General features: G+C 41.7%; 7 protein-coding genes across 8 annotated transcripts in view; 3 read left to right on the top strand and 4 right to left on the bottom strand.

The window, feature by feature from the left end:
• Positions 1–3,836: 3,836 nt before the first annotated feature.
• baz1b (bromodomain adjacent to zinc finger domain, 1B) lies at positions 3,837–20,219 on the bottom strand. Its single transcript, XM_070905515.1, has 21 exons — positions 19,483–20,219; positions 18,027–18,143; positions 16,923–17,067; positions 16,333–16,525; positions 15,945–16,066; positions 15,530–15,727; positions 15,255–15,443; positions 13,818–15,138; positions 13,375–13,536; positions 12,994–13,132; positions 12,746–12,909; positions 12,438–12,552; positions 12,227–12,325; positions 11,627–11,804; positions 11,196–11,381; positions 10,793–10,940; positions 9,946–10,093; positions 9,558–9,673; positions 8,544–8,683; positions 7,549–7,655; positions 3,837–6,791 (listed from the first exon to the last, which is right to left on the bottom strand). Exons 1-21 carry the CDS (start codon positions 19,599–19,601, stop codon positions 6,122–6,124), a joined length of 4,776 nt encoding a protein of 1,591 aa, XP_070761616.1. The 5' UTR covers positions 19,602–20,219; the 3' UTR covers positions 3,837–6,121.
• Positions 20,220–20,726: 507 nt separating this feature from the next.
• On the bottom strand, positions 20,727–23,108 carry bcl7bb (BAF chromatin remodeling complex subunit BCL7B b). Its single transcript, XM_070906245.1, has 6 exons — positions 22,996–23,108; positions 22,438–22,513; positions 22,243–22,327; positions 21,936–22,094; positions 21,490–21,593; positions 20,727–21,362 (listed from the first exon to the last, which is right to left on the bottom strand). The coding sequence occupies exons 1-6, from the start codon at positions 23,106–23,108 to the stop codon at positions 21,291–21,293; spliced, it is 609 nt and encodes a 202-aa protein (XP_070762346.1). The 3' UTR covers positions 20,727–21,290.
• Positions 23,109–26,199: 3,091 nt separating this feature from the next.
• On the top strand, positions 26,200–69,358 carry hip1 (huntingtin interacting protein 1). The gene is made up of 31 exons (XM_070905412.1): positions 26,200–26,316; positions 47,022–47,085; positions 47,894–48,036; positions 48,294–48,350; positions 49,912–49,992; positions 51,627–51,703; positions 52,741–52,802; positions 54,031–54,171; positions 55,012–55,069; positions 55,253–55,328; positions 56,142–56,285; positions 56,740–56,837; positions 57,131–57,203; positions 57,387–57,570; positions 58,213–58,301; positions 58,573–58,689; positions 59,048–59,149; positions 60,979–61,173; positions 61,334–61,481; positions 61,635–61,721; positions 62,428–62,535; positions 63,819–63,955; positions 64,105–64,215; positions 64,345–64,403; positions 65,921–66,014; positions 66,755–66,855; positions 67,076–67,181; positions 67,379–67,502; positions 67,683–67,744; positions 68,576–68,693; positions 68,776–69,358. The coding sequence occupies exons 1-31, from the start codon at positions 26,200–26,202 to the stop codon at positions 68,784–68,786; spliced, it is 3,144 nt and encodes a 1,047-aa protein (XP_070761513.1). The 3' UTR covers positions 68,787–69,358.
• A 13,689-nt stretch (positions 69,359–83,047) lies between these two features.
• Positions 83,048–87,911, bottom strand: ypel2b (yippee-like 2b). The gene is made up of 4 exons (XM_070906344.1): positions 87,780–87,911; positions 86,824–86,867; positions 86,268–86,376; positions 83,048–83,163 (listed from the first exon to the last, which is right to left on the bottom strand). The coding sequence occupies exons 1-4, from the start codon at positions 87,894–87,896 to the stop codon at positions 83,074–83,076; spliced, it is 360 nt and encodes a 119-aa protein (XP_070762445.1). The 5' UTR covers positions 87,897–87,911; the 3' UTR covers positions 83,048–83,073.
• Positions 87,912–96,675: 8,764 nt separating this feature from the next.
• On the bottom strand, positions 96,676–101,608 carry gdpd1 (glycerophosphodiester phosphodiesterase domain containing 1). Its single transcript, XM_070906360.1, has 10 exons — positions 101,473–101,608; positions 100,810–100,852; positions 100,279–100,414; positions 99,645–99,690; positions 99,305–99,426; positions 99,015–99,104; positions 98,715–98,848; positions 97,626–97,685; positions 97,246–97,297; positions 96,676–96,810 (listed from the first exon to the last, which is right to left on the bottom strand). The coding sequence occupies exons 1-10, from the start codon at positions 101,606–101,608 to the stop codon at positions 96,676–96,678; spliced, it is 954 nt and encodes a 317-aa protein (XP_070762461.1).
• A 2,024-nt stretch (positions 101,609–103,632) lies between these two features.
• Positions 103,633–106,901, top strand: LOC139284932 (ion channel TACAN-like). The gene is made up of 12 exons (XM_070905305.1): positions 103,633–103,701; positions 103,855–103,973; positions 104,083–104,199; positions 104,313–104,372; positions 104,567–104,662; positions 104,756–104,845; positions 105,058–105,123; positions 105,215–105,276; positions 105,368–105,460; positions 105,634–105,698; positions 106,394–106,462; positions 106,788–106,901. The coding sequence occupies exons 1-12, from the start codon at positions 103,633–103,635 to the stop codon at positions 106,899–106,901; spliced, it is 1,020 nt and encodes a 339-aa protein (XP_070761406.1).
• A 2,122-nt stretch (positions 106,902–109,023) lies between these two features.
• porb (P450 (cytochrome) oxidoreductase b) overlaps positions 109,024–121,896 on the top strand; it is a 16,987-nt gene continuing 4,114 nt past the window's right edge. Inside the window, exons 1-8 of one of the 2 annotated variants that reach the window (XM_070905303.1) lie at positions 109,024–109,037; positions 112,158–112,345; positions 117,776–117,824; positions 118,800–118,928; positions 119,411–119,563; positions 120,758–120,882; positions 121,264–121,353; positions 121,719–121,817. In XM_070905303.1, the coding sequence (XP_070761404.1) occupies positions 112,167–112,345; positions 117,776–117,824; positions 118,800–118,928; positions 119,411–119,563; positions 120,758–120,882; positions 121,264–121,353; positions 121,719–121,817 (824 nt within the window). In that variant the 5' untranslated portion in view covers positions 109,024–109,037; positions 112,158–112,166. Of the gene's footprint in view, positions 109,038–112,157; positions 112,346–115,189; positions 115,285–117,775; positions 117,825–118,799; positions 118,929–119,410; positions 119,564–120,757; positions 120,883–121,263; positions 121,354–121,718; positions 121,818–121,896 lie in introns of those variants that run through there. The other variant, XM_070905304.1, reaches the window with a different exon arrangement.

Genomic DNA, 121,896 nt, shown 5'->3' with positions numbered 1-121,896 from the left:
GGACGCACATGAGTGGAGAAAATTGGGGGAGAAGGCTCTGTTTTGTGAATAATGCATTAATAATCATTTGTACTTGCTCTTAAAGCAGAAGGGAGAGAGAAATTTAGGGCATGTCGCCGCTGCGGTCATATAAGTTGGTTTTGGAGCTCAATTTTCAGGTCACCTTTATGCTCTGTGAATGATTATGTTACTTCTCTTCTTTCTGTTCTGGCAGACTGTCAGAATTTTTTCTGTCTCTCTCCCCCTTGTCCCCATTTTCTCTGTGTGCGTTCCTGCAGCTGCCAGCATGATAGACTATTGACTGAGCTCATTCTGAAGTGTGCCATGATGTGACACAAATCCAGTTTACGCTTACAGCTCAAAACTCCCTTCATGCACCGCAACGCCGACTCCAGCAGGAGAGCTTGACTCACGGTGTCATCCTGTGTGACGGCAGCGGTGGGACAGGTGTCAATGCAAATGCAGCAAGTAGGTCTCAGTATAACCTCATCTCAAGCTGGAGACCTGTTCGACACGTAGAAAGATATTTATAAAGATTTGATCTGTAGAGGACTTTGAAGGTGACAGCTTTTAAAAGTACAGATTCATTGTGTCTTGACTCTCCAAGTCTCTGGACTGTGCTAACGGGATGAACACCATTCTTCCAAAAGACATTGTTGTTTAGATGATGGTGGTGAGAGCGCTGTCCATCCAGGTGACTGTGAAGACCCGTCCGATGAGATTTCATCACCCACTTACGACAAGCACATGATTCATTTTCACGCTCGTTTTTTCCCTTTTATTTGTCACCTATCCTTATCTATAACTATAGAAAATATTGAAATTTAAACTAATAGTAATGTGTACCCCACAAATTAGTATTGCTGGGAGCTCTGTTGCACCTGTAACCACACCCAACACTGATGTCACAGTGTACTGACACACCCTGCAGTACACTTCTACATCACTGCAGCAGGGTGCGAAGTTAAACCAAAACCAAAACAAGATTTTCAATGGCTGTTCAAGTAAACAAACTCTAAAACACAAAAGATGTTGAGTCAAACATTTTTAACCAATCCAATTAAAACTTTAAGAAGACAAAATAAGTAGTACATTGATGTGAAGTAATGGCTTTGTTCACTTTAGCATTAATTCTTCTTTTATTGGTTTATTGGTTATCGTATCCTCATTAGCGTCCTCTGACGCCGTCACTGAGGAGGAGAATAAAAATACGGTAGACGTTAACAGTTATTTGCATAAAGAAATAATAAAGAAAACAAAAAAGGACTTCAGGAATATAAAACATGACAACTTTTTTTAATCTAAAAGCAAACCCTGCCTCAATTAAATGCTTCGACTGTCCTTTAATGTGGCCTCAGTGAAGTCCGCTTCCCTTCGCAGACCTGCAGCACATCATGTCTGGTGGAATGAGAGTGAGGATCGCTCACTTGTTCGCTCCTTGCCAGATGACCTCTGCACCGACTTGGACCTGAGGTAAATATTTGCTGGGTTGGTCGCTCCGCTCTGCCCATACACTTACACACACACACACACACACACACACACACACTCACACACACATACACATACACTGCGTAGATGACTCGGCCACACTGCTGCTGTCAGTTTGCACAGGGTTCAAAGATTAGTCTGCACATGGCCAGTGTTTGTTATAGAGCGAGAGCACCTGCTGCTGCTGCTGCTTTAACCTGTCAGGCCAGACTGATATGATAGCGGAGGCAACATAAAACTTAATAACTGTATGATATTTCTAAATAATTCAGTGGAAGTTAATGCGTCCAGACACGTTAAATCACTGACATGTGTCCTGAGTTGACCTTGCTGCTCAGTGGTTGTCTTGTCAAACCGCACCCATCGGCTACTACAAGAAGTTAAAAACACACACACAGTGAATTATTTACAAGTATTATTTAAACCATGTGTGATCCACTGGAATATACTGAGACACAATAGTGTGGTCCTGAGATTATGAGTCACCACATGATGTTTAATAGGAATTTGTTTCAGGTATCAGGTGTGTGTTTAATCATTTTTTGTTAGCAAACTGTTGCCTATTTACCCATCCAGCAGCTCCAGGGCAACATTATCATTCATTTGGAGTCATGTTTGTGTCACCTTATGAATGTAAGTCCAATATTTTCTCTCTTTTAGCTCTGTTTTGGCAGCCATCCAGTAGTTGTGAAGACGTTTCACTCAAAACCACAAATATAAACCCTGTTGGTCATGCTAAACGTCAGGTGGGATTCATCCTCTAGGGACAATAAATGTTTGTACAAAGTTTCATGACAGGCCATCCAATAATTGATGAGATATTTCAATCTAAAACAAAGTGGTGGACCGAGTGACCAGCTGATGTTACAATCCTCAGAACCACGTCGCTGCCATGGCTAGAGACTTAACATCATCATATAGGACTCTTTCACATTATGTAACTGTATTTTAACTACATCTGAACCTCAATCCTGGTACCTATTAAAACCCAGAAGCTCCTTCGTGCTACATGGCAGCATGTACAGTCACTGATTCTTTCACCTCAGCAGGGAGTAAAAGTTGGGTGATTAATGCCTCTCTCAACTATGTTTCACTGCGTAGGATGCACCGTGTGAGGAATGAACAATACTTTATTCATGAGTGCGTCATGAGTTTGGAAAGAACCTGATAGATCCACTAAACTTCTAAAAGTTCATATATCACGACTGTGTTGTATTTTATTCAAGTTAACAACAAATTCTTGAATGTTAAAGAGGCTGAGCCTCCTAAGAGCGAAGTGATCCACTTCTCGGAGTTCATTAGAAGTTCGCTCAAATCATGCAGAGTTCATTTTGGTGTATAGCAATGTTCAGTTGGATTTGGCTCAATTTCCCAGAACTGGCTGTCACAGTGATTCAGTCAGCATTAAGTCCCAGAAATAACAACAAAACAGATAAAAAGCTGTGATTTCGCCTCCGACGCCTCGGGTCTTGTAACTCATGATGTCCTCAGTCTGCCATTAACTTGTTTTCTTAGGGGTCAAAATCATGGACCTGCAGCCTCTTTCTTCTTTTCTGGCTCACAATGCTGTCGTAACGAAAATGGACAGCAATGACACACCATCATTTTATGTAGAGAATCATCTAAAATGCAATAAAAAATACCAAAGTGAAACATCACTTTGGGTTTAATACAGCAGAATGCAGCTGCCGCGGTGCTCGGACTGTCACTAATCAAGTGCTACGTTTCCACTGACTTTTCACATCTCTGACCTTTACTCTGATCCGTCTCAGCCTCTACACCTGTTGCCAAGTTACAGATGGCTCAGAGGCTGTCAGCACCTCAGTAGGTATTTCATAAGATCTTGCTGTACTCTGCTCCATACATCACGGACACGCTCCTCACTTTGGCTATATAACTGTGGGGCTACCTGCGCGGGCACATTCGTGTGGAGAGAGCTTGCTGTGGAACTGGCTCGGACTACTGATTATTTTAGTCCACATTCAGTGGCAGTCTAGACCGTATAATAGCCTTGCGTAAATATGTAAAAATGTTGCTTGTGTCGACAGCTTTCTACTGGCCAAACAAAATAAAAATATATTAACCCTGCACCCAACAGTTCAATATAAAGTGAACTTCAACCACAACAGAGCCTGAGTTATGTGACTAAAGCCAAACTCAACCACCGTCAACTTCACCTTTTCCACAAAACACTATCATGCAACAGTCCAAGTAGCTCATCCTTCTCTGTGAATAATGAAACTATTCATTCTCGGCAACGTCAGTTCTAGCACACCATATTTGTAACGAACTTGGCTTCCATTTGAAGATGCAGATGTTTCTGAGAAAAGAGTCCACACCAGAGAGTAAGAAAACTGATATTTTATTAAAAAGTAAAATTAGACATCAGGTCACGGCTAATCGGGTTTCCTCCCCGTTCATTGTCTTATCACAAGGTTTGCAGATGGCAGTGATGTCTGTCTGTCTGACCTGGGGGATGCTCGTCAGCTCAAACACAAATAAAACAGGGAGAACTACGGTCTTCGTCCATAGCCTTTATTGGAAATTCTTTACATGTGAATCCTCTGAGCCTGCCCAAACCCAGCTTTAGAGACTATAAATATATATATAAAAAAAAAAGGAAGTGTAAAAGACTTTAGCAGTTCCTCCAAGAACAAAGAAAGCATTTACAGTCAGGTCTCAGCTTGAGAAGGGCAGTCACCTTTTTGTTTGCTCGTTGAAATGTCAAACAATTATAACAGTGATTGTTAAATCATGTCAGGAACAAAGCCGAATTAAAATAAAATTAATAGAGAAGGGGAAGGGGGGCGGGGGGGCAATCGTGGCCAAATTAAATCAGTTAAGTCTTGATGATAACAGCACTAGAGAAACACAGAAGAACAGCACAGCACAGACAGAAGGCGGCAAACCAACCACTGCCTTATCAGTGTATATGTGTGTATATATATATATATATACACATACATACATACACACTTCTGCACATTCAAAGGGTTTTTGTTTAGTCTGTGTCCTCAAAAATGAATAAAAAATAATTTGCTGCAGCAGCTTTCCTGCCAGGTGTGTATCACAAAATGCAGCAGCACGATGAAGCCCCCCCTGTCCTGTGATGACCAGTGAGCGCACACAGCAGTGTGAGTCAGGTGTTACACTGGTCCAGCTAACAGCGCTGACACTGAACTACTTGGAAACTGCTGGGACAGAAGTATTCAAAGTGCAGGAGTAGAGCACCACCTGGTGAAGGAGCCAGGACATGCAGGGAAGGAGCTGTTTTCACCCTCGTTTGTGTCATTAAATCTATTTAAAAACAAGCGACGGGAGCTTTAGGTGTTTGTTACAAAATGTACAAGTGACTGAACTATTTATGCTGTGACAAAAGTAAAATGACTGACATGTTCTCTGCACTGACTAAGAGAGCCCTGGTTAAACCTTGCAATTTATTGGATGTGATTAAGATCGACTAACAAAGTTATCATTTACAATACCAAATAAAATGTGCAAAAAATATCAAATATTCAAAAATGCCCATTTTCTTAACAAACGTCACATTTGTTGTTTTAAACACTGTTTACAAATGTTTATGCACATAATTTCAATAAAGTATGGTCCTGCAGCTGCTGGCATAATAGGTGCACTTTACACAGGAGGAGTGCAAACTGACGGAGCATTGAGGTACCGGTTCTTTTAAAGTGGCAGGGCACTACAGAGGAGGAGAGGCTGGTCAGCTCTACACGCCAAGAACGAGACTTCAAATCGGGTCCCTATTTTTGAAAACATCTTGGCACCGAGAGCTGAGATGAAACTTGTGTTTTAGCACAAAAGTGATGACTACATGTGTGATCTGCAGTCTCAACCCAGCTTTTTTTTCTGAACCTGGGCAGGAAAAAATAACTACAACAACTACTAAAATCCTATTATGTTTATCTATAGACTTGCATTTGACAAAAGATAATCTTGGTGTCAAGATGCTTAGTAGTAAGAGAGATTTACAGGTGGCAGGAAAAATTCATATCAGCCATCAGCGCTGTTTTTAAGAACTTCCCAGAGGGTTTCGGCTACATGGACACCATCTCTGTCAGTGAAAACACCATGACTTGTAAGAGAGATGTGGGTGGGACAGACATTTTATCGCTAGATTTACTTATCCTGAAACACCCCAGTAAAGTGAGGGCTGGACTACGTGCGACAGGACTGAAGACAGACCTCTGATTACACTGTACTGGTGTTTGGGGAGCACAAATGTAAAAAAACAACAGTTCACACGACAACATTTTAAGTCAAATTACACTTGTGTGTAAACTTGGAGCTGAAATTTAAATCAAAGAGTCTTAAGAGCTATGAGGACCTCTCCATTATCTCAAATGTCTCATTTTTCTTGGTTGAAAAAACAAAAACAAAACATCACCAATATTAAACATGTTACAAATATAAATCACTTTTCTTTTGTCGTTTTTCAAAATATGAACAGAAATTCAATAACACAAAAAAGTCCTTCTGAGGATTAAGTCCCGCTGGCTGGCTGGCTGGCTGAGGAGGAGGAGGAGGGCTCTTGATCATCTGTAGAAGAGCGGGACAGAAATTTTAAAGCATAGAGAAAACGACAAAACAAAAAGAAAAAGCACCCTGGACTTCACGAGCGTTTCTGTCTCTTGGAATGTCGCTGCTGGCTGGACCGGTCCTCGTCGCTGCTTGCCCCCCCAGCGTCGCCCCGGACCCCCCGCTGACGAGTTTTCCGTGTGTCCCGCTCGCCATCGCTATCCTGCTCCCTGTAATCCTTCTTGCCTGAGGTGGCAGAGGACCGCTTACTTCTCCTCCGGCCATCGTCATCCTCATCGTCGTCCTCCTCCTCACTCTCGCTCTCCTCATCCCGCCGCCCTCGGACATTTCTGGCTTTCTTCCTGTTCGATTTGCCATTCTGCATCTTCTTCTTCGGCTCTTCTTCCTCTTCCTGCTCTTCGTCTTCCTCTTCCTCCTCCTCCTCTTCTTCTTCCTCCCCCTCTTCCTCGGATGTTGCAGGGGCTTGGCTGACACGTTTGCGTGAGCGCCGGCGGAGGTAGCTGAGGCCAGGCAGCAGCTTTTGGAGCAGCTCGGTGAACGTCTGCTCCGTCTTGACCATGCAGGAGAGCACGGTGCTGCCCTGCTGGTTGTACTCTTCTGCGTTGGAGAAGACCAGTTTCACGTCTTCCAGGAAGTCCTGGGCGTGACGATACGAGCTGAACTTTCCCAGAATCGTCTGGAAATCCATGGGCTGGGTGATGATGTCCAGGTAGTCCTCTGCCTCCTCCGGGGACACAGGCTCCCTGTAAGAGGAGAGGAGCATGAGATGAGGATCACGTCAGACTTTAGATTAAGGATCATAATAATTAATGACATCAAAAGATTCTCAGTCATTCAGGACATGTCGATGTACTACACCAAACACAAACCTGATTCATTTGTTCCGTTTAAGAACTAAGGAAGCCTTGAGTGCTGAAATTTATTTAAACGAGACGAACAACTGCAACATATTGTCTCTCATCAAGGATAATCTGGTAACATTGTTTCAGACTAAATAACAACATAAGAGTTCTGCCTCTCAGGTAGACTGTTTCCTCAGGCTGTGCACAAATCTCTCTCCGCCAGGATTAGCAGTTCATAACACAGACCACTGCCCTAAACCATGATCGTGTAGGAACTGAAGGACTTATTTGTTAGAGCCCATTAGGGACAGTACATAGTCCAGAGGAAAGTGTTGCCTGAGAAGCTCTGGGCTTGGCAGATACAGGTGGTGTGAGGCGACTTTATTGTCCTGAATAAAAAAGGTAACACTTGAGTCAGACAATTTTTTAACAACAGGGGGAAATGATTTTAGTTTAGAGGCGCAAAAGCAGTCACAGTTGTGAGACATGGCTCTTTATTTTAACAACAATGAATACGTTGCTGAGAGGTTCAGTTATCACAGTTGGGTCACAGTTGATGTTAACTAATCGAAGCATTGTATGGTGGTTGGCGCTGCTCCAGAGTACTTAATAAACTGGATATGGACATTCACACGTCCAGACGATGTTCTTTGCTCACCTGAAAGGCCAGCTGTAGCGGAATTTCGCCAGTTTCTTGATGATTTCCTCACACCTCTCCAGCTCCAGCACCTGTCTGCGAACTCCTGATTGGGAACTCTGTCGCACCTGCAGAAACAATACAAAACTGATTTTTTGTGTTCTCAGCAGTGGCGTGGCGTACTAAATCTCGGCATGCTATCCGCCATACTGTCACGTCAAAAAAACTACGCTGAGAGTCTCTACCGCGTTTTGATGTCATTTACAGGCACGCTGCTTCTGTCCTCTGTTGTCTGTGTCGGAGTTTGACACACACTTGGGCAGTGTTGCCAGGTTGGTTCAAAAATGTAATTATTAGCCAGAAAATAATATCAATATTGAAAAAAATAAGAAATACATCTGCACCATGACAAATCAGGGCAAAGTTTTGTCAACCCATCCAAGCTTATTTTTACCGACATGAAACCATCCTCCAGCCACCTACATGGGTGGAAAATCGCCCAATTTGGCAACATTTCATGGCTGGAAAATGTTCCGCCCCAGATCCAGTTATTTTTTGGTGCCGTGTCAACCAATCCGGGGCCACCAGGGAAAGCCGAACATATTACACACATACCACCGTCGGGTGGAGAGAAGTGCACCCTTCGGCACACAGACAAAGACTGTAGGCAGCGCTTTTTTATTAGTCATTGCACGTTTCTGTTATAATGTATGATTTATGAGAGAGTAACAACTTAAATGTGTATACACACACAACAATAACATTCACCATTTTTTCATTAAAATATGTATTTCACAATTGGAATTACAGGAGGGACGGCACCCTAACGCCCTTAATGGACCACACCCACTGGTTCTCAGTTAAGATTTTGATTACAAATGTCTGTAATCAATATCAGATATCAGCAATATCGATGAACTCCTGCCCTCTCTTGGTTCCTGCTTTAAGTATATTCTTTAATTCTTCTAAGAAGCAAGCTGTATCCTCGATATGCGAGTGTACTGGTGGTTTCTTACCAGTTCGTCGATGTCTGCAGGGCTGTTGGGGCCAGTCCTCTGTTTGCTGCTCTGGCTACTTGAAGACGACTGCTTCTTGGATTTACTTTTTGAACTCTTCTGTCGAGATGAAGACTGCTTATTTTTCTTCCTTGGTCTCACTGTAGAGAAATAATGAGAGGTGATCACGACAAGAGGAAGAAAGTAGAAGGCAAGTAAAAAACAAAAATCAACCCCTGAAGAAAGGGGTATAAGCATTCAAAAATCTGGAAAACTAAACTAACTGTTAATTTGTCACACAACCTGCAAATAGTTAAACATCACTTTCAAACAATAACCTCATTAAAATTATTTCCAAACCATTGCCGACAAGTGCATTATGCACTCTGCAAAAAGATGTCTGACTGAAAGCTTCACTATGTGCACCATGAGAGTAGTTAATGTTATGAATAGGCTCCAATTCGGTCCATGAAATTAGTAAAAATTAATGTGCAATTGTCCGTTATGTTGTTATTTCAATTTGTGCCGAAACCAGGCACACACTAGAAATGAGAAAAATGATCTGTTCTTGGATGCATTGCGATCCTCTCTTGAACTATTCAGCATTGATGCATAAAACCTCTTAATCATTCTCCTCCACATGCAGGCTTGAACTGACAGAGGGGATCATCCTGCCACATACTGTGAGTGAAGCCGGAGTGAGACACGGCTTCAAAGCAAAAAGGTCCAGACCTGAGCTGTGCTACATGACAACACACGGACAATAGAGACGGGGGAGAGGACAGGGGCCGAAATTCCCTGTCAGCATTCCTCTCATTCCCAGCCTGCAGCACCAAGGTTCAAAATGAATTATCCAAAAAGATACGCCACAGAATTAAATATAAAATGTCAATGATATCTTGAATAGAACTTTTTGGACATATTTATCACCATCGGTTGACTGACAGGCGACACGAGCAGAGAAACGTATCCTGGTTAAAACCCTCACTGTGAACTGTGAAACCTGGACTTAATTTTCCTCTCGCTGATACTCACAGCTGTGCCCCATGGCTTTGTAGTCATTCTCTTCCTCATCCTCTTCATCTTCCTCAGAGTCTTCCTCTTCAGACGACTCCTCATCCTCTTCTTCGTCTGTGTCTTGGTTATAGTTCCTGCAATGGAGAGGTTGCTCATCAAAAACGCAAATGACAAAGACAGAACATGGTAGTGAGGTCTGTAGTGAGAGGAGAGACGAGATTTACTGTAGAGGTTTTGTTTAAATTAGGGGAAATAATCACACACATTGGGTTCTTATTAATGTGTCAAACAATATGTCACAGTCTCACTAATACTAGCCAGTAGTTCTGGTATTTTCCTTAAATGTATCCAGCTTAATTTATGTCTATGTCTGACAAAACTGAAAGGGTGTGAGGACGACACTTACCTTGAGCGGGAGCCACGTCTGGCCACAGTGGGCTGGCAGGCCGGGCACAGCCACTCTCCTGCAGGAATGCGGTACAGGGCCGGTCGCAGACAGAACAAGTGGAAGGCCTTGTTGCACTCATCACAGAGGATGAGTTTCTCATCGTCACCTGGAAGAGATCAATATATATCATAGGACTGGGCTAAAGAGGGTATTTTTAAAATCACTTTCCTGGTTTTACCTCAAATGTATTCAGTATGCCCACATTTTTGTTCTTCCTGTCTTACTTATTTTCTGGCCTTCACTCCCTGAAAAGGGGCCAACAAACTTCAGTTTTTATCATCATCTTATCACTACAGGTTCACCTGTTGGCCTGCGGAGCTGCCAGCTCTGTATGTAGACCTGCCTGACACTACTAGTCTGTTCTGCACTGAACCTGCCGCCCTGTTTGGATCTGGGCTTAGACTCCATCAGCTTCAGCACAGACGGGCTCTGCTTGATCACTAGACAGGGGAGCAGAAGACCGTTGGGTTGTAGAGTAGCATCACTTCACTCAAACTGCAACTCAAAAGTCCAGCACACCTATTAGTAAGAACTGACTGTTGTGCCGACTGATTCTTTGTGAGGATAAAAAGAAGAAGCCATATTCATCAGTTGTGGTACAGCAGTTCTGTTTAGGTGATCTGAGGTAATGTTATTTGTCCCGTTATTGGTTTCTGAACTGCATGTAAATGCAGACAAAAAAAAGCCACATTACATGAAAAGTCTTTAAAGGCATAATGCTCTCACTGGCTGCAAATAACTTGTGATGCATTTTATTTACAGCTAATTTCCTTTCTTTGCGGCAGCAGTTGAAAACAGCCCTTACCTTTCCTGCGACAGACTTTGCAGCGAGCGTTCTCTGCAGACATGTCCCACTTTATGCAAGCGTCCAACATTCCCAGCAGGACATGCATGCGGGAAAAGGACTGAGCTTCTCGGATGGCAGTCTTCCACTTCTCCACCGCTGTCGCTACCTAAGAGGACAGACTTGTTTAAACTCAGCAGGACTGTACATGAAGAAAGGGTTCTCTTTTTTTATATATAAAAATACTCAATGTTATTACTAGTGCTATGTCATTAATACCTTACCTAGCATTATGTCAATGCTGACTTCAATACTTGTGCAAACCTTCCCAGCTAAAATTCCTATTTCAATATAATCCAGTGACTTTTTGATGGACCCTGTTTCCTGTGAGACACGTAAATACATTGCAACTCTGTTCTCTTACCCTGGCCTCTTCTGCCAGTCTCTTCTCCTCGTCCACCTCTTCGGCCTTGCTGCTTTCTTCCCCTCCAAGCTTTTTCTTCTTTTTCTGCTTGGGGGCCATGAATCCCTGCAGGAACTTTTTGATTACACAAGCCTGAATGGTGATGATGCACTCGCCAAACTCCTTCAAGCTCTCCATGTCTTTCAACTGTGAATAAAGGATGAAACAAACCGTTATGAATTACAAAGTTTGATGCACAAGGCCATTAACACCTCACTGTATAATAAAAAATTAGGTGTTGCACAAAACTGACAATATAATCCAAAGTTTGCACACTATCACTCAACCTCAAGATGAAGAAATTATCCATTTGTCAGTCTTAGTGAACATCAGTGTTGAAATACTACATGTAACTGCTACTAATATTGTATGTAGTCAGACAAACTAATCACCTGTTCTTCTATGTCTACGTTGTCATCCAGGTATCCCAGGCCCCCCTTCTGGAGTCGTGAGGCTACTTCCTGGATGTCACTGCGCAGGTATTTGAGCAGCTCTGTGTAGCCATCACAGGTCCTGAGGCCCATTTTGGCCTTACGGGTCAGATGGACAGAGTGGAGGATGTCCTGGTATCTGTAAGAGGGAAGAGACAGCTTTGCATTCAGCTTCATGTTTACTCCATCACTGCTGCTGGCTTGTTAAAAACAATATTGTCGGCTCTGGATGGGAGACAGTGTTGCTCTTCTTATCTCCTGGAGCAGTCACTGTTTTCTATCCCCCTTCTTTTAACTAGCATTTTACATACTTGTGTAGATGCTCTGGTGGTTCTATAGTTAAATCACTTTTTATTCTAAACTTTTCCATAACCTACAAGTTTACTGCTGCTGTTAGTTCCAACACAACAAAGGCTAGTTTCAAAATAAAAGGCATTTCTGATCACTCCAACAAATCTAGTAAAAAGCTGGTAAAACTGGGCAATGCTTTAGCAGCGCAGTATGACTGGATGGTTTCATGTTTGTTAAAGCAATGATCTCTTATAATGAGAGTGCATGTACCTGCTTTGTATCTTCGCCTTCAGTTCACTCTCTCGAACACCCTGAGGATGAAGATTTTCCACTAGTTCCTCCAGCTCAGCTGGGTTGTCACATATGAACCTGTATTCAGAGACAATCAAATTTGAATGTCAGATTGTCGTCTTCTCTTCAATTTGATTGATTTCATCATTTTCTTTTTACACAGACAGACGTACAGAAGCAAAACTCTTACCAGAGGTTCTGTCCCTGCTTGGGAACAGTAGTTTCTATACAGATGTCTGCTGCTGCTCCCTGTTGGGCTCCCTCACTAATAGCACCATCTATGCTACCATCATCCTTTTCAGCTCCTACAACATAAACAGTAATTAATTATCTTAAACATTTTAGAAAAATGAATGTCAATGCAAAGAATTACCAATTATGTCCATACACCACACTGCACACCAAGGAAAACATTTTGACAAACATTTGAAAAAAAGGGTCGTCTGTAACAATATCAGCCAATATTCATTTTTAAACTCAAAACTTTAAGAACTGTACCTTGTGACTCATGAGTAGCGGCTGACCCACCATCCTCTTCCTCTTCTACCTCAGGCTCAGCTGGTTTGTCCTCAGGTGGAGGGGTGAAGCTGTAGTCAATGCTTTCATGCACCCAGCCCTTCTCAATGTACAGACCAGGAACCACGTCAGAGAAAAGCCAGTATCTGAACAAAAACCATCAAGCAAACCATGGTTATAATTTACATTCATCGGTGTGTAATCTTTCAGTGTTTGTGTGCAGCACTAACCTGTTATGATTTCTGTCTGTACCCAGTGGGGTCCTGCGCATGACAAGTCTGGCTTTGGTTATACCATCCTGAAAGGCCCTTTCTGCAGCAGCCCTCTGTTTACGCATCCGCTCCTCTTCAGCCTCCTTCTCCATGCGCTCTAAGGGGGAACAACACAGTAACAAATAAGTGGGGGGAGTGAGGTATATGAATTTTAAAATGATAATTTGCTCTAAACACATTAATACAAGATCTCAGTGGTGGAACTAATACTAATAACAAAATCATAATGGTGGTACGTGTGCATTTAAGCTAGTCAGTAAACCTTCATACATTAATCCCCCCCCCCCCACACACATTTTGAGGCGATTTGACTGCTCCACTCCCTGCTACACAGTTTACCTTTGTTCTGTCTGTCCATCTCCTCCTTCTCCTTCTTGGCCTGCATGGCCATCAGCCGCCGGCTCTTCACTGAGCTGATCATGTCCTCTGGCTCCGGCTCTGGCTCCACCTTTACTTCTTTTTTGATCTCCTTCTTAGCAGCCCCCTCTTTCTTTTTCTCACCTTTGAGCCCAGAAAAATAAAAATCAATATCAATATCAATATACTGGTATCAACTTGTATTTGCATTTACATTTTTGGGATATTAATGAAAGACTTATGAAATGCTCTGTCTCGCATTTTGACAATTGATAATCAAAACATATTCATAATAAGTGCATAACTTAACAAGTTGTACTTATATTTTGTGGTTATTATAAGCTTTTTAGTGCAGTTAAAATGAGGGAGGAATTCAATGCCACATTAATTAAGAACTGCAGGTAGAGCTCTCTGGTGATCCCTACCTTTGACCTCCATCTCCTTTCGCTTCTTCCTCTCTTCCTTCTTGCGGTCGTTGACCTCTTTCAGCATTGCCAGACGCTCCTTCCACAGCTCAGCTGACCGTTGCTGCTTTGCATCAACGTGGTCTTCAACTGAGTACGTCATGAGTATGCGGTGGCACAGTGCCACCAGCAGACTGACCTTCTCCTCAGGACTCAGCTCGAACACCTCGATTGTCTCAAGCTTATCCAAGAACTCGCTGGTCACCACATCATCAAAGCCGCCCAGCGCCCCCGAGTCCTCTGAGTCCTGGCCACTCTCCTCGCCATGAGCGTCACATGGTCGCAGGCACAACCGTGCCAGCTCCGACGCAGAGTGCATGGTAAGGGGGATCTCAGATAAGGGCATATCGAGCTCACTGTAGCCTTCAGCCAGCTCATCCTGCAGCAGCGTCTGAAGCAGCACCACAAGCACACGGTTCAGGTAGAGGAAGCCGGACCGCTCCCCAGCCAGTGCTTCCATTAGAGCCACTGCTGTGATGGGATACTGGTCTTCCGGCATCAGCAGTCCTGCATAGCAGTGAAGGAAGTCCACGACCATAGCCACATCACCAAACAGGGTGTTGGGCAACCCCTCGGGCATGTCTACGAGCTTGAACGCTGGCAGGGTCTTGCCCCCTTCGATCTCCTGGTCCTCGTATCTGCGTGATTGTTCGCGGCGGACCAGCATCTCCTTCTCGCGTCTCTCCTTGGCCTTCTCTCGCAGTTTCTCTTTGAGTTCCTCGCGCCTTTTCTTCATCTCTTCCTGCCTTTCCTCTTCACTCATGGCCGCCCAGCGCTTCTTTTGCTCCAGTAGCTCCCAGCGTTTCTGCACCAGCTCCTTGAGCTCCTCTGGCAGCCGGCCCCGATCATCTGGGGACAAGGTCTTTGCAGCCTTGGAGATGAGGGAAGAAAGGGAGTTCTTTTTGTCTTCTTTGCCCTTGTTCTCCTTATAGTAACGAAGGAGGTGAAGAGCCATGGGGTGCAATGGCTTCCCAAGTTTAGGCGTACCCATGCCAGTACTGCGGGCTCTCTTCTTCGGGCTCCCAGAAGGGGTGCTCTTAGCCAGATGCAGCAGAGTCGTCTGCTTCATCTTTGGTGTCTTAGCACCTGCTTTACCTTCCTTTTTAGAAGCTTTGAGGACATTGAGCTTCTTATCACCGCTCTTTCCAGTTTTCTTTCCTTCTTTCTTGTCCCCGGACTTTTTGCCAGATTTTGGAGTGGAGGGAGCTGAACCTTTGCCTTCTCCTTTCTTTGGAGTTCCCGAGTTCTTTACCTTGAGTGGGGAGCCATTCATTTTTATTTTCTGAAACACAGACAACATGAGCCCATTAAGCAAAGCTTTGACCTTTAAGGGAGACCTCAAAGATTACAAGTAAGATCTCATCTGAGACATGATAATGTGCATACAAGCCAGCTAACCTGCATGTGGCCCCAGATGGTCGGACTAAGGGGCATGCCTTGAGAGTCTTTCTTGTTTTTCCTTTTCTTCTCTCCCTTCTCATTTCCTGAATCCTCTCCTGGTGTGTCAGAGGTCTTGATCTTCTTGCTAGGTTTGCCCTCTGGAGATGACAAGCTCTTCCGCTTCGAGGAGGGATTCTCCGCTAAAAACTTCAGACAAACAAAAGAGTGTGAGCCAAGAACAAGCAACATTTTTAAATCAAGTAATATGTAAAAGATTACCATGAGTAAATTACCTTGTGTGGATCGAGAAGAAAGTCACTGAATTTACTGGGCAGGTTGAATTTTTTCACCAGTTCATCTTCAACCACCCAGGGAGCACTCTCTCCCATGCCCAGCCTCAGAGCATAGTGCCTGATGAAGTAGCGCATGATCTCTTTGGTTGGAGGGCGCTCCGTTCTGTAAAGACTGTCTACTGGGACATCACTGATCACCTATGAGAAAAATCATTGAGGAAGATTCAGTTCCAATTTCTTTCAGAAGTGCTGTGCGGATCTCAAAAGCTCATGGACCACGCATGAAATTTTGAGACACCCGTTATAGACAAGGCTGCCAAAAATCATCAGCTGTAGCACAGAAGAGTAATATAGGGTCGGGGTTTCAAGACAAGACTAATTCTTATCTGGGACCAAGAATGAAAAGAATACAAACCTTATCCTCATTAATGAGCTTCACGTCATACTTGTGAGGAAGGAATTTGGGCATCACCCATTTCTTCTTCTCTTCCTTCATGGCAGTGGGAAGTTTCCTTGGTGAACGCCGTGCTCGGTCACCTGGTAGGAAGTAAAACAGTACCATGTGAGAAGACATACAAAACTTTTTTTTTCCAAACAAAGAAAAAAGTGGAAAGTGAAAAAAAAACAAAAAAACAGCTATTCTGGGCCTATTTTATCAAACAATACAACCACCCGCCCTGCAATTAAAACAAACCTTGATAATCATACTACAGTAATTTTGGTTTTGTCAATGCTGCATGACTACATTTTCTATGTGCTTCAAAACTCTTCTTTTGTTTGTTTATGCACCAATTAGTACTCACTGAGACTCTCCCTCCTGTTCTCCTCCTCTCGGGGTTGAGGTTCCTTCCTCTGGTTCTCCTGACTTGCATTCTCCTTGTCGCTGGATGGAGAGTCACACGCTCCTTCAAGCTTCTTCTCCCCTGTCTCGCCCTCTGGGTTTTCTAGGGGGTGGATCTTCACCACCTTCGCTCGCAAACTTTTGTCCTTCCCCACCTGCAGTGAAAAAGCCTTGTGAGCGTCTCAGAACACACCAAGAGGATTCAAGGATCAATTAAACACCTGCTTACCACAGGGTATCATTTAGATTATACATTAATGCTAAGTCATAATAGACAGACTTAACTGCATTAAAATACTTCTGTGCAGTGAGTGCAATTTTTTAATAACGCTTAAAATAACCAAAACCAACTGTTGCCTGAAAGAAATGTTCAGCATTTGTTTAAAGTATGGCTAATTTATTGTTAAAAACACAAAACCACTTGTATGGTCCTCTAAATACAATGTTTATAGTGATAACGTGTAACAAACAGGGTGAACGGGAGTTATCATGGAGAGCCAAATGCAAAGTTACACAACTGCCAAGTTTAGAAATACAAAAAGTCAAACTGACCAGGAAGTCACACTCTTCATCCACAGCATACTTGGTGAGGATTTCCACCCAGGCCATTTCAACCAGTTTGTCTAAAGACACTGTGTTGTGGTGGACCATCTCCAGGACCGGCTTCTCAAACCACTGGGGATACTCCTCCTGCAGCCTGCAAACACAAGTTTTGAAAGTTTTAACAATATATGAAGATATAAAGTATAATGTAGTTTGTGTCTTACATTCCCATCATAATGTGAGTCACTTTTTTCAGAATAAAGTAAGACGGCTTTTATTGTCCTGACCACATCAGACTTCAAATTAATTTGTTCATGGGTGTGATGCACTCTATTCATGACATGTATTTATTTAACATTGTTTGGATTTCTGTGATGCATTCATAACAGGGACCAGAGCATTACATAACAGGACAACAAAAGGCTGAGAGTGACAAGTAGGGGGAATAAAATCGCTTGGCTAATATAATTAGACAAAGCTTCAATACAGTCTGTGAGCCTGAGTGACTTGAGCTCTGCACTGTGGCATCTCTTTGGACCACATACATAATTTGGTTCACCTCCCTCTTGCTGACAGCACATATACATACATACAGTATACTGGTTGGTGATAAGTGGACTGAAAGAGATCATTGAACTATTCTAAAAGAAATTGGGGCTATGTTCTTCCCTTTTGCAGATCAGGATATGGGAACTATCACCAGGCCATTGCAGATTCAAGGATGACTCAAGCACACACCCTCTAAATAGAATGAGAGGAGGAGCACCAGATTTATCCAATCACAGCAAAGCAGCAAGCCTTGTGACCTTCACTAGGAGAGTACGGCTCTTTCCTGATACTACTGAGCCTCTGTTAGAGAGCCTAATCTGTATTTTAGGGTAAGTGCATCTAGTGGTACATATATTTAGAGATCAATGAGAACCAGGGCTAGACTGGGTATTTGAATGCAAAGCACTGCCATCTACTGAACTGTACCTGTGTATTCTTCACAGAACTTATAAAACAACCTATACAAAATCTGTATAGGCTGTGGACTGTAATCAGCATTGCGTAGATGAATAGCTCTTATGGAATCACGGACACGCACAAAAAAAGTTTTGATGTAATACTAACAGTTCAGTGACTTCTTGTTCCTCCTCCCATGCTTCTTTGTGTGTGAGCTGGCTGCTTCCAGTGCTCTTGCACGTCCAGATGCGCTCGTCATACCTCTGCAAGCGTGCCTCATACTCTCTGGAGACATTTTGTCAAGGAAATTACAATAGCCACATGCAACAGTTCATCTTTGTTCGCCATTTCCTTAATAATTACAAGCAAGACATGCATGGTCCATTGTTGACAAATTAGTGTCAGTACTATAAAAAGAGACAGAGGCTAACAGTAACCCAGCATACACAGACATAATTTTATAACAGAAGCTAACTGGGAAAAGGTTAACCGGAAGAGAATAATGATGAAGACTCCTGGCTACCTAAGATGAACGGAAAAGTAAACACACTTCTATGGTTAGTTGATGGGAGTAAAAAGTTTGACTATGCCATCTCTGATCATTGTAAAAACTACAACATTAACACTCAGTGTTATAGACGGCATAGTGTGGTTAAAGTAGAAGGGAGGCCTGGGCTTCAAATAGCTGTTCTTCAAGCAGTGATGATAGATTTCGATGGTAAAGATACAAACAGTCAAGTGAATAACATAGCTATGTCACTACATTAATACAGATCTACTACAACTTATAATAACCACCCATAAAAATATCTAAATACCACTTTAAGCACTACATGTGTCGCGTTATGAGTTGTCATAACTGGCTTTATGATCTTGCTGACAGTTAAGGATCGCTGTCGCCAAAAGTTTTCATATAAACACCAAAACATGTGGGTAAAGTTACCCAACTATTACACCAGAACCAAACTATTTACCCAAAAATGCTGACTTAAACCAGTAAATTGTCCTTAGTCAGCTGCTGTCCTCTCTTGACAAACTTTAAAAACACAAATGTACCGGTAGCTAAGGCTAGCTAACTCTAAAGAGGCTTGCGTGCTAACGTTAATAGCTAACTCTAACCGGCCGAGCAACATCTTCAGCCTGTGGAAGCAGACGACGGGCTATTGTGACATAATGGGATACCTAACGTTAGCAGCGCGCTAGCTAACCCTGCTAGCATTAGTAGTTGACAGTGGGGCCGTAAAAGCTGAAAGTGAAAGGACACCCTTTAGCAGCCATCTACATTATAAGCATATTCATTTAGTTATGTGCAATACAAAATCTTATCTTTTGGCTAGCTTAGTGAAATAGCCAGCTAGCTTAGCTACAATGACTTGATTAGCAAAGCGGAACATTAGCTAGCTAGCAAGCTTGTCATCTACTGTAAACTGTGTACATGCGGGGAAAGACTAAAATGGTGGGAAATGTCAAGCAACATCAAATTTGGTTACTCGAGTCAGCTTTACAGTCCTGTATATGTGGCTGTGTGAACACAAATTTAGCCAGATAGACAAAGCCAGTTATACAGCATGCCGGCTGGTTCGACAAGTGGAGACTTGAGCATCAGCATCATGTTAAAGGATACTCTTTGTTCCTGAAGGCCTCCTTGGTGTGCTCGATGATGTAGACCTCCTCTCCCGGGCCTGGTGGCTCGGCTAGCGGCTTAGCCAGTGGGTAAGGTTTCCGGCCTAAAAGCGGTGCCATTTCAAATCCACAGATGGCACGGGTGCCAACGGTAAAATTCAATCTTCTAACAACAAACTACCGCAATAATACACAATAATATGTCCTTCGCATGTATCCAAGTGTCCCGAAATATCTTAGCACGTCTCACGTTACCGCCGGCAGGCCCGGCTCTCAACGTGTAGCAGCTAACTGACTAGCTAGTAGGCTGGATTGCTATCTCGTTGCAAAACAATAACAGTGCGCTTCTTGCCACCCGCCTCATCGCATCCGTCTTCTCTCCTCTCGTGGCGGTGTCATGCTGGTTTTACGCAATGTCTTAGATGTAAAACAGGTTGCTGGACTTGTCTCTCGGTATAGTTGGTAAACTTTTAGCTCCTCTGGATGAACATGAAAGGATGCAAACCACACCGAAATCAAACTCGCGGCAACAGCCAAAGCTCAGTTCAGCGGGAGGTCTGGCGCGCTGTACAATCTCAAGTATTTGCAAACTAGGCCTGTTCTCGTTTAATCAACTGTATTCGCTGCATGTTCGTGCTGTTGAAGTTTCTTGTTATCATATAACAGCGTTAGCAACTGTTACGAAAAAGTAACCTGGATCAATCAAGAGGTTAATTCCTTGTCGAAATGGCGGGAGTTTCTAGTCCACCGGCACAATTCCGTACACCGTCAGTACTCCCGTTTCCCCGGCAGCAAGCGGCGTCGCATGCACGTCCCGCCCTCTCTCGACGTTCATTGGCTCCCTCAGTGAAGCGCCCTCGTGAATTGGTCTGATACAGTCTCTCATTGGCTAATGTGGCCTGTCCATTGTCAGTTTAGGACAGGCCCTTCAAAGAAACCACGCCCGTGTAGAATATAAATTAGAGGCTAGAGGTCAGCTGATGGCAATAAAGATTATATGATCTATCTAACTCATTAATACTAAAACACATTTTAATATTTTGATAAAGTATTTATTGAAAACTGATGTGGCATTCATTCCTCTTTGCATTATCGAATTAATTTTGAACCCATTGTCTGGACTCCATTTTGAACAGGTCTGATTAAACAATAGGGCTGGCCTTCATTATACAGTACATGTGATTGCCATAAGCTATTGTGATAAATAAATACCAACCTTGCAGCACCAATGAACTGAAATGGAAATAAAAAGTAGCTTTTATTATGGTTTACGACATTCTCGGTTATGAACATGGGCAAATTATATCATAAATATTAAAAAAGCATTTTATTCTTGCATGTGGTAAGCCAAAAGATCTGTTCCAGAAAGGGCATCGTATTGAAAACAAAATGGCACATCTAAACATCAATCTGCATAAAGCTACATATTTAACACTTTTTCAAAATGGCCTGTAAACCTCAAAAATAAAGCAATATAATATAGAAACATGCAAAAGTAAAGTTCAACTGCATAAAGAGTAAATCAGAAACAGTTAATTGCCTAGACATTTACAGCATGTGAACTGAAATACACACTGCCTGCAACAGCAGTGAGTTGCCACACAAAGCTTGGAAAATGAGAAATCACTTAAAACAAGACTTTAACCTTTAAAAGTAAACAAAGATTTTGCAGTAAATACTTTTTTTAATTTGCTGAAATGTGACAATCGTGGAAATATGTCGAGAGAACCTTAGAATCATTTTGAAAGCTTAGCTAATTTGACTGAGAACAGGTATCGTGTGCATTTTAACAAAATTATTATAAATAAGCTATCTCAGAACAGCATTCTCTCCTGTACAAATCTTCTTTAAAGGTGGTGCTCCTGATTCATCCAATTCCTCCTGTTGAATAAAAAGGAACATATTAAATAGGTTACTTCAATTTGCAACAGACCCGAGAGATAAGAATTAAATTCCTATTTAATCAAAAGGTTTTGTTCTTCCTTGAACCCATTTTCAGAGAGTGAACCTGTGCGTCTGGGGTGCTCCGTCTGACAGTTCCTGATGAAAGAAGGTCCTCCTTGATGAGAGTAGGAGGCTCATCAGCCCCCTCCTGTCCTGAATGAACTGGCTCTGCATTCACAAGGAAGAGTGGAATTATATCATCATTAATGCAGCTTTGACAGTGAAGGAGTACAGAGACAGCACAGGACACAACTAAGCGATGCCATAGAGATATGTAAACGTTATTGTTATTATTTATAATTGTTACCACTGACCAGATACAATGGGACACAAGTCTGGTTTTATTGTTGGGCCGAATGATTAACAGAGGCGGGGTTCCTTGTCGTTTAGCTCTAGGATATCATTTTATTCATGAATACAGTATCTGTTGTGTGTACCTTTTGTTTTTTAAATGACAGGAATAATGTACGAAATTGAGTGAAAATATGCCTCAGAGAGCCATCCACATACCATCCACACTCTCCTGACCCAGCATTGGTGGCTGCGAGTCTTCAGTTCGGAGGCTGGAGGTATGTGGTGGGCTGACCTGCTGTGAGCTGGAAGTGCTGCTGCTGTTATCCATTTTAGGCTGGTACACGTCTGACAGAAAGCTCTGGTTGCTGTTTTCATCTGAGGCGGAGAGCACAGGAGTCGTGCTGAACATCGGGCCACAGGTTCAACTCTTGCAACATATTTCTTTTTCTTTTTTTTTTTACCTAAACACAACATAATGCATGCAACAACGGCTCCAGTATTTTATTAAAAAAACAAAACTCACCAGTGAAATCCAGTAAAGAGTTAGTGTTTTCCAGGACATCTTTCAGACCTCTAACCTCTCCACCTGTGGATTTGGTGCGATAGATCTGATAACAAAGAGGAGATTGTCAAATTAGACAGTTTACTCATTAGCTAGATTCATTACAATAAATCCTTGACAGCAATAGTGCATTTTTACATGGCAGAGGCCACCCACCTGCTTTGTTTCTGTTACTGGCACCCACTTGAATATACGTAAGGATGTGTCTCCAACTGTCACCCATTTCTTCTCCCTTGGGATGAAATTAGTTTCAGAAATTGTCGAAAGGAGCTCAGCGTAGGTCTACACAACACTACACCATCTGCTTTCATAGCATTAATCTGCAACAAGACAGACAATATACATGCTCGTGTCTTCTCTGTCCACAGCAGAGATGACAGCTGATCAAATATCCTATCATGCTCACTGATAGCCATCGTTTACGTGCGTAAAAATCACGGGACTGTGTATCGATTATTTTCAGTGTAATGTGACAACAGGACAGTCGTGTAGATTACAGCGCGCTGCATGTGAGGCTGTGGCCATATTGACAGCTCTCGGCGGAAAAAACTCGGCTGGCCCCGCCTCGCCTGTCAATCCGTGGCATTGATTGGTCAGCAGCTCCGTCAATCATCTAACTTTTCCGACTGAAGTTTGTTGAGCGACGCAGCAGATATCAGGCTACAGTCTACTAACACATTCCCCTCCATATTGTCCCCCAGACAGCCTACATACCATTTGCGCACTTTCTCGATGGCTGCCAGGACCTTTTTAATGTCATCTTTAGCCCGACTTCGGGTCTCAGCGCGGCCTGATCGTCCCGACATCTTGATGCTGTTATGATTCATCTACAGATGCATCTGAAAACTTCAAGACCAAGCCCCAGTCCTCCGTTACAGTGGTAATCTCGCGAGATTTCATCGTCTCAGTTTTTTTTGAGGCTTCATCCTCTTCAGTATACCCATACTGTATGTACTGTAATGACAGGCTGGATTTATTTGGTGTTATTTATGTATTTATTTTCTCATTATATATTTATTCATCTTGGTTGAAAGGGAAGTTCCTACTTACAGTTATTGAAAGTGGCATTTACTCAAGTACAATTTTGAAGTACTTCTATTTTACTTGAGTATTTCCATTTTATGCTACTTTATACTTCTACACCACTACAATTCATCATTATTGTACTTTTTACATTTATGTGACAGGTGTAGTTTCTAGTTACTCTCCAGGTGAAGATTTTACATAACAATAGTGCATTGCTAAAGATAAAACCAGTGGTTCCAACCTTTTTGGCTTGTGGCCCCATACAAAAAAGACACATATGGTTGGGGCCCCTTGTCCCATTTCAGATGACTATTGTTAGCAACTCCACCAACTAACGATTTCCCCTCTAATCTTCTCAGATGGTTTCATTAAAATTATTGTTCGAGGCCCAAAGAGGTAAAACTCCTATAGTTATACATAAAAAATGAACCACATTAATCATCTCACACACACACAGCAGATTTATCTTGTGACTTTCTGTAGGGGCCCCGAACCCCAGGTTGGTATCCACTGGACTAAACTACCTAACAGTGAGCTAGATAAAGTAGCTAAAACTAGCCCCACATCGAGCGGCTACAACAGTGAAATGCTTTATAGGCATTGAAGCATCAGTATTAGCAATCTAATAATGTGATATATGATAATATGTTTGTCACAGGGGCTGGTTTTAAGAAATGAACAGTTTTACTTTTGACACTTTAAGTGCATTTAGCTGATAATACTTCTATACTTTTACTTAAGTGGGATTTCAGATGCAGGATATTGGCTTGTAATGGAGTATTTTTACATTGTGGTTCTACTTTAGGATCTGAGTGCTTCTTCCATTGTAAGTAGTAAGTAAGTAAGTAAAGTTTATTCAGTATAGCACCTTTCACAGAGTGAAAAGAAGTGCATCAAAATAAAAAAGATGTCTATTTATCAGTTTGATTTAGCTGGTCCTCCTGTTTTCTTTGCTACTCTATATATATTTTGTATTTTTGTGAATGTGGGAAACTGGATTTGCCTTTGCTACTGTGTTATTTTGACTAAAGCTTTAATGTAGTCTAGTTTTGACTTGTGGTTCCCATGTTTGACCAACAGATGGTAGCCTTGAGACATGCAGAGCAAACAGGCTCCTCTTCCATCTAAGACTAAGAGAGCAAAGGTTGAGTCTGTTGCATTTTTTTTATTCATTAATTAAAGGAATGATCACTGACAGGGAATAATCCTTCGCTTGTCTATATCCTCCAGGAAGTACGAGAGCAGGATCAGCTCACTGTAACCAGCTACTACCCACTCAAAACTCACAAAACAGATCTGAGTGGACTGTGTGGTTTACAGTGGTGTAGCCCCAGGCAAAACCCTTGTAAAAAAATATTGGTGGTGACACAAAGGGAACAAAATGATAAGCTCTCCCACTTAGCAATCAATATACCGTATCGCAGATCAGGCAGTGTGTTAAGTGACGCGCTTCACTGACAATGTTTAGTGCCAGTTTATTGTTACTTGCACTAAGTGGTGCTGGCACTGATCTGGACACCATAGAGGATCTCATTTCTTCATTTCCTGCAGAGCTTATGGCATCAAGTACTGTATTGTCAGTGGCTAGGAATTTTAGGTTCATTGGCAAAATGTGATGTTGCACATAAGACATTACAATTTATTCAAACTTCTAAGGGTTCCTGTTGGCTTTATTGGCCTCATGTAGCAGCCTCGGACTGTGGCTCTGTGTCATTTATTCATCATGTTCCTCATATTCTGATCAAAATATTTTAAATTAAATAGAGTTAACCCTTTCCCACATCATATAACTATGAGATTGTCAGAGCAAATAGGCAGTGATTGTGATATTTACCATTAAATTATTGCTGCCTATAACAACAAGCATCATTTCAACAACTATGATAAACGCCAGTTGTGTTTTTTGTCTTAATTTACTTCTGCACTATCATCTACAGCAACTATCTTATAACATAATAATATGTGTCATGTCTGAGATATAGACTGCTGACTTCTGTTTTTTGGCTAGAAAATTAAAATCACAACACATCAGTGATATTGTGGGCGGGCCCTGCAGCAGCTCCAGCCAATGGCAGACAACACTGGGAGGAGTCAGGGACAGTTGCCAGAGAAAATACCCAAATAACGGCGACGCTTATCAACATGCAGCTGAACGGTGTGCTCACACCTGCAGCAGAAGTTCGTACACGTTTCTCTGAGGACACTGTGCGTAAAGGCTTTTCACAGAGGTCTTGTGTTTTGTGCAGCTTCCTGCAGAACTGAGTTATGTGAAGACAGATATTTAGGTCTGTAAATTTCCCGCTATTTGTTGCACATGCCACTTCTGGTTTTTGTGAATGTCTTCTTGTCCTCATTACTAAAATGCAATATTTTAGATACAATTCATCATGCATCATATTGCTCTTTTAACATTAGAAATGTGAAATAGAAAAAAAATAATTGAAAATGTCACTGGTTGCAGTTATGCATGTATGTTAATTAGTAACAAATACTTATGAACTATGATTCATATTGTTAAACATATATGAGGCTTTACAGTGTACAGAGTTGATCTATTTCAAACAAACAGTCGTGTTTTCACGCAATTCCGCTTTTAATTGACATAGCACGTAATTCAATAGGGTCTTTATTTTGAAAAGTGAAAGCGGAAGTGCCATCTTCCTCCAAGCCTGTGTCACTTGACTCTGGTGCCGTACAGGCTGCTCCTGTCATTGACTGGGGTGGTGGACAGAAAGGCCAAATGAGCCAGTGAACGGGGCGACGAGTCCAGCACAGCATGGACTGCTGCCCGCCATAGTTAGTGCAGCTTTTATTTTTTAATGATTTTTTCTAGTCGTTTCTCGGTGGAACGTTTTTTTTTCCCCCTTTCGCTGCTGCGAAAAACAGACGACAATGGATCGAGTGAAAAGCTCCATGCAGCAAGTACCCAACGCTATCCCCAAAGTGATCCGACGGACTGGAGGGGCCAACAGCCTGGAGCTGGAGAAGGAAAACTTTGAGAGAGGGCAGGTAGGGAGCAGAGGGCTGTAGGGGGGTCACATTCATGTCATAACATTATTTCACTGAAAGCGTGGGATGGAGGTCCTGGCTGAGAGCCGCTTTATAAGTGGGAGGATAATAGTCCTGCCAGGATGTTTGCTGTCAGCTTCTACATTCAACCATGCATTGTGAGATTGTGTCTGAAGTGCCTTCGGGATTCATTTTTATTTTTGACACATTTAAGAAATTCCTCCAGTTTTGATACTTAATTTACACTGTGCCTGCGCTTGATCCAGATTATGGGCTATTCCAGTGTAACTTTCCCTGTTGTCTGTCTGTGATCAGCAGAGTTACACCAGTGAGTCCACTGTACAACAATAGAGCTGTTGAAATGTAGGTCAATGGCCTTTTGAATTCAGATAACTGTGCTGTTTATCTGTAGGATAAACCAGACAAGAGAGAGGCACGGTGAAGCTCTGTGGAGCCGTGTCATGTATGACAGTCAGTCCTTCTGTAGGCCTTCAGGATCAGTGATGATGATGATGATGATGATGAGGTGTAAAGTGAGACCTGCCCATGTTAAGGCAATGGAGATCAGGACTGAATGTATTTGTCTTTGTTATGTTTAGTTTTATGTTATGGCTGCTGCTGAATAATGAATCCCGTGTAGCTTCAGGAGCTACATCTGACTTTGCATGTGAGCATATGTATGTAGGCTGCTGCTATGCCATGGAGCCTGCTGCTTCCTGCCTGGTGGTCTCCCCTCCTCTCTCCCCAGACCAGGCACAGGGGAGGGGAAGGGGGGAGAAAGTAGGTCAGATGAATCAAGGCAGCCAAACTGCCGTGGTAGTGCTGCAACGTGCTTCTCCCATTTACAGCGGGACAGTCAACACAGCTTAAATGATGCACACAGCAGGTATTTGGCAATTCTTGGTCTGGATGGTCGCGGAGAGTTTACCCACCCACCCTGCCTCCCCCATCCAGGATAGCAGCAGCATGGATTAGAGGCTGGGAGAGACGCATGCGTGGCTTTATGTGTCCCGAGCCAAGCCTGGTCACTAGGTCACTGTCAGGCTCCTGAGATCACACCCTCTGGAAGTGTGTCAAGGCAAAAGGGTCTCCAGCATCACAACATGATACCAGCTCATAGCTTCCTCCCACTTCTTGTCATTGCATTGAGTTCTGATAGCGCGTTGTGGCCAGTGTGTCTGAATGGAGGATTCATTTTGCCCTGCTCTGACAGTTTTATGCATTAAAGCTTCCAGTTATCTGAGATCATTTAAATGGAGCAAAGAGCTTTGGATTTGATCAGCAGTGAAAATATTCATGCAAGATGAAACAAGCTCAAGTTTGATTCTCTATTAGTTACCAGTGTCCCAACATGTCTAGACCACAGCATGACACACTCAGCTTTTGTTCTCGATACTAATGGTATTTTCTGATTTGCGTTTTTTGAAATCACTGATTCAGATTTGTTAGTAGTCTTGCTGTTTGTGTTTGCTTTTTTTTTTACCCCTTGCGGCTGATTTTTGACTGGGGATCCAGAGCTGTGGCAGGCGGTGCAGGAATCAATGAATCTGCTGTCTACTTTACAGGGGATCAGCGAGAGATAATCTCATCTGATCTGTTGTGCTCTAAAGCTGCCTAAATCTGCTGGGTGTCTGGCTTTCACCTCCTGTCTGTCTGCATATCTGTCTGTCTGCCTGCCTGTCATCTCCAATAATTTTAGCCACTTGGTGAAAGTTTAATGTTTACATTAAGTCAATGTTAAATATGAAGTTCTTCCATATCATTGTGACAGCACTACAACTTTTTGAGTGGCTGAAGTTTGTTGCTATCAAAATATGTGTTAACCACAGAACTTTTGTAATCATTTGCACTGCATGTAGAGCAATTTGTGTAGAGAGACGACTGCCAGCAGTATGACAGTACAAAGGGTGAACAGTCGATTATACAGTTTGTCATTCAACATGCAACCTGAACTCAATATTCTACAGTTACATGTGAATATGAGCAGTGTGCGCTGCAGACTAGCTCGACTTTAAAGCCATAGTTGTGTAAAACGCTGATTCTGAGAAGTGCTCGCCTATCTCTCTGTTGGGTAAACAACCAGGGTGTGTTCAAAATCCTCTCTGTCATAGTGTCCACACTGGGTTATAAAAAGAACGAAACAGGGCAGCCAGATAGCACACAGCGCTTGCTTTTAATGACATGTTTCGCCTCATAATAGCAGCTGACTCTTTCATTTAGAGTTTAGGGATTTAATCTTTGGTGTATTTGTCTCGAATGTTATTGCATGTTTTGGTTTCTATTGTGTTCTCAATAGCAGTAAGAAAAACCAACAAGTAAATAACAAGTTAGTACTGAACACTACATATTTTATAATCTTTATCTTAACGCTGCCAACTCTCTCCAAGGTTGCAAAACAGTCTCCGAGCTGTCAGAGGCCAGAAGAGGTTTCTCATTTGAAAGCTGGTGTAGGTAGTAATCTCTGGACCAATATGAACCATAATTAGTGCTTGTGGAAAATGTCTGGGGCACCAGTTCCTCAGCTGGGACATGCAGCGTGAGCCCCTGAGTGACACCACACAAAATAATGAAGGCCTTGAAATTAGACTGGCTGCCAGCCTCTTCCTCCTCTTTCACTTGTCCACACGGAGGTCACTCCTGTTTGCCTCTGTATTTGAGTGAATGTGTGTTTGGCTGTCGGTCTGCCAGTGTACAGCAGTGTCTACCAACCTTTTCCGTTGTTTTCTGATTGAACTGTCAGAATTATGGTCGGTTTGATCAAGTTTGCATTCGTTCTATTACCACTTGTAGCAGAAGCTGGACTTTTCAACCATTTATCCATTACCTGTAGCTATTTCCCCTTTTAGCGAGTAGGCTATTTTTTATCTCTATGTTTAAACCATTTGTCCTTTAATTTAAGCTAACTATTTCAGCTGTTTATCCATTACTTTTAGCTAAATGAACTATTTCAGCTTTTTATCCATTACTTTTAGCTCTGTTTCAACTGTGTACCCATTACATTTAGCTAATAATTTCGACGGTTTATCCATTACTTTAAGTTATTTCAGCTGTTTATCCATTACTTTTAGCTAGCTTCCTGTTTCAACTGCTCTGCTCGCCTGTTAACTAAATTTTGCGCTTTCTCTCAATTGCAACACATGGTGTCTTCAGAAGTGATTTTAATTAAATCAAATATTAATTTCCGTTTTATCAAATTAGTTGACCTCCTCATTAATTGTCTTATGTACGTCTGGTGTACAAGTACCCCTGGTTGGGAATCCCTGGTGCACAGTATGCGTGGACCTGCACTACTGGACACCCCTCGCCCCCCCTGCCCTGCACCCTCTTTTAGTGCTGTTTGGTGCCCTGGCAGCTGTGGAATTCAGGGGAGGAGCGGGGCCGTGGCCCTCGGGCACAAGCAGGACTCAGCAGGGCGGACTTAGACAAGAATTTTTTAATCACCCTGTCTCTCTGCCTCTCTTTCTCCTCTGTCTTTTGTCTTTCCCTTTGCCTTGTTGTTCTCCCCTCCATCGCTCATTGTCTCGAGTCTTCCTTCGCGTCTTTTACATCCTGCAATTCAAAATACAGGGAAGTTATGGAGGGATATCCGCATACATGCAGTACACACACAGACAAGCATGAAAGCATGAAAGCGAGACCATTAAAAGCACTGAGGCAGCAGAAACAGCAGGCGGTGGTTTGTGGCCTCATTGCACAGACTGGCTGTAGAATAATAGAGCTGGACATGAGTGACAGGTCAGTAAGTGGAACAAAGTGCACCGATGAGTTCCTGGCGGCATTAACAATGGCTTTGATTTACAGATTGTTTTGGAGTTCTCTCTGTGTTTTACAGCACAGTAAAGCGGAAAGGGAGAGAGACAGATTGAGTGTCGCTTTTTGTTTCACATGCAGCAGAGGTCAAAAGTCAGACTGAAACCTACATCATCAGTGTAAGCGTGCGGTATGCAAATTAACCTGCTTTTAAATAATCATACGAAAACAATACAGTCCTCAGCTTTGTGACAGAGTACATTCTGGGTGATGTGGTTTAGATAAATATTACAACATTATTATGGATGTTTTCTGATCTCTGTTATGGCGTCTGTTATACTTTTAGCTAGCTAACTGTTTCAACTGCTCTGCTAACTAGATTTTGTGCACTCTCAATTGCAACACATGGTGTCTTCAGAAGTGATTTTAATTAAATCAAATATTAATTTACATTAGAAAAAAATGATTCTACTAAAAGTTGATAAACAATAACATTGAATGACTGTTTTTGTTGTTACTTAACGGAATATGTGAGAATGAAAGGGAAAGCTTATTTATGGCTAAAGTAACCACAAAGAACGCAAGTAGTCTTGTAGTCTGATAGATATCTGAGCCTAAACTCTCTGCAGACCTGCTTTAATGCTGCAGACCGCCTAAAGTCTGATTTAAGACTCCTATAGCATATACAGATGGTGTAAACGTGGGATTTTGCATTGGGAGACAAACAGACAGCCTGAAACACTACATGACGTAACTTTAGAGTCAGTCTTAAGTGAGGGGAAGAGACGGCTACGTTTGAGGACTTTAACCCCTGTGCTCAGGTTTTAGCTCGTTTGCTCAACACAGACCATGTTTTGGCTTTACAACTCAACAGAAATGATCCAAAGGGCATTAATGTGGATCACTTTCATTACTACAGCTACTTTTTTGAAGTTTTACCTGATAGAAAAAGTGTAACTTGACATTAAGAGTCAGTCATCTTTTTGTTTTATCACAGATTTTTGTCAGGACTTACATTTTTTAAATAAAATAAAGCATAAGAAAACCTTTAAACACAAAGAGGCATTTAGAGTTTATGCTGTCAACATTGCATGAAGACATTTGTGATGTCTGATTAGTTAACTTTTGTCTCCGGCACTAAATGTCAAACATAGTTGGAACTTCATCTACTTTCTTGTCATCTCCTCTTGTCCTTCACCCTATAAATCTGTGAGACTCGAGGAAGGAAGATACTTGGTCTCACCAATGCTTAACTTTATTTTGAGAAGCTAATTGGAATGGAAATGTGGTGTTTTTAATATTATACACACCTGTGTTAAGACAAGAACTCAAACTCAGATATGTCCTTTTATTATTTTATTCCAGGTTGGTAAACTTGTATAAAGGTTTTTATTTGCTGGCTGAGTGAAAAGCCGGGCAGAGAGACAGAGTGGGACTGCTGTATGTGAGAAATGCTCTGTGAGGCTGCCCTCACAATGAAGGGCCCACGCCGTACCAGGAAGTGAAGAGACTCAGTCGGGGAAAAGAGCCGGCATTGTCTGGAGACAGACTGTTTATGTTGAGCAGCCTGGAGGTATAATGTGCAGCCCCGATGGTATAATGAGTAGCATATTGATTATTGTGGCTGGCCTGGCCTCGGCTGGTCAGCTGATGTCCTGTGATTGTATAGAGAAGCCTTTTTAAAACAGTGGCCTGGATTTTAAAAGTGGACCATGTGGGCTTATTGTTTCTGTTGAGAGTAGCATTATTATGCTTTAATAAACCAATTTACATTAGAAAAAATTTACAATAACAATGAAAATGTTGGATCTTTAAAGCCCTATAAACCTGGACTTAAAAGTCTGATTGGATAATTAAAAAAACACTTAAAACTCACCAAATTCCTCTAACATGTCATTAAATTCTCGCAAATACAGTATATTGCACATCAGTGTCGTTCTAATTAATTGGTGCACACTTTATTAGGTACATTATACAATCTAATGCAATCCAGTACAACAGCCCTGCCACATATTCTACCTTTATGAAGCTTGTAATTACAGAGAGGTGTTAAAGTAACTATATGTTTATTACTGAGGTCACAGTTAGTGATGGTGTTGTACTGGACTGCATTATATTGAAATGTGTTTCTAGTATTGTAAACGGGGTGGACAAAACATTAGAAACACCTCTCAGTATAATGCAGTTCAACACCGCTGCAAACTATAACCTCCATAATAAACATATAGTTAATTAATACCTTTCTGACAGTGTCAATAAAACATACTTTTACAGGTGTACTGGATTTAGTTGCCACTGAGTGTATACTTATGATTCATTATAATTGATAAAACACATTTATCAACACTGTGTTGTGTGTTGATTTGACTCAGTCCTCTTTCCCAGCATGCAGCATGGAATGGATCAATACATTTATACTGGACATACTATATATATATATTACAGCAATGCATCGCACCTCATGGCCTCCATCACACTAAATCTGTGAAATGTCCCTGACAATCCAGCATTTGTTACATGCAGGAGAATGAACTGATCATGTGGGTGGTGGTTGGAAACTTTCCACCCCTGCGAGGGACACGATGCCTCTAAGGTGTTGAAGAGGTGGGATGGGAAGTGCCAGCCACTTGTCCCTCTGTGGCTGGGTCCACATTTACTAACTGTAGTTGGTGTATTTATTTATTACAATTATGATATAAGCTGTGTTATGGTAGATTTTAAACTTAAATGTGACAGTTTTCTAATAATAATAATAATAATAATAATAACAATGGCTATGTCATTTTATTATTTACACCTGTGCTTTTCCTACTGTGGTGTGTCAAAATGTCCTCTGTGGAAAAACCTCTATTATAAAACATGTACTTACTTTATGCACCAGGCTCAAACAAACACAACTGTACTGCCTGGAACACAGACAGAAGATTGTGGTTGACGTGGTTGACAGTCTCAGAGAAACCAGATGGGGGCATCAGTTACCTAGAATTGCTCTCATGGTGGAAGCTGAGCTTTTTTTCCCTCCCCTTTTCCCCTTTGAAACTTTTTCAAGGCTTCATGTGTTTTCCATAAGCACAATATCACTACACACATACACAAACACACACACACACACACACACACACACACACACACACACTCACAAATAAGACCTGAAAGTAATCCACATCTGAAACAGGCCTCATCCCTTTAAAAAAAAACAAATGTGCGCTTACTAAAACATTTGTCATGTTTTTTAGATCAATGTGTTTTTAGTGGTGTTACAACAATAGACATTTGTGGTTATGGTCATCTTTTGTGTGTGTGGTGTTGTTGTGGGGGGGTTTTCGGGGGGTGAGCACACACTTTTTCTATGCAAATTAATCAATAACATTGACATCACAAGAGGAACATCCTCCTAGAAAATGTTGTCTTTATTTTTGTCTTCTGTTGTGGGTGAGATGAACTCAACAGGTAAAAATCATTTCTCACCACACAACCGTCTAATGAATGGAGCAACAGTGGAAACTCAGCTGTTTTCTTATTTCCTGCACACACACACACACACACACACACACACACCCGCCCCCTTCACCTCCCCTCTTGCAGGACCCCCGGCGGTCCCCGGACCCCAGCTTGGGAACCACCGGGTTTGAGCCATCCCACTCTGCAGGCTCCATGCTACTATTGTCTAACAAGAGAGCGGGCTATTTGCAAAATAAAGGTATCCTACTGCCTCGCTCTCAGCCGCTATGTCGGCTGGTACATACAGGCATGCTGGTTTTGTTTTTTAACGCGGAGCAGCGCTGAAACGAGCCGGTGTTATCAGCGGTAGATCTCCTGCGTTTGTCCTCCCAGACAGCTTCGGCTTCTCGGCGGTCGGATGCTGGAAGCCCTCGCCGACAAGGGAGCACGTAGGGCTCGCAGAGAAAAACGAGAAGGGACGCGGAAGGAAGGAAGGAGGGAAGGATAGGGGAGCATTTTAATACCAAATCGGGACACATGTTGAGCTAAGGGCCCGCTCCACCTCCCCCCTCCCCACCTTCTCCTCCCAAATGCATTTGTTGCCTCAACCGCTTTCCCGTTACTAATTACTCCGCGTTTGGAGAAAGCCAGCGGACCTCCTCTCCGGCTCCACGGATCCTCGCTCACCGCTTTGGGGGACGATCATGGATCTCAGTAAAATTGTAAGTGCTGAAGAATTCATTTGTTTCCTTCTGTGTTTTTAAAAAAAGAAAAACATCAGCAACAGATACACTGAGGCGTTGCATGTTTTTTTGGAGGTGGGGGTGGTGTCCAAGAAGTCCTGTTACACGCGCACATACACGGGCTGTTTGCGTGAATCCATGCAAGTTATGCTCAATGCATCAATGCATGCAGGGACTTGTTGTCTTAATGTGCAGCTAAATGTGGCCGTGGGAAGGTTTTTTTTGTTGTTGTTCTGAAGGTCTGAGCAGCCAGTCAGCACAGGGTCATTGAAGGGGGTCCACAGGGTCTAGGCTAAATGGAAGAACAGTCTGCTCAGATCACAGGTTCCTCTTAACTTCCACCATAGAAAGGCTGATGAAAAACAGCAGCCCATCCTTTAATGAGGACAGCGCTTTAACACATGAGTTTTCAGCTTTAACTGGGTCTATTTTGGGGTCTAAGACATGAAAATGTCTGAGACGTGCTCCTCTTGTTGCCCAGCGCTTTCTGTCTCCAGCTGCAAGTTAGTGGACAAAGTTCAGCAAAGCACAGCTTAAATGTGCCATGAATGTCAATTACGGATTGTATTGATGCCTGATCCTGGAGACGAACCCTGAAGACGGAGCTAACAGTGTGTCTTTGTGTAACTACCAGTGTTACACCAGTTAAAGAGACACTATATGCGTTTAAGGTCAAGTGAGATGGCGTGTTGTCTTTGTAACAAGCACGACAGTATAAATAATATTTTACACTGTGGATTTGAAAGCTTAACAGATGTCTTATTTGTTTTCCTTTGACTCTGTGTGCTGTGAATGATGCGATAGAGGCTCCAAGTGACCAGAGTGCACTGGAGCAGGTGCACATAAGCCAAAGCAACAAGACCGGCCTTTCTCTGCCAACATGGATGGATGGGTGTACTTTTTTAGCCCTAGTGTAGGTGTGGGGGAGGGTTGGTGAAGAAAGCACACCCAGAGTCCTCCTAGTTTGTATAGAAGGAAATACTTTGAGAAACAATAAAAGAAAATGGTACCACACTGAGAGTGGCAATGTATGAAGAGGCACCAAATCCAAACAGGAAAATCACTCTGATCTCTGAAATAAATCTTAGCTGCCCACATGAAGTCAGCCGGGGCACGTAGCACAGACATGGCGTAGGTGTAGTGATGGAAAATCTCTTCCCCTGGACCATTCAGTTACACCTTACAGGTTATTTGAGACAAAGCTTGATGTTATTGGGAAACTGTTCAGTATTGTGGCTCTAACAGAACTCCTCAAGGCTGTTCTCTGTCGTCTTTCCCGGCTACTGTGTTTTGGCTGTTTGGCATTGTAGAGAGACACAGCGGTATGAAAACAAAGTCCAGATAGATGCAAGACTTGTCAGCAAGCAGACTCTTCATTCCTGTACTGCATAGACGTTGGTGGTCTGCAAATACCTGCTGGATTCAAGAGTTTTGAAGTTTATTGCATGAAAGATTTATGCATTTTGTTTACCTGCAGTAGCCTCATGTGACTAGTTTAGTTGTAGGTGTACTGTACCGGTCGTTCTCATACATACAGGTCCTGATTTCTTACAAAACACTGCACTGTTTCCAAATGTCCGCAATCTGAAACAGGAAATAGAGAAGGGGATGGGACATGCAACCAAAGTCATCAGCCAAAATTGTATGTTGTGCCCCTTTAGACCACGGCTGTATGTCTCGTAGATGCCTTCTCGCATTTGTATGTTGATACTGATTGTCACCAAAGGTTTTTGTAAACATTGAAAAAAAGGCAAATCTACTTCTTTCTATCAGAGTTTTATAAACACACAGAGAGTTGAATATTAACTCATTTAAAATGTAACTCGAGCTAAAATGAAAATTAACTGGCAACAGTTTTTTAAATTTCTTAAAAATCAAAAGCTGGTTCCAGCTTGTCAAATGTGAATATTTGCTGGGTGTCTTGGTCTTAGTTGGTCTTACAAAACAAGCATTTTGAATATGATGGGCATTTTGTGACATTTTAGAGACCAGCGTTGTAGATATGGCTCCATGAAGAGCAGAGGTTATTTCTCTGGTGCCATAAACTGCCTAAATTTCAAAGGACACGTATGTATGGAGGAGAAAACTGTCTCGTCCCTGAATGACATACCTGTTTTTGCCTCCACATAACTTCTGTAACGAAGCACATCAGAAGATTTTGTAACAAACTGAACTGGCAGTTGCCAGTCAAACAGTGCTGAGAAGAAACCACCGACAGCAGTGTTTAACTGTTGTGGGACGTTTTTTAATTGGTGTCAGATCTCCACATAAGCCGTCATCAAGTCCTTCAGGAAAACACACACCCACACCCACACCAACTCTGTGATGTTCACGCGTGTTCAATGTTGGGGAGTAATGAGCAAGTGGGCTGAGGAGCCTCGTTGAGCTGCACAGATGTTCCTTTTATAATGCCTCGTCATGACATCACCAGTCCTGCAGGAAGTTGGGCTTTAGAGCCAAGGCTCCTTCACACGAGGCTGCAGAAAGCCGTCTTATTAGGAGAGGCTCATAAACCTGCCATGGGGGTGTCGGCTTGAGAGTTTAATTATGCTGGAGCCCGGCCTTCGGCATATGTGTGTGTGTCTTTTAACCAGCTGCTGCCCTCCACCTCTGCCCTCAGGAACAGAAGCCCGGTGCTCTGAGGTCACACACTCCAAATATCCTGAAGCTCTATGTTTTCATGCTTTTTAATGGGCTCTTAAGAGACGGCGTCATCCCACTGGGCTTATCTGCATCACCAAATGCACTGTTAGTATGTTATTAATGGGTTGGAGATGCTCTGTGCATAAACCAGCTCCCTGTTACAGTCTGAGAGGCTTGTTTGTGTCATTTCAGCCTTCATGCTGTTGCTCCTGATTGTCATCAGGCTGATAAATGCTGAGGCAACATAGATGGGCGGTTTCACCATCATTTACAAGGAGAATTATTAATTGCGATGCCGATTCTGTTCACTGTGTTGATAATGGTGCAGATCAATACGAAGACTGCATCAGTTACCTCCAGTGAGGCCTGTATAACAGGTTCTGGGTCTTTCCCTTTGTGCATTCAAGTACACAGGAAAAATAGCAGCTCTAAAAACTCTCCTCTCCTCAGTGCCAGCCAGCATCCTTTTCAAGAGGTGTGGAGAGGCCGTTGTATGAGAGCGGGTTTTCATGTCAGATGCAACAAGTAAAAATGCTCCTTTAAAACAAGCAACACAGAGGGCTCTGTTCAGAGGAGTGACCTTTGGAATCGGGTGGAGTTACTTTTGGAAAAATGTTTGGGCCCAAAACGTTTTTCCATTTATGATCTGATTTTTGAATGTGTTTGTAAAAAGTGCCATTTCATGGTGAGGGAGGACATGTGTTTGTGTGAATCGCACCGCGGTGAGGTTAGCTTTTGGTTTCAAGTGTTTATTTTTGGTCGTGCATGTTGAGGGGCATTTAGTTGGTCAAACCTTCCTTTAGACTATTACCCTCCAAGTACTATAATACTGATATTAAAGGCCCAATTGGACACTTTTGGATCGTATAACATTGCAGGTATATTCACACACACGAAAATAAGCAGTTTGTGTGTCTCTCAATGAACGATACTTTGTGTCTTCCTGGTGTAAACAAACCTTGAAGTGAATCAGAAAACATTAAAGCTGCTATAATATAATAATAGTTGGATGAAATTAATATGTGCATGTGTAAGGGGTTATCACTGACGCTGCAGTTCTTCTAAGCTCTGTGGAGCATTTAGCCTCTACCTTTCTGTTTTGGTTCGCTCTCAACAGAGTTGTTTCCAGCAGGCAGGTGTCTTCTGTGAAAAAGCTGTACCAACCTACTGTACATTACCTGTCCAGCACCAAACAGCAGACAGACACAGTTAGCGACTGAACATAGTGCAGCATTTAGCAGCGAAAGAGCCAGAGATTTCCCTCAGGAGTTGGTGGAGACCAGAAACAGAGCTAAAAGACTCACATTGATTAGGTTAACACAAACATGACTGAATGATCATGTTTCTCTGTATCTGCTGCATGTGTCAATAGGCAACAGTTTGCTAAGTTCAGTTAAATGCAGATTCAATATGTTACGAGTTGTTGTTTAGTGTCCATATATTATATATATAAAATTATATATAAAGGACCTGTCTATGAAATAGGGAGTGATAGCAAATTCTGTGTTTTGATGTTATTGTTTGGGTGACCCTTTGGTTTACATTTGCATCATAGATTGTGCCTTTAATTATCAATACACAATGTCCAGCTTCTTAATGCGTAGACACACATAAGAATGACGTAAAGGCCAGAGTACATTCAGCTTATCTTTAAAGGAAAACCCTGGTTTATTTCAACTTCGGTCTTATTTTCGTAACTTGGGACGAGGTTAGTCGAACTAACTTAGAGGAGACAACAAAGGTGAATGATCAACTTCCTGGTACAGTTTTGACCTACTGTACTTACAGCTTTTGTACTCACCCCTGTGCACTGTGAGATTACTAGTGACGTTATGGGTGTGCTCACTTTCAGTTTTAGAAAATCTGGCCAAATTTGTGTCTTATTTACAATATGCCAATCATCTGATTTTTCGGACTTCATCAGTTTGTTGCCCTAGATCTCAGCAATTACTTTGGCAAGTACAGCTGATGGACAGAGCTACGAAAATAAGACCCAGGTTGTTACAAAGCGTAGTTTTCCTTGAAAGACACCTGGAAGAGTCAGGCAGGAAATGTGAGAGGGTAGAAGGAATGAAATGTTCGGCCTGGCCGACTGTCTGGGTTGACTGAGCAAGGTTTTTAGCTGAAGGGGGGGTGGAGCTGGGCATTTTTCAGCAGGCAGGCAGGAAATGGGCAGTGCAGGGTGTGCCAAGACAGGAAGCCTGACTGAGCGCCTGTACCCCCACCTCCCCTCCACCACAATGACCATGCCTCCACCGCCGCACCTCAGCATTACAGTGCTGCTGCATTCACACACAGCAGTGCATGGTTCCTGTTTTCATTCCTCCCTCCGTCCCCTCGCTGTTTACCCGTCCCCCTGTAGAGCACAGTAGCTGGACAAGTCTCAGCTGCAGTCCTGCCACCCTCCTCCATGATGTGGCATCTAAACTACCGTTCATTTATACTAAAATCTCAAGTAAAAGTGTTTTTATGTGTTCTCTGTGGCATGGGAAAAGTGGATTTGGAATTATTTATCAACAGATGGAGATAGATAGTCTGATATGATTGAAGTACACTTCAGAGAGTTTTCAGAGACATTAGATAGTTTTGACAAGGAAGGTCTTCATCTGGGGAAGTGCTTGACAAAAGGGAATCTTATGGCTTATAATGGCATCAAACAGCAGTGGGTACACATCCTGGAGGTTTAAATTTGGACTTATGCTGCAGATGGAGTTTACTGGTGTGTTTGGGGGTTGTAGTTACTTTGTCATGTTTTCTCAATGTTTGTGCACACCTATGCTTTTTCTTGCAAGTACACTCAGGAAATTCAGACGTGTAGTTTAGTTCCCAAGGTCCGAATTAGAGCTGCAACAAAAAATCTTTTAGATTGAAATGTCAGAGGACAAGATCTGGGGACCATTTTGAAGTGGTCTGGATAAGGACATGGACTCTAAAGCCCCATATGGACTTTGAAAGATCACTGAGTTTCCTGCATCTTACCGTGCCCAAGGTGATATCTTCAAATAACTTGTCAATAACAGTAAAGAAAATCCAAAGATATTAAAGGTGCCATGTGTAAGAGCGTTTAGCCTCTCTTCAGCTCCATGTTCAGCTACCGCAACCGTCACCAAAAGACCGGCACCCACCAAAACAATCCAACACAAAGTTCATGTAACTTGCTTCCTAAGGCTGATGAATTGCTACCTAGCTAACGTAGCAAAGTGCTGTCTTGAGTGGACGTCAGCTAATTCATCCAGACTCCCAGGGCTAATCTGGTTGATAACTTGGCTAGTTTGCCGTTTGCAAATCACTTTATCAGCTCACAACACGAATGCCAGGTCTATACAGCAGCTGATTTACAGCTAGCTGGCTAACATTAGCTTGCCTAGCAAAATACTACCTGATGATAACTGATGTATTATGACAAACAGCACAGATTTTAGCCAACAATAAATTATGTAACAGCACAAGGCAAAGGTGTATTAACGTTATAGGGTTGTTTTCTGGGGGGATTTTTGTCATTTTATTTGGCTGATTGAGAGCCGGTGCTTAGCTAACCCAGAGAGGCCAGCGGTGACAGAGAGGGGCAGCAGGGGTTACAGCCAGAATATTTTCACATCTAACTCCGTGGATTATGGATTCATTTAGATCAAAACGGATTTGGTGATTGTTGGAACAGTGGAAATATTTACCTAGATGGTTTTGGTGAGGTTTAGGTTGTTTTTGTCACGTTTGAATAAAATGTGTTTTATGATGAGTTCACAAAGCAATAAGCTGGTGGAAGAGAGAAACCTGAATTCAGAAGGTATGCGGTTGTATTTTTCTGTTTAATAAGGAAAGTAGTTTTTGTGAGTTTATTTATTAGATTTGAAAAAATCTAAGAGAGTTCGTGGAGCGGGGGTTGCGGGTGCTGTATCCCGCTCGCTGCACAAACACACCTGCGTTAATACCGCTAATCGCCGGCTGCTGCGCTGACTGTGGCAGGCTGGAAAAAAAAAACTTAACATATCTCCCAACCCTAGTGTATAACTAACGATTGCTTTCTACTAGCAAAGAGCGGTGCAAGGCAGGAGTGGACAAGTCTAACTGTAACCTGAGCTAAGGTAACGGTTTAGCCAGCTAGCTGTAAGTTTGCTTTACGGCATGGATCTAATGTTCGTTGCTTCGTAACGTTAACTGATGAAATGGCAAACGGCAAGCCAGTTTGTATCACGGAGTCAATGGTCCAAATAAAATATAGGAACATTGAAGATAGTAACGTTATTTAAAATATGATTGTAAATCAGTCTGGTGTATGTCGCTTCACTGTTTTGGCTCGTCTACAGACTGCGGGCACCAGCAACAGGACGTTCACTTCACGGCTACCGGTGTCGCTAAAAACAACAACTTTCTGACAACTCCATGCAGAACCTTTTTAAATTTAGAAAACCAGAGAAAAGCAGCAAATTCTGAGTTTGTTACTTATGCTTGAAAAATTTATGAAATGGTTAATCATTACTAAAATAGTTGCCCATTCATTTTATGTCAATTGTTTAATTGATTAATAGACTAATCGTTTTGGCTGTAGTCCAAATACATTCGAAGCCCCACAGATACAGCAAATCACAAAAAACTGGAGGTAAATCATGGGAAGGAAATATTACAAAAACATTGTGAAGAACTTACAAAGTGCAGTAGTCAACCCTTAAATATGTGCATCACTGAACTCCATCTGTAGCATAAAGCATAATGCTTGCATTGGACTTGAGTGTGCAGTCTTTCGTTTTCAATAAGAAGACTGAGACCAGAGCCAGTCAGAAATGATGATCTGATAAATATGTGAAGCTAAAAAGACTTGTCAAGTCTATCATGGGTGCTCCCAGCTCTGTGTCTTCCTCCCTCTAGACTTAAATGACTGGGGTCAGATAATCATAGTACTGTAACGAAGATTAATCACTCCCCTCCCATACTAAATCATCGGGGTCATACAAGGATACCTCCTCCGCCTCCTCGACCATGAGAATTTAAATCCAGTGAGAACAAGTGTTTCCTAATTTACTCTGCCCCCCTTTCATTTGGTTCTGGTAAAGATTTCCACTGTAGTTTTCTCATGATTGAACACTACTGGCTGCGGGTTTGTCTCATCATTGCTGTTGACATAAAATGTGCCACAGCAGAGACAAAAATAACCAAAAAATGTCTTTTCTCTGCTACGATCACGGAGGGACCGTGACACGATGACATCTCCAGGACTAACGTGGAAATCTAATTGCCGTGGCATGCATTAGTCACATGCTCTCACGAATCGGTCAAAGGAATCGCTCAGAGGCGAGGCAGAGGGTGGAGAAGCGAGTCAATGAGTGAAGGCTGTTTCATTTAGCAGGCAGATGATGCTTCCTCTCTCTGGGCTGCTTGCACTGACCCTCCAGTGGACACAGCCGGGCTATGATCAGCATATCAATGCCCTGCTTTCTACAGAAGGGCCGATTGGGGCTTGCCAGGCCTAACTTAACATGCTTTCAACAATGTATCAATAACACTTTGTGCGAAAGCAAAGTTGTGTGGGGGGAGGGTGTTTCTGTAGATACCAAGATGCAAAAAGGAAGTTTGTGTTCAGCTGACGAGACATTGGTTAAATCTTTATTTTAACGGTTGGGTGATGAAAGTGAGGGAAGGATGAAAGGAAGGCATGAGGGAGGAAGTTCAGGGGAAAGGAGTTGAGGTTGGCCCATAGTTGACGCATTGACATAGGTTTCCACATTCACCAAATTAAGGAGGACTCCCTCAGGGCTGATCTTTACTCTTTATCCCCATAATCACTTGCCTCTCACCTCCGATTTCATTTCTCATCATTTCACTTTGTCAGCTGGTCTGCGTGGCCGCACTGTGAGGAGCTAATGGGCCATTGATGCATCGATGCCAGCAGCCAATGCCAGGAGTCCCAGGCAGCTGGCACTCTCATTCAGCCCAAACACAAAGTACAAAGTCTCACTGTGGGCTAATTGGGTCATCCTCATGTGGGAACCAGTTGCACTGGGACTTTCTCAATCATCCCTTGATTTTTGTCTGTGAGTGACGGAGGGAGAGGGGGAAGCAAAATGAGTTGAAGTGACACAACATTGAAAAAAGCTCTTCAAGTGATCATTTAACATCCAACAGCTGCTGATATCAAAAACACAAATGTTCCTGTTAAAGCCTGGTGTCATCTTTACTGCGTCACCCTTGTACTGATGACAACACAAGATAATGTCACGTTTGTTGTTTTGACAGATTAACAACCAGGACAGTGGCAGGAAATGACTGGAATAAGTAACTTCCCTCTTTGTGAATGCGAGGCAGATGTGGCCACAAAATGTTTTGACTAAACTATACACTGAAATTTATTTTGATATAGAGTCAGTGTCGAGGGGCAATTTTCATTTATTCTGTTAAAAGCGCAGCCCTTGTACTGAAAAACCTAACCCTTGGGCTAGCTTTACGTGCTAGTGGTGGAAATGAAGCATGTCAATAAAAAAGTTGAAATACATGGAGGTTAGCTGGACTACAGTGTTCAACACCACAAAGGAACATTGTGTCCAAAACTGCTAAAAGTGCTTTTATCAATCCATACATGAAGTAAACGGACTGCTTCACATGCCGCTCTTAGGAATTTAGCTAAAAAAACTCCAGTGTGGGCAAATTATTTTTCATCAAAACTGTGTCCAATAATCATTTCACTTTCAGTTTGTGTTTATTTGTGGTTTATGTGTAAACAGGAAATGTAACTTGCAGAGCAGATGCTCAAATTTAACACGGTGACCTTTTCCCTCATGGTCTTGATCAGAGGAAACAACAGTTTAGGTTTGACCACAGTTTTATTTCAGCTTTCTTCTGCACAGCCCGGGCAGGACAGTGAAAGCCCCGCTGAGTTTGACCTTTTGTAGTTAACACACACACACACACACACACACACACACACACACACACACACACACACACACACACACTCTCACAGCCAGAGTCTTGGCTCAGGTTGTTGCTGCTGATGCAACAGGACAGGTGTTGGACTTGTAGCTCCGGCGCTCATGTTTAATCAACATAGTGCATGTTTAATGACAGGAGTGGAAGTGTGGTCGGTCTTCATCTTTACGACACGCTGCGGTGTCTCCCCGTCATCGGCGTGGACTACAAGCCGAGCACAGACGGGGTGGACGGTGTGGAATTTAAAGTCTGGGATGTCGGAACAGCAGCCAGCTCTACATTCCTGCTCCTCCTGCTCTTCCTCCTCCCATCCTCACACCCCCTCTGCTTTAGTGAACCACTCCTGTGACTTCATCTGAATCTCACTTGTAAATTAGATTTCTGTGAACACTAAACCTGTGTTGGCCTAGCTCGAGCTGGTGATGACGTGTCATTAAGATGGCACAGTTGTGGTGTGTGGAGGATGCAGTCTGTTGACTGCTGTTATTTAGGCAAGACAGGAGATGAATTTTGAACTGGAATGTTTTTACTCTAATTCCACTTCAGTGTTTGTTTGGAGCTGTGTATTTGAAGGGATTATGGTTATAAAGGAAATATTTTCTGGACTGAGTTTTCAGACATTCGTTGACACCTGGTAGCATATTTGTTTGTTCACTGGAAGGATGTAAATGTAAATGTTGTCTCATCCTAGTGACACTGATAGCAACCTTCATTCCAGCCTCCTTCCCTTTCCACCCCTCCTGGCCTGCTCCTCCTCCTCCTTCTCCTCCTCCAATGATTCCTCGTGGTGAACTTCCAGTCCTGACAGCTCACATACTGGAAGAGGAGGAGCAGACTCAGGACATCTGTGGGAAGTGAGATTATGAAACAGGCCTCCCGTCCTCTGCTGACCCCAGACACTTGTGGTTCATGATACCATGCAAACCTTAGTGTTTGGCTTTGGTTTTTGCACTTTGGCATTTCGACCCAGGTATTGAGTTGAAGGGGTCGAGGTGTATGATTTTCTTGGTTTGATTTTCATGTGCAATGTGATATGTCGGCCAGATGCTGCCCCAGAACACCTTGTTTTGAAAGCCATCTGAAACGGTTTAAGCTCTCAAACCTTAGTGGGTCTGGAACTTATAGCAGGAACATTGTGTGGGCTCATTTTCATATTTAATTCATCGTACAGCTTTCCTGTTTGGCTGCCTAACGTAACATCTACAGGACATAAAGAAAAAGCATCACACAAGAGCAAGTACAGGGCTTTTAGTCATGCTAGCAGCGTGTCTCTATGGCTGCTGTCTGTCAGTCGGTTTGTTCACCACTTTGGTCCAGACTGAAATACCTTAACAACTATTGGAAGGACTGCCATGAAAGTCTGTACAAACATTCATGGCCCCCAGAAAATCCGTTCTACTCACTATTCTAGTGACTTTTACTCCAGTACCTCCATGAGGTTGACATTTGTGGTTTTTTAGTCTTGACAACTATTGGATGGATTGCTATTAAAGTTGAGATGAAACAGCATTTTGAGAGTATATAACGTCCGTATTGTGACGTGTTTCTGAGGGAAATAGGATAGGCAGGCAGGACCTAATGTTGAGAGGAATTTGATTTGAATGTTGAAAAGTGGGCGTGTCATAACCGACGTACCATGCTTTTGCAAGCTAGCTAACTAATGAATGTTAGCTCTGTACCGCTGAAAGTTGAAGATTGATTGATGGGTGGATTTCATGATATTATTGGTTGAAATTGGTTGGTTCAAGCGTATGCAATCACACGTTATATTTTGTTTCTCAGGAAGAAAACATAATTGGGTTTTGATGAAAGAATACAAAGAAATTTATTTTTTTGTAATTTTCTTTGGCAGATATTGTTTTATAGGTGCACAATATGACCGGGATGTGATCTAAAAGGGTTCAATGGGCATTTTTAATTTCATCTTGACATTAAATTTGTAGATGTCATGATCCCCAGAGGATGAACCCTAATGATTTGGTGATCCCTTTAAAGAGGAACTCCGCCATAAAGTCGTTTGTGGCTCCAGAGGGAGCTGTGTGAAATCTGATGAACTGACTCAAGTGATGTCACTGGAGTCAGCGTCAGTTCATCCTCAGCAGAACTGTTTAGTGCTTAAAAGCAAAGGTTAGCATGCCAACAAGCTAAACTAAAATGGTGATGAATAAACTCTGATGGCGTTTTCTCTCTATCAAATAAATAAACTTCACCAAGCCGCTAACACTACCATCAAAACTACTGGTGGTTGTGTTTCAGCCTGTTAATATCAAACACTACTATTACAATATAATAGTCATAATTGCTGTAAAACTGTGTATGAATCCTTAAGTGAGTCTGTCTGCAGGATGCATATATAACTGAGAAGTGGTGACACTTCTCTAGTGCTTCTGAGTTAGATGATACTTTAATTTGAGCTGAAGTTGGAGGGGCTTCAGTTTTAGCCTAGCCAACATTCCTCAGTAGATTTCACAGCACAGACAGATACTCCCCTAATCACCCACACGTGAGTAATTGTTGGTGCCGTCTCATTTAGTCTGCCTGCTCACAGTCCTAATGTTAACTGTGTTTACCAAGGGTTGGTTCCTCAGAAATGTGAATGCAGGCTTCTGGCATGGAAATGGAAATGGCTGGGGTCTGTTTCAGTGATGGCTTTCTGTCCACACAATAAACATGATTGTTTCCATTCTTTTCTTTTATATTTCATGATCCCAAATCCTACAAATTCACCCAGAAACAGGACGTTTTCTTTGCAGGAGCATAAAAAGAGAAATCACATACACTATTTAGACCCCCTATCCTCTTACATACACTTACACGCTCTGTTGCTTCTCCTTAACTTGAGGTAGTGACTGTGTTCTGCAGGTGAGGAGAGATGCGATGGCACATGTGTCATCTGATGAGACAAGTGTTTGCCTCTGCAGAGCTCCTCAAAAGCAGAGAGGAGCTCAGGCCTCTCAGGCTCCTGCCTTGAATACCAACTCTGCAGAAAATGGGTCACTCACCCTTTACTAAAAACTTAGCTGCTTCTCATCCCCCAGGTGGCTAGAAAAGGAAAAAGCAACTTTCTGAAAGGTGGCAGGGTGTCAAGTTTTATAATGAAACACTTGACACTTGAAGGTTTTTTCTTTTTTTCTGTAAGCGGTGTGAAAAATGCTGTGGGCTGATGTTCTCCGTTTCTTTCCTCTGCCCTTCCTTTCCTCCTCTTCACAGGCTGTCAGCATCAATAAGGCCATCAACACACAGGAGGTCGCTGTCAAAGAGAAGCATGCCAGGAATATCCTCATATTGTCTGTGTGTGTGTGTGTGTGTGTGTGTGTGTGTGTGTGTGGGGGGGGGGGGGGGGTCTGTTTCTCCATGGCTGGAGGGTTACGTTAGTTCAAGATCAAAACAACAAACTTAGTGTAACCCCATCATCTACACATGGCCCTGCTGCAGAGCTAATTTAGTCATGTATGAAACAAAACACAAAGCTTCACAGACAGAGGAGTGCTGTTTGGAGTTTTCTCCCATTTTAAAAGGACAACACATCATCATTCAAAATCCCAGGGAGATGGAGGAACTAAATTCAAAATATCAAGGGCTCATTATCAACTGTTCAAAAAAGATTTGGGAAATAATTTGTATTTATGTTTTAAAACAAACAATTTGGCTTTTAAAACGCCATCTGCAGTGAAAATAAATAATTAAAACATGTTTTACTTAGGAGTGCAGACTCTTGCACATCATGACAAGCTCATTTGTGTTTTTCGTCTTTATTTTCAATTAACAAAAGCCTTGTCTGATCTTAGACTTCATTTCAACTATGGTAAGCAGTGTCTTCTTGCACCAAGAGAAACAACAACTTTTGGCCATGTGGGGACATAAAGATGAATATTCAAAATATGGCTTTTCTGAATGAAGATTGGTGAAGATTTGTAAATACATAAATAAAAAGGATCTTTAAGTACATCAGAGTGACATCCCTGTGATGGAGGCAGAGAAATAAAAAGACAAAGAAAAAGAGATGATGAAATGTAACGTTTGTCATGTGCCAGACTACTTCCATGCACTCTAACCCAGTGATCCTTGACTGTCCCCGTCACCCTGCATCCTGGGGACCCATCATGAGAAAGGCGCCCACACTTTCTGGGCAGCGGTCAACCGGCTTCCTCTATCCAGCAACGCGGTGCTCTGCTGGAAGTTCTGCCACGTCTTCCACAAGCTGCTGCGAGACGGCCATCCGAACGTACGTAAAGATGATGATGCCCCGTAACACTGTGAACCATTGACCTGACCTCTTATCTGTTCCTCTGCAGCTGTGTGATCGCCTTGTAAATGTAGACTTGTGTTAAAGTCAGTTATCCGCTGAAAACTTCATACACAACACTATTTTTTTTTGCTAATGATTCATTCTTCAGCTTATGTCACACCTCATCTGTTATATCAATTCTCCCCCCCCTGCTTGGTCCCCCTCCTCCCTTGTTTCCGCTGCTGTCCCTCCAGGTGATAAAGGACTCCATGAGGAACAAGGCCGATCTAACTGATATGAGCAGGATGTGGGTAAGGACACAGAGATTATTATATTAATGTGGTCACAGCATGCAGTCACAAGTCTAAGGGGTACGCCCTTATGTAATAGTGGATCTTCTCTACTGGTGACTCTTCAGTTTGAATATTAAATAATTAAACATGGATGAGACTGATGAACAGACTGATTTTATGTGTAGAGAGCTACATGTATCGCAGACACCGATCCTTTTATTGTTGTAAAAACGAATCGACATTCAGGAAGAGACATTTAAGTAGTTTGCATCTGTCTGTTAATAAGTGAATTGCAGCTACATAATTAGCAGTAGATAATACTAATATTAAAAGTCCATGGGGGATGTAGGTCACATGATTTTCCAGCAGCATTTCATTGTCTATTACAGAACCAGCTCCTGTAATTTGGCAGCGGCTTAAAGGCAGCCAGGAACGACAACTTTTATTTCAAGGGAGGAGAGGAAATATTTCATTACCCAACTCCCAGTAATCCTATCCAAGTCTGGCTTTTGAGCAGCTGGAAAACCCCTTTTTCTGACATCACGATGGGAATGTGGCCAGAAGTGCAACATGCACATGTTGATTTACCCTTAAAAATAAGGAGAATAGTAAGGAAGCTTGTATTTTGTTTATTAGCATTAGAGTAGCTATGGTCATCAGTTGACATGATTGTTTCTAGTCAGTCTGCTGCCGTGATGGACAACGCCAAGTGTGATTGTCAGAGCTCACGACACATCGCCTGCCAGCTACATGTTGTGGCTAACAGACAGTAATATTACATAACATCGTCTGCTAGCTTCTTCTCTGCGGGGAATCTCACCTGTTTTTTGAGGTGCCGGAGCTAAAAATCAAAGGTTAGTGTAGAAAGTCTTACTGGTGACAACACCTGCATTGTTCTAAGTGAGCACAAGTGTCTTCAAAGTATTGCTGCAGACACCCCTGATGACATTCATGTGGTTTATTGTGTAAACGTGTAAGGACTGCACTCCATTAAGCCACAACATCTGAACAGTCACTCTTCAGTTATGTCTTAAGCAACATTTGCTCGGGTGGAGAGCCTGTTCCGCTCTGTATTCCTGGATTTACTCTTTGTTTTTTTATTGCTCAGTTTTTTGCTGAAGTCACTAGGCAGGAGGATACAGGAAGTGTGGTCCCTGTGACCGGGGGGTTGTGCCCTCTCTTTCCTGTTGTGTCATCACCTCCCGCACTCCCAGGCTCAAGGAAAAAGGAAGTGAGAAGCAATTGGCCAAATCACTACTCTGTTCAACTTTGTCCAGGGACATTTTCACCCAGAGTGAACTGAACCTGCTCCAGAAGTCAGCTGGTGTTTTTCAGTCAAGATTATTTTGGCTGCTTTGCTTTTAGTTTGTGTAGTTGTGCTCAGTCTTTTCATGTTTACTGTGTGCTGCCTTCAGCCAAAGTGCCACAACGAATTTTCTCAAAATACCAAGTGATTTGCTTCCTCTGAGTCTTCAAGGAGGGGAAAATATTATTTCTACCTTTTGATCATGTCTCTCTTCTTTCTCTTAATGTCTCTCATCCCCACCTCTCTCTCTCTCTCTCTCTCTCTCTCCCCTAGGGTCACCTGAGTGAAGGCTATGGGAAGCTGTGCAGCATCTACCTCAAACTGCTCATCACCAAAATGGAGTTTCACATCAAAGTGAGTTGGCCTGGCCTATAAAACCCAGCGCCAGTCTCCCTCGTCACTCATTATCTTTGTCTCAGACTCTCCTTTTAGTGCAAGTGTGTCTCTGCGGAGGAGGGGTGGAGGTGGTGGGGTGTGGGGGTTCTGGCTTTTACAGTAATGGCCTCTCAAGAATCCGTAATGTAGTCTTTTTATGAGACAGAGCGGTGCAGGGACCGTAAGGCAGCGTTGATGCTATCACAGGAAAATGCGGTTAGTTGTTGCTAATTCTCTGAGGGCAGTTTTGCCCCCTCTGTATCCTGTATTTACTAAATTTGCTCATACTTCAACATGCAGGTTGATCTATAAGCCACACGCAAGATAAAGGTCAATTAATCAATAATCAGCTCCTGTAAACACAGTCTCATATTAACTTTTAACAAAACTAAAAGCTGGTGAACTAAAGAGGATATCTGCCTGGATAATTTTTACTTGCCAAATAATCACCATCTACTGCGTACGAGCCTGTTTCAAAAGAAAAATCGTGCCTTATTTTAGCATTATTTTCTAAACAGAATGAGGTGACGTTTAAAGTATTCCTCACACCTGCTCACCACGAGGAAATGGCACTAAACTTCAGACAGTTTTTGGCTAGTTAACCTTTCCAGGCAGCAGAGAAACCGGAACTGTTTTCACAGATTTTAGTGCTGCAGTTTTATGTAAATCCAGCCTGTTTTGATTCAGAGCCAGCGTTTTGTTTTGATTTGCTTCAACTAGTGAGACACAGTGAGTCACAGGAGCAGTTGAGGTCCAAACAACACATTTACCTGAGAGATCCAAAGAGATTCATCTTAAAAACTTACCAGGAGGAAGTATTCCGATCCTTTACTTAAAGCTGCTCTAATCTTAATATCAACAATGGATCACATGATTACTTGTATGTGAAAGGGGTAGATTATAATAATGAGGGACTCTGTAGCTCCCCTCAGCTCTACAGGTCTTTATAGCGACTGTTTTGGCCTGCAACATAGCTGTTTTGGTTCACTCTCACCACTCTCACCTGCGGCAGGAAGCTGTTTTCAGCCTATTTAAAAACTCTAAAAACCTACTATACACTGACTGTTCAGCACCAAACAGCAGACAGACAGAGTTAGCGACTGGCTGGTGAACATAGCAGAGCATTTTGCAGCTAAAGAGCCAGATATCCTCCTGAGGAGTTGGTGGAGACCAAAACAAAGCTAAAAGTAAAATGGACATTGGACATCAGTGGGACAGAAACACGACTCCAAATGAATTAAGCTCTGTAACTGCTGGATGAGTGCTAACAGGTTTATCAATGTTGTGTTTGCAACTTGTTTCCGCTGCTCCCCAGTGGCCAAAAAATCAGTTATTGCAAGTTAAAGTAGCAATACTGCAATATAAAGATTCAAGCAATACAGTACCTGCATTGAAAATGTAATTTAAGTAAAAGCAGTGGAGTAGAAGTATAAAGTAGCATGAAATTGAGTAGTTCAAATACAACCTCAAATGTGTACTTAAGTACATTAAGTACAGCCATATTTCTTTATTGGCTAAAGACGAGTTTTATCAGCATGTTAATGGTCATGTGTTCGTCTCAGATGGACGTCAGGATCGGCCTCAAGCTTCCTCCTGTTGTCTTCTTCTTTCAGAACCCTCGTTTCCCCGGCAACCTGCAGATGTCAAACAGACAGCTTGACGAGGCGGGGGAGAACGACGTGAACAACTTGTGAGTGTGTCGTGACGCCGCGTCGCCTGTTGTTCTTATTAATTGTGGTTGTTGTCGAGCAGGACCGCTGTGCTGGCCGGGCCCCCAGGATCCAGATATTAATGAGTTTCAGTGTTGTTTCTCAAAGTGTGAAATGAAATTTATTTGGATGAATACTTTAATCATGATTCATACATGAATGAGCTGCAGGGATTATTCATCATGATCATTTTAGAACAGTCAGGAGGTGTTGTTCAGCGCAAGTTAGTAAAATAAAATGTTTAAAAATTCAAATGGTTAACACATTTTTAAAATTTTGATCAATCTGACAGTCATAATTAAATGTTATTCTACCACCAAAGCTTATTCTTCACACCGTCTTAAAATCACAAGCATTAGATAAAAACGTCTAGTCAGAAATAATCAAATGAATTAAAGTTATGTGTGCAAGTAAAGACAAACAAATGGAGAGCAGAGGGTTTGTTGTTCATTGTTTTCGTCTCCCTCCAAGCACATTAGTTTTGCTAATAACTACAATACTAGTGTTTCCTTTTTGCCTCGTCACCCCTTAAAACAAGCTAATGTCCACCAGTAATCACTCATCAGAGGTTCAACCAAAGTGGTGGGGAAAAAAATAATGATTAATAATAATTTTGTGCATTTGAAATGTGTTATCACTTTAACAACCCCTCAGAGTTATTCCAGGGTTGGGATCCACTGCACTTTACATTCATGCTGTGTGCATGTGCATTATTTTGGGGTATTTTACTCCAGCTTTGACCGTGACTCAGCCAATCAGAATGCAGGAAGTAAATGGTCCAGTAATGTTCTTGATTTGGGAAAACACAGGAAAAACACTCATCTGCGACTAGAAAATCACATTTTGTGGAGCTCTTGACCGAGCAGGATCATTTCAGTGTGAAGCAGCAGTGATGCTGGCGTGTGAGAGAGAGGAATTACATCTGTGTGAAAGCTCTCTCTTACACTCCTCGATCAGTTTCCTGAAAGCATGTTAAAAAGAAAATGGTCGCCTCTCTTTGTGCATCTCCCCTCTTTAGCTTCCAGTTGACCGTTGAGATGTTTGACTACCTGGAGTGTGAGCTCAACCTCTTCCTGGGCGGTAAGCTATTCTCGTCTGACTTGCATGCTCTGTGCCGCCAGCTGTGCTCATCTGGCACAAACACACAGATTGATATTCACGCTTTGACAGATGCAGTCCGACTGATAGGTGTGCTGTACATAATGGTGGACAGAAATAGATGCTGTAGATGATAGACGAGTTCCACCTCGTCTGACTGAGTCTGCTACGACACTATTAGTGGTTGCGTACTGTACTGTGGCCCTGTTGTTGTCTGGGTGAGTCATCCTGTGTTAATGCCTCCTAAAGGATGGACAGGACTAAAAATAGACGGCTGGAATGTGACCGGGAGTGCATGAGAAATCCAGGAAAAGCCATGTGCTCCCATTCATAAATGAGCAGGAGGAAATTACTGTCTTGTTTCTATGTATGATGCCCTTCATTCTACATCCTGATGATGATGATGATGATGTTATCTCCTCCTCCTCTTTCTAGAGAAAAACATGTCTCTACATTAGTGTTCAGGACAAAATGTGCAACTTTTTCTCTCATGGAGTCTGTGTTACCTCACACCCCAAATCTCAAAGCCCTTGTCAGCTTCCTCCTCCGGTCTGGTGTATTTTAAAAGCATCACGTCATCCAGGGGTAAAGAGGCCAGGCCTGAGGTGTCCGTGTGTGTGTGTGTGTTTGTGTATGTTTCTGTGTGTGTGTGTGTGTGTGTGTGTGTGTGTGTGTGTGTGTGTGTGTGTGTGTGTGTGTGTGTGTGTGTGTGTGTGTGTTCTGGCCGTGCAGGAAACCACACCTCTTGCAGCGCACAGAGGCTCTCGGGGCCTGGCTTTGGGGGTGGTGTGAGCAGGGTGGCAGGGAAATGAAAGAGGGGCGTAGTGATGGAGGCAGAGTGGGAGTCAGACAATCCTGTCAGTGTTCAGGTTGCTGCTCCACTTAAAACCTTTTTTTTTTCCAATAAAAAAGAATGAGCTGCATGTTTCTTTCAACCGTTTTATTAGTTGATTTTAGTGGCGGAGGCAGTGAAATGAATAGAGAGCACAGCAACTTGATTGATTCATGAAAAATTCATGATTGTGCACCTCTGTCTGTGTGTCTGTGTGTGTGTGTGTGTGTGTGTTTGCATTAATAATCACTGAGGTGTGAGTGTGGCGACTCCTGCTGTGTTTGTGATGATGCCTGATTCACATCAGACTGCGTGGGTATGTATTGATCTTGTGAATGCATCTATTGATCGGGTGCGTGTTTCTCTCTCCCCTCCCAGTATTCAGCTCTCTAGACATGTCTCGGTCGGTGTCGGTGACGGCGGCGGGACAGTGTCGCCTGGCCCCCCTCATCCAAGTCATCCTGGACAGCAGCCACCTGTATGACTACACCGTCAAGCTGCTGTTTAAGCTGCACTCCTGTGAGTGGCGCTCACCTCTGTTGGTCAAACTGCACAACTGCAGACTCAGTAGAAATAGTACACAGTGAAGGCTGCCCGTGTGCATTGTTTATGAACTTTTTTCAGTGCTAGAAATCAGTGGTCATCAGTTGAGTTGTCGTGCTAAAATGAACTTGTTAACCGACGTGAACTAGAGTTTAAACCTTATTTGGGTGACCAACAGTCTGAAACCAAAAGATATTTCATTTGATATCATGCATGGCATTTTAGTGCTTAAAAAAATGACAGAATCTATTAATCGATTATCAAAATAGTTGCAGCTCCAGTCAATTTTTGTATTACGGGACCTGAAACAATTGCTGTTAATGCAGCCTATTATATTAATGCAGTCTTAAGTTTATTTTGGTGACATTTTATTTCAGTTGATTCTGGCATCATATTTAAACTAAAAAAATACAATTATTATATTAACAATTATAAAAGTCATTCAGATTAGGGCATACATGACTCGTACATCAGACCACTTGTGAATGTCATTCATACTTTCATACTACAAATTTTGATGATGAATTCTCTTGAATCACTCGTGTGCATCACGAGTAGCTCCAGCGTGACATCCACTGCCTCTTGAGCAGCAGTGGATTCAGCTGTTGAGTTTCTAGCTTTGCCTTTAGCTCTTAAACGTCCTGCAGTACAGAAATAATGTGTGAGAATACTTACTAATGGGCGACGTTTTTCTTCAAAGATGGCATGCTCCTCTCGGAGTTAAAGAAGTATTTATAGTATGTATATACACAGAATACCTGAACACCTTTGGTGTTGCAGCACTAATGTGTTTGTGTTTTGTGTGTGTGCTTGCAGGCCTTCCAGCAGACACTCTCCAGGGACACAGAGATCGCTTCCAGGAACAGTTTAAGAAGTATGACGTTCACTTGCAGTCCGTCACGGTTTCACTGTACACTCATGAGTGTGACCTCGAGGACTGAGCTCTGAGTACCACGTTGAATTTATTTCCGAAGTCAGACTCTTTTGTCCTTCTCACTCTGGTTCTCTGTCTGTTCCTCCTTCTGTCGGTCCTTTCCTCTCTGTCTCTCTGTTTCAGGTTAAAGAGTCTGTTCTATCGCTCCAGTAACTTGCAGTATTTCAAGAGGCTGATTCAGATCCCACAGTTGCCTGAGGTGAGGACCCGACATTTTCCACATTTTAACCACGCCCAAGCCCCAAAGTTAACGGTTGTTTCAGGTTTCTGTTTACCAATTTGTTCATTAATTTCCCATCGAAAAGCTCCATCTTTTAAAAGTTTAACTTCATATACCAGTTGTTTATAGACTTGATAGGAGCTCAGGTGTCCTTTAGTGTCTTCCTTAAATCTTATGATGTCTTATTATATTGTATGTCTTCCTTTTTCACATCAACCTCACATTTTACTGACATGCTGTGGCAGTAGCAGCATATAAAAGTATATATATTTATATACGCTGCTACATATGATATGAATCGAAATGAGAAAACACATTCAGTTCACACCGTGTATTTACGGACTAAATTTCAATATTCAAATAAGTGACATTTTTTCAGTGTATTAGAGTACAGCGTGTGTGCCTCTTGAGTCTGTTTTTAATGCTTTCGTCTTCATTGTTGCACCTCATCCTACTCTATGTGCTAAACCTCGCTGTGACAAGTTGCTATGGACACTAAAATTCTGCCATGAGGCAAATGATTAACTCACTTTCAAGGAGATACAGGTGAACTGATTTGAGTCTTGCAATCTATGTTGGATGTAGGAACCAGTTATTGATGTAATTTAGATCTGAATAGGAAAAATGCACTTCCATTTAGTTGTTTTAACATATAACAAAGATCAGACTTTCAGGGGAAAAAAGACATTTTGGGACACTTATAGCTGCATTATGCACATCCTTCCCTAAATTCTCAAAAGACCTAAATAAAAATGATATAGTGATTGAAATTGTGCTTTGTGTTTCTTGCAGAACCCTCCGAACTTCCTGCGTGCGTCGGCTCTGTCGGAGCACATCAGCCCCGTGGTCGTGATCCCCGCTGAGTCGTCGTCCCCCGAGTCGGAGCATGTGGTGGAGACGGACGACCTGGTGGACACGGACGTCCCCGTGCTGCCGGTAACTTAACAAGACAACATGAATAGACTCCCATGTGAAGCCACATATTTGTTAGATTCTCGGTGAGACTACTCTAAACATCTGGCTTATATTTATGCTGGCATGTCATGGTGTTTTATATCGACTGTCACGTAGCTGGCTGTTGAAGCTGAACTTGGCAAAAAAAAAAACATATTTGGAGATAATGAGGTAATTAATGGCTGATTTTGGGCCGACAATCGAGCTGTAAAACACCTGGATCACAATCCAGCTGCAAAACACCTGTGTCATAGCTGGTGAACAAGCAGATGGGGACGTTTAATAGAGACTCACAACATTTTTTTTTTGCTGTGAATCTTAATCGGTATTAGAATAACTGTAACTATGCAGTTAGTTAATGATTAAAGCCCAACCAACAATAAAATGGTACTTCCTCTTTATTTTTCTTTTAAACGTTCTTGTTTTAAACTTTCAGGCTGCTTTGGAGACCAAGTTTGACGACCTGTTTGGCACCTCGGCTGCCATCGACCCCTTCAACTTCAACAGTCAGAACGGCATGCGGAAGGACGACAAGTAAGGCCTGAGAACATCACGTTTGTCTGTGTGATCATAGCTGTCATAACAATTTAAACATCGCCAAGAAGCAAAATTCTCCCTGTTAAATTTGCACCAATAAACTTGATATATCATCACAGAAGGGTCTTTTGGTTTGATTGTGTTTGTTTCGTATATACAAAACACAGCAACACATAATTTGACGTATAATTAGATGCATACAAAAGTCCAACAGAAATCAAGCATTTCATTGTTACAAATCACCTGTGAAAATACAGTTAATTGATTTACTTTTTGTCCGTCCCCATTAGAGACCGTCTGATTGAACAGCTGACGAGGGAGATCCAGGCCCTCAAAGAAGAGCTGGAGTCCTTCAGACTGGAGGTAAAGAGCAGAAGAACCACTTATTTTTCATTTCTATTTTACTCAGAGAGAGCGAACAAACTTCATGTCTCACACACAAAGAAATACGCCTATAAAGGATCCCAAGAAGCAAGTGAATCAGCTTTCCACTAACACACCCGTCTCTCTTTCATTTCTTTTCACCCTTCCCCCATCCCTTGCCAGAGTGGCCGCTTGTGTCAGGCGCTGCGGGGGCGTGTCAACGAGCTGGAGGCGGAGCTTGCAGAGCAGAGCCACCTGAGGCTGCAGGCCGTGGGGGAGAGCGAGTTCCTGAAGGCCGAGCTGGACGACCTGCGGCGGGTCAGAGAGGACACGGAGAAGGAGCAGCGGAGCCTGACGGAGATAGAGAGTGAGGCCTTGAGGACTTCATGCACACTGTCGCTTCTCGGTCACATAATCACAGTATTGTTGTTGTATGGATATGATTCAGAAAATAGTTGAAGCTGATTTACCCTCATTTTTTTTGTGTAGTCTGACAAATCCCATCCCTATGATAATTATTTTAAGTCATTCCCCAGTAGATGCCGTGTCCTACTCATACAGAACAAGGGACATTATTTAGATATATTTGAACACACCAGCACACTTAACTTGCTGTGAAGACTTCTTGGTTTATGTTTTTGCCCCTTTATTTTCTTTCTTTTATTTGTTTTTTTGTTCGCTCCTTGTTGTATCCACGACTCAACCAAGAAGTGTTGAAATTTAACTTAATTGTTGTGAGTATTAGCGGAATTCTCTGACAAAATAATATCAAAATAGGGCCAGAAAAAAAGTTGGGGATTTAAAAACACTTGTCCTCTAATTTGTCAAACCGTTAGTGGAAGCGAAAAGGAAGTCGAAGCTGTGACTAAAGGTTGTCACATGAAAAACTAAGAATATATTAAGTCTTTACCTACAGTTTTCCTCAGCTGGAGTTCCTGCAGTCATTTACTGTGTCACCTAATAACTGTGCATGTCTGATGTTTTGTCTCTGTTGTGTGTCTCTAACCAGAAAAAGCTCAGGCCAATGAGCAGCGCTACACCAAACTGAAGGAGAAGTACTCTGAGCTGGTTCAGAGTCATGCAGACCTGCTGAGGAAGGTGAGGAAGACGAGTCTTGCTTGTGCTACATGTTCATGAAATCCTTCTCTGTGTCCTTGTCCCCTCCTAAAAAAAAATAATTTTTTTTAAAAAGTTAAATTTAAATTCTGTCCTCCTGCTGTCCTCTTATATTTCCCCCGAAGCTGAAGAGCCAGCTTCTGTCCTAATTATGTTGATGTGTTTCTCTGCGTGTCTGCATCTGTGTCCTTCTGTGTGTGTGTGTGTGTGTGTGTGTGTGTGTGTGTGTGTGTGTTTCTGTTTCTGTGTGTAGAACGCAGAGGTGACCCGGCAGATGACGGTGGCTCGGGCAGCACAGGACGAAGTGGAGGCGGTGAGGAAAGAGATGCAAGAGAAGGTGAAGGCGGCTCAGGAGCTCGCAGACAGACAGGTGAGCGCGAGATGAATTTTGTTGTTGCTGCCAAACAGGTAAAGCAAGTCAGCCCCTTTCAGCTTTCAGCTCAGTGTTGTGCAGCCATATGATTTGCTGCGCTGTGGCTGGCGGTGAAGAATATAATCAGGAAAAGGTTGGATTTTTGGGGCCCACAGTGCAATCATCTGGCTACAAAATGACAACAACAAACAGCTTTGAGAAATTATATTTTTTATGTTTGGTTTGTTTTTTTTGAGCCTGTACAAAGCTGTAAACTTGACTTGAAGTGTGTTAGGGCTGAGAAGGTGTTCAGCCGACTCTAACCTCTGAAGTTTCACAGTTAAAGTTTTCCTGTTGTTGGCGTTCTCTTGCTCAGGAGAGGGACCAGCTGGAGCAGCTTCAGGAGCTCCAGAGAGAGCTGATGTCCAGCAGGGTGGAACTGGACTCCCTGAAGACCACCATGGCCTCGTCACAGCAGGTCACTCTCCTCACACCCCTCATGCAACAAGATTATCTTAAATCTGCTAAGCAGACCCCCGGCGTTGCTGTGAACAGTTAATTAACTAATTTATAACAGTCCCGATTAAAAAAAGATAATAGCGGCTGCTTCAAGAAAGTGTGGAAAGATTAATGATGGAAAATATTTCACCCTGATTAACAGACCTGGGTGATCCTAATGGAGAAAGAGTCTGGATAAAATCTAATAATGGGCTGCTGGCGTCACGCACTCTTATTCTAGTCATCATCAATTATCTCATGATCTCACTTTTGTAGCGTTAGTTGGTGCGCGTACCGGTGTTTGTGATTGGTCGAAAATACGGATCAGCTGCTCATGGGGCCTGTTTCTAGGAAATGTTTTCAATCCTTAAATTCTGACCCTTTTTTTTTATTCTTAAGAGAATTTAGGCCCAGGCTATAGTGTATACACCAGTCTGTATTCTGGATCAGGCTGTTCAGATGGTGAAAACTAAATCCCTGACTGTGCTGACAACAGATCCTGACTATGATTTAAAAGAAAGTGTTTTTGTGTTCCTTTGACACTTCATAATGCATGTCTCTTATATAAAAGACAACTGTCACTCCCTCCATTTCAGGTTTTTGTCTTTCTTATGTCATCTCCCCACTGAGTCACTGACTGTTCCTCCTACAGCAGAATCTCAAACTCATCCGGTCTCCGAAAGAATTGATATGCTAATAACATCAGTTAATTGGTGTTCAGTACGGAGGGGGAAACACATTTAAACAGTTGCAAAATAGTTTTCACCCTCTGCTCTTCCTCTTGAACCTCTCTCGGCCTGCGTCCAAGTGAAACTCTCAGATGCCAAGTTGATGTTTGTAACAGCAGCGACCGAAGGCAATTTATTTAGAGGAAGAGACACAGAATGAAAACACAGAAGCGGCAAAATCTTGTCCGAACAGCTGCTTGTTGTAAAAGCAGCCGCTTGATCTGCACAAATGTTTTGAACGGGATAATAAGGGGAGCGACAGAAATCAAGTTCAATAAGCCGTGAATTCATGCTATTAACCCTGCCACCCCCACTGATTGCTGGTGACTCCCTCCGCCTCCAGTTTCACATGTTTTTCTGCACCGTCCCTCTCATCCGTCTCCGCCTCCCACTCCTGACGCCCTACTTTTGTAGCCGCTACTTATCAACTCCGTCACTCTTTCTGTCCTCCTCCATCTCTGCGATCTCCACATTCCTTTTTACACACAGCCCACGACTAAATCGCTGCTGTCACGTGCCTCCAGTGTTCAGCTCTCACTAGCTCCTGTCCTACAGTTTACATCCATATTCTTAACAACTCTGTTTCTCCTTCATCTCGCAACGTTTCTCCTTCTCTGTCGGACCTGCTGGCACACAGGCTGTAAGTCTCTCTTTCTTACCTGCAGAACACTTACATGCACTCACCTCATTATTTGAGCCAAAATGAGGAAAGTTGTAATTTCACAAACTTGCAGTACTCAGGATCTGATGTAATTCTGTGCACTCCATTGCCATAATTCATGATCTCTGTATTGCAGCCAAGTTGCACAACCGCAACTTCCCAGTGTTCGTTTGATTGTAAACCTCAGCCTAAACCTCTCTGGAGGCTGTCCGCCTCTCCGCAAACTAAAATGGAGACGCTATTGTTATAATCTGTGGCTGAAGATAAAGTGTTTTTTTCTTGTGAGGTCGCACCACATCCTGACATGTCACGACAGCTGTGTATTATCCTAACCATGTCTTCCTGTGCCTCGAAGTCATTTTCTCCTATTGTTAACTTTCTTTCTTTTTTAACTCCTCCATCTTTTACTTCCTCCTGCAGTCGAGTGAGGTGCTCGGGACCCAGCTGGTCGTGCTGGAGGCTGAGAAGGCTGAGCTAGTGCAGTCCTTGTCGAAGGTGGCGGCGGAGCTGGCGGTCCGGGGGGAGGAGCTAGAGCAAGTCCAGAGCTCACTGGCGACTGAGAGGGAGAGCGGGGTGAAGACAGCGGAAGCCCTGCAGAATCAGCTCAATGAGAAGGTGAAGAATTGTCATTTTCTCAATTATCTTTTCTTAATTAACTTTCTTAATTAGCTGTAATAAATCAAGCAGATGTTTCAGAGATGTTTCGGACCCTCTGTTGTTGCTAATAGGTTGGTGTGATGAGTTCAAGCATGTCTGTGTGTGTTTGCGTCCACAGGAGAGCAGGGAGCAGGCGTTGGAGAGCCAGCTGGTAGCAGCTCGCTGGTCCAGTCTGCAGGGAGCTGTGGAGGAGGCAGAGAAGATCATCCAGGACTCGCTGGCTCAGATTGACGACCCGGCACACATCAGCTGCACCAGCTCAGCGGGTCAGGAGCTAATGCTTTAATTCTGTAACACAGCACAGAGCTGCTCTCAGTCAGTGCTGGGAAGCTAATTAGCGCTGTGTGTAGCAATGATTGTGTGCGTGTTTAAGTCTTAGCTCCCGTCTAACTGCCTTGTGTCTTTTTCTATCTCTGCAGACTACCTAGCATCCAGATGTCAGGCCTCTTTAAACTGTATGGACCGACTCCACTCTGCCAGAGAGGCCTTCATGGCCGACAACACAGGTGAGAGGATTCAGTTTAGCTTTGTAAGGGATGCTCTATATGAAGTGATATGTAATAAAGTCATGTAGTACATAATTAGCCATTTTAACAGATGTTGTGGTGCCTTTGCTCCGTTCTTTTGCTGCTCAACATGTTCATGAATGAATGAACAATGAGGTGTGTGGGGGCTTTAAAACACGAATCATAAAAACAGGGTGGGAACCGCAGAGAAAAAGTAGAGCCAAAGTCTACACAAGGCCAAGTGTGTACTTATTGTTATGAGATTTGGAAAAACCAGTTGTTATTTCAATGGTAATTCCCAACTGAAATAGTTTGACCACTTGTTGCTCTGTGTTTTAAGGTGATATACTGTGTTCGGCCTGCTACATCTAATCATTGTTTGCTAGCAAACTATTAGCTAATGTCCCTCCTAAGTGCTGAAAAAGTTGTTTCTGTCAGCTGTGAGGCCTTTTCTGAACATATCCAAGTTGTTTTAAATAATTGCTTTCTTTGTTCAAGCTTTTAAAATAGAAATACAAAATACGAGACCTGCATTCATCAAGCGCATAAGGAAGAGCTAAAAACATGAAACAAGATGAAAAGCAATGTATATATCTTCAAAACAAATAGTTTTTGTAAGGCGACTCAACATTTTGTATGTGTTTATGTTGACTGAGGCACGTGTGGCTGTAAATCCCTAAAGATTTTGAATGATTTGTTGGTCTAGGTGTATCTGAGCTGGTGCGAGTGGTGACCCAGTATGGCCACCTGGTGGGCGACACCATCGTTCAGGGTAGTGCCACCTCCCACATGGTGCCTGTGGAGCAAGCTGATGGTAAGTGTGCATGTGTGTGACAGACACGAAGAGAGATAGAGATGAATGGATCGTAGTCTGCACTTCTCTCCTGATATGAATCTGTAGGCGAGCCGGTCGGCCCAGACATGTGCATGTTCTGACACATCTGTGGGTAGTTCATACCTCTCACATGTACTGTAAGGTTGGACAGAACAACTTAAAACTATTGTCTCTATATTTTGTTGGGGTGTACATCGTTAGACTGTGTATCAGTCGACATATCTGAATGTCCTGCTCCAGTGTTACCATAAAACGTAATTTCTGCCAAAACATGCACAGATAGGGGAGTGGATTTACGACACATTAAGGAGGCATTTCAAAGGGTTTTATGCTCTCAGCAATGTTTTTTCCCAAGGTCAAATGTTTCCCTGGGGCACTATGTTGAAATCACCCACCTACAGCTTATTTCTTACTGATGTTATACTCCTACTCCCTCCGATTTGCGGGAAATACAGTTTTTCTTGGCTTTAGACATTGATATCTCCACAGTGGCTGAACAGATTTTACCATTCAACTGGATTTGAAACGTCCACTTCCCTTCATTCATTTTCAATTTGAACTGCAAAGATAGCCCTCACTAATCTTTTACCATGTTAGTTTGCATGCTGGGAACATGGGGATGAGCCCCACGGACAGAACAGAATACAGAAGTCGTTTATTTCTGGATTTGCTCTCTTGGGAGATGTTAAGCAGCCTGGGCAAGTATAAACATGCCCAAATATAATGGAGGTCTGGCCAGCGGGCTTACTACTGCAACAAAAAACAAACATGGAGAATTGAAACTGGGTCGAACTGAAGCCGTCGTCTGCAGCTGTGGCGCTGGAAATCGATGGATCGCGCTTTGACACTTGTGTTTGCTGAAACATTTGAGTGCAACGTTTGAAAGCCTGTGTACAGTTTGATGCAAATCATCTGGCTGACCTGCATCCAAAAAAACAGGCCGACAGCTGCTGTCGAGGTAGTTTTGGTTTCCCTCTTCCTCCCGTCAGTGGGGCTGTTTCAGCTGTTAGTTGACACTTTGCCAGAGGGGGTGTCAGTATATTTAACACTGCAGCTGCAGCCACAAGTGGCACCGTTACACATCAGAGTTCACAGAAGACATAACATGGTGTTTTAATAGAACATGGAGTGTAAATAATATCACAGCATGAAATATGCATATATATATTATATCTATTAGGAAACCAGTCTTCTTGATGGGTTCAGTGTATGTTTGTGTATTTTAATGACAATAACACAGGTATCCACTCTGTCTCTGTCAGCCCTGTCAGAGAGTGTGAAGGCGTGCGGGGCCGAAGCTCTGGCTCTGCTGGGCCAGATGAAGCAGCAGGACAGTCTGGCTGCAGCAGACAACGCCAAGCTGAAAGCAGCTCTGGAGGCCATCCTGGCCACTGCAGAGGTCCGTACTTCATACATACATAGTGATGTTTGTACTTGTGCCCCAGAGTTGCATGTATGATGAAAACAGGAATAAGTTTAACTGAATCTTAACAGTGATAAAATGCTAAATTGTGTGCTGACTTCAGTCTCTGCTGTGTCTGCATTCAGAAACTGCGTCCTCGGGGTTTGGAGCTACAGCAGGGGGAGCTGGGAGATCTTGTGGAGCAGGAAATGGCTGCCACTTCCGCTGCTGTGGAATCAGCAGCTGCCAGGATAGAGGTGTGTATGTGTGTGTGGCTCTCTGCGTGCTGTGTGAAAACATTGCCCCGTGTTTTACTTCACAGCAGTATTAACTTCAAAGTGTCTCTTTTTTTTTTGTCTCCTTGGTGCCTCTGTGGATCCCGACAGGAAATGCTCAACAAGTCTCGAGCAGTTGATACAGGAATCAAGATGGAGGTCAACGAGAGGTAAAAACGCAGTTTAGGGCTGAGTTTGAGAGCTGCAGGGAAACAGACTGGATTCACTTTTTACCTTCACAGTGGGTTTGAAAACACATCTTTTATCTGCCAGGTGAATTAGTCTATACGTAGGGTTTGAACCTCAAATTAACTGAATACTTCAGGAATCTGCATCTAAATGAGATTCAGGAGAACCAAAGAGGTCAACCTCATTACGCTTACAAGAGCATCATAGTAGTTCCTGAAATAGAAACACAGTTGACCCACAAACAAACTGCTTTCGATGGCTTTATCTTGGTGTCTCTCCCCTCCATACTGTAGCCATGAGTTATATCAAGATTAAAGAAGAAACCATGACTGGAACTATCAGTGGCTAAAACTCAGAACAGCAACAACAACCCTCTCTGTGGTGAAAGAGAAATGAAAGAAGATTGAGGAACCGATTCATCTGTTATAGATAAATACAGCAAGCCAAGCCTCCAATTACTTGCTCGTGAAAGAGCTGACCGCAAGATGTAATGGACGCAAACAAAGGCAATGAACTGGAATAGGAGTTAGAGATGCTTTTCAACGCTGCAGTCGCGTGATATTTCAGTCGCACACTCTGAGGGGCTGATGTGCGAAGAATTTCATCAGTTCAGCCACGAAACCTGTGCACACTGTGAAGTCTGAAGGCATGTAATGTTTGTCTGCACGACTGTTTTTTTTTCATCCACACAAGCCAGATATTAGTTTCTCCAGTATTTATTCTGTAGTTTCACTGGAGCAGCTCCGCAAACTGTTATCATATTAAAAGATGTCTTATACCAAATGGGTTTATTTATAAGTTCAGAAATCTCTTGATTAGATTATTGGGCTGAAGCTCGGCTCTCGTGAATCTTCACTAAACTCATCCGAGGCCACAGCAACATCGTTTCGATTTTCACTCAGTGCTGCTGCTTTTGTCTCACACTGGTGTAAGTGTGCATGTCGTCTAGTAATTAGCTTTGTATCTTTTCATTTTTAAACTCAGAAACTCAAAGAGAAAACAATGTATTAGTCATCCAGTCTGTGTGATAATTATCTTTATGTGCAAATGAATCCAATTAAACGTCCTCCTTTTCCTCTCATCTCTCCCACTGACTTAATTATTAATGCAAAAAAAAATTCTCAATTGGTGCACCACTTCTTTGAGAGATAATTATGAAAAGAAACAAAGAGCTACTGTAGCTACAAATGCTACATTGAGGATTTAGATCAGTGGTGCATCGGTCATGCATTAACTAGACTAAAACTAACTGCTGTTTCTAAACGGTGAGGAGGTCGATGTCTTTCTCAATGAAGCCACTACAAGCTGAGCAGACTGAATGACTAGACTAGACTAGAATGACTAGAATAAGTTGCATTCAAGATATCCGCAGACACAACACTTGAACAGGCTTCACCATGTTTTGCTTCCTGTCAGAATAGAGGGATCAGTATTAGCAGCAGCTGCACGGCTACAGTGCGTCAGTGTTTTATGTCCTCTGCTCTGTCGCCCCCTGCAGGATATTGGCCTCCTGCACAGAGCTGATGCAGGCGATCAAGGAGCTCATTCTGTCCTCCAAAAATCTGCAAAGGGACATCGTGGAGAGTGGCAGGGTGAGTTAGGCTGCCAGTTTTTCCATGAGAAACAGATGTTACTAACAGATTTTAGATATTTCTCTTATTCCAACATTCTCACCCTGACTGATTAGAAAATGCAGCGTTCAGTCTTTTAATTGTAATCTGTGCGTTTCATATTCACAAATGCAAGTTTGCAGGTAGAAAGCTTAACTTAAGCATTTTTACTAAGGAGGTCTGCTGTATGTGGATATATTTTATGGTTCAACTAATCTGTTTCCTTTTTTTTTATTTTAAAAAACTGAATACGTAGCTACAAAAAAATACTGATTCTACCTATTAGGTACTCCTTACAGTGTAATACAGTCTCTGCCTCTCAACAAAGGCTGTGTTTATTTCAGGGTGCAGTATTGGATTGCACTATGTTGTCCAGACCTTCTTGTTACTGTGTCCGGGCTAGAGCTGAAACCATTAGTCGATTAACCGATTAGCTGATGGGTCCAGCTTCTCAAATGTGAGAATTTGCTGCTTCCTCATCTTAAATAAGAGTAAAATTAATATCTCTTGGTTTTCGACTGTTGGTCAAACAGAACAAGACATTTGAATAGTCGCCTCGGACTCTGAGAAACTGTCATGGGCGTTTTCCTATTTGCTGATGCTTGTAACGATTAATTGAGAAAATAACTGGCAGATTAGTCGATAAGGAAAATAATCATAAGTTATGGCCCCCTGCGCTCAGACCTGAGTTTAAAAGGTGTGTTTCCTCTTTTGTCCACCAGGGGGCAGCCTCCATGAAGGAATTTTATGCCAAGAACTCCCGCTGGACTGAGGGCCTGATCTCTGCCTCCAAAGCAGTAGGATGGGGCGCCACCGTCATGGTGTAAGTATCAGTCCTCCCCCGAGTGTCTCCTACAGAGTATAAAAGTGCTTAATGTTCATAAAGTTAGCAGCTGTGATTACAGTGTCCTCAAGAATGAATGATGTGACCTTTTACAAGGAAATAAATAAATCAGTACATCAGGTTTTAAGCATGGATATTCATTCATAAATCAACATTTATTCTTCCTTGAGTTTATTTCTGTTGTGTCGTGTCGCTCCAGAGATGCTGCTGACCTGGTGGTGCAGGGCAAAGGGAAGTTTGAGGAGTTGATGGTGTGTTCACATGAAATAGCTGCCAGCACAGCACAGCTAGTGGCTGCCTCTAAGGTGAGCAAAGAATCCATTTTTAATCCATACAGGTAGAGTGATCTTAAAGGGGATGTGTACTTTATACAAGAAAATGGCAAAATGATTATGACTTTGGTATTTCCTGAGCTGATACGGGTGGAAGAATACAGGTATAAGCAGCATCCCCATGTTGTGGATCTCATGTCTCTTGTGCCGCTGCTGCTCTCCCTCCTCAGGTAAAAGCCGACAAAGACAGCAGCAACCTGCACCGTCTGCAGCAGGCGTCCCGGGGCGTCACACAGGCCACTGCAGCTGTCGTGGCCTCCACCAAGTCTGGGAAGTCCCAGATTGAAGAGACAGGTGAGAGAACCGCGTCGAATGGAAAGTTAGATTGTTTGGTGTAATGACTGACAGCTGGTTCACAGTTCTGACTTTTAGTTTAACACATTATCGTTTTTGTTTCGTTTGAGGGAGTTCGAAGCTACAAGTTGTAAGAAAAACTTAAAAGGTGTTTGAACATAATTTGTTGTTTGCGTCCAGATACAATGGACTTCTCCAGCATGACTCTCACCCAGATCAAACGACAAGAGATGGACGCACAGGTAAGCAGCAGAATACACATAAATGTCCATCTTACTAAGCCACACAGCTGAGTTGTGTCTTAAATTAAGCAGAGAAACAAAAGTAACTTGACTCCAGGAAAGTTTTCTCTCCCCTTTTGGCCCATAACATGAGAAAATCTTATTTTAGGAGTGAATGATTTAACAATGATAAGTGAGTTTGGCTACATATGAATTCATTAAGACTCTCAAGGTGCATTTTTTTCATCCGTTGAAAAATCCGCTTCCACTCTGTGTTGTGGCTCTGGTTCCCCGACACTGAAAGAAAAACACAGAAAGGTCTGGACCTACTCACAAACACACAGCCCTTTGTTGTAAATGCACAGAGGGTTTCTATTTGAGGTGTATTTCTAACTAAAAACCTGTGTAAAAAAGTGATTGTTATCTGGGCTTCAGAAAGCATCCGCAGACACAAGGGAAATGGGAGAAAATAATTTAATCAGCAAGAATTTTGTTTACCGCTGCCTGAAAGACGTTTTTGTTTAAAAAAAAAAAAGAATAATTCATTGTATATCAAAATTATGTTGATTATTCTTGATCAATAGCTCAAGCTTAAATAAAACAGTGTCAATGATGGGAGTCAGATTACCTCTGAAATGGCTCATGTTTAAACTGTATGTACTATTATGTACTATTATGTACTGTGTATCGTAAAAGCTAGTTTGTTCCCTCCCAGTCTGTCTCCATGCAACTGCTTTCTGTATGTGACTCATACAAATAATGATCTCTTTAGGATTTTAGGTTTTTCCGTGGTTTGCGAGGGGAAATAAAAGGCCACAGGGAGATGACGAGTGTGTGTGTTTGTCTCCTCAGGTCCTGGTTCTGGAGCTGGAGACCCGTCTGCAGAAGGAGCGGGAGCGTCTCGGCGAGCTGAGGAAGAAACATTACGAGCTGGCTGGGGTAGCGGAGGGCTGGGGCGAGGGAGAAGAGGGTAAGGACAGATGACAGCCACCGTACAATAAATATACCCTAAAAGTAAAAATTACTAAAATGTGTCTCCTTCTTCTCCACAGGCACCGGTTGAGACTGTGTCCTTGTCGTCCCCCTCCTCTACCAGAAGACCGGCTTCTGTCTGCCTCTTTCTATTTATACACACACTTTTCAGTCTCTTTCTCCCTTGTTTTCTTCTCTCTTTTCTGTTTGTTTATCTAAGCCAAATTAAAAGGTGCTTCTTTTGTAAACCTGCTTCTTCTCCACGCCGTGTCCAAAAGCTTCCACAAAGGACAGCACCAAGGGCTCAGCAACGGTGGGCGGTGGGGCGGGGGGGCGTCGAATGGAGGAACGAATGGATGTTAAGAGCGAGAGGGGGGGTCCTCTCCCCCAGGACTGTGTTGGTGAAAAGCAGTCGAAGTGAAGTGGATCCGTTCTACCGAGTATTTATTGTCTTTTTTTTTTTCCTTCCCCTGGTTTTTAATAAGGGCGCTCCATCACGCTACGAGCACAAGTTCTACTCAAGACATCCCAGGATGCACTGCACAAGGGCCAAGCTCTCAGCAGAGAGAGGGGAGATCAGTGACTGTCTGCCCCCCAAAACCACGTCTCTGTGTAACATAGACGGCATGCATGCGTGTTGTTGTTCCTCGTCGTGAGCTTATAAAGCTGTGGGAGCCTGAGCTGCTCTTCATCTGACTGTATCTTCCTCCCTAGTTTCTTCCTATTCTTTTCTCACTGTGAGTTATCACCTTATTAAGTCCGTACCGCTTCACTGGCTGGTTCACCGGGCTTTCTGCCTTTCACCTCTCCACCATTGTAAAGGACCATGACTGTTAACTGGAGCTGACCCCCTTTTTTTGTTTTTCTTCTTCTTTTTTTTAACAGACGCTCGCATGGAAACTCTTAAAACTGCTCCAAACTGTCAGCATGCAGAGTTTTTTTTTTCACTTTTAACAGTCTTCTCCCTGTGAGCTTTGAGACTGCCAACTACCTCATGCTACATCGTCAGAGGTAGCGGTGCATCGTGGGTAGGTCTGATGAGAAAGAAAATCGTTGGCCAAACACTAATGCCACAGGGCCATTTTTGTCATTTCCCCTTTTTATTGGTTAAAGGTAGGAAAGAGGAGGAAAACCCTCTTTTGATATAGAAAAAATCAAACAACGCTTTTTTTCCCTCAGCTACAACATGGACCAATAAAGTTTAACAACATCATCGGTGCATATTTTTACAAATGTCAGTGGTCAAGCAGCACTACAACAATTATGTCCCGGCAGCAGCAGCAGCTTTGGATGTGGAGCCGGGATCCAGTCGCATAATGAACGACTGACTTCTGACGGACAGATATCCAAGTTGTTGGCTTGGTTATTTCCTGGAGACATAATGACTCTGCCAGCAGGACGGACGTGCTCCTGGAGACCAGACTGCCCGCTCAGTCTGATAAATCTGCAGAAATAAAAAAGTTTGATATTTTTTTTAAATCAAACTTGAATGTTTAAGGCTGCACAAACCTTGAATTTTAGATTTTATCCGGTGCATCCCATGATCCTGCCTCTTCAAACGCCCTGCGGGACTGATGGTCCTTCACTAACTAATAGCCTGCATTGACAGGACCACAATGGACTCTGAAGTACGCAGCACACAGTGGTTGCAGTGTTTTCAATAGCTTCCTCAAGACCAAGTAGCTGTGTATATAAACTTACAAGCCTTCTATTGTTGGAAATAATCTGCTTTCTTTTCAGCTAAAAGCATTCGATAGCATCAAAGTTTTGCATCTCTCCGAGTAAGGCTTCAGTTTAATTGAATTAGGGATACAAAATGGTGCACATGAACGCCACACACAACTAATATAAGTCATTATTTTTTCCATAAGAGGTTGCTATTTAACAGATTTTTTCCTACTGAGACTGATGGACTGACTTTCAACTTGTTGCCAGTGGACTCTGTGAGAGGACTGATCATGCCTTGAGATGAGTAGGCATCCGTTTTGATCCCCAACACCTTCTTTCTTCTTTCTGTCTCATGAAGGCGATGATGATCCTTTGTCTTTCTCTGTGTCTTAACACACTTAGTTTTGACGCTCCACGCTTCAGCTGTGTATCTGCAAAGTAAAGTTGTGACACTGGTTTATTTAACGGACGCTGGTCAAAATGGTATTTGCCAATAATTCTTAAAAATAACTAGTTTTAAACCACTCGGAGGAAGCAGATGAGTGGGTCAACAAACAGAGAAAGGTGTTTGTTTTGGTTGTTTTTTTTTGTTAATCAGAATTTGAAATAATTGTCCAATTTGCTGCTCCACCAGGTTAAAACAAACAAAGTATTATTTGCAGTACTGTTGGGTCCAGGTCTTTGTATTTAATAATGATTTTGGCTTTGTTCTGTCACTTCTTCCACACCTGAGCTAAACAGTAGCTGTTGTCATTAGAAATTGGAATCTAAAACAAAACAAAAAAACATGAAAGAAGGATAGATCCACTTTTTTCTTTTGTTTTTACGGTATTTCAAGTGTCTTGACAGATGAATTGAACACACCTTGAGTGATGTTTGGTTGTATTTTTGCCCAAATATTCTTTATTAACCTCTCTCTCTCTCTCTCTCTCTCTGTCTGTCTCTCTCTCTCTCTCTCTCTCTCTCTCTGTCTCTGTCTCTTTGTCTCTGCTCTCTCTCGGGTCTGTGTCTGTAGTCCTACCAGCTCAGCCAGCCTTTCAAACTGCCTCACACTGTAGTCAAAGAGAAACAAATACTCACATAGCAACATTGAAATATGTCTTTGTATGATATACTAAAACTATGTTGGTGGGTTTGTTTTTATTTTTTCAGTTTTTAAAATAAATATTTCAACTCGTTAATACAGACGTGGGTGTGACTGTGGTTCTTATGATGTTAGTTGCACAGGAAACAGTCAGTGAAGAGGGAGGCTGAGATGGTGAAACAAGTTATTTTTAGATATTTCAGCTTGTAGAGAACACAGTTATGTCTGCCCTTTCACCTCCTGCTTTCTGTTTTCCCTCTACATAGTATTATTCTTGGAAAAGTTGGATATTACATAGCCACTGTTCTATTAATCCTCTTACCTGCTGATGCAGCTCTCAGTGAAAAACCTTGTGATAATATGTACGTTTATGTGGTTAATGAGGCTTGTTGTTGTTCGTGCGTGTGTGCAGGAGAGGTGGGATGTGCGTTAGCTCCGTAACTGTCTTTTACAGCAGCAATAACCTGACATCCACATCAGAGCGGAGCTAAAATCCTAATGCACCTAATTGATTTTTTGGGGAGGTTAGATTCTTTTCCAGTAAGAGCCGTTGACTCGTGCAATTTAAAGTGCTTTGTTGGCATTCAGTTTAAAATAAGATATCGTCAAATTGGAGACAAAAACATTTGTAGAAAGTTGCTGCCCCCCCACCACCACAACCACAACAACACACACACACAGATATGTTGTTGGCTCTGCAGGACTAAATTAATTGGCGTAATCTGAAACCACTGTGCTGAGATTACAGAAATCCCTAATCTGGGTTGAAGTTTGCTGCAGGATCAACCACATCTTCGGATAAGCGTCTTATTTCCTCGTATCTGCAGTGCAACAGACTCCCACTGAGACAATGAGAAATAAAACTACACCTAATGGCACCAAGTTATTATCAACCTTGATAAACTTTCTTGCTTGTTTCCCCATTTGTGCGTATTTTATTGATCCATTCATGTCATTTCAGACTGGACAGGTGTCCTCCCTGACAGCTAACGAGTCACACCTGCTGTCAGGGCCACGCAGACCAGGTGTGCCTCGTTATCCACCAACCAGGACCATAAACATGCAGGCCTCTGGCCCAAAACAGCAGCAATTCTTATGCAGTTTAGTAAATCCAGTGGGCTAACAGTGTTTCAGCAACAACATCAGGAGGAACTGCTGCTGCAGAGAGGCAGGTAGCTGACAATAGTGGTGCGGGATATTTGAGGATAAAACGTTGATCAAATGTTACTTCCTCAGGTAGTTAATAACTTCCTGGTAGGGTAGCAGTACAGCAGGCTGGGTCTCCGACCAGGGACAGCTTTCATATTACGTTTAAACAAATGATCAGACTTTAGCTAAACTTCCAATTTCAAAAGATGCACAAAAACAAGTTCTGGAGTATTTTAAAGGCTCGACACACTCCCACCGGTGTTCTCTGTCATTTTGGCTGATGGTGGGTGGAGCTACGCTGGGATTACTTCAACTAATAATAATGATTGAGGTGTAATCTGTCCAACTCTAAAAAGGTGCAACAAAGTCACCAGGAGAGTCTGGGAGATGTCAATCAAACAGTCTGTACACGCCCACACAGTCCTGAGAGTAATTAATAAGTGGTAATAATTGATTTTTTTTTTTAAATGTTCTGGATAAATCAAGACTCTTTTCAAGATAAAAAAAAAAGACTGAGCAACAGCTTCAAATTCAGGACATATTTAATAATTTATCTTCCCCATTTCCCGGCTAAAATGCTTTAGATGCTGTTAGGAAAGTTTATACAGTGATGCTACAGCAGCCGTACAGCATATGAATGATTGATGTCACACAAACACACACACACACACACACACACACACACACTCATGTATATAAACATATATACCCTGATCAATCATGGAGGAGTAAAATAAATCAAGTTTTGATTAATTTTATAAAGGGGTTTGTGGAAGAGCGTTAGCCATATATTTCTTTTTACAGTCCATTTTTTAATCAATAAACTAACAACTAATACTAATAGTGTATTCAGTTACATTTTTAACATGTCTGATAAGCTTTCATACATTTTGTCAGTGTTAAACTGACTTCATGAAGAGCTCTTCTTGAAGTCACAAAGACATTCTGCTGATTAAATTGAGAAATGTCAAAGATGAGTGAACAGTATACATCTTGTATACGTTACTGTAGTTTCAAAAGGCCTTTTACTTTCTCATCGGCTGCTTTAGATCGTTGTTCAAATCATGAATTGAGCCATGTTTTTCCTCTCTTTCTCAATTGTTACCATGGAAACAGCTGTAAGAGTGTATTGGCTAACCTTTTTTGACTTCAAATGAGAGGTCATTGTTGTTAAACTGTCTAACTCAAATGACTCTTTGGTACCAGACCCTGATCCTCCATCAGTGCTGCACGTTCTGTACTTCTCTGTCAGTTTCTTGACATCGCTTCATGTCCACATCCAGCAGTGAACAGGTTACCTCTGATCTGATTTCCATGTGGTACAGTATGCAGTGGTGTTGTGTTGTTTTGCTCTGTGCTGCTGTGCTGCCACATGGGTAATGTGGTGGGCGGCGCCTCTAAGAAAGACAGGCTGGGCTATTTATAGTCTCTGCAGTCCTGAGCTGGGCCGCCTTACAGCAGCAGGTCTCCTGGCAGCAGTGTCTGTTTGTCTCCCCTCTGCTCTCCAACACAAGCAGGAGCCAACAGGGACCAGCCAGCCTCGCATATATAGATGCTGTAAATCAGCAGGTACGCTGACAGGAACCGGCTGACTGTTCAAAGTCACTTGTGTGGAAAGAAATGTACGTACAGTCGGCTGCACAGGAGGGAATGAAGGTCTCATTATGGACCTGTGTGACCTGTGTGACCATTAAGATTAGTTGTTCTTTAAAGGCCCATTTTATGCCAGGTTTTCCCCAAATGCTAGATGGGCACAATGGGTCTGCTTACTCTTACACACTGAATTAATTAGGTTGATATCTGATTATTATTAATGCAGTTTCAGAAGTTTTCTGCAGACAAAAATATAATTTCATCCTATCAAGTCCTGTCTGTCTATAATTGAGTCCTTAAAATCTTAATGTTGTTAAAAAGGGAATAATTCTGTAAATGTTGAGACCATTTCAACCCGTTTCCAATAAAAATCTCCTTTTTTTTCAAGACATTTCCCGGAATTAGTGTCTGTATCTTGTCGCTGCACTGGAGTCAAGGAGATATATAACGTTTTTTCACTTGTTTTGGAAAAGAAAAATATTTTTTTGACTCAAACTGCAAACAAAAGTGACTTGATAAGGAGATTTTTGCAGCGTGGAAGTAAAATGGTTAAATTTGAACCACAATGAAAACATTTACATCATACGCTTTATTTCTGTGGTTGAGTGTTGCGTTTCCTCGTAGTCCTCCTGACCCCTCAGACTCTGTCACAACACAGTAACATGATCACATACAGTCACACCAGAGTAGGCCTGTTTTCTCAAAATCTATAATTAGTAGAGTTTTCATCTGACATGAATTCTAACTTTTCTTCTTCAGATTTTCAGTTCTCCAACAACATTGTCTGCTCCAACGTATCACATTCCCATTCATCATATTTTTATTATAGTTTGGGCAAACAAAGATCTTTTTAAAACAATATTTTTTACTTGATAGTAGCTACACAATGTGGATAGATTGCACAGATTAGAGGTACACTGTGCACTTTAGTTTTATTCACCTTCTTACGTGCTTAGAAGGATTAAGTTGGACCTTGATCCCTATTTCACCGATGCAGAATTACTGCTGAATTAGACTGGATTAAGGTGGCATTTTAATTATAATTAATTGCCTTTTCTTCATCTTGTGTGTGCCTGGACACATCTGATGGTGTTGTCATGGAGATAAGGTACAGGTGCAGCCCATGAGATTCAGACTACGGATGTGTTTCTGAGACAAAAGCAAAACATTTGAATTGTCTCACCCTCCACGGCAGCAATTTTAGCAGTACCAAGTTGGATGTTCCGCAGGCGTGCAGAAGCTTTGTTTTCTACAGTTTACCACAGCTTCAAAACACCTGCGCCCTTTCCTCAACAGAAGCGGCTTCTTTCCTGACTGGTCATTGGTGGAATCTTATGCCTCTTTTCCACTGCAGGATACGGCACGACCTGATACCGGGTACTTTTTTTTGGTATCGCCTGATGCTGAGACGATACTAAAAGTTGCTCTTCTATGGCGATCAGCTAAGAATCCCGCCTACATTGAGGGCTTACTATCTGCAGTGGAAAACGAAGTCCAGAAAAGTACCTGGTACCAAGAGCGAGTCGAGTCAAGCTGAGCCGAGCCTTGCAGTGCAGATGAGGCTTTCGAGACTGTAGCTGCCCTTTATTTGTTGAAAATTACATAAATCCATAAAAAAAAAACATGATGAGTTAGGAAAATTGTGACCTATATTCTATTCTGAGCCCAGCTGCTGTATCACGCGGAGATGAAGAATTCAGGTTGTGAAGGATCCCTGACAGGAACAATCTTTGTATTGTAAAGCTGCCTGAACGCTCTCTCTGTTTATGGAAGAGTTTATCTGAATAGGAGTGTCAGCCTCCTGAACAGCAAAGTGTCATCACTCAGGCCGCCCTCACTGAAGGCCTTTGAATGCATTGTTTTGTGCTTGCCTTGCACATTGCTCTCCGGGCGAGGCCGGCCTCGGCCCGCTTTTGAGTGCCCGATACAGATATGAGGTCACAGGATGAGGAGAAAAAAAAGCCTTCCCCTTCTCCGCTGAGGCCTGTGGGCTCTTCTACCCGAGTAAACAAACAAGCAGGCGGCACTTTGCATCCCTCAGGGGCCAATGATTCCCCTCAAAAAGAAGGAAGAGCCACAAAGGCAGCTTTTAGATGCTGGTGCAGACGATCCCTGAGGGACGCTTCATGGCTTCATATCGATCATCAATATGTGTTGCCACTTGGTGCATAACAGAAGCTTTTAGAAGAGACACTGCACAGAAAACACACAAAAAAGTTATGAAGCAGCGAGTTGTTGTTCGATGAGTCAACAGACTTCAAGGGGAATGATGAAGCGTTTGTGTTGTCTGTGTGATGCAGCTGGAAAAGTAAATTAAAGCAATTAATCAGGGACAGCGGCATCATAACATGGCATGGGGCTGCCATTTGTATTGTGTTTTTACCCTCAGCAATACTGAAGTGTCGCGGTGGTGGTTTTGTGTGTGTGTGTGTGTGTGTGTGAGAGAATGTGTGTTTGTTTGTCTGTGCATGATGGATGATTACTCTGTGAGCCATTAGAGACACTCTGTGTGAATGTGCGCCTGAACTTCTGCATTTGTGAGGACCAAATGTTGCCACAACAATAAAAACACAAGCAGAAACAGATTAAAGGTAAAATAGTTTTAGGGTAAATGCTTATTCGCTTTCTTGCTGAGAGTTAGGTGTGAATATCAATACCAGTTTCAAGCTTGTATGGTGAATATGTAGCTGGAGCCAGGAGCCGGTTAGCTTAGCTTAGCATAAAGACTGGAAACAGGTGGAAACAGCTAGCCTGGCTCTCTCAAATTGTAACAAAATCCAACTACCAGCACCTCTAAAGATCACTAATTAACATGTTTAATCTAGAGGTGCTGGTAGTGGTTACCATTTGAAAGAGCCAGGCTAGCTGTTTCCACCTGTTTCCAGTCTTTATGCTAAGCTAAGCTAACTGGCTGCTGGCTCAGCTTCATATTCAACGTACAGACTTGAGAGTGGTTTCAATCTTCTGATCTAACTGTTCCTGTAAGATCTGGTCTTGGGGTCTTTGATTAGATTTTAGATTGGGATAAAAACAAAAGTGAAAGGGGGAGGAAAGAAGATGCTGTAAGACACAATGAGGGACACTGAGGCATTCACTTGTCTAAATGTAATAAAACCCAATGGAAAAGTTAAAAGTGGACTTATTCATTATTATTAATCATTTGCTTAATTAACAGGAGTTTGCTTAATTAACCTCACATTAAGATTGAGTTATGTTTTTGTTTTTCATTTATTGTTATTGTCATTTATTTAGTGTTTTGTTTTCTGAAATATTCAGTGCGTATTTCTTTGAAAACTTAAAATTGACTTACATAATGTTCATATATTGTTTGCTTCTATCTGCTGTAGATCCCATTATGTCCCCTCAATTCTAAAAATTATAAAAAACCTGAGATAAACCAATGAAGTAGAGTTTAGTACAGCTATATTTAGGGCTCTCATATATATGTAGAGAGTGTGTGTGTGTGTGTGTGTGTGTGTGTGTGTGTGTGTGTGTGTGGGTGTGTGTGTTTGTGTGTCTGCAGGCCAGAGGCAGCATGAAAGCACAAGATCCAATGCAATGTGAGGATGCAAGTCCTTATCTGCCCTCCTGGCTTTGTAAAGTGCAGTGTGTGTGTGTGTGTGTGTGTGTGTGTGTGTGTGTGCGTGTGCGTGTGCGTGTGCGTGTGCGTGTGCGTGTGCGTGTGCGTGCGGGTGTGCGTGGGTGTGTGGGTGTGTGGGTGTGTGGGTGTGTGCGTGTGTGTCTGGGCAGAGCAGACTGTATGTTGTAGCCTGGTGGACTGTATCTACGGCAGACCTGACTGTATGATTTCATTAGCATGGCTCCCAGGATGGTGATAACCTTTTTAAATGTTAGATCCTCGGATGATGAAGAAAATACCGAAACAGACATTTAGCAGCTAGAAATACCATGAATGTGGGTTTAATTGTCTTTAAACCCTACGCGACCTAGATGTGTTCTTTCCCTGCCGTCACAACATACGTGAACATCTGTAAAAATCTAGGTCACATAGGGTTATGAATCACATTGGTTGTTGTGTCCTGCTTTGCCCATTTTCACATCAAATTTAATCATTACACATGTATAGTAATCCAGACTGCCAGCCCTCTGCCCTACTTTTGCATCCGAGGCACAGACGTAAACATAGACATCAACACCGAGAGGCAGTCGGGTCAATCAAAGAGACAGAGGAGGGGTGGGCATGGCAGACCCAGACAGTGCATGACACCAACTCCTCCACTGCTCTGCTTTAGGAAAGAGAGAGAGAGAGAGAAGGACGGGGTTGCTAGGAGACCTTGCCCAATGCAAACACAGCACCATCTGCTGCAGTGAGATTTGGAGTGGGTTAGCCAAGTCGGACAGAGTGAGAGAGAAATGAGCCCAGGAGGATCATTGGAGACAACACTACAGGGAGAGACAGGGGAGGACAGAGGGAGGAGAGGAAGGGATAAAGGATGGTAATGGAAGATGAAAGGCTATGGTAATGAGATAAGATATGAGAGTGGAAGGGGAGAGGGAATTAGGAGGAGAAGGGAGAACAGGGAGGAGAAGGGAGGAAAGTAAGCATGATGAGAAACTTGATTAATGTATGACTAACAGGTGTGACTCTTTATACCACCCACTCATAAGCCTCCTCCGCACACACACACACACACTCACACTCACACACACACATACACCATTCTCACAGAAAACATCATGAGCATCATCCTCACGATATTTTCTGTATTAAGGTGAGATGTTATAAATGCTGGTGAAGGCGAAACCAAGCTGCTGCTGCTGTTGTTGTTTTTTCACAGCCCCCCCCCCCCCCCCCCCCCCAATAGTAACAGATGATGCACTTGTTACCATGGGGACAATAAAATGTCACCATCAGACATCACCGTTCAGTCGCAGCAGTGCCCACGTTGTCTGATGATGTCTGATGATGCCCGGACAATTCACACAGACGTCCACCTCACAATTAGTGTGAATGACTCATTTCTCTCACCATTGCTGTTATTATTGGTGTGTTTTAATTAGGCGGGAATGTTACTAGTGTGCTGAAGGTGTAGCCGCCCACCTACCATCTGCAAAAACATTAGCTTTTTAAATCAAGACAGTCTAACTTTTGACAGAAGAAATAACACGCTCCTCCTCTCACAGACGAAAAGCCAAATTCATTATAATAAATGAACATACCCTTTCTCAGTTCAATACGTTGCTCTTTTGATACTACAGCCTTACGCCAGTAGCTGGCTAATGTTAACTCATGTTAGCTTAGCCTACAAAGCCAAAGCACAGTAACTACTGTACGAAACTGACCTGAGTCTGACTTTTTGACAATCATACCATAGAAATATGTAAAGAAATTCACAAGAATCAGAAAACAGAGGTAAAAACCAAACAGCAGTGACTGTACTGCTGCTAGTTAAGGCTAGCTGGTGAGATAGCCTTAGCTAAAGTTCAGTTAATTTAATTTTGATGCTCGAACATCTGAGCAATTAGATGTCCTTTACCTTTTTTTCATTCTGTGAATTTGTAAATTTGTAAATTATAATTGTTTTTTAGTCAGTCTTTATTGTTTTTATTTATTAAATCTTGATTTTTCTTACTTATGTCTCTTGCTATTGCACTATCCTGTACGCTGCTATAACAATGCAAATTTCCCCACTGAGAGATTAATGAAGAATTATCTTATCTTGCATTGCCACATAAATAAAACAGTAGCTAAATCTTAAATCATGAGTGGAGAAAGGATGTAACACCAGATCAACTGGTCCTGCTAAAAGCTAACTAGCCTAGCTTGACAGAGTAGCAATCGCTGCTTTTTCTGTAGCCTCTGAATCTAGAGGAATGTGTGTGATTTCATGTGGTTAAGCTACATTTAAATCACGTTTAAATAAAGATTGATTCACTAAACTTCAACAATCTACTTTTGTTTGTAGAATCGTTTTCCTGCGCTCTTTAGATTGTCTAAACATACCATACAGTGCTGCATTTAAAGGTTCAAACCAAATTCAAACCCTTTTTGTCTCTGTAGGGCAGCTGTGTATGTTAGCATTTGGCACGAAAGCGTAGAAATTCTTTACAAAACCTGCCTCTTTTCAGAGTCACCCAACTTAATTAAGGTGCAATGCTAAATCATCGGAGTGCCCTTTTAAAGTGCATGACACCCAATTTAAGGTTACATGAGAATAAACAAACACTATATTCCATACAGATATCAAGGTGCATTTTATTAGATGAAGATCCAATGATATATAGTCAACATCAGCATCCTCCTTTACAAAAGACATTAAAATTGAAACATTTTCAGTAAAAAAGTAGTATCGTACAGCCAATGTGGGGTACCAGAGAGAAAGCATGACATGACCTAAATCATATTCATTCATCATCGTATGGATCATAGATAAAACACAATACATCAACACTATTTACAGTCTGTAACACAGAGGTTGACATGAATGGTAATCCTCGTGGTGAATACAGTAAATAGAATATATTCATATATTAAGATCTTTTGTTTACAAAATCATAATGCATTATATATATCACAGAGAAAGGCTATCCACAACCTTGGCTTTCAGCTGTACACACCCCCTTGTTTTGCAACACTTTGCCCAAGCAAAATGAGATCTTTTGTTTGGTCAATTTATTGTTGATGGGCGGGTTCTTTGGTTGTGCTGGGTTTAATGTCGCAGCCTCCGACTGAGCACTCAGCTGCTGCGTGTTACTGAAGAGAGTCATCTGTTTAAGTTTGGTTGTAACTGGAGAGTATTGAACAGGACTCTCCATATACAGGGCAACGTCTTGAGCAATGTCCGCATCAACGGGCAACTACTTTTACTTTTCTAAACCAGGATCACATTTAATCTGTGATGCTTGTGTGCAGAAGGATCTCTCAGCTCAAATGGACTGAGATGAAAGATGTTGTATTACAGCACAAGGTTTCATTGCAACTCTAATACACACAAAATGTTCATTTCACTAAAAACGTGATGAGGACCGAGCACTAAAGTGTTTTCTGAACACTTGTTTTACTTCATGCATGCATTAACGTTGCATTTCCACGGGATGGATGGCAGCCGTAATGGATTCTCTCATTTGAAAATAATACATTTCCTTCAGAGAATAACACATTAAGTAGGATCCTGGCCTTGGCAAAGGAAAGTTAGCATCAAGGTACCTGAGCAATGCTTCCCTTTAATGTTACCTCAAATATTACCCAGGTGTCATAACTCGAAGGCCCATGATGCATGAGGAATATTTAGTAAGCTAACTGAGATGGGAAAAATATGAAGAAGAAAAATAATCTGGGAAACGAAAAGAAGATAATGTGTCTGTGCATTAAGGAACAGTGCATTGCTTCATAATGTTGCCCAGTGGGTTTGTTATAATGTTTTGTGAGGGCCAGTTAGTGAAGATCAGTGTAACAGCAGTTAAACAGCAGTCATCCCAGACTGAAAGAGAGCCTAAGAGTGATAGGTATTACCTTTTATACATATGCATCTACAGTACACACCTCTGTGGTCATGTGTATATACCTCGTAACTTCAGTCAAAGTAATAACTTACTTTTGTGTTCTTTTTTTTTTTACTATTTGCATTTTCCCCAGGCCCATGAAACCAGTCATGCATTGGCCAGTTGTTTGCCAGTTTCTTTAAATCAAACAGTTGATAGCGAGGGTTGTGTTTGTGTCTGCCTGTGTCCCCAACCAACCCCGAAGCCTGGAGAGCCTCATCACCTTTGATCATCGACCTACAACAGCAGAAAGATGCTCGCAAACCTTTGGGAATCCCAGCTAAAGTTGTTCACCTGAGACACGCTTATGTTGTGTAATTCTATCTGGCCAAGTAACAAAAGTGGACACGGCAATGCGTCCGCCGACACCAGACATACACGGGAAGGATCGGCAGATCACTTTACACGACTTGTTGAATCGAAGGACGAATAAAAACCCAGGGGAGTTGCTATGCTTTGCTGCGAGGGCAAAATTCCTGTGAGGTTTTAGGACAAGCTGGTGGCTGTCTGTCTGTATCTCTTTCACTCTCTGCCCACCCTGCCCGTCCTGAGCTGCATCGCTGGCAAGACGTGGAGTGGATCCCAGCCAGAAGCCATCATAGCCACTGCATAACTGGATCAGGACCTTCCTCTCCCCACCATGTTGAGTGAGCGGCCTAGAGGGGCGGCAATCCCTGCACCCCCCACTCTCGCAACAACCCACCGCTCATGTGCTCGGGCCTCCGTGCCAAGCCTCAGCGCCAGGCCTCATCACTGGCCCAGCTGGCATGGCCCCGATCAGCTGGATTTGCTATAATCATCTTAGGTCATCTCATTCAAGCTGAGGACAGAGTGAATGCCCGTCAGCTCTTCAACCAAGGCCAATGAACCCCGCCAGGCCGGCCCAACTGGCCTCCTTCTGGCTAAATTTCCTGTTAACTGGTTTTATTACTGTTAGACAATGAAGATGATTTTAAGAGCTATCAAATCGTGTTTTAGTTCAAACAAAACAAACGTGAAAATGAGACATCTTGTCTTGCTGGCTGAGTCACCTAGTCCTGCTAGCTGCGTCCAAGCCTGCCTGGTCTGTCTCTCTGTCAAGCTGGGATGTCTGGGGCCTTGATGTGTGTTTTATGTGTGTGTGTGTGTGTGTGTGTGTGTGTGTGTGTGTGTGTGTGTGTGTGTGTGTGTGTGTGTGTGTGTGTGTACATCAAGAGGCGTGGTAGGGAGGGATGGGCAGAGAGTTACAGAGGTTAATGGTAAATCAGCCAAACCAAAGTCACACACTCACCCACCACACACGACCCCCCCCCCCTCCCATCCAGCCATTTGTCCATCCATCCAGCCCTCCTGCACCCACCCCCCCACCCCCTGCTGCGGTTGTGTCCCGGCTGCTTGTCCCTCAGTCCCAGCCGTTGTCCTTGATCATGTGGGCCAGCTCGATGATGAACTTGCCCTCTTTATACTTCTGACTGCTCTCAAAGGCATGCTCCTAGAGGGTGTGGCAGGGGACAGGAGACACAGAGAGACAACATTTAATTCAAACAACAGATGAACAGATAATAACAACATGCTGATATCTTTGACAGACAGTAGGATGGTTTGATATGGACACAAAACCCCTGCTCATGGCAGTCTTTTCAGATGAAAATCCTTGACTCAGTCCTGGCCTGTCTCTTCTACTGGCTCTTTGGAAGCTGGTTATATAACCCTCAGTCACTAAACACTGCAGAGGAGCCTGCAGAACCAAGGCACTGACCGGACTGGATTGTCATACCTTAAACTGGCAGGAATGTGTCTCTAACCACTAAGAAACTGCAGAAAAGGTCACAGGTTTGAGCCTCGCAGCCAACACAAATTTTGCAGGCTGTAACATGCACTTCTACTGTTAGATGTGTAATCCAAAATACCTCTGGAAAATATGAATGGGATTCATAAGAAACATCAGAAAGAAAGTCTGAGCTACACAGAAGCTTCTTAGCTCTGCTTTGTGTTGTTCTATTAAGTAGAATACATCAACACCATAATTATTCATTTTCACCATTTATTTATTACCTTTACCTTCATATACATATGTATATTTGAAAAACATCACTGCTAAAGTCATTAGCCTAGCAAACTGAGATACTGTTAACCCAGTGAGAGGGTGTTTAGTGTTTAAAGCTAGCAAACGCTAGCATGCTAACACGCTAAGATGGTGAACATTATACATGCTTTGTGTTTAGCGCTTGCAAACGTTAGCATGTTAAAACTAACATGGTGAACATTATACCTGCTTAACATCAGTATGTTAGCATTGTCATTGTGAGCATTTTAGCATGACAATGTTAGCATTTAGCTCAAAGCGAGGCCTCACAGAGCTGTTGGCATGGATGCAGACTCTTCCACAAGATACAGCTAGCTCAATAGCTCATTTTCTGTTTTCTAATATGTGTATTTATGGTAATTTTGGTGAGGTGTTGTTTCAACTAAAAGATTTTAAGGATTAAACAGGAGTGTGTTAAGAGTGTATATGTTATTAATGAACAGATGTCTCTCATGGTGGTCACGTGATCATGCTCAGCTGTGGCGGCTGCTGCTCGCTAATCCCTCCTCAGTTTGTTCCACTTCCACCTCCCACGTCCCCAAATTTGGATTTTTCTGGCCCCAGTAACTGACAATAATAGCAGCAACCAGTAAAGCCAAGCCCCAAACTTAGAGAGGCCTCTTTGGAAACGTACAGGACTAAATCACTGAAGATATGCCTGATGTATTTTCTATTAATACATCCTTTAAAAAACACTGTATTTATTTTGGGAATCATTTCAACACAGCTCTTGTTTTGAAAAGGTTTAAAACGAATATTTTTCGAATGCCATAAACAGTGACACAAAATGACAACTTCTGCTTCCTGTCCAAGTCCATTAACAACCTTGTGTTCTTGTTCAAAAGCCACACACTTAAATATGACTTATGGCAAGCCATTTTAACACTTAATCGAACCACACTCCTATCTGTAATTACATTTCAGATATCCATAATAGCATTTCTCGTGGTCGAAGTTTTATTCTCACTAGTCAGAATGGTAATTTAAGATATCCACAATAACTTATATCCAGAATGTTAATTATAGATAGATATCAAAAATGCAATTGTGGATATCTGAAATTGAAAGCCCAATACACATGAATGGCAAAAGTGATGTCATTTGTCTTAAGAATGATGTTGTGGATATCAGAAATGTTCTTTTTGACTAGGAAGAATTGAATTACAGATATCTGCAATATATATCCAGTCTAGCTATTAAATGTTAAAACGGCTGCCATACTGTAAGCCTCTCTTATAAACAGTGTCACAGTGTAGGCTGATACAAATGTTCTTTTGCTGTGGAGCGTCTGTACCTTGTTTTGTCTTTGGCTATTTTGGTTCAGAGCTGGAGAGGCACGTTATCAGATTTCTCGGTTTAGAAGTGCAGTGGGTCAAGCCTCTCAATAGAACTTTGACGGCTGCAGAAAATCAATACTGCTACCACCGATATTAATGGCAGCCCTCCATTAAGTCCTATCTAGTGTCTGTGTGCTTGTGCATGCATGTGACCTCTGCTTTCTCTTCCTTGTGGGGTCGTGACAGGAATAGAAACTACCCAGAAAAGTATCTACTTTTGAAGCTGCTTCACCAGGTGTTTACCAGGCGTCATAAGGAAAATAGCTATTTTTAGGCTGGAAGGTTAAAGAATCAGGTTTAAGGTTAGACACGTAGCGGTGAATGTTACGGTTAGAGGTTAGGCAAAGAGTGCTGGTCAATGGAGCCCTCTTAGAAGGCAAACAACAAGGATACTGTGTGTGTGTGTGTGTGTGTGTGTGTGTGTGTGTGTGTGTGTGTGTGTGTGTGTGTGTGTGTGTGTGTTAAGGATACAGTCACGTGCCCTATAGTGTAAACTTTCACCTCCATACTGACAGGGTTCACCAGTGACAGCTGCACATGCTCAGATCTGTTGATATATGAAGACAGCTAACATGTGTGGATCCTGTTTAGTTCTAAAATGTTTACACCTAAAATACCACCTGTACTAAATACATCCTGCATGTGTATTTTGACATGTTTATCACATCATCACAGAGACTTTGACTGTATATAGATCTAATGTTAGCCAAAGCTACAAAGTGAGGCTGTCAAATCTTATTTAACTCTGAAACAGTTCAAATCAACATTATTAACACAGCTATGACGAAATCAGCCACATGAACTACAGCATAAGTCGACATCTACTGTTAAAGCCTAAAGGTTAAACTGTATGTATGTAACTCTTCAGGTTTGAGTGGCAAATGAAATGAAAACCAGATGTTTTTCACTTCCACAAAACATTAAAAACTCATCTCAAGTCACATAAGATAAACAGAGACTTCTCCTTGTCTCCACATGTTCGGAAAAAGCTATCTCATCATTAACTGGTTAACCGTACTGACCCCTGGGAGACCACTGAGAAGAGGAGGCCCAAATATAATTAGGGTGCAAATAAAATTAGGGGGTGCTATAATAACGACCACCCAGTTTATGGTCCTCTAACCTTGGATGCAGTTTGTGGTGCCGTGCATCACAGCAGCCAAGGACACTTACGTATTTCCAGCCCAGGGTCGTCTTGCAGTTCTCACAGTAGATATCTGCTACAGCATGCAGGCCTGTGAGCAGGACTCTCTCCTCTGCAGGGCCACACCCGACGTTCACCCTGAGGGAGGGAAAGTGGGTTTGTGGGGAGGAAAGTAGAGAGACACAAGCAGAGACAAAAGTAAAAAAAAATGTGTTGTGCAAGTGGCTGAAGTGGCTCAGTTGCATGTACTGTACGATGTGCTCAGAGTGAGTCACTGCCTCACACCCACTCACACAGCGCATACTGATAGGGCACCGGGCCGTGGAGCATAGATTCAAACAGCCTAATTTTCACAGTCAATTCAGCTGATAATGACAGCGCTCCGAGGCACAGGCTGGCTCCGTCTACACTGGGACTTCAAAAACCAACACAACTACGATGTGGAACAATATGCATTATTAACCTGAGCATGTCCGATCACTTGTCTCCTGTCTGAGTCCAGCATACAGTTTTTTCCTAACACATGACTGCTAAGCAATTTGCAAACCAGTGGGCGGAAATGCTTTTTTTTAAAGGAGTACTCACACTGAGTTGAACAGGTAGGCTCTGCCTTGGCTGCCCTGGAACGACTGCAGAGACAAGATGAGACAAAGATGAAAAGGCTGAAACAAGAATCCACCCTTTCATAAACTGTAATAACTCTATAAAATGATACAACTGTGCTATTATGTTGCCATAATGCGTCAGTCAAATAAGAGCCCTGGTTTGGTTTCCTTATAAAAATGCCCACATGTTGATTTGAGACAGGCCTTTGCTTTAATAGAAGCTCTTCTTTTAAAACCTGTAGACAAAATCTATTTAAATCTACTTTAAAATGGTGTGTAGTCTCCCAGTAACAGCCCATATGCTGCTGATAGCATCATGGTTGACAAATGGATGAGTAGCTTTATGACTAGCAAGGCACATACTGTATTTCCTTGCAGGCGTTCATTTGCCGCAAACACAAAAGCTGCTATTGAAGAGACACATTAAGACAGATTTATGTAGCGCAGCTGTGTTACGACCAGCAGAAGGCCTTTGTGTACAGGTGAGCAGTGTTTTCATAATCGCATGTGGAAAAAGTGATTGTGCATTCATAATCCAATTCACCAACCAGCTTATAACATAATCCATCCACAGACATTGGTGTGGCGGTGGCTGACACAGATATACAGGTGTTCAGCCTGCTGTTTATTTTTATAATTCCTCATCCGTTCCCTTTTTTAGTCGCTTGTCCTTTTAATTGCTGTCAACCCTTGTGAATTATATTTGGTACTATACAGTAAATTGCTTGTTTCTGAAGTAAAACGTTACCTGTGATAAAACAAAACATGAGGTAAAGTACATCTGTAAAACCATCTGCCTCCAGTCAGCTTTCTTTTTCAGTCTGTAATAATTAGCTGCCTGAATGTGAGTACTGTCCTAATGGTTTCCAGGGGCAACCACGGTTGGTAAGATGAGTCAAGTCACCGGAGTAGAGCGCCGCTGCCTCCGCCGGTTACCTTGGAGATGAGCTCGTCGTGGTTGGCCAGGTGAGCTCGGCAGTGGATGCAGCTGTAGGTCCGGTGGCAGCTCGGCAGGTACGCCTGGAAGGTCTTGGAGCGCGTCATTCTGACCATGGGCGGGGTTGGCGGGCGGTGCAAGAAGGGACTGCCAGCCCAGGTCGGCTCACAAGGGAAGCACCGCAACACACAGGTGAGGGCCGTGGTGGGCGGTGGGTTGGGAGGCGAACACCTGAGCACAGGGAGGATAAAGGAGCAGCTAATGGTTACATGGTTGTGTAACAGCTGCGTCCTCAGACTGGTGTTGCAAACTGAGCCACAGGTGTATAATTGCTGATGGGATTACAGTCTGCTCTCCTGCTTGCGTCTGTGAAACTCTAAAACCTTATAAAAAGCTATGATGTGACGTGACAGCATGCGTTACTGATGAGTCTGCGTTCCAGGCTGAGTCACTAAATTTCACATTTCAGTTTCAAGCTGAAAACACGGAAGAAATTCCACTTCAGGAGATGAGATTCAAACGTGGTACAAGTTTCCACCACACAGGAAACTACCAAGAGGCCAAAATTGAGTCTTAGCTGGTTGAGAGGACAGTTTGGGTTGCAGAAGCAGGGACAGAAAATTTATCGGAAACTATTGCTTAGTTCAAGTCATTTTTAACTGATCAAATGCAGCTATTTGTAGTTATTTAGTTTGTGACTGTAGACTTGAAAAACTAATGACGTACGCATCCGCTTCAGCTGTGTGTTTAGTGCTATTTAAGATGTAAGCATGCTTACACGCTAAAATAAAACGGTGAACACAGTAAACATTCTACCTGCTAAAAATCAGCATGTTAACATTTTGATTTTGAGTGTTTTAGCATGCTGACATTAGCATTTAGCTCAAAGCACCTCTATACGTACAGCTTCACTAGCGTGGCTGTACACTAGTTCCTGATTGTCCAATATGAGGATTTGCTGCTTTTTTTCTGTTTTTATCACTGTAAACTGAATACTTTTGGGTTTAGGACTGATGGTCAGACAGTTTTAGATGTCAGCTTGGACTCTGGGACAATATGGTGGGCATTTATCACAATTTGCTGGCACTTTATAGACCAAACAATGGATTCATTAATTGATGGAAGTAAAAACAATCATTTGTTGCAGCTGTCACCTGTGGTCAAACCATTCTGCACTGACTCCAGTTCAATGCAGAACACACAGGCAGCAAAGCTAGCTCACATTCTGTGTTTAAGTCTATGAGGCTGCGGAGATAATCTGCTTAGCCTAGCACAACTGTGAGGATCGTGCTCTGCTCACTCCATGATATCCGAATAGACCGAGCCCTTAAAATACTTTTGCTGGTGTGCCCTGGTGACTGAGAAGATTAGTGAGCCGGCCTGGGAACACTTCCCAGAGGCTCGGGGCCAGGAGGACAGGAGTATGTTTTCACTAACTGTACAGGACAAACTAAATGGTTCGAGGCCTGTGCTCTCTGCCTCGGGGTGCGTTATAATATATTTGTGGTTTTATTGCTTCATGCAACTTTAATTGTGATTTCAGCACTGTAGCTCTGGTTCTAAACACAACCTATCAATCACAACATTTAATCTAGTTTTATTCCCCAGGACTACTTTTCCTAAAGTTGTTGAAACTTCACTAAAGTAAATGCAACTTTTATTGTCTACCTGCGTTTTTCAACTATTATTCTTTCACGGTAAAATATGAAATGTGGCCTTTCTAACTAAATAAAACCAATGATTTCTAGTTTACAGGACTATGACTGTGAGACTCTGTAATAACTTAACTAACTTGGTCTTCATGAGTTGTTTCATCACCATCAAATAATCCTGTCCCATTCTGTCTCCTCTCCTTCCTGTCTGTCTTTACTGAACCATCTGGAAAAACTAATAAAATACTGAATGGGAGCAGAAGGCCTCTGTGAGTTCAGGACAAACAACAGAGCGAGAGAAAGAGAGAGGCCTCTTTACTTTACTGCTCTGCAATATGATTGTTTTTAGTGTCGGACGGAGGCTGATAAAGGCTTCAGTGCTGATGGGAAGGACCAGAAGATATAAATAAATAAGGCAGTGAGACGTGCCCTTGTTTTCTCTCCTCTGACTCGGTGCCAGCGGCGTGGGATCGGGGCACAAAGACACGCTCAGTACAGTTGTCAGAGTTGACCCCTGACACACACACACACACACACACAGACTGATGTTTAACCCAAAGCGTGTTTTATCCTCTCGGTCATTTCAGGACTGAGGACAAGGAAGAAGTTTATGTAGCATCCAGAGATTTGTTGTGCCATTCAGAACTGACACAAGTACAATTTACTTCTCTAATTAGAGACGTTTGCCTCTTGACTCATGTATTTATTAGATATTTGGCTGCTGTGGAATTTAGAGCTGATTCATCTATTAGTCAATCGACGGAAAAATATATCTGCAACTATTTTGATAATTGTTTAAATCATTTTTTTAAGCTCAAATGCCAAATTTTTACTAACCCCAGCTTTTAAAATCTGAATATTTGCTAATTGTCTAAGTCCTCTACAATAGTAATTTGAACATATTTGATTCAACAATTAATGAATCAAGAAAACCTCTTAAATTCGCACAAAGCTGCCTGATTACAACTCAGTAATTAGTCTGAGGCACTGTAGGTAATCTAGGAATGTAAGCTTCAAACTTAAGCTTCAAATTTAATTACATTAAATTTAAGCGTCTTCTTCCAAGTCTTCGTTTCCAACAAGTCACTCAGGATAAAAGTACCGGCTGAAATGTCTGAAATGTAAACGTGATGTGTAGACGACAACCTGTCCATCACAGCTGACAGGCCAGATGTTTACTCAAACTATCAGCTGTGGGATGGTGTGACAGCTGACTGGCGCGTGGTGCATCATGATACTAACGTGCCCTTAATGGACAGACATTCAACCGCAGTGCTGGATTATAGTATTGCACATGTTACACATCTTCTCACGGGTCAACCATAATCCATGTGGAGTTCTCTCTGAAAAGTCACTTCATTACAGCCACAACAACAGAGTGCCAGTGCATGTCTGAAATTGCCAATCATTAGTTCCTCCGCCTGAGTTATGAAGATTTGCTGTTTTATTATGATTGTAAACTGAATCTCTTGGGATATTTTGGACATTTTAAGACTCTGACAAGCATGTGGACGCTCGTTTCTGACATTTTATAGACCACTACTAATCGATTAACAGACAAAATAATCTGCAAGTGAATTGATGATGAAAATAATGTTACGTGTTTGTTATGGCTTTGATACAGCAGACTGATTGGGCCATGATATTTCTACGGCCTACATTGTAACATAATCAAAAGCTTATTTTGGTTTATTTCATTCACATTTTCTAGTGACTGACTCACAATGTAGAAAAGCGTAATAAATAAAATAAGTAAGAAGGCCACCGAACATGAAGTACAAGACATGTTAAAGAGAAAGCAGGTACAGGCTTTTAGTGCCACATTGAACAGATTAAAATGTCCTGTTCTTGTCTGGGCTGTACTGTGATGATGTTTGACATTTTATAACAGTGAGTTTCCAAGAACAGGACAACACTCATCTCGGTGGGTGGACATGCTTGAAAATCATTTTGCAAGGCGACATTGTTAGTGGGAACGAGGATGCTGACGTGTATCTGGGCTGCTTTGCACTAAACAAAAAACAAAAAAAACAACCCTCTTTGACAGAATAACAAATTGCATAAATGATCAGATGACTAGAGGAGCTGATGCCAGCGATCAACACTGAAAACGTTATCAAAGCTGACACATTAGGATGAAGACGATCTGCGTAACCTCAGTGTGTATGTGTGTCTTTGGTGTTTGTCCATCTTTTATTTCATCTTTCAGTCAGCCTGCATGTGTCTTCTCTCTGTCTGTCTCTATGCCTCTCAGCCTGTTTGTATATTTATTTTTTTTCTGCTGTCACTCTGTCTATTCATCAGCTCTGCCACGGGTTGTTTGAGGTCACCGAGCTGTCCATTCTGGTCATTTCTGGGTGTCATCACAAAGGGCTACGTGCCACGAGTCTCAACAGCCAAAAGGGCCCTTGTATCCCAACAAAAAAACCTTTGTTATGTAACGCACTGATGCTGCCGCTGCTGATGCTGTTTCTGACAATGATCGCGAGCAGGAGAAAGACAGAGGGGAGGCGATGACAGTCAGACGGGGATGGGGAGTAAATGAGCAGAGAAAGAAAGAGGGAAGAAGCAGTGTGTGTCCCTTCAGCGTTGGATGAGCTGTGTGTCCTCTACTGCCCACGAGCTGCACTGACGCGATTTCTGTACTTCATGTACTTTCATCCTGTTCTCCATTCAGTCTTAAACAGCATACAGCAGCATGACATCACTGACTAGAGGAGAAAAAAAGTCCTCTCTCCTCTCCCCCCATATCAAATCTCACTGATGAAGCGATGCTCCTGCATCCCAGGTGTGTGTGTCTGGTTACTGTTGCTATGTTATATCTGTACTCACTTCTAATCGTCTTCTGTCTGTCTGTGTTTTGTCCTCTATGGAGAGGAAGGCAGCTTGTTTTCAGGTGCTTTTGACACTTACACTTGTGTATTTCCTTACAGAGCTTTAGTAAAAAGGCCTGAAGGAAACACTCTTTAAATGTTCAGTGTCTTGTTTCTTCATTGTGATTATAACTTATATTTTCCTAATTCATATTCACATACAATTTCTACTACATTTCTGTGTATGGCTCTCAGATGATAAACATTGAGTAGTGTCATGAAAAAGTGACAAAAAACAAAGTGGGTGATGTGACTAAGGGTCTGTGAAACACATACACAACTTTTGTTTATGTATACAAGTCCTGTCTGTGAAGGATCACCTTTCAAGGCCTGCAACTCTGTAACTCCCATCTTCGATCCCCGAGTATCGAACCCTCCACATGATCAATACCTATCTGCATGCAATGAAAATAGATCGCAAAGAGTGCAAAGGTTGTGACTTGATAAAAGTGTCTGTTCTTCAACTGTTTATATGGACTCACGTGGACTTTATTAAGATTTTTTTCGGGGGGGGGGGTAAATGCAGCATTTCCACTTGCTTGCCTAACTGCCATTGACTTGTATGGGATGGACATCAATAAATACACAAAAACGTGAATGTTTACATTGTGTGTGTGGGATTATTGGCATGAATCAGGTCACAGGCAGTGGCGCACTTCATCTGGGGCAGAACTTCAGCCACCAAACGGAGCACAGATGGTGGGGATGCCTCAGCTCAAAACACATACACATATGCACGCACGCGCGCGCACACGCACGCCACCCAGTCTAAAAAGCTTTAACATCTGCGATGACTTTGGCAGATCGATGAGAATCAGGTGATTGTCGTCAGAGTTTATGATCACATGAGCGCCTACCATGATAACCCGCATTGATCACCACTGACGTGCACCACCACGACCAAGCGCGCGCACGGGGATGATGGCGCATACGTGCGGGACTGCTACCACAAACAGCATGTGTCATAATAATAACCACTAGATACTGTGGCTCCACTGCAGAGTAGACCTCAGCATCCCATCCACGAAGACGGCACCAGTCCAGGCATGAAAAACACTTATGACATTCATGTAACGCATGTTGGCAGGATACAAAACCATGAACTTGTCTTATTATTGTAATATGTGTACCTGCAGTCTATGTTAAAAGTTCGTTTCCGTTAAAAAGTATTGGATAAGCTGTACATGACTACATCGACGCAGAAATAAGCTTCGTAGAGCGATATGAAAAGAGTGCGTGACAGCAAATGCACCACATTGAAAAATAACGCAGAGGAAATCATTTTACCTTTGAAGGGAAGAAAAAGCGGATCTCCACGTAGCCTAGAAAATGTCGCACCTCCTCGTTTTCCTCGTGGCAGTGCCAATCCTAAACCCCCTTTCGCATTCTTTCCCAGGCAAATTTCCTCTTCTCTCTGGCTCTGGTAAGTCCTGCAGAGACGCAATGTTTTGACGCGCAATGATACCCAGCAGAGTTTAGAGGAGGCAGAGAGAGAGTGACGAAACACCCAGCCGGAGCAAGAGGGTTCACTCCCATCTACTTCCGTGTTCGCAAAAAACCGTTATCTTCTTTTATTGAACAGGACGGGATCCGTTTTTTATGTTTTGTTTAGACGTTTTGCAGCGCAATTTGGAGCGTCAATTACTCATATTGTTGTAATACGTTGACATACTAGCTAATATTGTCAAATCACCGTGTCGCGCATGCTCAGTATGATTTTAGTGACGGATGTTTGACATGACAATTTGTTGCATTTATCGGTTGTTTTAAATGAACACATTCTGTATGATTCGTTGGCCAGTATGTTGTTTCTATTAGCTAAGGCTAGGTTGTGCCGTGTTCAGTTTTTCTTTACAAGCTGTGACATTACATAGAAGCTAGCTAAACAAGACAGTTACTATCATATAAGGAATAGTCCACTTTTCCTGCGGTTACTTACCATCACAACAACACTGTGCTTTCATACAATTCAACAGCGGTTGGAACAGCTAACTTTAGTACGTTACTACTTTACCGCTTCTCTTCATGGGGTAACGTAGTGGCAAAAACTCCGTTGGCACGACAGGTAATAAGCGGAACTCCTGGGGGACGTGAACTATCTTGACGGCTGAGGCTCTTTGGCAAATAAGAATCACATTGGCCGTTGATTTGATGAATAAATGACAGCCGTACCAGCCAATCAGCGAACTGATAAAGCATAGCAACACTGAGTTTATTGGTCGAGGACAGAAGTGAGAGACCAATAATCTCGCTGGAATCTCACATTTTTTAACTGAATTTTCTTGAACGAACGCTACTAGCTACCTGTGAATGTAGTTTTGTGAAAGAACATGAATACAGGATGAGCCGATGGACCTCACCGGTTCTTATAAAAGTGAGTAGAAACAAAATGTCAGTGTCTGCGGTTTTTGTGTAACAACACATGTCCAGCATCACTAACTTTTCCGCTACAGGGAATACTTGTTAAATCTCTGCGGTCTACAGCGCCACCTCCTGGCAGTTTTTAGGTATTTACCGGATATTTATCCATCGAAATTAGTAGATATTTGTTGTCCATAGTGGTCAAAAATTACGTTATACACACCGGTTATATAACAATATTTTTAGTTTTTATTGATATTGGCAAAAAAAACAAAACACTTTTCAATTATATCTCAGCAAATCAAATAACATACTCCACGTGGGATAAGGCATTTTGATAGGCCTAAGCAGCCAGGTCCCACAAACTTCAGAAACAGAATCAAACACAACAGCTTAACAAATACTAATTTAAGCATGCAAAACAAATGTACACTCAGTACACCACAAGAAACGTAATCAAAGTATTCTAGAGTATACTCATTGATGTGAGATCTGTAAAATGATTGGTAAATCACAAGCCTTTCTCTCAAAGAATAATGATTTTGGATGTACAGGTGTTCTCAAAACAATGTAAAATATCAGTCATCAAACACTTGTGCAGATTTCACGCATGAAAGCCACCCAGTGAAAGTGCTAATACAAAATGCCCAATAACAAACTACAGACAATAAAACAGCAATACTGTTTTGACTGTAAAATACCGAACAACATACAATACATTCGACCGATACTACATTCATTACTGACCCTTACTGTGTGGTCACAAGTTTAGATTAGAGAGCGTCAGTGGTATGATAATCCTAATGATCTTTGCACTTTCAAACTGTGACACACACAGTGAGGGACTGCAAGAAAACCGGTCTTTAATACATTTCAATTTCAAGTGACTGCAATGAAGCAATCAATCAACACGTATCAGTGCTTCTGCTGTATTGCCAATACACTTTAAAGCCCGCGCATTAAAAAGGTGTTTTACGATCACATCATCGCAGGTGAGAAAAGGTACGACTCATTCCTTGTTTTGTGCAAAATTCCTCTTTCAGATTAATTAATGGACAAACGATGCCTCAGTCAAAATCTAGAGACCAAGCAACTACACGTAAACATAAAACCCATGGTCTCTAAAAAACAACATATAAAAACAGTGTGTTTTACAGAACAGTCCACAGTTCAACCGAGTGTGACTTTGAGTTGTAAATATGGGGCAGTGTCACCGCCCACCTCAGTACTCACGCTGCTCATTTTAAAATCAAATGCAGCCGAGGACTTGTGTCTGCACCCTGTTATTTATGACAAGTGGCACACACTGCATCTGGCACGTATAAAAACATCTCACAACTGCTTAGATTAGTATATTATTGCAGGTGCTAAGTCAGACGGTCAGATTGTAAAAAAGAAATCAATCGGACCTCGAAACATTGTAAAGCTCCTGGTGAATTAACATGACGTTACAACATCAAGCTACATCTGATGATGTTTTGAATAGCACAATACAAACCATAATGCAGTAATACTGCAAACTGTCATTTACTTGAAGGCATTAAATTTAATTTAACACATATTTTCAAGTCAAAAGCCATGAATCTATTATGAAATTCAAGACTGATAAGACTTGCAAATACTATATTTTTATTTGATAGGTTATACTTCAAAAGATTGTGTGCTTTTAAATAGCTGTGTGATACTGAAAGAAATCTCACGTGGTTGTGTGTGTACGTACGCTGGTGTCGAGCGTGGTGGGCAGTGAGGGGACAAAGGACCTGCAAAGAACACAACTCAAAGGAGATAATATTATATATGTGTCCTTTAAGGATATTTACCAGGACAACAACTGGTTCTTCAAACCAGTGCAGGAACATGACGGAGATCCCTACTGACTGTGTAACACAGTGTGAGAGGAGCCCTGCTGGAATGCATGCAGTAAAAGTGGGTGTGTGTGGGGGGCCTGGTTTGGCAGGTCACTCAGGTTGATGGATGGGGGGGGCGGGGGTGAGGTAGATTTTGGCAGGTCACTGGGGCTTAGAAATGCCATTCCTGTCCATGAAGTCTTTAAGCCTGGTGGGAAAATCTGTCATAACTCCTGTGGCTCCCAAGTCAAACGCCCTCTTGAAGTCCTCCTCGTCATTCAACACCCAAATGTACACCTGAAACCAGATGCGCCTATTTTTGAACTTGTAGGAAACTTTGGACATTTCCCAGTAACTACAGCACAACAACAAGCAGCTCTCGGCACGCAGGCGGGCTCAGTATTGATATTTTATACTATGTTCTTCTTGGAAGTAAAGATAACACAGATAAAGTGACTTAACCTTGACACAATTCTGCATATGTCTTAACTGTGCTCATGTCAACATTGAATACACTGCTATATGAAGAAGCTCCCTGTAATGTAAGCAAATAGGTTTGGAGGGAAAATGAAAGAAACACTTTGATAAATTGACTTAATAGGGAAGTGGCCACTGGTCATTATTATTCCTACACAACGTGCATTTAGTCTGCATCCACTACGTATTCAATCATTCGTATATATAGGTTTTTCTCATTCGTGAGGACTACTATAGCTAATACTACAACTTTACCTGTATTCCCCTGGCAGTTAGATGCTCAAACAGAGCTTTCCTCATCAGCAAACTGCAAGATAAAAACAAATACTCATCAGCAGGAAGCTGCAAGTACAGCAAAGCTAGAGAGATGTTTAGTTGCACAAATGTAAAGGTTTTGCATCAATCATAGTCACACAGTAATGTATGTGTGTATTTTTTTGTAATGAGGCAAAGAATCAGCACTTCTCAAAAACACCAAGTGCTCAACAGAGAGAAATACATAAAAATACAAGTTAATCCCAGCTGTACAGGTATAGAAGTTTAAAACAGTGAGTTACAAACAGATTCGGCCACTTTGACATTAAAAGGACAGAGGGACTTAATAAAACAAATATTCAGATAAATTAGTGACTCACGTGTCTGCCAGCCAGGTGATGAATCGCTGACTCCTACTTAATCTGCTAGGATCCTTAAGTCTGCAAAATCATTCAGAAAAGTTAAAAAAAAGTGTTCGAGTGAAAGCTCAGATGTGGTAGGTGGAAGGAAATAACAAATATAATCAATCACTGCTCTTTCACTTTACAGGTTGTTGGAAGTGCAACATGATTATAGTCAGCTGCAGCTGCTCTGAAAGGAAATCATTAATGAAAGTAGGCGTAAATGAAACGGGCTGGGAGAAAATGTACACAACAGCAACATTTGTCAATCACAATCACATAATAACTTTTCGGGCACATTAAACACAACAGATTGATGACACGTGCAGGTGTTTGAGGGGGGGAATTTGTATTAAGCAACTATTCAATGCAACACAAACACTGTGGTGGCCTTAATAGAAGTGTAATAAAGGCAATCACTTAATCCTTAATGAATGTTCGGCACGTATAATCTGCTCCCTGACCTTGATCCTTACGATCCACTAACACACTCTCTCCAGGCGAGGGGTGTGAGTGTTCCTTTTGATGACTTAATTAGTGAGTGAGATCATCTTTCAAACAGCTTTGTGGCCCAGAAAGGACACGCTGTAAACACTGTCGACCAGTGAACAAAGTGGTGACGCCCCGCTCTCTGTTCAAGGTTTGTCCCTGGTGTCTGATGAAGGCCATAAGATGTGGCTGAAAGGTCACGAAATGTCCCAGTAAACAGACCTTGCGCTATTTAAAAAGTTTTGTTTTGGTAAAACTACTATTTTCAAGGTTGATAATGAACCTTTAAGCTCAATTCAACAACTTGTTCACTCTATCGAACAAGGTTTCACCATTTAAGTTTTTTTAACTACAAACAGAGATCAAATTGTAGCATTGAGAGACTTTCTTCATCCGATTAATCAGCAGCAGCTAAAACATGTCGACAATGTCAAGTTAAGTCTTTTCTTATTCTGAAACACTGTCAACTAAACTGTAGCTTTGTTCCTGTTCATGAACCCTGTTACACTCCGTCATATATAGGCTGTTTATGGGCTTGAGTCCCATTCTGGAAATGTTCATATTTTTATGTGTACCTACTTGGTGATAATAGAGGGCATGGGGATCTCCAGAAACTGCTCCTTGAGGGGAACAAAGGGCAGAAGGCCGGTGTAGAAGAGGCCTAACAGCTGCAGTACTCTTGGAAGGCTGAACAGTACGGGAATACGAGGGTTCTACAAAACACAAACACACAACCTGAATTTAGGGTCAACTCCCATAAATTCAGTAACTTCTAGAGATAAGTGATGACACAGTCTGCATCTGGGGTATCTGGGTCTTTCAATATCATTATTGACTAGACTGAAGGTAAACTGAGCTTCACATTTCATGTAACTGTACCTCTTTGTAACACTTCTTTACAACCTGGTTGCTGGCGTTGCCCCAGACAGTCAGATGCTCTCTGTCGTACTTAATGACCAGCTCAGAGACCTGCAAGGATGAAAGAGACATTATTACAGAAACTCACATATAATATATGGTACACAGGTGTGAAGCATGAATCAGACACACTGAGGAGCACAAAGTCTGTTAAGTAGTTAACTGATTAAAGAAAGGGAGAGAAGATGTTGTTTTATAGGAGGGTTAAACTACCAAGAGAAACAAACAGGAGGAGACACACACAGACACACCTTCTTGATGAGCGTGTCGTTGTTGACCTTGATGTCAATGTTGACAGGGGTGTTAGGAAATGCATCAAAAATGTCCCTGAGGAGAGGGATGCGTTTGTCCTCTCCCCCCTCGCAGAAACACTCTGACAGACAGACAAGGACAGGATGAAATCACAGTCAGCTTCACGGCGGGCGGGTGGACAGTGGCCCAAGTGTATTAATCATTTAAACTGTGGCTGCCTTGCCAACAGCTTGTAAACTACAATATATTATCTGTCAAAAGTCAACTAAATACATAGGATGTTGCTGATATGCATCTGTATGTTGGTAATTACATCAGTCATGGGTATGTGATGCTCACCCCTCTGAAAAGTGACACCCAGCTTGCAGAGGTACGGAGGGAGCTCCTGCAAAGAGCACACAGCACTCAGCGGTTAACAGACACAAAATACAGCCGATAGTCAGAGGAAGATTAGGTCAGAGGCAGCGAGAGGAGGGTGACGGAGGGTGTTTATCAAATTGTTTCGTGGCATTTATCAGCATCATTTGTAAGTACTGGAGCTGAACTTTGAAAGGCTTCTCAGGAAAACAACGATATTCGTTTCATTATCCATTTTAAAGTGTCGGCCATCAAAGATGTGCAGCAGGAATCCTGAGTGAGCAACAATTAATCCACCGACTTGCCAAGAATTTCTACTGGAGTGGATCTTTTTTAATCTGGCAAAAGTTCATCATGTGACATATCAGGTGACTTGGTATGGACCTCAGCTGATCAAAGCACATGATCCATCAATGCTGCTACCTCATTTACACACGTCTATACACAAACACAACATGTAACTTGTCTGAGTTGAGCTTTTAGATATTTGTGGACCTCGTGACCTCTGTGTCTTTTATATGATAAAAGGTAAAGTTTTCTTGTTAAGGACCAAAAGTTATGTTTGCATTCAGTGTTATAGGAATGGAATGACCAAGGAGATATTGCAGTAACTCACAGTGTAGGTCGTGTCGGAGATGTAAGCGTTGATGCCAGTGGACCTCCGCAAGTTGGCATCGTGTGAAACCACTACCTGTTCATCTTTCGTCAGGTGGCAGTCCAACTCCAGCATGTCTGTGCCAAGTTCCACAGCGCTGCATGAACCAACACACAGTACACATATTGTATTTATCACTACACCTGGGAGCCTCCATTGATCGTCAATCTCACCACTGATGGTCACAGTCATCAACGGTGACGGTATGAAACAAATAAAGCAGTTCACTTCACCCACTGCATTTATCAATCAATCAGAAATAACAGCAGCAGTATATCATCTGAGGCTTTGACATGAACAGTTACATAAAAGGCATCGATGCCTGTGTGCTCCAGTGTGGATAAACAGACCGTGGTCACAAACTGATCACAACCAAGCTCAGATGACACACACTGCCCACGATCACAAGTGCAAGCACCAGTTATGTTTCACACATCAACGTGCAAAAGTGAGAGAAGGAAGTTTGTCATTGTGACTAAGGTTTCTACTCACTGCTTGAAAGCTGCCATGGTGTTTTCTAGGTTTTCACCTGCTCCTGCAATGACAAAAAAGTAAACATTAAGCGTGATACACAGTGTTTTCTTTTGCATGACTGCGGGCCCCACAGCTGGAACATTGCCCTCACTGTTAGAAAAATAAGGTCAACTAACTGTAATAATAAAAAAAAAGTAATTTCCTGTAGTAACTATTGCAGCATATCAGACAATAAACAACAATGACGAGCCTGTTTGAGGGAAGCACAGTAACAAATACACTGCAATATAACCAAAACCATGCAAATACATCTGAATGAATGAATGATGAAATGGTGACAGCCTGACCAGAGGTGGATAAACACTGAACAGTCGGCCTATTCTTACTTACTTAACTGATTAACTAGCTCTTAGTGAGAACTTAAAGTAGTCCAAATAACTTGAGTCAGAGCAAGAAAATATCTGGTTAGCAAAAACATAATTCCACATCACTTAATAATGATCACAGCTATGTCACAACTGTTCAGATATTCTGTTCAGACAAGGGACATAAAATTGTAGCAACTGACAGTTACATGGGCCAAGACGTGAACCTGCAGCTCAAGACGGAAATGATGCTCATCATCTTAATAATAAGTACGCAAATAAGTTTACAACATTCAGTGAGAAACTTTGGATTCACCTCCACGATGGGAAATGTGCCTGCTGTGAAAAGTCTCTCGCTTCCTCCGGTGCAAAAAAGTCGGGCATTTCAGCAGCAGGGCAGAGGTGAGCACGTAGCCCGTTACTGTTGACAGGACATAAACAGCAGCACACATCTCCTGCCAGTCGGCTGCAAAACAAACACAACACAATCAAAGTTAATATCACACAGTTACAGCACTAAAGAGCAAATAATCCTGCCGTCAGAGGCGAGAGAAAGACAGCAGCTTCACAGACAGCACATTTCAGTTGCTCAAAACATTCAAGATTGTGAGTGTCTGCTTTTATTGTCGCACTGTCTCTCAGTCTCTCATTCATTGTCGGAGGGACAGTTTGAGCAGCTTTGTTTTCAGCGTAGCAAGGGATTTACAGACGATAAAACATCAGTAACATTAAGGACACCCTTTCTCCCTGACAATACAGCTGCAACAACTGTTAAATGGCAATAACGTTAACCAGTTTACTGACGATGGCGTACTAGCTACATTAGGCTAACGTTAGCTGAGCTGGGGTCGCGAGATGAAATCTTACCTTTGTCATCAAATTCTTTTGGTTTTCTTTCTTTTTTTTGTGTTGACTAACCTAGGTAGTCCCAGTATAAGTTAGTTAGTGTCCAGGAATATATATATATATATACAGCAAGCTACTTTGCATGAAGGTGGACTGTTGGGGTGGCCTCTCCTCTACAGCTCCAGTGAACTTTGCAACACACAGCTGTCTCTGACAAGCACCGGCCGCCGTCAGCTGTATGCGCATGCGCCATCCTGTGTTCCTCTGCCCGCATATTTCAGAATAAAAGCGGCATTCAATTACAAATTTTTGGGGTGTATGTTTTCGACTGAAATAATTATCACTGCAGTTTGTTTTTCTTAAACTGGTAGGCAGAAGTATAGCAACAGTCAAAGATAAATTGTGCAGTTAACACTTTAACACTTTATTTGTCAATTTTTACAATGTAAAAGAACACATAGAATTTTCATATCAAACTATTTAAATTAATTAATTCATTTTGAGTCAATTCAATCTAATCTTATTTGAGTTGATTAAATTAAATGTATTTTATTTAATTCAATTTAATTTATCTTAGTTGATTCAATTCAATTTAATTTAATTTTCAGGTTCTCGCTCCGGTCTGCTTTCAAAACAAAACCCACCCTGCTGCCACCAAAACCAAGTAACCCTGGCTGTGTCTATCATTTTTCCAAGCTCGGTGTGTGTGGAGGGGCAGTCTGGTGGCAGCCCGCCCTGCAGACACCCAGCCTGTCCACTCTGCCTAACCAGAGACACTCCACCAGCAAAGAGCGGCTCTGCAGTGTATGTAGCTCTTTTGTTTTTCTGAGCTGACCCTACTGTATGTATCATATTTCCATGGGAACACAGCCCAATGTATTTTTAATTTATGCACAAAGGGACTGTTTTATGTTGTTGTTGTTTTTTTTTATTTAAACTATTTATTGGATTAATATTTAATTTGTAAATTATTTTTTAATTCCTCTGTCTATATTCTATTGTCCATTAAAATATCAATTACTTTGTTGTTTAGTTTATTTATTTATAGATTAATACATTACTTTGTAAACAAATGTATTAATTTTATTTTTTACTATTTCCTTGACACTTGTGGTCTTCCATACACACAAGTCTGTTTGGTAAAGTGAGTTGATAACAGATTTTGTCCTTTCCTCCACCAGATGTTGCTAATGTCCAGCTGAGTAAGCGACGACCAAAATATAATGAAATATGAGATGCACAAAAGCTACGTCTAGCTAAGGCGGCTGGGTGAAGCATGGCAAAGGCAACTTCTAGTCTTTGCATTGTATATAATATAGTCATAATATAGTCAACAATAACCAATCCCTTTTATCTCTGTGAGTGATAACTGATCAATGTGATAACCAGAGAATTTCCATAGAACAATGTCCATGTCAAAATCTTGCACATTTGTACTAGTCAAAGTTCACTTCATGCAATAAACCGTCCATGGAGATGTGACACACACCCTGGAGAGAAATACTTCAACACAGCATTTTGTGCAAGTCATTTCTTGTTGGTTAAACAATTAAAAAACCTTACTGGGTTATTTTAAGTGGGTCTGAGTTTGCTGCCAGTGTAGTGTGTAAAAAAGTGAAATATTTACAAAATGCCTGAAGGTCTAACAGTTGTTCTGGAGGAGTGGAAATGTCTGGAAGAAGAGTATCAACAACTTCAGGTAAGAAATGGATCAAAATCAGAGCAGTTGTACAAATCATGCTTTACATACCGTTTCCTTGCTATTGTGTAACTAAAACCATGTGATAAAATGTTTTTAATGTCCAGGAGAACCTCTTGTAATCAATGTAACCACCGTGTTCTTCTCACCCAGGAGACACACAGAAAGTACTTAGAGAAACTGGATGAAATGTCCAAATTACAAAACAAGTGCTCTTGCACCATTTCCAGTCAGCGCAAAAGACTGAAAGAGGTGTCCCAGCTAGTTAAAAAGTAAGTTAACACACACCGGTCATATTCAGACACACACACACACACACACACACACAAACATGTCATGCTGTGTCATAGACCTATTTCATGCACTCGTATCATCCATCAGATGCAGCACAGGACCATCTGAAGAAGACGCTAAGACCTTGGATGAAATAAAAGAGAAAATAAATACGCGACCAAATGCTTTCTTCGAAATGGAAGCTTTCCTTCCCAAGAAAAATGGGTGATGACTATTTAATCAAAAGCCTCCCAAATACAAGCTGATGTCATTGCTCTGATTAAAATACATTACATGTATTGCCTTGCATAAAGTTGAATAATTGTTTCATATCGCAGGTTGTACCTCAGTCTGGTTCTTGGAAATGTGAATGTCACTCTTCTCAGCAAGCAGTCAAAGTAAGCAGTAACCATAAAAGGGAACACACAACCTGAATATCAAGTCCACTTTTTATTTTCAGCCAGTACCTCTTTGAATATGCATTGAATTAATATTGAAAAGATCCCTTATTTCCCTAAATCAAACATCTCCTTGGCCGATAAATTTCTGCCTATGTCATTGATACTTGTCGTTTTTGTCACGTCCTTGTCAGATTTGCCTATAAAGATGAATATGAGAAGTTCAAGCTGTACCTCACAGTCCTCCTGCTGCTGTCCTCCTTCATGTGCTATTTCTTTGTGAGCTACAGGTAAGCATCAGCATGTCGCACATCACAGCTACACGGACACTGCATGAACTGTGAGTCTAAATCCAGCACTTCTTCTCATGTCCCTGACTTTAGATTTCTTGATGCAATCCTCAATTTCCTGCTGGTGTGGTACTATTGTACATTAACCATCAGGGAAAGTATCCTCACCACCAACGGCTCCAGGTCAGCTCTGTACCACCCTTCCATCAAAATAATGAAAAATGCAATAACCATATTTTTCATAAATAAAACATATTCTTAGCTCTCTGACCTCTGACTTTTTACATTATTAAAGAAACTAGTCAGTATTCAAATCTTCTTCTTTAAGCAAGTCACTTTGACAAAGTGTGGAAAATACACTCTAAATATCTAATAAAATGTGTCCCACATCATAGAATCAAAGGCTGGTGGGTTTTTCATCACTACGTCTCAGCGTTTCTGTCCGGTGTGATGCTGACATGGTGAGTCCCTCTGTTTGTTACTGTTATATATAACCATTATATTGCAATTGTTCCTATGTAATAATGACGTTCCTTCCTTTCACTACCAAAGGCCAGATGGGAACTTGTACAAGATATTCAGGAACCAGTTCCTTGCCTACTCCTTGTATCAAAGTACGAGAGATACATTTATGGTTGAAACTTCTAAATCATCTAAATCACCCCAAAGCCTGATCAGTGTTTCTTTTTCATCTGGAACATACAGGTTTTGTTCAGTGTCTGCAGTGCTATTATCAGAGTGGGTGTCTGTACAGACTACGAGCTCTGGGAGAAAGACACAACATGGATCTGACCGTGGGTGAGATACATTCTAACACGGCAAGGACCCAAACAGACATATCATAATTAGATATTCAGCAACAATTTTGAGAACCAGTCATGCACCATCAGGCACGTCCCGGACTCCTCATCGCCGCTGCTGTAACAAACAGATGTGAATAGAACTATTTAAACTCTGCTTTCTGTTTTTAGAGGGATTTCAGTCGTGGATGTGGAAAGGGCTGACGTTTCTTTTGCCCTTCCTCTTTTTTGGCCATGTGAGTACAGTCTGAGTGACACTGAGAAGATTTGCAACTGAACTTGAGAAATTTCCTCTGACTACTGCTTAATTTGCATTAAAAACCATGCTTTGTCATGGTTTAGACTGGATGATACAGAAAAGCTGATTTTAAAAATGCTGATGTCATTAGAGACTTAATATTAGTCTGCGTACTTAGGCCAGTGGTGGAGGGTAACTAAGTACACTTACTTAAGTACATCTTTGAGTTACTTGTACTTCATTTTATGCAACTTTATAATTGTACAATAATTCAGAGGTAAATGTTGTACTTCTTACTCTATTACATCTACCTGACAGCTACAGCTACTAGCTACTTTTCAGATTAGGATTTTATATCAACAATGAATTATACATTTATAACATACAACACATTGTTAAAGAATAAACCAGTGGTTGGTTTTGTGGCCTCTTTTAAAAAATAGTGTCCACTTGCGATCACATTCCCTTACTGACCCTTACTTCTGCATTTCTACTTAAGTGGGATTTTGCAGGAGTTTAGCTTGTAATGGAATATTGTGGTATTGGTACTTTTACATAAGTAAAGGATCTGAGTACTTCCTCCACCACTGATTTAAGCATGATTTGAGTCAGTGTTTAGGTTTTTGGTGATCTGAAAAACAGCTTAACCTTTTAACAAAACGAACCCTTAAGTCCTCATGTTTTGTCTTGTAGTTCTGGCAGCTCTTCAATAGCCTCTCTCTCTTCAGAATGACTCAGGGTCCGGACTGTAAAGAATGGCAGGTCAGTGCTTACACAGTCACCAAGTTTGATCATTTCACCCTGTTCCTGCTTTTAAAAAAGATTTACTGTTTCTATTCATCTTCCAGCAGCATTAATACTTCTTACATTGCATGTTTACACCACTAGAGGGCTTATTATCTGTACGCTAGTGTGTTCACATTTTATCAAAGATATTACTGACAGCCTGTTGTTATATTATAAGGAGTTTTTGTATCTATTTTAATTTTTGTTCTCCACATTACTGCTGAACACTTCATCCCCCCCTGATCCTGATCCTCATACTTACTTACTTACTGTTGTTCTCTTACGTTCCATATGACACCAGGTCTTGATGTGCGGTCTCTGCTTCCTTATTCTGTTCATGGGAAACTTCTTCACCACCCTCGCTGTGGTCCGTCAGAAGTTCAAGAGCAGGAATCAGAAAACAAAGAGTTTGTGATGTACTAATGAAAAAAAGTCTACAAAATGTTGTCATTAACATTATTTGCTATGTTATTATGCTATCAACTTATTATAAGTCTTCTGGCTATTACTACAAAACATGTACAGTGGATAAATGAATATTAAAAAATGTGTTATTACTAATCAATCACCATTAAAGGTTAACGGTATGCTCCACAATACCTCTGTGTTCTTATCTTAAATATATAATTAGTAAAATTTCTCTCATAGGAAAAGACAATGAATAAAAGCACCCTATCATTTTACAAACACAACAGCTTCTGTGAAGCTGTTTTTAGTACTACATATTTTGTGCATACATTTCTATCTGGTTTAGTTAAAGTTGGGTGTGTAAACTCAGAGTTTCCTTGAAGGGATTAAAAAAAAACACATCCCATTTTATCTCATTAAATTACATTAGACAATTATTTTCTCCCTGTGTTTAGCTAACAATGCAAAATGCAGCGTTAATAGGAGGAATATTACTTACTAGATTCACTCATGTATTGTATTTAAGTACAATTGTAAAGTACTTGTACTTTACTTGAGTATTTCCATTTTCTGTTAATTTACCCTCCACTACACTTCAGGGGGAAATATTGCATTTCTTACTCCACAACATTTATCTGAAAGCTGCTATAACGACCAGCTATAACAACATTAATATCAGAAATAATAATCAAATATTATACAATAAAACATGGGCAGGCAGTGTTTAACAAGTATTTCGATTATTAATTTAAGTAAAAGTTGCAATACCATGCTATACAAGTACCTGCATTCAAATATTTACTTGAAAGTACAAAAGTATTAGCAACATAATATATTTAAACTGTGAAAAGTAAAAGTACTCATTATGCAGAATGGCCCCTGTCAGTGTTATGTCACTGTATATTATTGCATCGTTATTAATGATGTTTTAATATGTTAACAGTATTTTAATGTATAATTCTAAGGTGGAGCTCTTAGCTTTATGTACTACTGGGCACCTTCATCTATGTAATAATGCTTCATATTTTATAAACTGATAATATTAATTCAATCTCAATATGAAAAGTAACTATACATAAATGGAGCGGAGTAAAAAGTTCAACATTTACATTTACTTAAATATGGTGGACTGGATGCATAAAATAAGCAGAGTACACAAAGAGGTATATAAATACATACAATAGTGCCTAGTGATATTATGTACACGGTTAGTGAAAGTCCAGTACATACTGTGCTTCATTTGAATTGCATAGATGAGTATTGAGAATAACTACAGTGAATCTATACACACACACACACACACACACACACAGGTTACACACAATTAAGATGAAAATACTTGAGTAAAGTTCAGAGTACAAAGTACAGTACTGTACCAAGTTACTTTCCACCACTGCTGACAAGGGTCACCCTGCTCCCAAATGAGTACTTTTACTTTTGATACTTGGAAAGTACATTTTGGTGTTAATAGTTTCAAACTACTTACTCTAACTTCCTCAGTAAGTTAAGTAATAGAGTGTTTTTATAAAGTGGCACTGTTACTTTTACTTAAGTAAAGAGTGAAATAAATATCAAATAAATACCACCACCTGAATACCACCACTGCACAGAAAAGCTGCGTGTGCAGGCAGAAAGCCCCGCAGGTCGTTGGGCAATCTAACATGTGTCCTTGGTATTGTGAACATAAACACCCTTTAAGTTGAAGAGGACATGTTCGATGAGTCTGCCTTTCCTTTGGTCAGGGATACAGTGTTCTGCTGGTTGCATTACATAACCATGACCCTTAGCCTGCTGCACCTCCACAGTACAGTTATTTATTGTAGCGGGTTACTTATGCACTGTGATGTTATGTAACGCCTTTGTAGACCGGTCCAAATTGAGACACGCGTACGCTGAAATAAAAAAATAATAATAGTCATTGAAATTAAACTGTCAATTTAAGCAGAAGTGTCTCTTTTAAAGAAAACACACAGCTGCAGCTTCTCAAAAAGTGAAAACATGCCAATATTAGATTTCTTTGGCGTTGCAAGTTCAAGCGTCCCCCCCCCCGCTGCCAGTACCGAGTTGGTTTGATCCTTCATGGCGTAAAGTTTCCTTCCGTGTTGAGCACAGTGTGAGTCTGACACAAAGAGGGGAGGCGAAGGTAAGTACAAGACCAAACTCACCTCTTAAATAGTTTTACATCGACCTGTAGTATGTGGCAGTTACATGTCAGCGATAATAGATTCGCACCGAGGCTGGAAACTTAAATACAGAGGACATTTAAGCTGTTTCAGTCAAACATTAGCTTAAGAGAAGTGCTGACTCCAGTGTTACGCAAACTGAGGCTAACTTATATATCTTTGGAGCAGGTCGTTTCTTGGCATGTGCAGTTTGTACGTTGATAAGATCTGGACATACCAGGTTTTAGACCGCACTGTTTTATCTCAGAATTAAGCTGCATTTCTGACAGTATCATGTTTGCAGCCAGTGTTGTCACGGTGCAGGGAATAGTCAGGGCCTGACGTCCATTCCCATCTTGGTCATTTTGCTCGTTTTATCTGACCGCCAGCGTTATTCTCTAAATAGGAAACATCTCATCAGCTATGACTTAACTCCCTTAAAACATATGAAACTGGTGTCTACGTTACACGTGGAACTTCGGAAACCGGTTGCACTAACTCGACTGTTGCACAAGTATTTGCTTTAAGCAGAGAAGGGTGAATTGTCAGGATGAACTGCAGTAACCTCGACCATATCTTGATCATTGTTCATTTAAACACCCGGTGGCAACAGCTATTAAAGCTTCTTTCATTTGGCTTTATTGGCAATTAACCAAAGTCTCCCGTGATTTTGCATGCATCATATGTGAGCTAGGAGATGGCATTCATTTGAACCCACAGTATACACTGTGTCTGTCAAGTGTGTGGCTTTATTTATTTAAAAAACAGCTGACTTAATTGAACAACTTAATTTCCTTGGCCACACTGGTAAAACATTAAGCATTAATTAAAATTTGAGGTAAACTTGCTTAATCAGGTAAGCCCTTCACCTCATCAAGAATAGTCACTTATTTAATGGATATTTTTTTCACTTATGTTTAATGTCATGTCTTTGCAAGGGCTTACAACAAGGAAAGATAGAGTTACTAATTCAATGTGTGCTGCTGTCTACTTAGGTTTGTCTGTTATTGTTAGTACAGCCAGCGCTATACATGTATGACACAGTATGAACTTGAGACAGGAGGTGCTTGTGTTTTCAGCCTGGGCTGCTAATTGACCCTGCTGGGAGGTCATTAAGCCAAGTGATCGGCATGGATACTATATCCCAACAGACAGGAGACACTGATACTGTAAAAGTGTTTGTGGCCATTACCTTTTTAGCTTGTGGATGATCAGATTTGACATCAGTTGGCAGGGTATTCGGTACATCTAGCTGAAACTAAAATTATAATATTGTTTATTCTACCGTCATTGATATATATAGTGTGGACAAAATATACCTCCAAGTATAATGCAATAAAATTCAACTGCATCACAAATGGTTAATGCAGAGACTACATAACTGTTACTTGTTTGATAGCAGCTGGGGACCCTTGGTGCGTGTCATAACCCTCTCTCTCCCTCCTTGTTTCGTGTCTGCCTTTATACTGTCCATATAAAATGCGTTGTAGCACCTAATAGCGCCCCTAAATCTCCATTAAATGTATCTCCCCTTAAACTGGCCCGGCAGATATATTGGCTGATTTTGCAGATATATCTTATCTGTGTACATGTCGGCTAATAAAAAACAGAGAAAGAAATGACAGAGGTTTGTGTGAGGTCCTTTTAGAAACACTGTTGCTATTACATAGTTTGTCAACCAGAGAGCACCACAAGTTTATTTAACAACTTTTGAAATGTTCCTCTCAGTACATATCTTGGTAATAATTCTTTAATAAATATGTTGAAGCGGTCCTTATCAAAATGTTTTATGTTACGCGAGTTCATGCTTAAAAAAATATGAATATCAGCCGACGTATTGTTATCAGACTTTTTAAACTCTTAGATATCTCTCAGTATCGGCCGTTAAAATACAGTATTGGTCAGGCTTTATAGATGTGGCAAAGGGCACAATAGGATTCTATTATAACACTAGCAAGTACAATTTTTCACAGTTAAATATATTAACAACGCTGCTGTCATGTTAAAAGCTCAAAACTTAATTGGAATTTAGTGTCTGACTTGGTTTGAAATGCTTGCTGTCTAGTGACTGAAAATCATCTATTCTGTGACCGTGACTTCTGTACTGATAGGGGCTGGCACACAGGTACCTCTGTACATACCAGTTGAAGTGGTTTCCTTCATATGTCAGTGAGTCAGCAGCCTAGTAGTGAGCAAGCCAGTGCTTTGTTGCGTGAGTGTGTACATAGCTGTGTCAATCAAGCTGTTCTTTAGTTGTGGACTAGCCAGTTGAGTGGATCAGAGAGAACCTTATTTCATTGTTTTCACTCCTTGAACCAAACTGAAACTTGAGAGTTTAGAACATGAAGTCCTATCGTGCTCTGTATGAAAAGAGTTGTTTCATCGAATCATGACAAATTCCTCATGTATTGAAAACAGTGGGTTACAGTATGTAGAGCCAAATGTCCAATAATTCCTGCACAAATGCAATCATTGTATGGTATGGCATATAGAATGCTGCTCACATATGTTAGCTATCATATTGTTCTGAGCAGCAGTTTAACCAGTTTTATGCCAGAGTCCCCAGTTTTGTGCAGCTGGGATTTTATACCTGATGCTGTAGAACTGAAACAACTACAACTCGCTGTCCCTGTAAATTATGTTAAACACATTAATCACAAGTTTTTCAAAACAGACAAAAGTTGGTATAAGAACGACAATTAAGGAATTAAGGGCACATATACTGCAAACTGTAGCATATATACATACATATATATATGTTATCTTATAAATAAATCTGATGGGTAGTTTTTTGATTAATCTGTAGAATAGTAAAAACTAACAAATGTCCATCCCCAGAGTCAAAACTTATGTCTTCAAGCTTATTTAGTCTAATCAACAATCCAAAATACCCAAAGGGATTAATTATACAATCATATGAGCTAGAAGTTCCTATGTATTTGGTCTTTTTGATTCATAAGTGGAAAAAAATGGCTCAATTATCAAATTTGATGAATTTTCTGTCAAACAATCAAGTGATCATATAGCACTATATAGTGTTTTCTTTTATTGTTTGCATGCTAGACTGGTCTAATAGCCGTGTTCGTTCTGTCCCCATGTAGAGTATCAACATGACAGACATGGATGCTGAGACCGCCTCCCACACCGAGCCCATGGTGGACGAAGAGGAGCCTCTTTTCAGCAACCTGGACATCTTCCTCTTCTCCCTGATTGTCGGCCTTGTCATTTATTGGTTCATGTCCCGCAAGAAGCCTGAGCCCATCCCCGAATTCAAGAAGCTCGACACTCCGTGAGTATCCATCGTGGTATACCTGAGAATAAAAATTTTAAAAAAGAGTGGAGTATTAGCTGTTTCCAAATCAGATCTGACTACACGTCCAGGAGAAAAAAGTCAAGGCTGCTGCAAAGTAAAGAAACAAGTTGAAACCTTTTAAGCTGCCAAATGAAAGGAGAAGAGCAGTGTGTATTTTTTAGAGGTCATATTTTACTTTTAGTCGATTAAAAAAATCTATCGAATGTCGCGTTTAGATTATTATTCTGATTCCTGTTCTGTTTATTGATTTTGAGTTTGATCAAAACCTGGCTCTGATTCTTTAGACTTTAGACTTGGACTTTATTTATCCCACAGCGGGGAAATTTACAAGTCACAGCAGCAAAGACAGAAAGGTGCAGAAACACACAGCAGACAAGCACTGTCAGTAAAGTATTTTTTAAAAAACAAAAACAATATACAGATATAAAAAAATATGGGGAACAAAATAAATATATGGAATATAAATGTTGGAATATTATTTGAACAAAATATATTGAAAGCAAAAGCTACCTATTTACTTTTAGCAGATTTTGGCTGCCATTAACAGTAACTTGTCAAATGGACGAGATGTTGTGAGGAAAAAAGGTAAAATAAAGAAAAGTAAATATCGCCTCATCTTGTTTCATCAAAAGTTGGCTGTTTTACACTTATTTTTGCTACAGTTGCATGCACTAGTATTAAGTCTGAGCATTATGACTTCGACTTGGGACATCAAAAATGTGGCATTCTGTTAGAACGGCTAAATAATAATATAAAATGACATCCTCAATTTCATTAAATTATTTTCATGCTGTCCATATTGTAAACACTTCACATATGTGTTGACACTCAGTGTGTGTGTGTGTGTGTGTGTGTGTGTGTGTGTGTGTGTGTGTGTGTGTGCGCGTGCGCGCGCGCGCTCTTGTTCCCTTACTTTGGAAATTGGTGTTTTTAAGTCAACAAAGGACAAAGATTGTTCATTTTAAAATGAAATCTGTAGTCATATTCTTTTCCTTCTTTAAGATCGAATAACTAGTTGTTCTCACACATACTTTAGTTTATGTAAAAACTATGAAATATTATAGGCTGATCCGGAAATGCAAAAGACAAGGTGTTCTTCAGCTGGAAGGAATATTTTTGTTGATCACTGGAGGGTAGTATCTCAGTGTAGTACGTGAACTACGTGTTCATGTTTTGTCATTGGAAATTGCTGATAGTTCGGCATAGAGCAGAATGGTGAGTATATGTGTGTATCTTCAGTGATCTGCCTGTTTCTTATTACATATAAGCATATAGAAAGAAACAAATAGACATCAAGTTGTCACTATATGGGCTTTGAGGCAAGTGTGTGAGAGTGCACGGCCTAAAGCTTGTAAATGTTCCACTAGCAGCGACCTTTGTTTTCTCGCTCTTTTCTCTCCTCTCTCTCAGAAACTTATCTGATCTCCCTCTCTCTCTGCCTGCCTCTGTCAGTGCCTCTCTTCCCTTCCTTCATCACTTATCAGTGGAGTGATGGAGGCTCGGCTTGATTTAAATGGGCTCTCCTTCCATTGGCCACATTTTTAGTCCCTCCCCGACCACAACACAATTTCTTTGGTCACCAAAGTAAAGCCTCGGGCCAGCAGCAGCAGCAGCAGCAGCAGCAGCAGCTGTGTGGCTGAGGTCTTGCGTGGTTGTGTGAATGGAGACAGTGTTGGAGGCTGAGTGGGGGAGATCCTGACCATTTGTGTGAAAACAGGAGGTTGGCTAGAAGGGGGAAAGACCCCTGTAGAGCATATTTTGCTTTGCGAAGAGTGTGTATCTGTGGAGGGCGGGAATACAGGAAAGGGAACATAGAGCAACACAAGCGCACAAGCTGGTCTCCCCTCCCCTTAAAGGGAGCAGTGATTACCTAACTGTTATGGAGGGGGGCGTAGTCTTCCATGTCTTTCCTGTGCTTTTGTTTTTGGCCCTAAACCCATTTTGAAAGTTCCCTGGAGAGCAAACGAGGAAGGCGAGCCAAGCTCCTTTTGTGAGTCCTCTCCAAAGGTGGAAAGTTGAGGTAAAAGACAAGCAACCCTTTCTTTGCCCTGAGTTACTTTTTTTTTTTTTTCATTCTTCTTTCCCCACTCCCCTGTTTTTCTTTGCTGTGTGTGTGTGTGTGTGTGTGGGCTGAGCTGCTCTGCCATTGGAGTAGGGCCATGTCACAAATGGAATCCTTTTATGATAAATGAGGTTGCCATAGCAATGACATTCCCCTCTCTCCTCCAGTGAGATGGGGGCGGGGGATACTTCTTCAGGGGGAAAAAAAAAAAACTACCATTCACAGCTCTCCCCACTGAGGAGTTGCTCTGATAACCAGCCAAATTCTCAGAATGGATCTTGTAGACTTTTTCGTTCCCAACACCTTTCAGACCGGAGAGAGGAAAAGGGGCGGGGATGAGGAGGAAGGCATTTTCAGCCCCAGAGTGTTTCAGTGTGTGTTTGTGTGAGTCAAAAGTGTTGGTCTGCAGCTCGACTACATTTTATGGGAAAGTCAGTTTCCCACCATTGTGTCCTCAGCGGTTGCCAGACACTGACAGGGCTTGTAGGCTGTGTGTGTGTGTGTGTGTGTGTGTGCATGTGTGTGTGTTTGTATGTGTGTGTGTGGAGAACAGACGCTGCTGGTTTCAGAGAGCAGCACAGGAAGAGGCAGAGTTCAGATCGTGTTGGTGAAGGCAGGCAGCTCTTCCAAACCTGCGAGTGTCCGGCTGCCTTTCTGGACTGGTTTTCTTTTTTTTTTCTTTTTTTCCCCCATCCTGTGGTTGTGGAGTGTTGACATCCTGCTTTTGATTTTGAGCGTGGCGGTTCCCGGCGTGGCCTAGCCAGTAGTGCTAGTGGCAGTGGTGAGCTACAGGGCTGCATGCCATGGGCTGTGTCTTCTCCCTGCCAGAGGACAGGAGAGATGCTGCTGAGAGGTCAGTGAAGTGTTTGATTTACTGCTCCTTGTAAGGCACAATACAAGATTTTTTTTAATGATTCCTGCTTGAAATTGTCTTCAACATTTGCCACCGGCTATTGTTTGATCCTGCTGTTTAGTTTGATAGCACAGATCACACGTGTGAGTGTAAGTTTTCGTTTGACACCTTGTAAGTGTTGAGCTGATGGCAATTTTCCTAAGTAAGCTCTACACACAGTGTCATTTGCTTGTTTGTAGCACGGAGTGGCAAGAGAGGGGTTTCAAAAACAAAACCATGCCCTGTTCCCATTAGGTTATGTAACAGATGGTCGTAAAATCTGTTTGACTACAAACACAATTTAATTATTGGGTCTTCTGTTTTTCCCCCCTTTATACCTCAAGCTCCTCAGATGCTGTTCAGTCAGTTACCATGTTAGCCATCATTGTCTTGCACATTTCCAGCCTTCATTTTAATCGGTTAACAAACAGCATGAGTTTGATTTCCATTCATAAGTATAAGTCAAGTTGCAAAATGAAAAACACAACAGACTGAACTGACTCAGAGGGCTTGTTTGAAAAGGTTTAGTTCCTGGATGGATTAATGAATGGAAAAGTTAATTTTGACAGTGTATATACAGATGATGAGCTCTGAACTATAAATTGTTCAAACAACGGCTCACCGCTAGCATGCACGAGAAAGGGAAAGATGTTGAAGATTATGAGTCCATTTGCATGTTATTTGAGTCAAATTAGCAGTTTTAGCAGATTAATTAAAACCATTTTTAGTGAAACCAGCATCAAAAACACATGATTTGACTTAGTTTACTTTAATTTTGGTCAATTTCTCCAACAAGTAGTTCCTAGTGATGTGTTGTTAACTAGGATTTGTTCCCTTTTCAGTTTTTGTCCATTTTTTTGGGTGTATATTCTCTCTGTTAAGACTTTGTACTCTACTGAGACTAACCCAAGTATTTATCAAATGGGGAAATGACCAAGGAAGGGATTAAAATTTCTGACTGGGCAGTTAGTAATGAAATCACGCTCAACTCACCAATGTCTGTCCTCAAGAAATATCCTAAAATATTAGTTTGTATTTTACAGTTGCAATGATGAGGAAATTAATCAAAAGGCATAGGTTTTGAACTCCTGGCTGTTTTCTAATGATGCACAGAAACTCCTCCCTGTTGAGTGACAGTGGGGCGGGCGAGGCAGACGTTCTCAGCTGATAACAGTTCAGACAGATCCTGCTAAAGCTGTCAGGAATGCTTCAGCTTGGGGGCAAAGGCTTGTTTCAAATTTCCATTAGGAATTTACACTTCGCTTCAGAGTGCAGTCGGCATTAACCACGGGGGCCCATTTTTATAGCATGTTGGGCATCAATCCCACACGCCTGCACTCTACACCGCTGTTCTGTAGGTTCTAAATGGTTTGACTAAATGTGTGTTAGAGACTAAATGAAATCAGATGCTCTTCATATAGCCCAGGTCAAATTAATATATCGTCTCTATGTCTGATAGCTTTGATGGCTATCCTACAGCCTTGTGCTTTTGTATGTGGAACATCTGTAAATATATTCATCTGGCATACTGTTTCTGCTTGTCGTTATGTGTAGCCCCTTTTTATTTCTTTTTCAGTGCAGACAGAATTGCAGATGTCCACTCAGGCCTTTGATGCTGAATGAAATGGCGTTGTCTTTTATTTGGCTCTATAATAGATTTCGCTAACACGTGTTGTTTTGATCTGTTACCGTCCATTATTTACTTCCTGGATGAATCTGAATTACCATGAGGTGCAGCCCATCGCCTAATACATGCTGGTGCTTAGTATGTGCTTGAACATACGGTTAGTATGACTAATGCTTGTGTGGTTGCTGAGTCACTGCTCTGCTACTCCCTGTTGTTGAATAAACAAGTTCCCCACATTTCCCAAGAGTTGCTTGCAACACATTTTATTTAGAAACTGATTGTTTAAAAATCTGTTCACGTCATGCTTTGTTGTGGGACTGAGCAAATCTATAACTATTCAGATATTGTTATTTATTACAATATGGCAAATGAATGAATGACTCTCATTAAATAATCAAAACTGATGCTTTCATGTGTAAAACAAAAACTTCAATAACTCATTTTCTTAGGCCTATATTTCCACTTATGATTGGGTTAGATCTTGAAGTCACACTCTTCATTAAGTCATGAATTCAGCTCAAATTTATACCAAAGATTTAATTCAGCCTTTAAATGATGGAGAGCACTTCCACCTCTCCAGCGTGAAAGTCATCTGACTGCACTGTCAAAGAGTAGGATGGCAAACAAGCTTCAAATGAACTATTTTCTGGGGAAGAAAATATATAAATTTTTTCCATTTTAATTGATGTACACAATATTTTCTACACGTGATGTTTGATGAACAAGGAATTTTTAAATCACAGTATCATAGTAAAGGACAGGTTGTGTCTATTTAGGCTCAAATGACTTAATAACAAGTCAAATCTGTTTTGTTTTTTTTCCCAGAGCACCCACCACAAGAGAGACAAGTTTCATTGAGAAAATGAAGAAAATGGTGAGTGATGAAACTTTTAACAATGCTTTTTTTTGTATTTTTTCACGTCCCCTCCCACCTTCTGTATCAACTGACCACATAGACACATTCTCCAAGAGCAGTTATTGTAGCTGTTGTTCCAAAACGTTACTCAAAGAAGACTGAGAGCCATTTGGACTTGCAGATACACAATGTTAGACTGTGTGGTGTTGTTGTTTTCCCCACTAAATACCTGTTTGATGTGCAAGTCGAAGCGCTTCAGTTGGAAAGTGGATTTGTAGTTGATTTATGGGCTGTCAGGAAAAAACATTCAGTAAATGCTAAAATGTAGTTTTCCTCCTCTTTTTCTCTGCGGAAGAAACATATGTTGACTTTAATGGCCTCCCTGCTAATGTGACTATATGCTGTTCTAGATTTAGAAACACTGTTTTGACTTTGATGGTCCTCTGTTTTCAAGCCAGCCTTGAGAAAAGGCTTTTGGTTTTGAATCATGTGGTTTTGCAGCAAATAGTTCAGATACCACGATGGTGGCAGAAAAGAACTTTGGCCTCCAGTGCTATTTAATTTTGTCTCTGTTTTTCTTTGTTGTGAATTATCGTGGGCAAGGATCAAGTATTTCATGATTCTCACAAATACAATGTACAAATGGAGCTGTTTGTGTAAAGATGAGCTGTATGTTGGGTTGGTTTTTTGTCTTAATGTGTGTTTGGTTTGAAGTGAAGTACTACATTTACATTTACATTTACATTATGCAGTTTGGGTTGTGCTTATATCATCTCCCTGTCGCATGCAGAAGCACTCTAGTTAGCAATGCAGAAAATACATTCTGAATATATTTTAAGTTAATTACAAAAGATCTGCTGCATCTGTTTTACTTGCACATAGTCTGTGTTTCATAAACCAGGCTGTACACATGAGAGACGGGCCAGCTGTGGCTATAGCTGTGGCTTTTACATGCACCATGTAAATGTTTTTTTTCTGTCAATTTGTAACCAGGGCAAGAACATCATTGTGTTTTACGGCTCCCAGACGGGCACAGGAGAGGAATTTGCCAACAGATTGTCCAAAGACGCTCAGCGCTATGGCATGAAAGGAATGGCTGCTGATCCAGAGGAGTATGACATGGTAATTTGCATCCGTGGAACAACATACAAACCACAGGATTAAAATTAACAGAGGCCTGTCTCATAAGACATTACTTAGTATAGCTTCCAGTGAATAATTTGGGAGAGTGTCATGGAAAACACCTCAGTGATGATCATCTGATCCTTCTGCTTGTCCAGATGTGAGACGTTAGTCATTTTGATGGTGATATAATACATTTCCCATGGCAGATTCTAAATTCTAAGTGTATAATAACTGCCAGGGTAATATGATATCTGTGCCACATACAACATGTAGGCAAGTCCATAAAGACTAAGGGACAGCACATGCTCATATCAACATGTGTTTGCTATGTCAATACAAAGTGCACAATATTATGACCTTTTATGAACGTACGTGTTGCAACTGTACCAACCAGTGTAGGCAGAGATAATGACAAACCTCCTTAAATTGATTAGGTCTTCAGTGCTCACTGTCTCTGATTCTGATGTCCCATTTTCCAGGGGGAACTGTCCCGTCTGTCTGATATTAAAAACTCCCTCGCCATATTTTGCATGGCCACCTATGGCGAAGGAGACCCAACAGATAATGCCCAGGACTTCTATGACTGGCTGCAGGAAAATGATGATGAAGACCTCTCCGGACTGAACTACACTGTGAGTCTTTGTGCTCAAGTTTTGTATACATAAAGTCTTTGAAATACTTTTCATTATCCATTAATCGTTTGGTTCATGCATCAAAAAACGGTGAAGAATGCCCATCACAATATCCTAGAGCCCAATGTGACGTCATCGAATGTTTTGTCCGACCAACAGCCTCAAAGCCCAAAATATTACATTTACTTTTAATTTAAGGCCAATAAAAGCAATTAATTCTCACAACTGAGAACCTGGAGCTATCAAACATTTGGCATTTTTACTTAAAAAGGACAATCTGGTAATAGTTTATCAAAATAGTATATAATATTAATGTTCTATCGATCGACTAATCGGTTAATGGTCGTTGCAGCTCTGGTTTCATGTTAAAGTTAAAATCATGTGAGCTCAACTGATCTGATATATTTAATATATTGTATATATGACTCAACTTATTTTTGTCAGTGAGCACATTTATTGCATAGCTTCTGTTTTGCTCTCTACGTACACCCCTGAAAGGTCATTCAGTTTTTAAAGAATGTAAATTATTTCCCTGTGATATATTTTAGGTAATGTTGCATAGCTAGCTTGGACTGCTGGGATTACTCGCATGCATATAAATTCAAATTTTGTTCACTGTTGCTGCTTCACGCTATGTCAGTTTGCATGTCCGTCTTGCTGTCATACAGCGCACAGGCTTCGTTAGCGTGAGCTGCGTCATGCTTTGTGTACATCATGAAAGAAAGGGCTTTGTGTGCGTTGCCATGTCTGCTCTGTCTGTGCGTGTGTGTCATTGTGTCATTGTTGGGATGCAGCGCCTCTGGCCTCATTTGAGTGAAGGATTTGACAGTGGGAAATCTAGTTAAATTCTTGGGCACGGTCACGTCCTTCCTCTCGTATTGTATCTGTTGTCTCTCTGGTCCGTATTAGAGCGACTGCATACATTACAGTCATCGAGAGACATTTCAGGGTCTCTTGTAAGACATTATTCAGTTTGGCATATTTGTTTTTTGTGTTTTAGTAGAATAAACAACAATAACAGCTTGATAATGTGTTCACCCTTAAACTGAAAAGTAGTATCTGCTTTGGTTTCTTGCTTAACAACAGACAAAAAGACAATTTTTAGGTTAATTGTTAGCAACAAAGTTTAATAACTGAAAACAACTTGTTTGGTTCAGGAATAAGCTAAGGTGATGGTTTCTCTTCTGTCTCCAGGTATTTGCTTTGGGCAACAAGACATATGAACACTACAATGCAATGGGAAAATACGTTGATAAAAGGCTGGAAGAACTTGGGGCCAAGCGCATCTTTGATCTTGGTTTAGGAGACGATGATGGCAAGTAAGTGACCTTTAACCTTTGACTTAACATTTCTCCAAGGATAGAGGTGTTCAGTGCAGCACAAATAACATGGCGTACAACATGTACATATAAGTACATGATTTTTTTTACCCCAAAATCATAACAACCATCAGTAAATTTGCTGCATCAAACACATATTATGGGGTGTATGGGGTGTTGGGACCACTAGTGGATTTAGTCTTATGTTCAAAAGACAGTCCATCATTTTGTGTTTTTGTTTTGTCTTTGAACATAACAGATATCTTTTTATATTTGTAAAATGCACATAGTTGCCATTGTAAATAAGAAGTCTCTAATTTATTGAACGAGGGTGAATTCAAACATCTTGAATCAGCTGACTGATCTGGTTTTGTCTTTCAGTCTGGAAGAAGACTTTGTTTCATGGAGAGAGCAGTTCTGGCCGGCCGTCTGCGAGCACTTTGGAGTGGAAGCCCTAGGAGATGAATCAAGGTTCATTATTGCTTTTTCAATAACCATATTTTTTTTATCCCCATCAGTCTTAAATGTTTATGTTTCAGTAAGATAAGGCGGCCATGTTTTCAGACTTATCATACATGTCGGCACGTCACATGGGCCAGGTTTAAAATGATACTCCACCCAAAGTCTTTTTGTTTTTCTTTGTTTCAAACATCCTTATCTTAACCAAGACTTGTGATATAACATGTCTGATTTATGGTCTGAATGTGAAATGAACAAAGGTCAAAGTCATTTTAAGGTATTATTTGATCTAACTAGGATTAAATTGATTAAATTGATTTCACTATGTCTATATGAAGTGTCTGAAGAGGCTAACTAAAGTTATTTTCCCCTCACAGCATCCGTCAGTACGAGCTGAAGGAGCACACTGATCTCAACATGAACAAAGTGTACACAGGAGAGATTGGCCGCCTCAAGAGTTTTGAGGTCCAAAAACCGTAAGTACTGTAGCAGAGATGCTGTTCACTGCCAGAACCCTTTAATCATTAAAGTGCTGTCTGCCCAGTCATTGCTCAC

This window comes from Enoplosus armatus, chromosome 5 (genome assembly GCF_043641665.1).
Source record: "Enoplosus armatus isolate fEnoArm2 chromosome 5, fEnoArm2.hap1, whole genome shotgun sequence".
Taxonomy (NCBI): domain Eukaryota; kingdom Metazoa; phylum Chordata; class Actinopteri; order Centrarchiformes; family Enoplosidae; genus Enoplosus; species Enoplosus armatus.
Note: the sequence above shows the minus strand (reverse complement) of the source record. Positions and strands in the feature narration are given on the sequence as shown.

Coding starts and splice junctions, on each gene's coding strand:
- baz1b (XM_070905515.1), bottom strand. CDS start 19,601: ATGGCACCGCTTTTAGGCCGGAAACCTTACCCACTGGCTAAGCCGCTA. Junction 15,444..15,529: donor TTCTTCTCGATCCACACAAG/GTAATTTACTCA, acceptor GTTTGTCTGAAG/TTTTTAGCGGAGAATCCCTC. Junction 7,656..8,543: donor CTGCAGACATCGACGAACTG/GTAAGAAACCAC, acceptor TTGTTTCTGCAG/GTGCGACAGAGTTCCCAATC.
- bcl7bb (XM_070906245.1), bottom strand. CDS start 23,108: ATGAATCATAACAGCATCAAGATGTCGGGACGATCAGGCCGCGCTGAG. Junction 22,514..22,995: donor ATCGAGAAAGTGCGCAAATG/GTATGTAGGCTG, acceptor TTTCATCCCAAG/GGAGAAGAAATGGGTGACAG. Junction 22,328..22,437: donor CAGTAACAGAAACAAAGCAG/GTGGGTGGCCTC, acceptor CTTTGTTATCAG/ATCTATCGCACCAAATCCAC.
- hip1 (XM_070905412.1), top strand. CDS start 26,200: ATGGATCGAGTGAAAAGCTCCATGCAGCAAGTACCCAACGCTATCCCC. Junction 26,317..47,021: donor AAAACTTTGAGAGAGGGCAG/GTAGGGAGCAGA, acceptor TCCTCTTCACAG/GCTGTCAGCATCAATAAGGC. Junction 52,803..54,030: donor GCTCAACCTCTTCCTGGGCG/GTAAGCTATTCT, acceptor CTCCCCTCCCAG/TATTCAGCTCTCTAGACATG.
- ypel2b (XM_070906344.1), bottom strand. CDS start 87,896: ATGGTCAGAATGACGCGCTCCAAGACCTTCCAGGCGTACCTGCCGAGC. Junction 86,868..87,779: donor ACGACGAGCTCATCTCCAAG/GTAACCGGCGGA, acceptor TTGTCTCTGCAG/TCGTTCCAGGGCAGCCAAGG. Junction 86,377..86,823: donor GCCTACCTGTTCAACTCAGT/GTGAGTACTCCT, acceptor TCCCTCCCTCAG/GGTGAACGTCGGGTGTGGCC.
- gdpd1 (XM_070906360.1), bottom strand. CDS start 101,608: ATGTGTGCTGCTGTTTATGTCCTGTCAACAGTAACGGGCTACGTGCTC. Junction 99,691..100,278: donor TCTCCGACACGACCTACACT/GTGAGTTACTGC, acceptor TGCTCTTTGCAG/GAGCTCCCTCCGTACCTCTG. Junction 97,686..98,714: donor ATGCCCTCTATTATCACCAA/GTAGGTACACAT, acceptor ATGATTTTGCAG/ACTTAAGGATCCTAGCAGAT.
- LOC139284932 (XM_070905305.1), top strand. CDS start 103,633: ATGCCTGAAGGTCTAACAGTTGTTCTGGAGGAGTGGAAATGTCTGGAA. Junction 105,461..105,633: donor CAACATGGATCTGACCGTGG/GTGAGATACATT, acceptor TTCTGTTTTTAG/AGGGATTTCAGTCGTGGATG. Junction 106,463..106,787: donor CGGACTGTAAAGAATGGCAG/GTCAGTGCTTAC, acceptor ATATGACACCAG/GTCTTGATGTGCGGTCTCTG.